Source organism: Mesocricetus auratus, unplaced genomic scaffold, assembly GCF_017639785.1.
Source record: "Mesocricetus auratus isolate SY011 unplaced genomic scaffold, BCM_Maur_2.0 Super-Scaffold_100015, whole genome shotgun sequence".
Lineage (NCBI taxonomy): Eukaryota > Metazoa > Chordata > Mammalia > Rodentia > Cricetidae > Mesocricetus > Mesocricetus auratus.
The window spans coordinates 1459265-1603443 of NW_024429198.1; the positions used below are offsets into that span (position 1 = coordinate 1459265).

Below are 144179 nucleotides of genomic sequence, written 5' to 3' on the forward strand. Positions count from 1 at the left end.
AAGGATGACACCAACTGGCAAACTAAGCAGTAGTGGAGAGAGTACTTTAATTGCGCCTCCTTGATAATGAGATTGACGACTACCTTATATGCCATCCTAGAACTTTCATCCAATAACTAATGGAAACAGAGGCAGATACCCACAGCTAAATACTGAACTGAACTCCGGGAACCCAGTGACAGAGAGGGAAGAGTGATGAGCCAAGGGGTCAAGACTGTGCTTGTGAAACCCACAGAGACAGTGGACCTGACAAAGAGGAGTTCTTGGACCCCAGACTGATGGCTGAGAGGCCAGCACGAGACTGATTCAGACCCCTAGGATCGACATGAGAAGCAAGCATGTTTCTAATTTAAATAAAAGAATATAGTGATAAAAATAAAATAAATACATAAATTCATAGTTATGGGTTAATAATTAAGAGAGAGCTAGCCAGTAAGAAGCCCTAGCCATTGGCCAACAGTTTAATAATTAATATATGTCTTTGTGTGCCTATTTGGGGCTGAAGCAGCTGTGGGACCTGGCGGGACAGAAACTCCAGCAACAGCAGGCCATTTTGATAATGGTGTGAATGAGTCAAGACACAGAAGAGCCGCTGCTATGCTTGCCAATTGCTGTGAGCACCTTCAAAAAACTTGTTGAAAGTTTTGCCTATTTATTGGCGGGCTTTTTGACAAGGTTTATACAAGTGTTTCTTAGACTTTCATGATCATTACTTACTAAAATATAGATCAGTACTCTTCTAACAGATGCCTCGTGCCTCGTGCCCAGGATCTGCATTTTGGGACAAGGTGCTATGGAAGACATGCTCAGGAAAAGTGATACTGACTTGGAAAGCTGAGACAGAAATGTGTCTACTAGATGGTTGATTAACAAAATCTATTCAAAATGCCTCAAAGACCTTAAGGCCAGGCCTGAAACTCTGAAACTGCTAGGAAAGGGTATAGAGGAATTTCTTCAATAGGCAAAAGTGGGAACTTTGTGAAAGAGATTCCACGGTTCAGTAAATCATACCAAGAACTGACAAATAGAATTATGTGAAATTAAAAAGCTTCTGCATGGCAAGAGAAATAGGAGAGTGGAGAGACAGCCTATATAAGATGGAAGGAAATGAGACAAGATCTCCTGAGCAAATTGGGAGCATGGGGAAGAGGAGAGAGGGAGCCAGAAAAAAGAGAGGGGGAGAAGAGGAGAGGAAAGGAGGACATGGGGGAGCAGGAAGGTTGAATGGGGGCAGGGGGAAAGATAGAGGAGAGCAGGATGAGAGATACTATAGTAGAGGGGGTCATCATAGGTTTGAGGATAGATCTGGCACTAGTGAGATTTCCATAGATCTACAACGATGACATCAACTGGCAAACTAAGCAGTAGTGGAGAGACTACATTAATAGCACCTCCTTGATGATAAGATTGATGACTACCTTATATGCCATCCTAGAACCTTCATCCAGTGACTGATGGAAGCAGTGGCAGACACCCACAGCTAAACACTGAACTGAACTGGAGCCCAGTGACAGAGAGGGAGAAGTGATGAGCAAAGGGTTCAAAACTGGGCTGGTGAAATCCATAGAAACAGCTGACCTGAACAAGCAGAAGCACTTGGACCCCAGACTGATGGCTGAGAGGTCAACATGAGACTGATCCAGGCTCCCTGAATGTGGGTGTCAGTGAGGAGACCTCAGCAATCTATGGGGCCTTGAGTCAGTATTTATCCCTGACATACAAATGGACTTTGGGTGCCTATCCCACATGAGGGATGCTCTCTCAGTCTGCACTCTTTGGGGGAGGGCCTAGGCCCTGTCCTGAAGGAAATGACAGACTCTGGAGATCCCCCATGGAGGGCCTCACCCTCCCTGGGGAGCAGAGTGGGGATTGGGTGGGGGCCTGGGGGGCTGGGGAGCTGGGGGGAGCAGGGGACAAGGGGAGGGAGATGGGGCTGGACTGACATGAAGCAAGCTTGTTTCAAATTTAAATTAAAAACTACACAAAAGCACAGTAAAAGAAAATATGGAAAGAAAATCTGTGCTCACAATCCATCTGATATCTAGAGTGTATTCTAAAAGTTAAATACTGAAAAAGCAAAACAACCCAATCAATAATGGGATAAAATGAAAAGACACAAACAAATGCTGGTAAGGATTGGGGAAAGAAAGATCTCATCTGCTGCTGGCAGGAGCGTAATTAGTGCAAACATCCATAGTGCGGAGAGTGGAAGACTAAAGCTAGAACTATCCTATGACCCGGCTGTGGCACTGCTGGGTATATATCCATGCACTCATCCTACCCCAGCGATACTAACACATCCATGTTCACTGCTACATTGTTCACAAGAGCCAAGACGTGGTACAAGAGGAGAGTGGGTGAAAGGAAAATACTGTTTATGTATGCAATCTACTTTTATTCAGTCATGAGTCAAAATCGAATTATTTTTTGCTATGTCATTGGACTTTGTCATATTAAGCAAAATGAGCCTGGCTCAGAAGACAGATATTATCTTTTTCTTCTCCTTTTTGGATTCTAGAATACATATGTATATATGTATATATATATACATAAGTATGTATATATATAGGAATAAGATGAGCAAAAGGGAGACTAGGGGAAGAAAACAAAATAGATGGAGTATGAAGGAGGATAAAGAAAGTGGATGGGGTGATTTGATAAAAAGTACATGATGTATTTGAAATTATCTTTATAAAATCTAAGACCATTTATCTAAAAACAAGTATACACCAATAAAATACCTCAACTGAAGAACGATTAAGCTAAACACCTAATTTTTAGCACTTTGTCTTTGGATCTGAGATAAGTTTCCTCCATGAAAATAGCCTGAGAAGCAGCCATCAGAATTGCTATGAGCATCTTCCATTCACATCTAGCCCCACAGATGGTTTAGACAACTCCACAGTCATCTTTCCAGCATTGGAGACTATAGTCACATAGGTTTAGGCTCCAGGGACATTTGGACAAGATTCACATCCACCTTATGAAAATGCCATGGCCAAGAAAACCATGTAGCAAATCACTTGAAACCAAATAGATATAAAGGAGTCTATGAAAAGCCTAGCCTGTGGGATGACTAAGATTCTGAGAAGTCAGTGAGAGTGGTGGGGAGGGGCCCAGAGGGGCTTGGCCTTGCCTCTGTGTCAGTTGGTCATTCCTTGCAACTGTCCCTGACAGGCATTCCGGCCCACTGAGCATGCCCAGTTGTGTGACTGACTTTCACCAAATAGAACTATCAAGACCACCTAAACGCGTTACCAACATCAGGCCAGTAAAGTGGCCACCAAAATAAATAATTCTTAAACTTGTGATCAATGAACCCAGCAATGGAGAAAGCGACTCCTTTTGTCTATAACAGTGGTTTGAGTCCTGCTTTCTAATTTCTTCCTCCTCAGACATAACTGGTCTCCTCCAAAGAGACTACATTCGGTGAGATGCAGCCATCTTGGTTAACAGGAGCTCAGAAGCAAAAAAATGTGATGGTGGTAGAATTCAGCATCGTCTGCCTCAAGAGCAAACCCATCACCAGAAGCTCCCAGATCACCCTGCCAATCAAGTGAGAAAGGACTTTAATTTAGGGAACCTTATGTGAGAAACTTACCAACTTGTTTCACTGACTCTTTAGCTGAACTGTTTCTGACACTTAGGTGCTGTCTCTTGTAAAGCCAAGACCACTCCCCACATGGAGGAATATGCAGGTAAGCCTCTCTGGATCCTGAGGAGTGAGAAGTCTAATATGCATGGTTTTTTTCCAAATGATTCTACACCTCAAAGATTTTCTGAAAGGCTTTTGCTCTGGTCAGATTATTTTATTCTATTTCCTCTTTATTAAAAAAAATAGATAAAAATGAAATGTTGATTGTTAAGGGCCAGTGATAGATTGGAAGGCTGAGATAGTTGTAGTTCAATCTACTTGAGGAAAAGGGTATATATAGTGTGTATACACACACACACACACACACACACAGAGAGAGAGAGAGAGAGAGAGAGAGAGCTACATATATATGTATATATATCAGAAAGATCATTTTATTTAATTTTGAATATTTTTAAATCTTTGAAACAAATTTTTTTCCAATTTTTAACAGTGCTATCTTTTGCGGTGCCTAAAGTTCTACACTAACAGGGTATATGCTTGACTCAGAGGCTCATGGGAAATCTTTACCCCTTCCTCCTGCCAGCCTGCTATTAAACTGAAGTTGATACAGTCTTTTCATTCCAACTTTGCTGTTACTCCTATTAATGGAAGTAGTAGGAGTGGTGGTAGTGGTGATGACAGTGGAGACAGTGGCAGCATTTAATTATTTTCTATAGTCTTTTCTCAAAAAAACGTGTTTTTGGAAAATACAAATCCAATAGTTAGGTCTTCATTGACAAAAAGCAAAGTGTCGTGAACATGGGGCCAGAAGAACGTCCTTGAAAGCACAAAAGGGTAGATAAACAAGAAGAAAGTATGGGAGGAAAACACAGGGGCTCATTAAGGAAGGAAGGAGGAAAAAAATCAAGAAGTGATTCCCACTGTTTCTTCTAATGCTAAAGTCATATGTGAGGGATTTATCTTATTGAACCTGAAAGTCAAACCTTGCTAGAGGACACATAGAGGGTGCTACACACTTGATCAGAGTCACAAATGGGAATCCTGCATGCTCTCTCTGCACCTCTACACTGATCTTTAGTTTCAGCATGTCACTACACATCTGTAAGCCTCAAGTCTCTTGGGGATAGGAAATATAAATACAACACATTTCTACCAGTAAGAGTTAGCAATGAAAGAAAGAGACAGTTTTGTGAAGAGGAGAATGGAGGCAGACAAGAAGTGAATTTCTGGGACTGCTGCTAATGTGGGGATGCAGTTTAATACCTATGTTAATTCTTCCTCTGTGTATTTTAGAAATGTTTGGCGATATTAACCTCACTATTGGGATGCTGAGTAAGGAGGACAATATTAGCAAGGTATGCAAAGATCTCTTTCCCATTCATCTTCTGTAATCTGGCAATTGAGACATTCTATACACAGTCCCCTTTGCTTCGGCTTCCTTCTTTTTTTCTGGCTTCTCTCATGTTGTTAAATCTTTTAGAAAATGCATTTGTAATGGAAGTCAGTATAGTGCTGAAATAATGGTGTTTAGCATTTCAAGAATCACAGAAGTTACTAAAGAATTTGTTGGTTCATAACCATATGTAGGTAGAAGCGGAAAGTGGGAAATGCCAGATTTATAGCCATGTGACTTAGATTCTCCTCCTTTGTAATGTGAGGGTTGCTTTGAAAATTTGCAGACCTCCCATGTTCACCGATCATGCTGTCCCACAACCTGAAAATTTCTCTGGAAATTGAAGGTTTTTCAGGCATTAAGAGTTAGTAACAGTTACCACCTTTCACTGAACACTTGTCTATGAAGTGGAATGCTTGTTGCTCTCCACGTGGCATGTGTTATATAATATCATTCCTCACAAATCTGTGATATTGTATTTCTGTTTTCATTTGACAACTGAGAAAAATAAAACAGTGATACATTGTGTGACTTACCCAAATAGGGACAGCTATAGCATATTCAGACAGAATCCCATCTCATGCCAACAAAATCACCCTAATAATTTCTCAGCATTGCCTTTTGGGAAAGGCAGTGTCTATGGTGTTATACTGTGACTTAGTGATGTTCAACCCTGCTTGCCTATTGATAACTCGAAGAAAATACCAAAAACAAGACCTCACTGTCAGGAATTCTATTTCCTTCAGTGACAAACAAGGCATATAAAGCTCACAAAGACACTCCTAACATTCGGCGTAATTTACAACCATTTTACGAATCTCACAGCAGAAACTAATGTTCCCATAGAGCACTATTTCTCAAAATTTTAGAAATACTTAGGAAATTATTTCTGGACTGATTAAGTACTGAGATGGGGTTTCTAGAGGAGAAATTAAAGAATAATATATTTTAGCCACCACTCCTAGGCTGCTTTCATCCTGGGGGAAATTGGTCAATGGAAATGGGGTCAGGGTCTAGACAGACAGCTCAGCAGTTAATAACACAGTCTATTCCTGCTGAAGACCTGGTTCCAGCATCCACACCTGGTAGGTCATCAGTACCTCCAATCCTAGTTCCAGGGAATGTAACTCCCTCTTCTGGCCTCTATGGTCATTGTACTCACATGTACACAGATATACACAGGGACATACACATTAATAAAAACAAATAAGAATTTAAAAGAAATAGAAATAGGGTCAAGCATAGTTGATCATACCTTTGATCTCAACACTCAAGATGCAGATTCAGGCAGGCCTATATGAGTTTGAGGGCAGCCTGGTCTATGTAGGAAGCTACAAGTCAGTCATTCCTACATGTGCAATGTTTTGAAAAAAATGGAAATGGGCCCAGAAATGGTATCAAAATAAAAGTAGCCAGCACTACATCCAATGTATGAAGGACTCAGCTAAGATTCAAGTACTCAAAATGTAGCATCAACACTCCACAGTAACCGCAAATGAAGTTCTCTGTTACTCTTTCCTCCCTTATGAAGTCTATTAGTGACACCAATTGTTGTGAACATTAATAAAATGTTACAAATAAAGGATCTGTCTAGCTCCAAAACATGGTAAAGGCTCCATAAACTGACTTTTGCAAAGAGAACAAGGCCTTCGAAAATCAGAAAATAAACATGAAGCTAGGCAGAGTCTTGTGGGTGTTTAGACAATCTCAGGAAATATAGAGAAGAAAGACAAGCTATGCCTTTTTCTAACATTTCCTGGGGTCAGTGGAACACAGCGATCTGCTACACTAGGATAAAGACAGCTATTTCACACCATAGACACAAGTGCAATTTCTGGAGGCGTGCGCTTTACACAATTGCAGATCTGAGAACTCCAGTTTCCCTTTCATCTTCCACAGGACATGTCAACATCTACAAGATCTGTAAAAGCCCCAACATGGGCATGTGTTCAAATGGCATGTCTCCCAAAGCTACACTGCTGTCCCAGAAAGTTTCCATATTGCCTCAGAAAGGTCATGGATAAAATGAAAGTCTGTAACACCTTGGGATGCAGCCTCGCAGTGCAACAATGTCCTGGATGATAGAAGGTGGTCCTTAGTGCCATAACAAAAACCCCTGTTGTAAGCAGCCATTCTGGTGATAGACACTTCCTTAGCATCTCTACAAATGGGACTGTCAGACACTTTGATCTGAGAAGCAGACACTGACTGCTCTGCCTCTAATTCAATTGTATCTTGTCTTAGAAATGTAACAAGATAAAATAGGGTTTAGAATAAATGTTGCTGTGTAAGTACACCTAGGCTCCCAAAGAAGCACATTATGCTTAAAAAGTCTAGACTACTGTGCAACACATATATTTTACTTACTGGGGTGGTGTCATTTTTTTTAATTTAAATTAGAAACAAGCTTACTTCCATGTCAATCCCAGCTCCCCCTCCCTCCTCTCCTCCCCCAAACGCCACCAACCCATCCAATCCCCCACCCCATTGCACCTCTGTTCCCCAGGGAAGGGGATGCCCTCCATGAGGGATCTTCAAAGAATGTCATATCATCCTGGGGAAGACCTAGACCCTCCCCCATGTGTCCAGGCTGAGAGAACATCCCTCCATATGGAATGGACTACCAAAATCCCTTAGTACACCAGGGATAAATACTGATCTAATACTCAAGGCTCCATAGATTGCCAAGGCCTCCTCACTGACACCCATGTTCATGGGGTCTAGATCAGTCACATGCTGGCCTCTCAGCCATCAGTCTGGGGTCCATGAACACCCCATTGTTCAGGTCAGTTTGTTTCTGTGGGTTTCCGCAGCCTGGTCTTGACCTCTTTGCTCACCATTCCTCCCTCTCTGCAAATGGGTTACAAGAGTTCAGTTCCATGTTTAGCTGTGGGTGTCACTGCTTCTATCAGTCACTGGATGAATGTAATAGGATGGCATATCATTATCAATCTCATTATCAGAGAAGGGCATTTAAGGTAGCCTCACGGCTATTGCTTAGATTACAAGTTGGTGGCATCCTTGTAGATCTCTGGAAATCTCACTAGTGTCAGATCTTTCCTCAAACCTATAATGGCTCCCTCTAGCATAGTGTCTCTCTTCCTGCTCTCCTCTATTCTCCCCCCAACTCAACCATCCTGCTGCCCCATGTCCTCCTCTCTGCTAGTCTTCTTCCCCTCTCTTCCATATCCCTCTCCCCTCCCCCCATGCTCCCAAATCGTTCAGGAGACCCTGTCACATTCCCCTTCTCCTGGGTACAATGCATATCTCTCTTATGGTCTTCACTGGTTCCCAGACTCTCTGGTGGTAGGAATGTAGGATAGCAATCGCTTGACCCATGTCTAAAATACATATGTGAGTGAGTACATACCATGTTCGTTTTTTTGTGACTGGATTACCTCATTCTGGATGGTTTCTTCTAATGCCATCCATATACCTGTGAATTTCAACATTTCATTGTTTTTTTTCCACTGAGTAATACTCCATTGTGTAAATGTACCACATTTTCTCTATCCACTTTTCAATTGAGGGGCATCTAGGCTGTTTCCAGGGTCCTGGCTATTACAAATGATGCTGCTATGAACATAATGGAAGAGATGTCCTGTATGAATGTTCATCTTTTGGGTATATGCTTAATAGTGGAATTGCTGGGTCTTGTGGTAGACTGATTCCCATTTTCCTAAGGAATCTCCATACTGATTTCCATAGTAGCTGAATGAGTTGGCACTCCCACCAGCAGTGGAGGAGTGTTCCGCTTTCTCCAAATGCTCTCCAGCATAAACTGTCATTGGTGTTTTTTTTATTTTCACCATTCTGACAGGAGTGAGATGGTGTCTCAGAATTGTTTTGATTTGCATTTCCCTGATGGCTAAGGATGATGAGCACTTTCTTAAGTGTCTATCATCCATTTTAGACTCCTCTATTGAGAATTCTCTATTTAGTTCTGTACCCCAATTTTTAATTGGATTATTTGGTGTTTGGGAGACTTGCTTCTTGAGTTCTTTGTAAATTTTGGAGATCAGCCCTCTGTCAGATGTTGGGTTGATGAATATCTTTTCCCATTCTGTGGGCTGCCTTTTTGTCTTGTTGACTGTGTCCTTTGCTTTACAGAAGCTTCTCAGTTTCAGGGGGTCCCCTTTATTAATTGTTGATCTCACTATCTATACAACTGGTAATATGTTCAGGAAGCAGTCTCCTGTACCAATTCATTCAAGGGTACCACCCATTTTCTCTTCTAAGGTGCTCAGTGAGGCTGGATTTATGTTGAGGTCTTTGATCCATTTGGACTTAAGTTTTGTGCATGGCGATAGACATGAATCTATCTGCAGTCTTCTACATGCCAACCTCCAGTTGTGCTAGCACCATTTGTGGAAGATTGTTTCTTTTTCATATGATGGTTTACATAAGTGACCCAAAAAACTCTACCAGGGAACTCCTAAAGCTGTTAAACACCTTCAGCAATGTGGCAGGATATAAGATCAACTCAATAAAATCAGTAAGCCTACTATATACAGACCTAAAGGAGCTGAGAAAGAAATAAGAGAAACATCACCCTTTACAATTGCCACAAACAACATAAAATATCTTGGGGTAATGCTAACCAAACAAGTGAAAGACCTATATCTCATGAACTTTGAGTCATTAAAGAAAGAAATTAAAGAAGACACTAGAAAATGGAAATATCTCCTATATTCTTGGATAGGTAGGATCAATGAAGTAAAAATGGTAATCTTGCCAAAAGCAATCTACAGACTCAATGCAATCCCCATCAAAATATCCACACAATTCTTTGCAGACCTTAAAAGAACAATATTCAACTTTATATGGAGAAGCAAAAGACCCAAGATAGCCAAAACAGCCCTATTCAACAAAGCAACATCCAGAGACATCAACATCCCTGACTTCAAGCTCTATTACAGAGCTATAGTCCTGAAAACAGCTTGGTATTGGCACAAAAATAGACAAGTAGACCAATGGAATTGAATTGAGCAACCCGATATTAACCCAATACACGTACGAACACCTAATCATTGATTTGTCAGTATTTTGTTGAGTATTTTTACATCAAAATTCATGAGAAAGATTGGTCTGTAGTTCTCTCTCTTTGTGTGGTTTGGATATTAAGGTAATTGTATCCTCGTAATAAGAGTTTGGCAATGGTCCTTCTGCTTCTATTGTGTGGAACAATTTGAAGAGTATTGGTATTAGCTCTTCTTTGAATTTCTGGTAGAATTTTGCCCTGAAACCATCTGGTCCTGGAATTTTTTGATTGGAAGACTTTTGATGTCTGCTTCTATTTTTTTAGGGGTTATAGGTCTATCTACATTGTTTTTCTGTACTTGATTTAATTTTGGTAAGTTATATCTATCCAGAAAGTTGTCCATTTTCTATAAATTTTCCAATTTTGTGGAATACAGGTTTGCAAAGTATGACCAGATGATTCTCTGTGTCTGTTGTTATGTCCCTGTTTTCATTTCTGATTTTGTTGATTTGCCTTTGGTTAGGTTGGATAAAGTTTTCTATCTTGTTGATTTTTTCAAAGAACCAACTCTTTGTTTCATTGATCCTTTGTATTGTTTTCTTTGTTTCTACTTTATTGATTTCAGCTCTCTATTTGATTATTTTCTGGCATCTCCTCCTCCTGGGTGAGTTTTCTTCTTTTTGGTCTAGAGCTTTCAGGTGTTCTGTGAATTCTCTAGTGTGGAAATTCTACACTTTCTTCATGTTGGCACTTCGTGCTATGAACTTCCTTCATAGCACTGCTTTCAAAGTGTCTAATAGGTTTGGGTATGTTGTGCCTTCATTTTCATTGAATTTTAGGAAGTCTTTGATTTCTTTCTTTATTACTTCCTTTACCCAGGAGTGATGCAATTGAGCACTGTTCAATTTCCATGAGTTTGTGGGGTTTCTGCAATTTATGTTGTTGTTGAATTCCAATTTTAAGCCATGGTGGTCCGATAAGATACAGGAGGTTATTCCAATGTTTTTGTATCTGTTGAGGTTTGCATTATTGCCAAGTATGTGGTCGATTTTAGAGAAGGTTGTTCTAAGAAAAAGGTATATTCTTTTGTGTTTGGGGGGAATGTTTTATAGATATGTGTTAAATCCAATTTTGTCATAACTTCTGTTCTTTTTTGTTGTAGTTGCTGTTAAGTTTCTCTCTCATATTGTCCAGTATTGAGAGGTGTTGAAATCTCCCACTATAAGTGTGTGGGATTTAATGTCTAATTTGAGTTTTAGTAAAGGTTCTTTTACAAATGTGGGTGCCTTTGTGTTTGGGGCATAGATGTTCAGAATTGAGACTTCATCCTGATGGATTTTTCCTGTGATGAATATGAAATAACCATTTTCATCTCTTTTGATTAATTTTAGTTTGAAGTCTAATTTGTTAGATATTAGGATAACTACAACCTCTTGCTTCTTAGGTCCATTTGATTGGAAAATCTTTTCCCAGCCCTTAACTCTGAGGTAATGTCTGTCTTTGAAGGTGAGGTGTGTTTCTTTTATGCAGCAGAAGGATGAATTCTGTCTTCTTTTCCATTCTGTTAGCTTGTGTCTTTTTATAGGTGAGTTAAGACCATTGATACTGAGGGATATTAATGACCATTGACTGTTGATTTTTGTTTGTTTTGGATTCATTTTTGGTGGTGGTAGTTTGTGTGTGTGTGTGTGTGTGTGTGTGTGTGTGTGTGTGTGTGTGTTTCCCTATTTCTGACTTTTGGTAAATGAGATTATCTATTGCCTATGTGTTTGTGAGTGTAGTTAATTTCCTTAGGTTGGACTTCTCCTTCCAGAACTTTCTGTAGGGCTGGGTGTGTGTATATGTATTGTGTAAGTCTGGTTTTGTCATGGAATATCTTGTTTTCTCCATCTATAATGATTGAGAGTTTTGCTGGGTATAGTAGTCTGGGCTGGCATCCATGTTCTCTTAGTGTTGGTAGAATATCTATCCAGGACCTTCTGGCTTTCAGAGTTTCCATGGAGAAGTCAGGTGTAATTCTGATAGGTCTGCCTTTATATGTTACTTGACATTTTTCCTTAGCTGCTCTTAATATTCTTTCTTTATTCTGTATGTTTGGGATCTTGATTATTATGTGGCGAGGGGACTTTTTTTTTGGTCCAGCCTATTTGGTGTTCAGTAAGTTTCTTGTACTTTCATAGGCATGTTCAGGTTGGAAAAGTTTTCTTCTATGATTTTGTTGAATATGTTTTCCAACCCTTTGAGGTGGGTTTCTTCACCTTCTTCTATACCTATTGTTCTTTTCACAGTGTCCCATATTTCCTGGATATTTTGTGTTAGAGATTTGTTGAATTTAAGATTTTCTTTTGTCGAGAATCTATTTCCTCTAGTTTATCTTCAGCACCTGAGATTCTGTCTTCCATCTCTTGTATTCTGTTGGTTTACTCAGCTTTTCTATTTCCATCATTCCCTCAGTTTGTGTTTTCAGTTTTCAGGTCTTGAACTGTTTTAATTGTTTCCTTCATCTGTTTGATTGTTTTTTCTTGGCTTTTCTTGCTTTCATTAAGAGATTTTTTGATTTCTTGCATTTTTTATTTGTTTTCTTCCATTTCTTTATGGGATTTTCTCATATCCTCTTTGAGGGCCTCTATCATTTTCATAAGGTTGTTTTTAAGGTCATTCTCTTAAAAATCTGCATTGGGATGTTCAGGTCTTGCATGTATAGAGTCCCTAGACTAGTCTTTCTATTGTTGGATGTGTTCTTATACTGTTGCCTTCCCATCTCTTCTCCCAGTGGGTATAGGTACAGTCTCTCCCTCTTAGGATGGGTATGGGTTCAAGGCTGTATCCTCCTCTCTCTCTCTCTCTCTCTCTCTCTCTCTCTCTCTCTCTCTCTCTCTCTCTCCTTCCCTCTCTCCCTCCCTCCCTCCCTCTCTCTCCCAATGGGTGGAGGAGCAAGACCGGAATGGCAGTGGATGATGCTGGCTGTTTTGTACTGCCTCCAGGTCCCTCTGGGGGATTCTGTGGCAGGACGGGTCTGGAGGCCAAAATTCAGGGGACTCAAAGAGGGTGAGGTGGGCTAGAAGAGCCCCCCGGGATTCGCCTATCTCTCAACTGGAGGGTGGAGGGGCAAGACTGGAATGGGGGCCAATGTAGCTGGCTGTTTTGTTCTACCTCCATGTCCCTCTCTCAACTGAAGGGTGGAAGGACAAGACCGGAATGCTAGTGGTGTCATTTATTTAGGCTTCTTGTGAGTTCTTTATTTTTGAAACTCTAATCCTTTTGTGTTCTTCTGTGTTCACAGGAAGACATTTACAGTCATCTGGCTTCTTTTATTCAGAATACTGACATCTTGGATGATGCAATAGTCCAAAAGTTGATTTATTACACTTCTAAAGACATGAGGGATGAGGAAGTAAGTTTGGGTCTTTCTGGTGAATGTACCTTTAGGCTGGTATCAAAGACTTTGGCTGACTCAGATACACCATGTAAATACACAAATCCTTTCCTCCATGGCTGCCAGAAACATAATCAGAATATATGTTCCTCATAGTAGTTTATATAGTTACTTGTAGAATCTCTTGGTTACCACTGCACAAGAAATAAGACAAATGTAAGAAACACTTTTGAGGAAATATTATCCAACAATCTTTTAGATAAGGAAGTTTATAGTTGAGAGTTGATTTCAGTGGAGTACAGTTCTCTTGGGTCCCATATCACTTCCTCTCTCTATATCTGCCTCTTTATTTTGCATTGTCTGATTTTTCCAAATCTCAATTGAGGAATTCCTTATGCTCTATGTTTAAGCTCTCCGATGCTTTTATGAGTATAGTGTTTCAGCTTTTTAGTTTTTATCATGTTGCGGTTTTATTACCCTTAGTGTGAGGGTTGATCAAATTTACCTAGCTTACCATCACAACAAATAGAAGTGTCTCCCCATCATTTCTGAATTTTAAGATAATTAAATCAGAATTACACCTAAATTAATGCATTAAATCCCAGGCCCAGTTCCTTTTACCATTACTTATCCAACTATAGCAATTCATATTTCTTAAACATAAAACATAAATTCTGCCATCAAGATACCTGATCAAGTAGCAAGAAAATAATGAGCTAGGATTAGTAACCCATGTCTGTAATGCAGTCTTTGGAAAGCTGGGGAAGGAGAGTCATGAGTTAAAGGTCAGCCTGAACTACATATGTGAAACTGTCTGAAGAGAAGGAATAGAAACATACATTGTTCCCAAGTATGTAAGAACTGCATAAAGGTTTCCTGACTCTTACCTGAAATGTTTGTACGATGAATTTCAAACAGTTTGTTCTTCCTCTATCTCAAATGTTACATAGACTATTCCCCCTTTTAGACTCACTCTTCTACCTATATTTTTATCTTCTTTTTCAGATTCCCAGAGAAATCAGAATGCTGGCTGGTGAGGTGTTGGTGTCTCTTGCTGCTCATGATTTCAACTCTGTGATGTATGAAGTGCAAAGTAACTTCAGGATTCTTGAGCTGCCAAATGAATTTGTTGTGCTTGCCCTGGCTGAACTGGCAACCAGCTATGGTATAAAAAGGACACTCCAAATGTTCCCTAGAAAATAACTACACCTGACTAATTGCCTAAAATAAAAAAAGAGTTAAGGCAAATGTAAGAATGTATATGTTCTACTGCACTAAAAAAACTACTGATAGAAAGACCTGAGAGGTGCTATGAGCATAGAGGAACCTGATGACCAGCCATTGGTTCAGGATGCACTAAATAGGGTTGAGCTCTCTTCCATCCTCCTCATCCCCTTCTTCTGTCTTTGCATCTGCAAGTACACATTCTCCATGAGGCATAAGAGACCAGCAACAAGACACTTATATGAAAAAAGTTTTCCAGTCATTTGTTTCTATAGTATTTTATTGAGCAGGTGCTACTGAGCACCTGTCATATTTACTATGCCTTGGGAACAGAGGCAAAGCTAGATAGGAAATACGGACATTCATGATGGAATGATCCAAATAAGCAACTGTTTGCTACTAATCAATGGGTGTAGGTGGCTAGGTAGCTACTGCTTTCCTTCAGACCCACCACACCTTGATTAAACATACTCAGGCTTTCAGGTGGGAGAAAAAGAGCAAGAACACAAAATTCCCTCTGTCCCCCATCTGTCTGTTGTGTGTGGTTCAGCCCTGGGATATTTGTGTAGATACAGGAAAGAGTCAGGATTTCCCACATGGAAAAGTGAATTATGCCTTTCCTTCTTGTGTCCTTCACTGCAGTGTCCCAGAGCATCCCCTTCATGATGATGACCCTACTCACCATGCAGACCATGCTCAGGCTGGTAGAGGATGAAAGTATGAGGCAAACCTTCTGCATAGGTGCGTACCCCTGTGTTTGCTGCAGACCCAGATGTGTTTCCAGGACACTTCTCAGACAGGGCAGACACATCACAAGTTTTCCAAAGAGTTTGTAGTTTGTACCAATTCTGCTCTGTGTGAGAATATCTTAATCTGGTTGGCATGTGGCATTGGCTGTTAAATATGTTCCATCTGGGCAGAGTATCTCTTAGTAATAGTATAGCATGATAGTTTTAATTTATATTTATTATTTAAGAATTAAAATTGCCTAAACAATGTTCGTGCTTATTTGATGAAGTTTTAAGATGATTTAGAAACTAATTGTTCTCTTAAAATCAATTCATGGGTCTTCTCATCTTTATGTTTTTCTCAGTCTGTGGTTGTATTTTTTTAATGCAGCCCTTGAAAAATTCAGCAAGGCCATTTACAAGTATGTCAACCACTGGAAGGATTTCCCCTATCCCAAACTGGATGCTCACCGGCTCTCTGACAAGATCTTCATGCTGTTCCGGTACATAATGGAGAAATGGGCCCCCCAGGCCTCATCCATGAATGTGAGTGGGGCTTCAGACAGGCTCAATTGCATCCTCACCTCACCATGCTGGTTACACCCTATTTAGACTTTAGTTGTCACACACTGTGTGTGTGTGTGTGTGTGTGTGTGTGTGTGTGTGTGTGTGTTTGCATGTGTATACAAATTTTAGTGACATTCTTTAGTTTCTTGCCTACACTTTAAGTTATTAAAGAATTATTTTTCAAGACAGGGTTTCTCTGTGTAACCCTGGTTGTTCTGGGACTCCCTTCCTCTGTAGACCAGGCTGTCCTGGAATTCTTTTTCTCTGTAGACCAGGCTGGTCTTATTAAAGCATTTTTAAACAATTTTTGAAAGTTAAATCAGCAAATATGAAACTTTTTAAATTTTCTCTTTTTCTTATATGGTAAGTTTAATTCTTGTGGAAATCACTGATTATGCTTTAGGAGTTATATCAACTCCATCAGTTTTTCTATGGACTTCCAGTCACTGTTTATCCATTGTCCCATCTGAAGTTTTTTGAAAGACAACAACATGCCAGATCCTCTTACAGATGATGTAGATGTATCAAATATTAAACAGACCCAATCACACTCTGCTATTTCAGGATGTGGGGAAAACAAATGGGTAAATGAAAAAATGTCAACTCTTTTATGTTTCATATATCATAAACTACATCTGAACTCAATCATTAACTTGAGAAAAGCAATAGATCCAAAAATTCTCTGGTGTCTACCAATAACACAATTAGATAACTAAAGCCAAAAGAATTCACTCAGCTGTGTGAAAATAGGGTAATTCTTTATGGTAAATGAATTATAAAATACTTTCACATATATAATTCCATCCTTAATATGACAGATTTTGAAGATTCCCCATGGAGGGCCTCACTCTCCCTGGGGAGTGGAGGGGTAATAGGGTGTGGGGGATTAGGGAAGTTGGGGGGAGGAAGGGGCCGGGGTGTGGGAGAGGAGGGGAGGGTGAGAGAGCTGGGACTGACTTGTCAAGCAAGCTTGTTTCTAATTTAAATAAAATAAAAAATGGAAAAAATTCCATCCTTATTATGATTAATGTAATTTTAGTTAATATAAATTTTAAAGTAAGCTAAATTATATACTGTTTAGGTTTCTTCCTGTGTCTTCTTAAACCTTATAAAAGGTTTAAGACTGGAATTACTTTCTAATTATGGTAGAGCAAGGTGTCCAAATCTTTAGCCAGTGGAACTTCTAAAGTTATCTCACCTTTTGGGGCACCTGCATAGCAAAATCCAGCACCTTCATTTCATGGCTACGTACCTTGCTTCCCACAGAAAGAGCCAGGCAAGCAACAAGGAAATTAAACCAAGTAGTAAGCCTCACTCCACCCCATGATGAGTCCTCCTAAGGCTGTAGCATTGGAACCAAGCCTTACATCCCATGACAGAATCAAACCCACTGCAGTACAGGCTGGAAATGAGGTGACAGACATGCTTTAGCGAGTACAGTAGACGGCGGGGAACAGTATACAGAAATGAATGAAACCAGAAAAGTCATCTTGGTCATATAATGAAGTGATGTAAATGTTGCACAAGATCGGGAACTTTCTTTTTTAAGGAATGAGATCTTTGAAACATCCTCAACAAGGATTTTAATATTAGGAGAATTATTGTGACATCAGTTTTAAAGTTACACCAGATAGATGTTTTTGATAATTTTGATGCTGTGACCAAAAGCCTGACAAAAAGCAACTGAAGGGAAAAAGGGTTTATTTTACCTTAGTTGAGAGGACACAATCCAACACAAAGGGAAAGCACACTTGCAGGCAGTTCAAAAGTGGCAAAATTTTGTGCATGTACAGCAGACATTCTTCACTTAACACCTTGGTGAAACAGGAAGCAGAAACTGACAGGAAATGAAGCCATGCCATAAAACCCATCCTTCTTGACCCATTTCTTCCAACATGGCTTCATCTCATGGCTTCGTTATATAACCTTCTAAAACAGTACCACCAGGTGGAGGCTGAATGTATAAATAAATGAGTTCATGGAGGATAATTCAAATTTCAATGCCAGATATAGGGATAAATGGAGGCAAAATGATCAGAAGGCTATAAAACTATTCTAGGTCATAAATGGTAAGATCAATTATCGCAGTGTCAGTCATTCTGATCAGAGAAGGGAGAGGTTGTTCAACAGAATCAACAGGATTTGATATGAACTGTATGCCTACAGTGCAGGAAATAGAGGCCCTTGGGGTGAGTCCCAGATTTCTGATGTAAATGGTGTCGGTGTCATTGAATTAGATAAGGAAGTGAGGAAGAATAGCAAGTTTGAGGGAGTGGGTTTAATGGGTTTAATGCAGACATACTGACTTGAATGCCTATGATGTGTTAGTAAGTTTAGATACATTCAGGCTCATAATTAAGGAGAAAACCAAAACTAGTCACATAGGTTTGGGTGTCATCATTATTTAAGTAACAAGTGTATGATATAATATAGTGTTGTCCAAGAACAGCATGAGGAGCTGAAGGTAACAAAATTTAAGTTCCAGAAAAACACAAAGGACTAACTCAAGACAGAAGGTGGAGAAAGAATTCAGAAGGAAGAAGAAGAAGGAGAATGAAATTGCAGAGGCTAAGAAAGAAGCTTCAAAGCAGCAAGTAAAGCTCTACAATCAACTACTACAGAACTCAAGCAAGAAAAGTCTTATGAAATATGCAGTTCACAGAAATATGCATTAGAAGAACCACCCCCAACTGGCAGTTTCAAGTGAAATAAATAGTGTTGCTATGAGCCACTAAGTTTTTATATGGTTTGTTGTGAAATAAAACTTTGCAGATTACCATACTCCCTACAGAAAGTAGACTATCAAAGTGATCACCCACTGTTAATTTTTATTTAAAAATAATTTTTTAGGAAAAAGATAGTGGCGGCTCTTGAAGTTTTATGACCAATATTTGTCATATATTATGCTCTGGAAGTTGTTCATTTCTATTGTCAAATGGAAGCTACACTGAAGTGTACTTCTGGGATGGGTGGGAGGTAACAAGTGGAGGTAGTAACTTTAGAACAAAATGTCTAAAAACTTTAAAGAAAGGTGGAAAGTAAATAAAATATTGTAAGGAAAATGGTGCAAGAGGAAAGTGTCAAAGTCATAGGGAATGTTGTGTGACACTCCTCCTGGGATACATGAAAAAACATCTACTCATTGAAAACACAGAACTGACAACAGATCAAAGTATCACCAAAGACCAACTTGGTGAACCCATGGTTTTTATTGGTGTTACTCACAGAATATTATGGTTAGTTTCAGGAGCAGAAATGACTTTTGCAAGACAGCTGCATCATCAAAGCCCATCCCAGCATGGGTGAAAGCTCATGAAAGCTAGAAACTTAGATTGTGCTACATAACCTGCAGGTGGCTCTACTGGGTTGAAGAGTGTCCTTTTCAGGTAGCTCAGTTGACCTCTGTCTCTTCCAGACAGCTCAGCTGGTTTCTGCTTCTTTCTGGCAATTGAGCTTGCTTGAGAATGTCTCTCAGCCATCCTTACTGCTTATATATACCTGGGAAGAAGGCACCTAGAGAATCTTCTCAGTTTCGGGAGCTTCCTGAAGACACTGATTTCTTAGTTTCCTGAGCTTAATGAGTTTCTCTGAAGGATGTAATGTTTCACCTCCTATAAGAATATCCTGTTTTTTCACCTCCTGATAAACAACTTCTGTCTTGATGTGCTTCCCTGAAAAAAATCAAAGGTTGTATGTAATCTCAGTGAAGTGTTCTATCGCTAGAAACAAACTTCCTGCTGAAAGGAATGTTTCATCTCCCCTTAAAACATCCTGTTGCTTTACTTTACATCCTGTGTCTTAGCAAGCTTCCTTCCAAAATGGAAGGTTTTAATCTGCAGGAATCTGCTATGCAGCATAGAGTCATGAAGCAGCACTCATTACCTGTGCATTTTCCAAAAATAGAACTACTTCGTTTCTAAAGGTTTTTTAAGGAGATTTCTGAGTCTACAGATTCCCCAAAGCACTGGGGGCACTGAAAACTATACCCAAAGCATAGCACATTGTCAACAATGGTCTTTGTTTGTTGCCTCTACAGATTCTGACCATAGTCAAGGTCCATGGCCCCACAGTGAGCCTGCTGTTGCATCGGGAAGACTTTCGTGAATATGCCCTGAGCCAAGTACCGTGGCTCCTGATCCAGTATCAAGACAAGGAGAGTGATTTCTACATCACACAGGTGAGAGGAGAGACTCTGTGTGCAACCTTTCTAAGTCTCAAAGGGCTTGAGAAACTCAAACACCAGTTCAGCAGCTCCACTTAAATACTTTTGGGGGCACAGCAGACATACAGAGTTTGTCACAACTGTTGGTGGAAACTCCAAAGGGGAACAAAGAACTGTCACTCCACGCAGATGAGATTTTATCCATTAATAAAACTTGTAACTGCAGCAAGGTCAGGTGTGTTCTCACAAAATATCATCGGCCTTCATCTCCTGTGTGGTGGTTTCACTGGCATCATCCACCTAACCCACAAGTGCTTCCATTTTAGAGTCTCAAACAGATACTGACTGCAGCAGTCCTCTATGACATTGCCCTTCCCAAGAACCTAAGAAGATCCATCCTCACCAATATGCTCCACCAGGTAGGAAGTCCACGCTGTCAAATCCACTTGTTCATCGTAAACTATTTCTCTACTTTTGACTGTGCCTACTCCCAGATTGTTGTTCCTCTCTCTTCAGATCTGCAGAGTTCCTGAGCCTCCAATAAAGGAAAACAAAATTGAAGCTTCAAGCTGTTTCCTCATCCTAGGTATGACCCAGCATCCGGAGTGTTAGTAAAAGTATCTCAAAATGGCAAAGGTGGTGGAGTGTGTTGGAATTGCTTCCACACACACAGAGTATCTCTAAAGCTCACAGCAGCCTCTGCCTGCCCTTCTACTCACAAGAATGCAGGATGAGTGGCATGGGTAGGGTGACAACTCATGCCAGGCTGCCCCAGGACATGGAGTTCCGGGTAGAGATAATTTTCTGCTATCAACCAGAGGATTTTCTAGGAAACCAGCATGAATTTCTCACCCTAAAGATAGGAAATTGCTGTTTGTCTGAGTATATCAGATGCTGTGATATTGTTGAGTCCAAAGTCATAGTTTGTTTGTTTCATCTTTGGTCAGACCTTTGATTCCAAGCACTTTAGCTTTAAAAAAACTCTCTCCTCTTTCTCCTCCTTTTATTCCTCCTTTTATTTTTATTCATGTCACTTTTGCATCATCTTACTTATGTCTCCTTTCTACCACCTGGTAAATGCCTGGTACATATTACAAAGGAGACACCAAAGTCCCTGAATTGGTGTCTGTGAAAATAGCCATTGGTTCCTCCGAGAGCTCCTCCCCGGATCATCTCTTCTACTTCACTGCTTATCTTCATGGTTTTTAAGCATTTTTAACTTTTTATGTTTACAGGTGTTTTGCTTGGGTGTATGTCTGTACACTGTGTGTGCAGTGCCCTTGGAGACCAGAAGACAGCATCAAATCACCTGAAACTGGGGTTAAAGATGCTTCAGAGGCATCATGTGGGTGCTGGGCATCAAGCCAAGGTCCTCTAGATGAGCATTCAGTGCTGCTAACTGCAAAGCAATCAATCACTCCAGTCCTCTCTACTTTCTCCTACATCCTCTGATTATGTACATTCTGCTTCTTCCCAGTCTAATTCACTTTACTCTGATAACTTCTAAAACAAATGGCCTTCCCTCTAGCCAGGCTTAGCCCTCTAGCTTCTAGGATATGAAGCATTAGTCCAGTCTCTGGCTTCATCTTCAGTGTTCTTGACATACCCCTTCACCTGCCTCTTCTCCTTTTCTTATAGGGACACTATTCCTTTGAATTAGGACCCATTCTACTAGCCTTCTCTAGATTGCCTGCCAATATCCCTAACTTCCACACAAGACCAAAGTCACAGGTCTGAGCAGATTAGCCCAGGTCCTGCAAGTTTCTAGAAAACAAACTGCTTAACTAAGTCAGATTACTCCAGAAATCTGGAAGTCACAAAACCAACCATGGAGTGGCCTTGACAGTCCTCGTGAAGAAATTCCTGTCTTCCCATTCACAAGTACCTTACCAAAAAGCAAAATGAGTTCTCATATATTTTACATGCACATATTAAAGTAGCACAATGTGTAATTAACATATGTTAATACAAACTCTTTGAAGGAATTCTCACAAGCTTGGTATTTCTAAACCTGCAGCTCACGCCAATCCTGCAGACCTGCTGGAATTTTGGGATGAACAAATAAGAAGTAACAATGAGGCTGTTCGAACAGGAATCTTAACTTTGTTAAGATCAACTATCAATGTCGAGGGTGAGCATTAGATATGAAGCCAGAATAGTTCATGTTATCAGGAAGATAGCAGCAGAGGCCTACAACTATCAAATTCTGTACTATGTATTCTGTGCAACATCCCATAAAAATGAAACTGTCTTCTTGGGCTTCTGTAATCTCCTCCATTGACGTGGGCATTTTGAGTCCCTCATCTTCTTTTGTGAAATTTACTAATGCATTTCACTGATAAAGAAAGAAACCTAAAGAATTAATTTTAAATTTTGCAAGATACAGCAATATAGTGAAGTGGTCTAATCATAAATAGTGAAGGGATATAGAATTCTCCACATTTAGATCAAAGTAGAATGTAATTACTGTTTCTCATTACTACCAAAAAAGTCACATTTTAATAATAGTGAACTTGTCTTTCAATAATATCTTTAATTTTAATTTCTTCTATATAGTTTTCTTTTTGGTACAGTTAAAAATAATTATAAATTATAAAATGGTTACTATCATGAATTCAGTACAGTACAAGAATTTGTTTTTACATAACATGGTAGCTTTAACAATCTAGCTGTTGAAGAATCAGCTGGTAACAATACAAAGTAGTCTTATGAATTTCACAGCTAATACACTGGGCATAGTGTATTGAATACATGCTGAAGCTTAGTCTGTGACACAAGAAACATGTAACAGAGAACCAAAAGAGAGACTGGCATGGTTAATGATTAGAAAAGAAGACAGCTAAGAGGGCCATGAATAGCATACGATGTTAACAACCAAAGTCTTGCAGTTGTGTGACTTAATTCTAATACATTTTCACCTATTCTAGATTGTACTGTATTCCTACTACGTCTAACCTGAGTGTCTCCTTTTGTCTTTCAGAGCCCAAGTTTAGGAATCACACGACTTCAATCGAAAAAATAGTCAAAGTTGTCACGAGTGACCTCAATGTAAAAGTAAGAAAGTTAATAGGTACTTTCATTTGGTTGATGGTGGCTTCAGGAATAATTGGAATTATTCTGGTTCTTTTAGAATTTCGTGTGAACCTGCTTTATAAATTTCTCAGTGATCAATGTCATTCTTAAAAGACCCCAACCCCCAAAGATAAATTACATTCTAATTTACATATAGTTCTACGGCTTCCTAGTGGAACAAAAGACTTTGCCCATCCCAACACTGCAATGTTCTTCAAATACATTTTTTTAAGTTATAAAGATGTGAGCCAAAGAGATAGCTTAGTGAGAAAATGTACCTGCTGTTAAGCATAACAATCTGGAAAATAATCCTGGGGGTCTACATAGAGGAAAGACTCATTCCAGAAGATTCTCTTTTCATCTCCACACATGTGCTGTAGCATGCACACACACATACATGCTGCACAAAATTAATAGAAATGTTTTAAAATGAGCTAAACAAAAACAATAGCAATGGGCATAGGGAAGCTCAGGAAACCTCAACCCTACACAAAGAACTACAGCGAGTAAGGATCACTGAGAGTGGGGGAGATAGTCCTCCCTGGGGAAGAGTACACCAGCTGGTTATCCAATACCAAATAGTCAGGCCCAAAAACATGCATACAAGTCACATTACACAGACAGAGCAGGTTGTACATACATAAATATTTAGTAAATATATATGAGTGTACATGTGTGCATAACAACAATTAAAGAAAGAAAGGAGGTCATGAGTTTGAAAAAGAGCAAGGGGATATATATGAGGGTTTGGAGGGAGGAAAGGGAATGGAGAAATGATGTAAATTGTATTATAATCTCAAAAATAGTAACTTTAAAAAAGATAATTCATCTTCTCCCCCCCCCAAAAATGCCATGAGTCTCTTTCTTTTTTATTTTTATTTGTAAATTTAAATTTAAATTAGAAACAAGGTTGCTTCACATGTCAATCCCAGGTCCCTTTCCCTCCCCTCCTCCCACGCCTTCCCACCAACCGCACCCCAATACCTCCTCATTTCCCCAGGGAGGGTGAGGCCCTCCATGGGGTGTCTGTAGTCTGTCATTTCATCCAGAGCAGGGCCTAGACCCTCCCCAAAGAGTCCAGGCTGAGAGTGCACTTCTCATTGTTGGATGGGCACCCAAAGTCCATGTGTATGCCAGGGATAAATACTGATCTACTACCCAAGGCCCAGTAGATTGCCTAGGCCTCCTCACTGACACCCACATTCAGGGGGTCTTGATCAGTCCCATGCTGGATTCCCAGCCATCAGTCTGGGATTCAAGAGCTAACCCTTGTCAGGTCAACTGTTTCTGGGGGTTAAATCAGCCCAGTCTTAACCCCTTTGCTCATCAGCCTTCCCTCTCTGTCACTGGGTTCTTTAAGTTCAGCTCAGTGTTTAGCTGTGGGAGTCTGCCTCTTCTCCCATCAGCCACTGAATGAAGGTTCTGTTCCCCAGACTCTCTGGCCATAGGATTGTAGGCTGGCACTCCCCAGATCTATGTCTAAAATCCATATATGAGAGAGTACATACCATGTTTGTCTTTTTGTGACTGGGTTACATCACTCAGAATGGTTTCTTCTAGTGCCATCCATTTGCCTGCAAATTTCAGGATTCCATTGTTTTTTTCTGAGTCTTTTCCTTAGCAAAGATATCCTGTTTTTCAACCTGAGACCCTCAAGAGGAAGTCCTATAGGTAGAAGATTGCCTGATGCTTCCTGTGTCCTGATACTCAATTCAAGTTTTTCATCTTAGAAAAGTTATAAGAAAAAATTAACAATTATTTGAATTTGTATATGAACCAATCCCTTTATGGAAGCCTTGTGAAGAACAAATTCTTCTAAGACATTCTGAAATAAATCATGATAGTGTGAAAATGTATCTTTTTTAAGTTCTCACCTTTGGATGGTTCATGACACTGACAGGAAATTGGAAGGTCAGCTCCCCTCTGTGAAGCAGAAAACATTTCAGATGTGTTACTCTTCCTCCAGGTAAGGAAGTCCACCCTTCTTCTCATCCAAACCATGTGTGAAAAGGGTTACATTGAAGCTCGAGAAGGATGGCCCTTGATTGAGTATATCTTCTCCCAGTTTGCCATGTCCAGCAGGAACCTGGTATGAAGGCTCTACAGTTTTGATTGCTGTCCTTCAAGTACAGTTGACTCAATGGAGCACAAAGAAAATCATGATTCCCAAGCATAACTTCAGTTTTGCCACTTTTCTTTACTATTTCTCCGAGTCCCTGGTTCTTTTGGGTCCCCTTCCCCTTCACTAATGTCATTTCTAACTTAAGTGAACACAGTAGGTTAAATCAATTTTCTCTAAGGAAGGAACCTAGATTTTGTGTTTTAGCCAGTCACGTATCTTTCAGCCCATTCCTCCAAGAGGTCCTTTCAGGTGGGGACTTGATTGATGTTAGGGATCAAGATCACTGTGCCCATGAGCCCTTTGGTTGACTCTTCTTCCCCAGAGTCTGAAAACACACAAAAATAAGGTTAAAGGAAATTGTTATCTTCTCTTAAAGGAAAATCCAATGAAATCTAACTCCCAAGATGAGGAAAGGGAGGAGAAATCTGTTCAAGAAACAAGCCTTGAGGTCTTAAGATCTCTGGACCCATTGGTGATTGGGATGCCCCAGGTAAGAGACTTTCATTACCACATAAGTAACTGTGATCACCTGTTTAGGGACATGCTAGCTTCTATGTAAAGTCTTGAGTTCGCAAAGGTGTATCCTTAGCTTATTTGATATTCTGTTTATAAAAATTGCAATTTGATGTTCAGCACACAGCAGAGGGAGGTTTTGCAGAACCAGAAGAACTTTATAATTAAGACAATGGTTATGATTTACTTACATGTACATAGCACATTGTAGTTCATAAGAACTCTAACAAATTTTTTCTCCCCTTACCCTAACCTGTGTAGACTATTGCAAACCAGAGAAAGTAGCTTTAATGTACACAGGTTCAGGGCTCGGTAGAGACCAAGTTAATCTGAACTTCAAACAAAGGCTCCTAAGAAACTTTTTCTTGAGCAAACACTATCTCAGAATAGATTTTAATGCCTCAAAATCCTTGGCAGAACCAAGAGACAATAAATTGGCCCTCCTCCTCCAGTTGTGATGGATCTGAGACTTCATCTAGTCTAGTGTGTATCTCTTGAGTTACTTGGAGTATTTGCTTCAAAAGCATATTGAAAAGCTGCATCCCAAGCCTAATAAATGAGCATATCTACAGTCTACAACTGAAAAAGTGACAGCACTTCTGGCATACACTGAAGTTTGAAACCTTCTGATCAAGGAGTCCATGAAGCAGAAAAAATAATATCCCAGAACTGCAAAGGGAACCTAAACTGTGCAGATTTTGGCAATAACAGACTCTTACCTTGTGGTTGATGAGCTAATAAAGATAGTAATCAAAGGCTAAATACAGAAAATAATCAGTTTAGGGATCCCATGGGAGGGCACAGAGGTAGCCTAAGAGAAAGAAACTGTATCAGACCAGATTCCAGTTATAGGAACCATATCAACGCCAGCATAGGAATGAAACAGGAGGTCACGAGAGACCTTCCAGTAAAGGGGAATTAGTGATCACATACAGGTGACAGGACAAGGAAGTCCATGTTGACGCCAAGGATTCCATCAGAACTAGGGAACATGACAAAGGAAGTGCAGAGAACAGGGAGTCACAGCAACCCAATCATTGTCCTCTCATCTTCATCCTCACGGTAGGGTAATCTCACTTAAATGCTGGAGTTAGGAGAGACTCATGGGGCAATTGCAGTTGTTGCTTTGGCAGGAACAACTCTGGCATTGTCAAGAAAGCCAAGAGAGAGGCAGGATTACCCATAGTGCCTGCAGCCATCACTCAAAATGAAGAATTTTTCTGCTGCAAAGTTAACCCATATCCCTACAACTAGAACTCAAACATGAATGTACAGACGTTTTATTTCTTGATTTCTCTTTGACTTGACCTGAAGACTAGAATAATAAGATACAAGAGACAAGTTTCTGAAACAAAGGGGAAGCATAAGGGAATGTTAGGAAGTACAGAAAAAAAGTGACACTTCCCATGCTCTCTGCAGGTGTTATGGCCACGGATCCTGACTTTCGTGGTACCCGAAGAGTACACGGGAACACTAGGCTACCTGTTTAACATCATCAGAATTCTGATTATGGCAGAAGAGAAGAAGAAGCGTGATGTCCAGGAGTCGACAGCACTTGTCATCTCTACGGGAGCTGGTTCGTAGTCCATAAATAAAGCAAAATGTTTCCATTCTGAGAGACTCATTTCAGAATGGAGAACAACCAACTTTAAGCTCACACCCAACCCCAATACAAATTTTCCTGGCCCCCTGTGGTGGTGATGAAAATTGCTTTCTCTTTCCAGTGAAACTCCCTTCACCACAGCAGTTACTGGCCCGACTTCTGGTGAGTTATGAAGAACTAATACGGGATGAATTTAAGTTGATACTATAGACAGTTCCAGTTAAAATAAAATCCTGAGAAAATCTGCCTAAACATTCTAAAAAAAAAAAAAAGAACACTAAAATGGAAAGATGAATGTTCTGCTGTGCCTGTGGCATTCATGACAACTTATTAATGATAGGATTATCTTCTCACTCTGAAACGCTTATTTAAAGTTTAATTAATTAAAAAATAAGCAAAGAATGCAGGTTCAGATCCAAGATGAGACTCCCCCCCAAATTAAAATTAAAGCAAACATGTACTGGATCTCATCCATAAGTGCCAATAATCAAATCTCATACCTACAGTGTATATAACTCTTCTCTCTCTCTGGCCATCTATGTGTTACTTAGGCAGACAATCTCCTACATGTCCTTTTTCAATTTATAAGGATGTCCAAGTATTGATTATTTTCATTGATTTTTCTGTTCCTTATTTCCATATTTTTAACCTTTATCTTCAGGGCAAAAAAAAAATGAAAGAATTGTCTAGCTATTAACTTTGCCCTTGAATAAGTATGAAGAGACTTGGGTTATTTGTTAAAAGTGCGTTTCAATTTATGAATGAAAGGAAAGCAGAGTAATAAGAGAAGCATAGTTTGGCCAGCTAAATACATTCTCACTTGATGCTCATTTCCCCCTTGCCCTTAGGTAATAGCTATGCTGGCCAGTTTAGGGAAATTGTGTGGAGCCAGTGCAATAGGACTTCTGAAGATAGTGCCTGAGATAATCCATCCTAAGCTGGTAGACCTGTGGAAAACACTCCTGCCTGAGCTCCTAAAGCCTCTTGAAGGTATGAGGGAGTGCGGTGGGGTCTTTATGCTAGGAGGCAAGACCGCAAAGAAATGATGCACCGCTTATCTGTAAATCCATAAGGCAAAACTGCACAATTTAGGCAGTTAAGGCAATGAGTGTAAGGCAGTCAGCTCTGCTTTGTTTGCCTTGTTTTGCTTGACTCCTTCCTCTCTACTTCTCAAATGGTCATGGTGTGGGGGCTCTATAGGAACTTTTCTTTTAGCTCTGATCTTTCCCCTTATGTAGAAACATTTTCTTTTTCTATTATCTAAAACATCTATACTTGATAATGTATCCCTCTAATTCCAATACTTGAGAGGTTGAAATAATCTTGTTCCAGGTCATTCTTGTCTATGTACTAAAGTTTGAGGCCAGCCTGGGCTATATGATAAAATAAAAATAGGGCCCGGGTGATATCTTTCTGGGTAAAGACACTTGCCACCATGCCTGACAGCCTGAGTTGGATCTCTGGAACCTTCGTAGTAGAATAGAAACAACTCACAAAAGTTGTCCTCTGACCTCCATGTGTTTACAGTAGCATGTGTGCATGTACACACACACACACACACGCACACACACACACACATAAACACACTAAAGCTTTCTAAAACAAAAACAACTGAAAAGCATTATTCATGTTAACATGTTAAAATTTGCATTATGAAATGTGGTCATTTCAGTAACTAATTCCAAAATTAGCAAAATAACTAGACTTTATCATAGATTAGAGACACTCTATTTGACTAGAAATTTAAAGTTGCAAACATAGTAAATTTTGTCTCAAAACACTAATCCTTAGCAAAGAGAAACCCATAAGTTGGAACTAGATGTTGAGTCATGGAGAATTGATCTTGGTTTATTTGATGCTATTACATCCATTTTCATTTCTAGGAAATAAGTCCAGCATTGTGCTGTGGGAAACCATGTTGCTACAGGTAAGGATGGGTCTTACACTGACTACTTACATAAACAGCAGGTAGGTGAAGAAACTCAAGAACTATTGATGTTGGAGGGTCCACTTCGCTAGTCATCCCTCTTATTAACTAAATTAACAGCAGAAGAACGCATTCCAAAAAGGAGGGAACATCTTGGCTTGGGCAAACAACTAGAATGTGAAATCATCTCTTATGTCTTCTTTAAGTCACAATGGAAACAATGTTTGTTCTTGGGTTTGACCAAGTTAAAGAGAATTTGACAATTTTACTTACCATTTTTCTTGATTCTTCATTCATTTGTCATTCATAAAACAGAGGTTAATGTAAATCCCACTTCTATGCTCCAAAATGAAACTCTTTCTTCTCTATCCGCTTCTTGTTATTCTCACCCAACCCTGGTTTCTAAAACCCAAACAGATCCCTGCTGTATCTTTTGCTCCAGAAAACAATCTCCTTTGTAGTCAGTGAACTCCTCGGGCTTTTAAAACTAAACAGTGCTGTGGGGGATGTGAAGTTTCAGGCAGGAATGGACAGGAGATTTTCATCTCAGGAACCCATAGGCAGTGGAAGAGCTCAGACAGTAAGTTTGGAGTATGCAGGTTTCCCATTACGATCTGTCCACATAGGGATTTCCTGTGGCTTCTTAAGAATGGCAGTTTTCAGGCTAGCCAAACATCTCAGCAGGTAAGGGCACTTGCACCTAAGACTGACAACCCCAGCTCCATTTCCATTCCTCTCCTGTGGAAGAAAAGAGTCAACTCCCACAAACTGTCCTCATGCCTCCACACATGTACCACTAAGTAAATAAATAAATAAATGTTTTAAAAATTACAAAAGTGTCAGTTTTCCGTGGTCTCACCACAGTACCTCCTCTGCCTTTTTTAATAATTCCTCCAAAGTCAGAATTTGTAGGAGTGGTACCCCAGAACTGCCATGTTTTGAAGACTTGTGGATTTTTTTGATATAAATACACTGAATGTCTGAAAGTGATGGCCCTACTCAACGGTCCTCGGTTCTCAGTTCCCTACTTCTCTTACGCTCCTTCCTGTCTCAAAATCTCACCCTGTATTCACCAGCTACTCTTTTAAAAATAGCTGTTTGCCAGGGGGAGTTTCTTTCTTCTAACAGGAAGCCTCCAGAACAGTCCGCTTCCTTCTTCCAGTCTTGAGTGTGCAACTAATCTTTTTACAAAACCGTGTAACATATGCTCTTCCCTCAAACTTTCAAGACTATTTCATTTCTTTTCTTTAAGTGGCCCACTAGCTGAGCTCTGCTTTTAAAAATTCGTACAATCTTTTCATGGGCCTTTGACATTAAGTGTTCTTTCCTAAGCTTAAAGAGGAGGAAATATAAGAGAAATAATATGTTTTAGAAATCCTAACAGATCTTTGTCCTCCGATAAGATAAAAATTCTTTTGAACACATTGTTCCATGGAGCAATATAAGGATTCAAGAGTCTTCCCTTTGGTTCTGTGTGGGAACATCTGGTAAGTTCAGGAAGACATACTTAGAAGAGAGCAAGTTAGCAGAAATGCATCTGTGCATCTGTTTGGTTCTTGAAGATATTCCATCCCCTATTTGAAAACTCGCTCTCATATTTTGTAGGCAATAAGCCACACAAACACTGACTAATGGAATTTTTCCAAATGTACCAGAACTTGAAAAATGTTGCTGCAATTTATTGTATTTTAATCTTTGTGTGAGTTTTGTTTAAGAATGGAATGGAAGGGACTTACATAAAGTAATTTCTACATATGTGTATTTTAATCTTAATAGGAATTCAGAACATATCAGAAAGTAGTTTTAAAAGAAATGAAGGGAAAGTTTCCAAAATATCAAGTTACTTAATGAGAAAGAATGATCCCAGTTACATGTGTCTATCTATTCTTTAGAAAGTCAAAAAAGTACCAGAAAACACCTGCTAAAGAGTCAAACTCACATCTAACTTCCACTTCCTGCAACAGTTGCTCAAGGAATCTCTGTGGAAAATTAGTGATGAAGCCTGGACCAGTCAGCTGAGTCGGGACTTCAGCCAGCAAATGGACAGTTACTCCAACAGCTCCATGGAGAAGGTTGGTTTTTCAACAAGGGGCTTTGGTATTCCCCTTACAATCCAAAATGGCTGCTCATACTCCATCTTGTCTTCAGTGCATCCAACGGGAGAAAAACATGATTAGAGAAAGGAGTTCCTTAGGTCCCTTGATGAGTGTTGAGCAAGTCCTTCTCTTCACCTCATGTGTAAATTACCATGATCATAAGACCACACCCATCTTTAAGGTGTATTGGTGCACAATAGTTTTGTGCTATAATCCAGGGATCTCTTCTAGAGGAGAAAAATGGACACAGGAAGGCAAATTACAGGGTTGGTTAAATACCAGTTTGTGCTTTGGTTTCCATTATGCCAATATTACAATCTGGACAGCCAGAAACATTATTAAAACTCAGCATGGCTAGAGGCAAGAGGTTGTTCAGAGTCTAGTTCTTGAGTTCTATTGAGTTCCATTCCAAGAGGGATTTGAATCCAGGGTCTGCTGAGTACTCCTAATGTAGCCTGGGGAAATCTTTAAATCTCTGAATCCTCAAAACATTCATGGTTTGATATATTTCAAGGGTTCCAATAGGTGCAGGAGCAGATCCCTAAGCAATGCAAGCAGTGCATGTGTGCTGGGTATAAAAACAGGTTTGATCATGGTCATTAAGGCTAAAATCATAGATTTTAGTACTCAAGAGAAACATTTCTTGAGTTTATAATTTCTAGTACTATGTGCTTACTGTTCATTATTGACTTCAATTCTATGTACTTCTCAAAATCCTCCCTGACTGACTCTGACTTGGCTCATAGTACCAGTTCTCCAGAATGGTCCACAAAGCCTGTAGCTGCATATTAAGACTCTGTGAGCAGTGCTTCGTCCTCATCACACAAATAGTCCCTATGCACCCAAAGTCATACCATTCATCCAGCAGTTTTCAAACCTACACGATTGCTCCAAGATAATAGCCTTCTAAAGAGGCAGACCGATTTTGAGGAGTTCGGGTTTTGTTTTAAACAGAGGTTTACTCTGTAGCTCAGGCTAACCTGGAACATCATGGAAATCCTCCTCAGGTTCCTGAGTGCCCAGATAACAAGACATGAGCTACCATACCTGGAGAGGCAGAGAAATTTAAGCAGTCAGATATCTCTTAGTCATTACACTTAAAATAAATTAATTAATGTCTACCCATTAGGGTTTGTGCTACATAACTAGCTACATCTAATGGTTTGAAGTAACAGTCATTCATTTACTCCACAGTCTTGTAGCTTGACAATGGTTTTGGAACTGGGGTAGGTTGGGTTCAGCTTTCCATGTTCTCAAGCAGGTTTTCATATACTAAAGTTTTATTCATGCATTATGGTCTTATGATAGATTGCTTCTATTCTGTGTAGTCTCTAATTTCTAACTGGCTATCTAACTTAACCTCAAAACTTAAAAACACACATGGTCTTCCTTGGCCATAGGCACAAAAGAGAATTAAAAATTCCAGCCTGGAGGTTGGAGAGATGACTCAGTGGTTAAGAAAACTGGTTGCTTTTCCAAAGGACCCAGGTTCAATTCCCAGTACCCAAATGGCAGTTCACAGCTGTCTGTAATTCCAGTTCTATGGGATCTGGCATCCTCCCACAGACATACATGTAAGCAAAAGTACCAATGCATATAAAATAAATAAAATTGTTTTTAAAAATCCCAGTCTGGAAGAAGGAGGTATCGAGAAGCCCCATCCCTAGCTGGGGAGCTATTGCCAGGCAATGGCAGAGGAAAGGAGAGGGAGGCACTTTTCGTTGATTAGCATTGGAGAAAGTCGCTGCTAGGTTGTCCATGCCTCAGTGGATAACCTCCACACACAAGTTCATCTGGGAAGCACTAGATTAAATGGATTGAGAAGAATATAGGAGATATGTTTGAAAGGGCCAAGGGGAGCTAGAAAGAGGGAACAGGGAATGGATTTGACCAAGATACATTGTATACATGTATAAATTTTCAAAGAGAAGTTATGGTAACAAATGGAAGTCATGATAGTGTTTGGATCACTTTCTAAAGGCTTTCAAGAACACCAGTGGAGATAAAGCATAAAGGAAACACTCTCCAAAAGAAAATATGTGTGAGGTATACAGTTATTGGGCAATTAGAAGTTAAGAACGGGTGGGGGATTTTTCCCTTTTGACTATTTCAGCTCCTCCCCCTTTTCATCAATCTTTTTTTTTCCAAACTTTTAGAATCCTATGGCTCATCTTTTGTTTTCCAGAAATTTCTTTGGAAAGCTTTGGGAACTACCTTAGCATCCTGCCAAGACACAGACTTTGTGAGCTCACAGATCAGGGAGTTCTTGGTTTCTCCCAGCCAGCTGGGGGACCAGAGACAGGTGAGACCCTTATCAGTCTGCTCTTCTGGTGATAGATACTATTCCTATCCACAGAACTTGGGACAACCCTGGCTATCTTGTTAACCAGAATTATTCATTAACATATTTAGAAAAGTCCAAAGAATTTCTTTCTAGGAAAATAAATGTTTCCCTGTTCAAATGTCAATACTTCCTTATTTTTGCCAAGTTTGTAAAAATACTGAAAGATGAATTTCAAACATTCTTGCTTAACACCTGCATGATGGGCCTTAACAGTGGTTTCTGGGAACATGATGGTAACATGAAGATGATTGGATTTTCAAGCTGAGAGTGACCTTAATGGTCATCTGGACAGAATTGTGAACATGAACCTAATAGAGACAGGGAAGTGTTTTTATTTACTCCCTGCTTACCCTATTTGGCAAACCATGTGTTACTGTGAGAAAAGAAAAGGTTTATATTTAAAATAATGGGAAGGGCTTCCTTGTTAATAGAAATTGCTAATAACAAAATTTTGTAGCATATCTTGTAACAACTCTCCCCAGAAATTCTAAGAGATTTGAGTTTCTTTCTCTGACAGTAAATAGGAGAAACCACTAAACTTTATTGGGTGTGTGAAGTTGCTTCTATACCACTGTTCTCCCCTTGTCAGGGTTTGTTACTATCAATATCAATGGATGACATTTCTTACACTACTTCATTCTTTCCCTGTTCATTCAGCTATATGTCAGGAAGAAAAGTAACTTTGTGTTCCGTGTAAGCATCCATTAAGACTCACCCCCAAGCTCTTAGAGTTTCACAAACTATGACATTCCTTGGAGCTTCTGAAGTACCTTGTTTACTTTCACTGAAGTTAGTGAGTGCCCCCACACATCCAAGTCACTTAGCAATGCCATGCAGGCTAGTTAAGGACCAATTCATGACATGGCAAGTGAGACCACACTTTTCTGTCTGTGTGTCTAACAAGCATGATTATCAATCAAGGAACACCAGACTGTCAACCTTGGTGATACTTAACTCGAGTCCTCCAAGGTGACTCTGGAAAGGAAAAAACATATCACAAAGTTCACAGCTGTGCATGAACTCTACTGAGCATTTTCCGGTGGGAGGGGAACGAAGCTGAAATGGTAGGTTGAAGGAAATGGATGAAGAAAACAACAACAGCCTTGAGACAGCTCTATGGATTTGAGGGCCCCACCAACGCTGAACTCCCCGGTTTTCTCACATGTTCTCCAGCAGCTCAAGTCCTGGGTAAACTGGGAGTCCATTTGGCCAGGGACTGGATTTTGGCAAGGCTGAAATGGCAGATGAATTAGAAGAGGAGAAAGTAGAGTTATCATGAGGCAAGCATACAAATAGTCTACAAGATTCAAATAAACTTGTATCTTAGGGTTTTGACTGGGACCACAGGGATGCTAGGCCGCAAGCTATTTGGTAGGAGTATGCCAAGTACCTTCCACTGTCTGGGTGCGGCTTGTGTCAGAACTAAAAACAGTACCCCAATAGGTTTGTGTGTACAAATGAAATGTGACAGCATTCACGAAACACACTGCAATCAATGAACCATGACAAGATTCTTATATGAACCATAAGGAAGATTTTTATGGTGACGTCTGCATTGGGAAAGCAAGGTGGGAAGAAGAATGTGGGCAGGGGCTTTAAAATAAGAAACAACCGTCGGGTGGTGGTGACATACACCTTTAATCCCAGCACTCGGGAGGCAGAGGCAGGCGATCTCTGTGAGTTTGAGGCCATCCTGGTCTACAGAGTGAGTTCCAGGATAGTCTCCAAAACAATACAGAGAAACCCTGCCTCAAAAAAACAAACAAACAAAAAAAGAATAAGAAATAACCAGGTCTTGACAACCAGTCCTCAAGCGTCAAATCACCTCACATATGAGGCCATTTCAGCAGTGTAGTGATTCTTCAAAATTACCAATAAACATTGCTGGCTATGATGTAGTTTAAGCATTTCAAAATGTCTAAAAATAGTGTATTTTAGATGTTACCCTCACACCACACACACACACACAAGCAGCTGTAGGTTTTTAGGACAACAAATATGATATTCAGAGTCATTTGAATATCCTGCTGTGTATTCAGGTATCAGAGAGTCACACTGAACCATTTAAATAAATGTACTACTTATGTGTTGATTGGGAGTAAAAGTTAAACTTAAAAAATAACTTAAAACAAACATTAGTCATACATCAAACTCTTGGGGATCAACTGTAAACCTCAGGGTGCCCTGACCTCAGCTCTCTTCAGTGGCTTCAGGAATTTGCACTTATTCTGTGTTTGGAATGTTCCCTTGTAGGAAGCCCAGCACCTCATGTTTTCCCTACAGTCAGAGCCCTGCCTATGCTTATCTTCACTGCGCTTACACAGGAATCTTGAACCACCCTACTTAAACACTGCAGATTTCCCCCAGTCTTCATCATCCGTTGCCTCCTCTCTTTCTTGTCCTCTGTAGCACTTGTCACAGCCTGCCAGACGATATTGCTCAGTCCCCTGCTGCCTGCCAGCAGTCTCACCTGGCTGTGTACTCCTCGGGGATAGGGATTTCAGGGTGCTCTGTTCAAACCTGTATCTCCCAATGACGAGAAAAGTGCCCATCACACAGTGGTAGGTACCCAGTAAGTATTTACTGAATGCATGATTACACTGAAAATCTGTTCCTTCTGGTTTCAGGGAACAACATCTATTTTAGGATACTGCTCTGAGAACCACTTGGATATTGTTCTGAAAGTTCTTAAAACATTCCAAGATAAGGAGAAGTTTTTTATCAATCGATTTAAGGTAAAGGAATTATTTTCTCTGAAGCTCATAGTTACCTCAGAGGCAAGCAATACTTGTTTATTCAATGAGTGTCTCTACTCCATACTGTTACCGCTCTCCTCAATTCTGAGGTTTGGCATTGCAGGATGACCAGCTATGTAGTGAGACTACACCATTTTGGCTAACACTAGTGCTGACCAGGAAATCTTAAGTGTGCCTGCATTCGTCCCCCCAACAGTTTTAGTGATGTGTATCCTACTCCCCTGAAGGAGGAATGGGCTGGATACGATTTAACAGAAGTCTCATGGCCCTACCACAGTCCTGGTTGTTTGCATTTGTACAAGCAAGAACATATCATTCTCAGAAGCACTGGAATCATCCCAATCCAGTTATTTAAACCTTGTGGTGGTCCATGAAATGAAGACAAAACATGGGAGAAAGCAAATTCCTATACGTGATTTGTGTCTCCCTCCTCTTGACTTTAAGGGTATTTTTTCTGGAAAAAAGAGCCTGACCAAGACAGACCTCATCCTGATATATGGAGCTGTGGCCCTCCACGCCCCCAAGCAGCAACTTCTAGCCAGACTCGATCAAGATATCATGGCTCAGATCTTGCTTCTCTACAGCCAATGTTCTCAGGTAACACCTGTCACAGGACTGTCTCCATTTGCAGGCTGGGGATGCCAAAGCAAAATTAAACATAAGAGCTGGCATGTTAGAGAGATGGGTACATATGAACAGAGACACTTTTATGGAATAAGGCCAAACGTTGTATCTTTCCTGAGGCTGTGGGCAGTCTGTGACTTTCCAGATGCCTTCCCAGGCCAGTTGTATCCATGGTGATCTCAGTCTTCTTTGAATATAAATAATTACCACACACCGTTGAAGGGCAGCTGACTTGTAACTTCCCTGTTGTAATAGTCTTACAGGTATAATTTGGAATCAGCCACTTAACCTCTCATGTCTCCTGTGACATTAAATAGTGAGCACCATATGTTTATTTTTAGGCTGAGTGAAATGTGTCATTTATCAAGCTTCTCAATCCATCTCATTTTGTGTCACTTCTCCCTCTGCGCTCATCCCAGGCACCCTGGCCTTCTTGATTCTTTTCCACGCCAAGGATGTGAGGTCAGCCTCAGGCCACCAAGCTGAGTTACAATTCATCTGTCACTTCTTCCCCAAGAGCATTTTCTTCGTTTCTCTCACAAACTACTTCCTACCTATTGTCAATTCAAAGCCACTTTGCTGGCCATGGTTGAGGTGACCCCCTAAGAATCACAGAAGGGTTGAATTCGAAGTTCAGCTTTGTAGAGTAGATTTCCAGTAATGTTGATTAAGTAGGTCACGAAAGGAATCTGGAGACCTGTAGGCGTATGAGGTTTATGAGTAAATCTTAACCAAAAGCAGGTGTGGGGAGGTCTCTCTGGTTATGTCCACATTTGCTTCTGCCTTGCCAAGCAGATCCTCTTGTGTTCAGATCTTACAGGATTTTGCATTTCTGTGAACAGAGAGAAATAACTTAAGGGAATGAAGTTTTAATCTGGCTCTTAGTTTCAGAGAGTTCACTCCACAGTTGCTTGGCCCCCATGTGTATGGGTAGACGATTATGGTAGCAGGAATAGATGCTGAAGTTTCTCTGCATGGCACCCAAGAAGGAGGAGGAAGAAAGATCCACACACAAGATATGCCCTATCCCTGAGCTCAAAATTTCCAAAACCTCCCAAAATAGTGTCATTATCCAAGAACTTGAGCCTTTGGGAACAGTATACATTCAGACCATAGCAGTATCTTTGGATGTATATATATATATATATATATATATATATATATATATATGTGTGTGTGTGTGTGTATGTATATATATATGTGTGTGTGTGTATGATAATAATAGGTTTGTGGGGAGTTCATAAAAATATAGATATCATATATTCCAGTAGATGTGTGTAGGGCAGTGAGTCCCATACCTTGGACACTAGAGAATTGCGTGATGAGTACATTTAAAGACAGAGTTGACCAGTAAGTCTTTTTTTAGGAATGGATGACAACCTGGATGTTTAATGTGTTCCTCATATTTCCAGACTTCTAGGGAAATGTGCCTATGTTGGGAAGAACAGGTAGAATGGAGTTCAGTGACCTTAGGTCTGTCTTCCAGGGGCTCACTGAAAGTTAGGTGTTACTGGAAAGGGAATCAAAGAAAATGGCCAGGGTATGACAAAGCAGATAATCTTTGTCAAATCAAGATAGATCATTACCTCAGCTCTAGTTCTGTAAGAGGTTCTGAAGAAATTGTTGACACTGCCATCACGTAAGAGGAGCAATCTCGTTCCTGTGAGACAGTCTATGAAGTACAGCCTCACAATAATTGATAATTGCCTTCATTTCAACTGCAATTTGTCTGACAAACCTCACTGTAACATCAGTCTCTTGTTATAAAAATGTTGACCCATCAGTCATGTCATTTCTAATATCCATTGTAACTACAGAAGATAATGAATCAGGAGTAGAAAAAAGACCTAAAGTAGAACCAGAGAGGGACAACCTAGAATCGGTTTTGCCAAGGACAAGATATGATTCTGTTGCCCTCAAATCTAATAAGCAACAATGAGAATTTTTAATGATAAAATGTTTTGTAATACATTAATTTTAGTCATCCACTGAGGAAACAGTACAGAAATAAAAGAGGAGGTAAAGATGATTGAAATAAATGAGTGTATTTTCATAGTAAGAAATTCTGCTAAAATATAATAGATACGAAAGTGATATGAATAAAAACATAAGACTTATAGGGAAATGTGAGTAGGGCATTATACTGAAAATAACTACTATAGACACAACAAACAAAGCTACAAACATCGTCTCTTAAGTAAAGCTAAAGTCTAGTGTATTGCCGGGCGTTGGTGGCGCACGCCTTTAATCCCAGCACTTGGAAGGCAGAGGCAGGCGGATCTCTGTGAGTTCGAGGCCAGCCCGGTCTACAAGAGCAAGTTCCAGGACAGCCTCCAAAGCCACAGAGAAACCCTGTCTCGAAAAACCAAAAAAAAAAGTCTAGTGTATTACTATGAGCCAGTAATCATAGTACTTGAGAGGATAAGGGGAGGAGATGAAGAGTTTGAACATGTAAAAAAAAATCAATAAAATACTAACAAATAGAATTCAACACTACATTTTTTAAAAAATCACATACCGTGACCAAGTTTATTTCATTCCAGAAAAGTGAGGATGGTTCAGTGTATACAAATAACTGCAACACAGCATGTTATTGAACTCACAGACAAAAATCATGTTATTGTCTCAATAAATAAAAACTTTGACAAAGTTCAGTCTTTCTTTATGATAAAATCTTAAAGAAACTGGGAATTGAATGATACATCTCAACATCATAAAGGTTGTTGATATCTGACAAAGTCATAGCCAGCAATATAAGTGAAAAAAACCTGAAACCATTCCCTCTAAAATCAAGAATAATATAAGGCTGTTCATGCCACTATCAATAGACTACTCTCAATCTTAGCTAGAGCAGTAAGACAAGTGAGAGAAATAAAAGAGATCAAACAGGAAAAGAAACCAAACGCTTCCTATTTACAAACAGCATTATCTGATACTTTAAAGACCCTAAAATGCCATGAGAAAGCTCAAACAGTATTGGCACACCAAATCAGCGTATAAAACTCAGTAGCTTTTCTATACACCAAATCAGCATATAAAACTCAGTAGCTTTTCTTGTTCAAGAAAAAACATCCCATTTACTATCACTCCAGAAGAAAAAATATTTTAAAAAAAGCATAATCAAGGATGTAAATGACTTCTACAATGAAAACTTTAAGACACGGAAGAAACTGAAGAAGACATAGAAAAGGGTATGCTCATGAACAGCAGAATTCATCTTGTAAAAATGGTTTTATTATAGGAAGTGATCCACAGATTTAATAGAATTCCCACTAAAAATCCAATGCAATTTTTCATAGAAATAAAAAATCCATCTGTACCGCTTTGAATAAAAATGGCCCCCATAGGCTCATAGAGAGTGTCACTATTAAGAAGTGTGGCTTTTTTGGAGCAGATATAGAGGTGTGTCATTGGGGCTTTGAGGTTTCAAATGCTCAGGTCAAGCTTGGTGCCACTCTCTCTTCCTGATGCCTACAGATTCAGATGTAGAACTCTCTGCTGCTCTCCGTCACCATATCTCCCTAGGTCCTGCCATAATCATTGTGTCTATTTACAGCAATAGAACCTTGACTAAGATGCCATCCTAAAATTAATATGCAACCAGAAGAGACCCAAATACCCAGAAGTCTCCTAAACATCACAAAACGGTCTCAAATTGTACTGCAAAGCCATAGTAATACAAACAGTGTGGTACTGGCTCGAAACAGACACACAGGACAATGGACAAGAATGGAAAACCCAGAAAAAAAATCTTCCATAGCAACAGCCACATAGTCTTTGAAAAATGTGTCAAACACATAATTTGGGAAGGGAAAAGTCTCTTTGACAAACCATGCACATAAAAATGGATACTCACATGTGAAATAATGGGAATAAGTTTAAATCTCTTACTCTGCACACACACACACACACAAAAAGTTCAAAATCAAGCAAAGTCCTTAATATAAGACTATAAGTTATGAAACGAACATTTAAGGTATAGAAAGAAACGAGGGCTTTATTTTTAAAGGTAGGGATATCAAAGTACAGGAAATAACCCCAAGAACTGATGGTGAGATTGTTGTGAAATTGTAAAACGTTAGGACAAGAAATGAGGCAACCATCTGCATGGGGAAACAGCCCACAGAACCATTCAAACTGTTGGACAATTATACATCTGATAGGGAGTTAGTCTATAGAACATCTAAAAGTCAAATACTAATGTTACAAGTCAGCCAGTCAATAAGTTGGCTAGTGAATTGAATAGGAAGGTCTTGAAGGAAGAAATAGAAACAACCAGTAAATATTTTTCTTTTGGGGGTGTGGGGTTTGAGGCAGTATTTCTCTGTGTAGCAGCACTTGTTGTCCTAGAACTAGCCCTGTAGACCAAGATGCCTTCGAACCCACAGAGATCCACTTGCTTCTGCCTCCTGAGTGCTGGGATTAAAGGCGTATGCCGCCACCTTCTGGTTCAATAAATATTTTTCAGCATCTTAGTCACGGGAAAATACAAGTTAAAACTGCTTTAAGATTCTATCTCATCACAAGAGAAATGGCTCTTGTCAAGAAAACAAGTCACAGCAAATGATGGTGAAGATGTGGGGAAAGAGAAAAACTTAGCATGTAGCACATGTGTCCATAAAAAGACTAAAGGAAAATGTGATGTAAGTAAGCAATGGAATTTGTTCAACCATAATGAAGAGTGAAATTATTCCACTTTAAGGAAAAAAAGGATGAAACTAAGAATTATTACTAAGTAAAATAAGTCAAGACAAATATTGCATTTTCTGGCATATGTAGAACACATAATTATATGTTGAATTTGTTTGTATACACATAGTTCTAATAGTAGAAGGTAACTGTGATAAGAGAAGCATTCAAAGGGAGGAGGAAAAGGACTCAATAGCAAGTGATGAAATATATGTATCATGAAAGCAAAAGAGATCACCAGCTAGAGAAAGGGAAAGGGCATGGGGAAGGAAATTAGAAAACAGTATATTGACTGACATATATGAAAACATCACAACAAAACCCACTTCCTTGTGTGTTAACGAAGAAAAAGGAGGAGGAGGAGGAAGAGGAGGAGGAGGAGGAAGAGAAGAAGAAGAAGAAGAAGAAGAAGAAGAAGAAGAAGAAGAAGAAGAAGAAGAAGAAGAAGAAGAAGAAGAAGAAGAAGAAGAAGAGAGAATTTGGGATCAACCTGGGCTACATAAAAAGACCCTATCTCAGGGAAATAAATAACAAAGTTTAAAGCACAGAATACAATTAATTAATTAAAATTAGAGCATACAAATCACATTTAACCTTGAAATACCTGAATTCAGTTAAAAATGCAAGTTATAAAATGGTGGAGGGGAGGGGCAGAGTTGCCTGAGGTTCGGTAGACAGCTGTAGCACAAGATTTAGACAGAGCAGTTAACAGCAACTGGAAGGAGCTCACTGGGAACTGTATGCATGTTTGAACACTACACATTCTAATAGGGCTCAGATCAACTGGACACCTCTCCTCTCCCACATAAAGCTGCAAATAAGGAAACAGAAAATTTATACATGCTAAAAATATTCCTAATGCCTCAATCCCACCATAACAGACTCAAATTCCCAGCACAAGCTTGACTGTTGTAGCTCTGACTGATCAATCAGCTTCATAGCCAGCCATCCTGTGGCTCTCCATTTTATAACTTTGCCCATGATTTATTCCAGAAACTGTTTTTACCTTTCTCCTTGCTAAAGTTGGCTAGAGACTTTTTGCCTGAAAATGCTGTCTTTACCTGTCTTGCTGTTGCTGTTCCTAATGTACCTGCGAGTGATACAAGTCTCCTCTTGCGGCTATGCTTCTGCATAAGGGGTGTGTCTTTGGGAATTGGAAGTGTCTTTAATCATTGCTCACTCTGTATCTGCTTTTGTCTCTAATTTTTCAGGTTCTGGGCGTGTCTGTGATAAATAAGGTAAGAGACGATAGATAGATAGATAGATAGATAGATAGATAGATAGATAGATAGATAACAGAAAATATTTGCATACATTGAACCTACTTCTCCCTGGGAAGTATGACAAGAACAGATGGCCTCTTGATCTCAAAAATCTCAAAAAGATTTCAACATACAACTCATTAACCCAATTTAAAGCCATGTTCCATAAGCCTAACGCAAGGATAAAGAGATACATTAAAGTTCCAGATCATTTAAAAGTATAAAACATTGCAGTGAGTTTCAAATTACAAGTTATGAATCGTCCCCTCAAGGGGGACCATGATATCAAGTTACTAAGTCACAAACAGAAAAAATGCTTAATAAAACAAAGCAAAGGTGAAAATTTAAACAATACAATATACATAACAGTATTATTATTTTTTATTTCAGCTGTGTCCTAGATTTGTGCAAGGAAGTCTTGTTTTACTTCTTTCTGTGGTTTATGATTGGAAAAAAAATAGTTTGAAAACCACAGCTCTAGAAAAACTCCAACGTATGTGGGAAAAGATTGACCTTCATGTCCTAACTTTGTGGCACTCAAACCCTAGGTGGGGAGAGGAGATGGTAAAGGAAACAAATGTGCCACCTTTGGTCATGTTTGTAGACCCAGGCCTGGTGCCTAACATGTGAGCATTTACTGGGGCTCATTTTGCTTCAGGACATGGATCTGCAAATGAGTTTCACAAGAAGCATCACTGAGGTCAGCATTGCCATCCAAGACGCTGAGGACTACAAGTTCCAGTTTACCTACAAGGAGATGTTGATTGGTTTTATGCTGGTGTGTACACAGAGAAGAGGAGAGGGGGCCCTAAGTAGTCCATGTAAAAGTGGGTGACATTCAGCATCACCATGAAACACATCTCTTGAATCCTTCTGATCCAAGGCACCCAAAGACCCAAGTCTTTCTGAAATGTCTGGCCTCCTTTTGTGTGTTCCAGGACTTGATAAAGGAAGAACCCCTGAATTCCTTGGCCAGCCCTGTTAGGTGGAAAGCCTTAATCGCCATCAGATACCTAAGGTAGAAGAAATCTTTGTTATTTTTATAGTGCATATGTGTTTTACATGTGTGTGCACACATGCCTCGGTGCATGTGCTAGAGGAAGACATGGAGTGTCTTCCTCAATTGCTCACCACCCCATTTTTAGGCAGAATCCCTAGAACCTGGAGTTCACCGTGTCCACTAGCCAGTGGGACCCCTTTCTCTGCCCAGTCAAACATTAATCTATATCTCTGTGTCCACCCCAGATTGAGGTTACAGGTGCACAACACCAATGCAGCTTTTGTATGTAGGTTCTTGATTATATCCTTTGACTTTCTAGGGATGCAATCTCAGGACCTCATGCTTGTGAGCCATCCACACCACACCAAATCTTTCTTATTCTTATTTTCTCTCTTTCAGCCTCCTCCCAATTATCAACTGACTTATCTGTCAGTGAAGACTCCAGTATGTCCTCCCCAAAATAACCACACTTCTTTAATGGGGCTCATAAATGACAGTTTTCTCTCCTTGAGAGTTACCAAACTGGCTAAGACAATGATCATTTGATAACTGACAGAGTCAAATAACTATTCAGAGAAGTCAGATTCATTAACAGATGAAAGACTTAAATTTCTACACAAAAGGAAATTCTCATCCAAGATCTCAGCCTAGAAATTTTAATCTTCAAATTAGAAACATGAAATATTTCATCACACTACAGCTTTTGTTAGCTAGCCATGATAAACCCGACAAAGAAAATAATTTTGTGCAAGTTTTTAAGAGTTATAGTCCCCACTGCAGCTAAAGAATTATACTGTTTACTGTTAAAATTTGAAAAATAAAGTCAAAATAACAAAACTCACCCAAGAAGCCCCCATTGCTCACTTTCTTCACAGACCTGAGATCCTGTTTGAATAAGACCTTTCACCCTGATTTTTCTCACTTCATCTTACAAATTCCCATATTTCACAAATGATGTTTTTATTTATTTCTGTGTGTAATGGTTTTATATAAAATACTCAAGATCATTCACCATCAAGGACATGAAAATCAAAAACACTGTATCACTTTGCACAATTAAGATTGCTGTTACCTAAAAAGAAATAAGTGTTATTGGGGGTAGGAGAAAGAGAGAATCCTGTACTGTGGTTTTTGGCATGGATATTGGTGCATTGGAGAAAACAGTATGGAAGTTTCTACAGAAATTGAAAGCAGAATTATCACATAACCCTTCAGTCCCTCTTGTGGGTAGATACCCAAGGAAAATGAGTCACCACCTTGAAAAATAGCCCCAGTGTTCATCACAGGGTCTTTCATGAAAGCCATTGTAAAAGAGCAAGCTAGGCGTCCATCAATGGACAAGTGTTTAAAAGACTGTGGAAAACATAGGAACAATAGAATATTATCCAGCTTAAACATTGGAATATCTTGCTCTTTGTCACAACATGTGTTCATTTAGAGGACATTATGTCAAATAAAATAAACCAGATATGGAAAGAAAAAGTACTATTGGGTCTCTCTTATATGGTAAATCTAAAGAAAAAATCCAAAGACAGAGAGAGAGAATAAAACAATGGCTACTAAAGGCAAGACCGAGGGGAATAAAACAATGTTCATCAGAGAATACACAGTAACATTCTCCACAATAAGTCTGAAGATAATGTGCCTCATTAACAGCTGTGATCCAAATGGCATGCTATTTTAAGATTCCAGCTACATGAATAAATTATAGATTATCTTACTACAGTGTGGGGAGGTTATATGACCTATAACATAAGTTACCTATTATATTGTTTTCCGAGAGAGAGAGAGAGAGAGAGAGAGAGAGAGAGAATCTCGTAACCATGTTTCATACTTTTAAATGCACACAGTTAATGTGTGCATCCAAATCAAGAATTAATCATACTATTTAAGGGTTTATTTCTATTCCAGTTGTCCATGAGTGTACCCATTTACTTACACTGCACAATTTTGATTACTGTGACATTGTAACAAGTTTCTACAATCAGTAAGAGGTGGGTACAATGTAGTACTTGACCCCCATGCACTAAGCCTTCCCCAGCACTAAAAAGAAGATCAAATTCATTCTTAGTAAAATGCTTTGTTTCATCTTACCCAACATATCCAGTATATTATCATTTCATCATGTGTTCAGTATTTTTAAACTACATTATTTTTCATTCAAAATTCTCAAAATGCAGTAGATGTCACACATAACATCTTAATTCATATTAATTAATTCAAATGGCTACTGGCTACACTCAGTTTGTATAGAACTAGACTAATCTCTAATCACACACAAAGAAGTGGTGATTGTATGGGGCCATTGTGGAGGAAAAGATAGCCCACAAATTGGCAGAAACAAAATCAAAGGATGCTAGCAATGTTATGTGTCAACCACGGTGTTGTTTTCACTTATGCCTGCATGTCAAAATTCATCAAAGTGTAGACCTTGAATAGATTTAGTGCATTGTGCATTGCTTTTACATCAGTACACCAATTTTAAGAAAAGAATCAGACAATGGTAATGAGAAGATGGTAAACAGTCTTCCCAGCTCAGCACTGAGTACCTTTCTCGCATTCTTCATTATTATTTCTTTCTAATACAGAAGCTCTGAAGTGTACCTGCTTTCTTGATTTCCACTTATACAAATTTTAAAGAACAGCCTTTTCATTTTTACCTAACTTTTGCATTTTCCCAAGTCATGTCAGGTATAGCTCTGATAACTATATAGTAAATGTTTTAGTAGAAGGGAGAAAGGAAGGGAGGGAGGGAGGGAGGGAGGGAGGGAGGGAGGGAGGGAGGGAGGGAGGGAGGGAGGGAGGGAGAGGAAGAAAGAAAGCAAGAGAGTCAAGTTTTGCCATCCCTCAACATCTTTGTTTTTTTTACAGGAAATGCTCACAGTAAGAATTTATCATCAATACCAATAGTGACTCTAACAGATATTAACAGTGTTTTAGTGGTGTTTAACGTCTTCCCAATCTGTCCTATTACCACCACCTCTCTCAATATCTCAAATATTTCAGAAAGTGTGACATATTTGTCACCTGCTCGGATTTTATGGATAGATCTTCAGTATTTTCCTGTAGGATAATAGCAGGTTTAATTGTATCGTTTCCTCCATATGGTTCTCATCTCAGCAAACTGAAACCTCAGCTCTCACTAAACGACCACCTGAACATTCTTGAAGAGAACATTCGGAGGCTGCTGCCCCTTCCACCTCTGGAAAAACTCAAAAGTGAGGGTGAAACGGACAAGGACAAAGAACGCATTGACGTATGTGACTGGGGTCTGAAAAGAGAGGAAAGTTCCCCCGAGGACTGTTTTCACTGCAGCCTGAGACTAACAGTCAGACTTGATTTCAGTTTCTCTACGAACGATCGATGGATGCACTGGCAAAACTTCTGAGGTCCATGATCTGGGATGACACGGATGCACAAAACTGTGAAGAGATGTTTAACGTGAGTAGGGTCACCATTTCCACTGGTTGCCCAACTCCCCAACATGTCTGCTAGTGTGCCACAATAAGCAGTCCCACCCATATCCTCCCCACAGGAAGACATCCAACATTACTCTACCAGGTAGGGACAATCTTTTTATTTTTATTTTTTAATTTACAGGCAGGTGGACACCCAGTTATAGAAGAAGCATAGAAAAGGGGACAGTGAGGGAGAAGGGAAGAAAAATCAAATGCAAATGGTACTAAGCAAAGACATTCCTTCTTTGCCCAACAGCTTCTCCGGATGTGGCTCGTTTCCCAGAAAGAGTGGGAGAGAGAAAGAGCGTTCCAAATCATCTCGAAGATCCTAACGAATGACATTGAGGCAAGTACTCCCTCAAGCAGAGACTGTATCATTAGTCAACTGTGGGGACACTTAAGACCTTTGCCTGGTTCATCTCAGGTCCCAGACGGAGGAGTATGACAAAGCCATGGGTAAATCTCCCAACTCCAGAGGTGAGCAAGCACTGCGGCCACTTTGCATACTTGCTGGCCAGAGTCTTCCAAAGCTCGTAAGGAATCAAGTACCTTTTATGTGTTCAGGGTTTAACTTCATCCTAAAGGACCTGCACAGGAAAAAGAATGGACATAGCCCCGATATATCATCAAGCCACCCCATCACATGGCTACCTCCTTTATCCTGCAGGCACCACAGAACTTCAGAATTGGGTCTCTCCTTGGGCTCTTGGCTCCTCACTCATGTGATACCCTGCCGACCATCCGCCAGGCAGCTACCAGCTCCACTATTGGTCTATTTTGTGCAAAAGGTGAGGGACAGGCGGTGAATGCTTGGGTAAATGGAAGGCATTTTCTTAGCTTCTGACTCCTCTTTCCACAAATCTTCCTTTCAACAACCACCTCCTTTCTCTCCAGTTGGCAATTCTCAATTACATCACAGAATTCACTGTCTTTTGGACTTGGAACACATCGTCATATTCTCAGTGACTCCTTTCCTTTTTTGAGGGAAGGCTGTCTTTTGAGTCAGGGTCTCACTACGTAACTGTTATGTAACTCACTATTTGGACCAAGCAGGACTTGAACTCACAAGTGTGAATCTGCCTCTCAAATGCTGGAACTAATGGCATGCACCACCAGCTCAGTGTTTGTTTGTTTGTTTGTTTGTTTGTTTGAGTCTCACTATGCTGCCCTGGCTGCCCTGATGTGGAACTCACAGAAATCTAACTGCCTCCACCTCCAATGTGCTGGAATAAAAGATGTGTACCACCACACCCTGATTAAAAAAGAAAAACTAACACAAAAGCATTACAATGATTTCTTATAGTAAGTAAAAATGTTTTGAAAATCTCTGGCTTAAATGACTGAGAAATTGAACATATTAGCAGTGTCTATATCATATACTTTTCTCTGTGAGAAAATTGCACAATTATTATGGTGCTATGTAATTTTCAGAGTTTCCCAAAAGAGAATTTTGTGGATGTTTTGCTTCTGTCTTGGAGACAAAGACTTCCCACCCTCAGCTTTCCAGTTATATTTTCCAGAGTAACTGTCTGTACTTAAAAAATAATTGGGAGCTCTGCAGTTAAGAGAATTTGCTGCTCTTACAGAGGACCTGAGTTGAATTCCCAGCATCTACATGGCAGTTCACAATCATCTGTAACTCTGATTCCAGGGGGTCCAATGTCCTCTTCCGATGTCTATGGAACCAGGCACACATACATACATGTAGGCAAAACACCTGTCTTAGGTAGGGTTTTTATTGCTTCAGTGAAACACCATGACCAAAAAGCAAGTTGGGGAGGAAAGGGCTTATCTGGCTTAAACTTCATCATTGTCCACCATTGAAAGGAGTAAGGACAGGAACTCAAACAAGGCAAATTCCTGGAGGCAGGAGCTAATGCACAGGCCATGGAAGAGTGCTGCTTACTGGCTTCCCTTGGCTTGCACATTCTGCTTTCTTAGAGAATTCAGGACTACCAGCCCAGGGATAGCACCATCCACAAAGGGCTCGATCCTCCCCCAATTGATCACTAATTGAGAAAATACCTTACAGCTGGATCTCATGGAGGCATTTCCTCAAAGAGGCTTCATCCTCTCTGATGACTCTAGCTTGTGTCAAGTTGACACACAAAACCAGTCAGTACAATGGTCAAACAATAAAGAAAAAGAAGGAAAACAAACATTTTAAAAAGAATTTTAAAATTTTATTCTCAATCTTGAGGTTAAATCAGCAGAAGCACCAACAACAGCAACTCTGCATTACAGGAACCTAGCTCCACGGAGGTCAAGTGTAGCCTCAGACACTGCATAAGTTTAATAGTCTAGTAACCCACTTGGGGGAGGGCCTAGACCCTGCCCTGAACGAAATAACAGACTCTGGAGATCCCCTATGGAGAGCCTCACCCTCCCTGGGGAGTGGAGAAGGGATTGGGGATGGGTCCTAGGCAGGGCAGGGGAGGAGAGGAGGAAGAAGGAGCTGGGACTGACAATCTTCTTTTTAATTTTAATAAAAACATAAAAAATTAAAAAAAGAAACTAAGGCAGAAAGACTGAGTTTAAGCTACACTTGATTACATAACAATACCATTACTAAAAATAAACTGTCATGATTGATCAATGTAAAAAAATAGTCTAGTCACCATCCCATTTAGAGAAAGGGGGCACTCTGAGGAACAAAGAATCAGAATTGTGATTTTATACCTACTCTTCCTTCAAGCTGCTTTGTTTTCCTAACACATACAAACACAGGTGCTCAAACACTTGACTAACAAGAAATTCTGCCCATTATGAGGCACCCACCAGAAAGATAAGCTGAAGAGACAATAGGCAAGAGAATGGTGAATTCAAGTCCAGATTGGCCTATATAGTTAGGGCATGGGAAATGGCTCAGGGGTTAAGAGCACTTGCTGCACAAGTATGAGAACCTGAGTTCAAATCCCCAACAACCATACAAAGTTGAGCATGATCACATTTGCCTGTACCCAGCAGTGCATACGGAAGAAACAAGAGGGTCTCTGGAGCTTGTGGGCCGCTGTGTCCAGCTCTAGGTTCAGTGAGAGGTACAAAGCAAAGAGTGTTAGAACACCTGGCATTTTGGTATACACACACACACACACACACACACACACACACACACACAGAAGGAAAGAAGAAAAGAAAGAAATAGAAAGAAAAAGAAAGAAAGAAAGCCATACATTCTTAATTAACATTACTATTTTTTTTGTTAATCAAATAAGAAACATGTGGGGGGGGATGAATGTGTACTATTAAACATCAACTAGGTATAAATAACTAGTGTGATACTAGTTTAAGTAACCATGAATAGCCAGTATGTTTTAAAATGGGAAATTAGTACTTAGTTAGACCATTAAAAGCAATAAAGTAGGACTTTTTGGTTAGGTGTATCTGAGTCTTTGCATTAAGAAAGGAAGAAAGAAGGAAGGAAGGAAGGAAGGAAGGAAGGAAGGAAGGAAGGAAAGAGGAAGGGAGGGAGGGGGGGAGGCAGGGAGGCAGGGAGGCAGGGAGGAAGGGAAGGAAGAAAGGATGGAAGGACGAAAAAGATGAGTGGGGTCTCACAGTATAATCTTGCCTGGCCTTAACTTGAACTCAAAGTGTTCCATGAGTCTCTGCTTCTGGGTTGCTGGAATTAAAGGTTTGTGCCACCATAGCTACACTACATCTGATTCTAATGTCTGCTGCATTGAGCTAGGCTGCCTCCCACAGAATGGTCCAAAGTTCAGCTTCCACGGTTAATATACATTCTCATGGCATGCAATAAATCATTACTCTAGTTGGTTTTTTTTATTCTTTTCTCTTTGGAGGATCCATCACCAAGCTCCCAAATAATCACACAGAGACTTATAAATGCTCGAAATTACTTTGGCTTGTTTCTATTATCCAGCTTTTCTTAATTTAAATTATCCCATCTAACTTTTGCCTCTGGGATTTTATCTTTTTCTATTCTATGTACCTCTCTTTATTTCTTACTCCGAAGCTTGCTGTGTAGTTGAGTGGCTGGCCCCTGACGTCCTCCTCTCCTTCTCCTTCTTTTGCTCCTCCATCTTAGTTCCCAGATCAATCTTTCTATTTATTCTCTCTGCCTGCCAGCCCTGCCTATCCTTTCTTCAGCCGAGCTATTGGCCATTCAGCTCTTTATTAGATCATCAGGTGTTTTGGACAGGCAAAGTAACACAGCTTCACAAGTTAAACAAATGCAACAAAAAAGAATGCAACACATCTTTGCATCATTAAACAAAATTTCCACAGCATGAACAAGTGTAATACATCTTCAACTACATTCCACAGCACATTACTATTTAAGTCTATTTATAAATTGTTACCAATAACTGATGAATTTTCTATCAAGATTGGTCCTTTATAATTTTCCTCAAGGTAACTCACCACAGAATGAAACTTCAAGAAGAAGCCCCTGGCATGTTGGGGTTTTTTTGGCTTACTTTTTTTTCATTTTTTTTATTTAAATTAGAAACAAGTTTCTTTTACATGTCAATCCCAGTGCCCTCTGACTCCCCCCCCCCGCCACTGACCACCTATCCAATCCCTTTTCTACTCCCCAGAGAGGGTGAGACTTTCCATGGAGGATCTTCAAATTCTGTTATGTCATTTGGAGCAGAGCCTAGACCCTCCCCCCATGTGTCTAGGATGAGAGAGTATTCCTTTATGTAGAGTGGGCACCCAAAGACCATCCATACACTAGGTATAGATACTGATCCACCAGAGACCCAATAGATTAACCAGAACTCCAAAATTACATCCTCATTCGGGGGGGTATGGAACAGTCCTATGCTATAGTCTGGGGTCCATGAGCAACCCCTTGCTCAGGTCGGCTGTATTTGTAGATTTCTCCAGCCTGGTCTTGACCCCTCTGCTCATCCCTCCCTCTCTCCAACGGGATTCCAGAGATCAGTTTGGCTGTGGTTTTTGCTTCTGCTTCCATCAGCCACTGGATGAAGGTTCTAGGATGGCATATAAGGTAGTCATACATCACATTATCGGAGAAGGGCATTTAAGGTAGCCTCTTGACTATTGCTTAGATTGTTAGTTGGGGTCATACTTGTAGATCTCTGGACATTTCCCTAGTGCCAGATTTCCCTTTAAACATATAATGGCTCCCTCTATTATGATATCTCATTTCTTGCTCTCCTCTATTCTTCACCTGACTCGATCATCCTGCTCTCTCCTGTCCTACTCTCTCCTCCTCTTCTCCCCTTCTCTTTCTTCTAACTCCCTCTTCCCATGATCCCAATTAGCTCAGGAGATCTTGTTCCTTTCCCCTTCTCCAGGGGACCGTGTATGTGTGTCTCACTTAGGGTCTGACTTGTTTCCTAGCGTCTCTGGAGGTGTGGATTATAGCCTGGAACTCCTTTACTCTATGTTTAAAATCGATATATGAGTAAGTACATACCATTTTTGTCTTTTGTCACTGGGTTACCTCACTCAGGATGGTTTTTTCTAGCTGTATCAATTTGCCTGCGAATTTCAAGATGCCATTGATTTTCTTCCTGCTGAGTAGTACTCCATTGTGCAAATGTACCATATTTTCTCCATACATTCTTCAGTTGCCTCAACATCTATAATGCTTCCAGGTTCTAGTTTTACAAATAATGCTGCTATGAACATGCTTGAATCTCCTTGTTGTATGAATGTGCATCTTTTAGGTATATGCCTACAAGTGGAATTGATAGGTCTTGTAGTAGACTAATTGCCATTTTCCTGAGGAATCTCCATACTGATTTCCAAAGTGGCTGTACAAGTTTGCATTCCCATCAGCAGTGGAGGAGCGTTCCCCTCTCTCCACATCCTCTCCACCATAAACTGTCATTGGTGTTTTTGATTTTGGCCATTCTCACAGGAGTAAGATGATATCTCAGAGATATTTTGATTTGCATTTCCCTGCTGGCTAAAGATGTTGAGCACTGTCTTAAGTGTCTATCAGCCATTTTAAATTCCTCTACTGAGAATACTCTAGTTCTGCACCTCATATTTTAATTGGATTATTTAGTGTTTTAGTGATTAGCTTCTTGAGTTCTTTGTAAATTTTGGAAATCAGCCCTCTGTCAGATGTGAGGTCAGTGAATATCTTTTCCCAATCTGTGGGCTGCCTTTTTGTCTTGCTGACTGTATCCTTTGCCTTACATAAGCTTCTCAGTTTCAGGAGGTCCCACTTATTAATTGTTGATCTTAGTGTCTGTGCTACTGGTGTTATGTTCAGGAAGCAGTCTCCTGTCCCAATTTGTTCAACGATTCCACCTACATTCTCTTCTAAGAGGTTCAGTATGACTGCATTTATGTCTAGGTCCTTGATCCATTTGAACTTAAGTTTTGTGCATGGTGATGGATATAGATCTATCCACATTCTTCTACATGCCAGCATCCAGTTATGCCAGCACCATTTGTTGTACATTCTTTTTCCATTGCATAATTGTAGCTTCTTTGTCAAAAATCAAGTGTTTGTAGATGTGTGAGTTAATATCAGCGTGTTTAATTCGATTCCATTGGTCTACCTGTCCATTGTTGAGCCAATATCAAGCTGTTTTTAGGACTATAACTCTGTAATAGAGCTAGAAGTCACAGATGGTGATATCTCTAGACATTCCTTTATTGTACAGGGTTGTTTTGGCTTTCCTATGTCATTGTTTTTCCATGTAAAGTTAAGAATTGTTCTTTCAAGGTCTGTGAAGAATTGTGCTGAGATTTTGATGGGGATTGCATTGAATCTGTAGATTGCTTTGGGCAAGATTACCATTTTTACTACGTTGATCCTACCTATCCAAGAGCATGGGAGATCTTTCCATTTTCTGGTATCTTCTTTAATTTCTTTCTTTAAAGACTCAAAGTTCTTGTGATACAGGTCTTTCACTTGTTTGATTAGCATTACCCCCAAGGTATTTTATGTTGTTTGTGGCAATTATAAAGGGTGATGTTTCTCTGATTTCTTTCTCAGCCCTTTTATCGTCTATGTATAGTAGGGCTACTGATTTTTTTAGTTAACCTTATATCCTGCCACTTTACTGAAGGTGTTTATCAGCTGTAGGTGTTCTCTAGTAGAGTTTTGGGGTTCTGTATGTAAACTATCATATTATCTACAAATAGTGAAAGTTTGACTTCTTCCTTTCCAATTTGTATCCCCTTGATCTCTTTTTGTTATATTATTGCTCTAGCTAGAACTTCATGTACACTATTGAAGAGGTATGGAGACAGGGGATAACCTTGTCTTGTTCTTGATATTAGAGGAATTCCTCTGAGTTTCTCTCCATTTAGTTTGATGTTAGCTATTGGTTTGCTGTATAATGATTTTATTATGTTTAGGTATGTTCCTGCTATCCCTGATATCTCCAAGACCTTCATCATGAAGGGGTGTGGATTTTGTCAAAGGCTTTTTCAGCATCTAGAGAGATGATCACGTGATTTTGTTTCTGAACTTGTTTACATGGTGGATTACATTGATGGATTTTCATATGTTGAACCATCCCTGCATCCTTGGAATGAAGCCTACTTGATCATGGTGGATGAGTGTTCTGATGTGTTCTTGGATCCAATTTGCCAGTATTTTATTGAGAATTTTTGCATCAGTGTTCATGAGGGTATTGGTCTGAAGTTGTCTTTCTTAGTTGTGTCTTTGTGTGGCGTGGGTATCAAGGTTATTGAATCCTCATAAAGAGTTTGGCAATGATCCTTCTGCTTCTATTGCGTGGAATACTTTGAGGAAAATTGCTATTAGTTGTTCTTTGAATTTCTGGTAAAATTCTGCACTGGCCCTGGGCTTATTTTGGTTGTCAGGGTTTTGATGACTGCTTCTATTTCATTAGGGGTTATACGTCTATTTCAATTGCCTACCTGTTCTTGATTTAATTTTGGCAAGTGATATCTATCCAGAAAATTGTTCATTTCCTTTAGATTTTCAAAATTTGAAGAGTATAGGTTTTCAAAGTATGGACCTGATGATTCTCTGGATGTCATCAGTGTCCTTTGTTATGTTCACCGTTTCATTTCTGATTTTGATAATTTGTGTGTTCACACTCTGCTGTTTGGTAAGTTTAGATCAAGGTTTGTCTATATTGTTGATTTTCTCGAGGAACCAACTCTTCGTTACATCAATTTTTTGTATTGTTTCCTGAGTCTCTACTTTATTGATTTCAGCCCTCAGTTTGATCATTTCCTGGTGTCTACTCCTGCTAGGTGAGTTTGCTTCTTCTTGTTCTAGAGCTTTCAATTATACTATGAATTCACTACTGTGACTATTTTCCAGTTTCTTCATGTAGGCACTTAATGCTATGAACTTTCCTATTAGCACTGCTTTCAAAGTGTCCCATACGTTTGGGTATGTTGTGTTTTCATTCTCATTGAATTCTAGGAAGTCTTTAATTTCTTTTTTATTTCTTCCTTGACCCAGGAATGGTGCAATTGTACTTTATTCAATTTCCATGAGTTTGTAGGTTTTCTGAAATTAGTATTGTTGTTGAATTCTAAATTTAGCATGGTGGTCTGATAAGATACATGGAGTTGTTCCAATTTTTTGTACCTGTTGTGGTTTGCTATGTTGCCAATTATGTGGTCAATTTTTGAGAAGGTTCCATGTGGCACTGAGAAGAAGGTATATTCTTTTGTGTTTGGTTGAAATGTTCTTTAATGTTCTTTAAACTCAATTGGGTCATAACTTCTATTAGTTTCTTTGTTAAGTTTCTGTCTGGTGGTCCTGTCTAGTGTGAGAGTGGGGTGTTGAAGTCTCCCACTATAAGTGTGTGGGGTATAATGTATGATTTGAGTTTTAGCAATGTTTCTTTTGTGAACATCAGGCATAGATGTTCAGAACTGAGACTTCATCTTGGTGGATTTCTCCTGTGATGAGTATGAAATGACCTCCTTCATCTCTTTTGATTGATTTTAGTTTAAAGTCTAATCTGTTGGATATTAGGATTGCTAACCCTGCTTGTTTCTTGAGTCCATTTGTTTGGAAAATCCTTTCCCAACCCTTTACTCTGAGGTAACATCTGTCTTTGAAGCTGAGGTGTATTTCTTGTATGCAACAGCAAGGCTGGATTCGGTCTTGAAATACATTCTGTTAGCCTGTGTCTTTTTATGGGCAGGTTAAGACCATTAATGTTGAGGGATATTAATATCCATTGATTGTTCATTTTTGTTTGTTTTAAATTTGCTGTTGGTGGTGGAACTGTGTGTGGATTTCCACCCGTTTTGTTTTTTGTTTGTTTGTTTGTTTTTTGTTTTTTGTTTTTGTTTTTTTTTTGCTGTTGGTAAAGTGGAATTATCTATTTCCTATATTTTTCTTTTCTTTTTTTTTGGTTTTTATGAGACAGGGTTTCTCTGTATTGTTTTGGAGGCTGTCGGTCCAGCCCAGCCTCGAACTCACAGAGATCCGCCTGCCTCTGCCTCCCGATTGCTGGGTTTAAAGGCGTGCGCCACCACCACCTGGCTTTTCCTATGTTCTTCTGTTGTAGTTAACTTCCTTGTGTTGGAGTTTTCCTTCCAGAGCTTTCTGTAGGGCTGGATTAGTGGATATGTATTGTTTAAATTTTGTTTTGTCATGGAATATCTTGTTTTCTCCATCTATAATGATTGAAAGCTTTTCTGGGTATACTAGTTGTAGTAGTCTGGGCTGGCATCCATTGTGTCTTAGTGTTTGTAGAATATCTACCCAGGATCTTCTGGCTTCCATAATTTGCATGGAGAAATCAGGTGTAATTCTGATAGGTCTGCCTTTATATGTTACTTGACTTTTTCCTTAGCTGCTCTTAATATTCTTTCTTTATTCTGTATGTTTAGGGTCTTAATTATTATGTGGCAAGGAGCCTTTATTGTGGACAACTCTATTTGGTGTTCTGTAAACTTCTTGTACTTTCATTGGCATGTCTTTCTTTAGGGTGGGAAAGTTTTCTTCTATGATTTTATTGAGTATGTTTTCTGCCCCTTTGAGGTGGTTTTCTTCACCTTCTTCTATACTTATTATTCTTAGGTTTGGTCTTTTCATGGTGTCCCATATTTCCTGGATATTTTGTGTTAGGGATTTGTTGGACTTAAGATCTTCTTTGGTGATGAATCCATTTCTCTTGGTGTATCTTCAACATCTGAGATTTTCTCTTCTATTTCTGTATTCTGTTGGTTATGCTTGCATTTGTAGTACCTGACTGTTTGCCCAGCTTTTCTATTTCCAGCATTCCCTCAGACTGTATTTTTTTTAATTGTCTCTATTTCAGCTTTCAACCCTTGCATTGTTTGAATTGTTTCTTACAATTTTTGCTGTGTCTTTTCCTCTATTTCTTGAATTTTGGGTTTGTTTTTTCTTCCATTTCTTTAAGGGATTTTCTCCTATCCTCTTTGAGGGTCTCTATCATACTCGTGAAGTTGTTTTTAAGGTCATTCTCTTCTGCTTCATCTGCGTTGGGATGTTCAGGTCTTGCTGGTGTAGAGTCTATAGACTGGTGGTGTCATATTGGTTTTTCTGTTGCTGAGTGTGTTTTTATATTGTCTGCTTCCCATCCTTTCTTCCAGTGGGTGCAGAAGGAGTCTCTCCTCTCTTTGTGGGTATGGGACCAAGGTTCCCTTCTGTTGGATACAATCAGGTCCAATAATCTGGTGGGTCTCGTCTTCTTGTGTATGGAGGCAGTCCTAATAGCGGGGCCTTGGCAGTCTCAGGGTGGGCTGGACCCAGTCAGGAGGAGATCCTTAGTGCGCAGTCCCCAGGCCTTAGTTGATTCTGCACAGGGCACCGGAAGGTGGGCCAGAAACAGGCCCAGGCTTAGTGAGTTCCGTAGGCAGAGAAAGGGACTAAGATGTTGGCAGTCTCTGGGAGGGTTGGATCCAGCTGGAATGAGATCCTCAGTTCGCAGTCCCCAGGCCTCAGGTGATTCCATGCAGGGCACCAGAAGGTGGGCCTGAAACAGGCCCATGCTTACCTAGTCTGTCATGGGTGGAGAAAGAGACTAGGATGCTGGCAGTCTCTGGGCAGGCTGGACCTCGTCTGGATGGGATCCGCAGTGTCACCCCTGGCATTTTTGCCAGAAAAACACAGGTTCAAATTCACACAGCCCTATCTATGTGACCTCAGGCAAATGGCTTCATGCTGCACTGTCATAGCTTCTTCACCTGCAAAAATAGAAACAGGAGCAGAGAACATACTTCATATGACCTCTGTGGGTAGAATATGAGATCACTGTGTGGAGCTACCTGTAGAAACTGCTTTGTGTCACCCCCTCATCAGGCAGCCTTCTGAATGTTTGGAAGAAAAAGAAAAGTATCCAACAACTGAATTACTGTCTCATCAAAACACAGCAAGACTTTTCAACTCTGTTGTGTTTTTGAAGGCCTCTTTCTCCCTTTGTTGACTATAGGCATTTGCCTGGAGGTGGACAGACTGCAAAGCTTGCAGGAAGGGCTGGAATCTAATGATGAGCAGGTCCACATCAAGATATCCTCCAAAATAGCGAAGGTAAGGAATGTGAAAATCTGGCCTTGGAAACAAAGCTATTTCTGGTTTAATTTCCAAATGAGTAAGCTGTGCTCCTACCTATTATGATTTAGATATTCAAAATGACCTTTCAGAGAGACCTTTTGTCCTGTCAGTTACTAAGTTCACTAAATTTGAGTGCATATTCCAAGTCCTCAGCTGTGATTAACTAGGCTGTATGGCAAACATTCTGAACCATGCGTCTCTGAAAGGGGAAGCACTGAGGTAGAATGGACAGAGAAAGTATTTCCAGTCAATCAACTGTACCCTCTGTATGCTGCATAAAGTACTCTCTTCTTCTCCTTCTCCTTCTCCTTCTCCTTCTCCTTCTCCTTCTCCTTCTCCTTCTTCTTCTCCTTCTCCTTCTCCTTCTCCTTCTTCTTCCTCCTCCTCCTCTTCTCTTCTTCTTCTTCTTCTTCTTCTTCTTCTTCTTCTTCTTCTTCTTCTGACAAAATGCTACAGCTTATTTTTTTAGTTATTGTGAGGACTGACCAATCAGTTCTGTTATTTATTCAACCATTTGTTCAATCATTGACACACGTTGAATATACAGCATATGTCAAGATCAACACTAGGCTCTAAGAAGAGAAAACCAAAGTTATATTACATCCTAGTGGAATAAAACATCGAGTAATAATAATAATTGAATAAAAGAAAATCAAGTTAGGGCATAAGGACAAGGATAAGGATTAAGTTAAAGATGATCCTCTAGAGGAAAATAAATGTATCTAATAAAGTTAGTAGAGCATGCCAGCATGTTTACAGAGTAGTATGTTTCCTGACAGGGTGCATTGTCACAGTGGGGCTAAAATATCTGGAAGGTCCCTGGCTGCTATAGGGAGAGCAGGATGTGAGAGGGAATGAGATCAAAATTAGCAAAGTCAGTATGAAGGAAATGACAAGAATCCAGCTGTTATGTGAGATAGCTTGGATCAAGGTGGCAACAGCAGAGACCATGAAAACTTGATTTAAATGGGGAAAAGATGTTGACTCCCAGCATATCAAAGAAGCCTGATACATTTCTCTTGGAACTGTAAAAACTCATCAACTGGCTAGCATGAAAACAGTGGAAAATAGTTCATTATTTTCTCAAGAAAACATCACCAAATCATTTAAAATTGGGAGATAGCTGACTCTCCCAACATTGGCCAAGGAATGTTCTCTTGGCCAATAAACATTAGTCAACCCAAGATAGTCAAAGCCAAAGATGATGCCCCAGGAACTCCCTTCATTCTGCCAACTTACACTTGACTACCTACCCTCAGTCATCAGCATCATATTCAGACATAGACACTCATATCCACACACAGCTATTATTCAAATATTCTGGACTTCCTATACCCTAGACATCAAAATTGCAGTTTGTATTCCCTTGACTTATTGACTGCTCTTGATAAATGGATACTACCAGCCATTTGACTGTTTATCATGCTTCTCAGTGTATGTGACAAATTCTCCCAAACTAGAAATGAATTCCTATAATGTATAAAATGTGTGTGAAGGTACTTTGTTTGTGTGTGTGTGTATGTGTGTGTGTGTGCACGCAGTTCTCCACTGTTTTTCCTTCTGCAAGATGTTATAAATTTGGGTTTAGAGAAGGAATTGTCACAGCATGTTTGAGGCTTAATTACTATAAAATGATAAAATAGTACACCCTAAGTAGAGTTGTCTCAGAGACAGAAAGTCAAAATAGGTCCTATTTTCTCTGGTCTCTGCAGTTTCAGTCATATGCCAACTATTTGGAAAGCACAATTGTCTCTGTTATCCTAAAACACACTGGAACCGAAGCTTTAGGTGTCTAAATCTAAAAGGAGATGTGTGATAATGCATTTGTGGCTATATCCACAGATTGTCTGCAGATTCATCCCTAATGAAGAAATTCAGGCATTCTTAGAGGAAACACTGGATGGCCTGGAAACTCTCAACCCCATGTGCACAAAAGCCTGTGGTATATGGATGATCGCTGCCCTGAAGGAGCATGGGGCTGGGCTGGAAGATCAGGTGAACAGACACCCAGTAGTGAAATAGCAGGATTCTAGCATGTCCGAGGTGCTCAGTTCTTCTTCTAATCATTAGAGTCTAATGGAAAGCAGGCAAGAGCTACAGGGAGCTCAGCAGAGTCCCAACCTATATGTTAACAAGATTGGATGGCCTAGCTAAATCTTTCATTTTAACAACTTTCAAAACATGGTAGAGTACCTGCCTAGCATGCCCAAAAGGCTGTGTTCAATCCCCAGAATGGTATAAACAGGGCAGAGTGGCACATATCTGTTATCCTAGCTCTTGCGGGATGGAGAAAGGAGATTCAGGAGTCCAAGTCTATTATTAGCTGTATATGAACTTCAAGAGCAGCCTGGGATACATAAGACTTTGTCACACACACAAACACATACACACACACACACACACTTCAAAATGGTTCCCACTCTGCTGTCTGGTAAAGGGAAACAGCTTTGACCTCTGGAAATTGGGTTAATAGATTTAGAAGGCAGGAAAACAGGTAGGTGGGTGGCTCTGAGATGGTCACTAAGCCCTGGAAGGGTTTCCGGTTCACTGCTGCTCTTCACATTGCTCTTTCATACCCCATTAGCGTGTATTATCTGGAAAGCAAGGTTGACAGTGGGTTGAGGAAAGTGCTCAGTCATTTGTCACAGGTGGGGATGTAAGCAGAAGGAACAGAATTCAGATTTGAGTCTTCTGTTAAGAGCTCCAAATGGAGAGAGTCTATCCTGACTCCTAAAGTCAAAAGCAGAACACACACCACTACTCCGAGGTTGACCAGCAAGAAAAATGAACTGAATGAGGCCATCTCTGAAGAGGGTCTTACCCCATATCCCATTGCCAACAATCCTCAGTTTCACAGCTTTGGGTAATGTTATTAGAAATTATTCCTGTCATAATTACTTTCCAATAAATTGTTTTTAAAAATTGTAGCAAACCATGCGTTAGGCATGAGGCTAATATTAAGGAAATTATAGCTGATAAGTATGGAATACCTGTGTGTTTGTGTGATTGGCATAAGGAGAGAGATGGATTAGCAGAATACGGTAAAAATTTTGGAAGGGAAATTAAACCCTTCTCAATTATCACTGAAGTGGACCTTTGGGATAAGCATCTTAAGGGATACTTGCAATGGTTTTTTTTTGGATAATTTAGAAAATGTTATGCTTATGATAAAACTTACGCTTATAATAAATATCTGATTTAAATATCCATACAAAGTAAGAAAAAGAAAGTTCTAGTAGAGGTAAACTATCTTTCTTTGCATAGATTCTTGCCCTCATTCATACCAAAAATCTGAACATATATATAAAAGTATTCTCCACTGTCACTGGTTAACATCCAAATTCAGAAAAGTGACTGGCATTTGTGGTCCTCTGGGGGATGTCTTCATCTTGTGTGTGAAGTTATCCTCCTATCCTCACTTTCATCCTCATATTTTTCACCTTTACATTTGTAGTGTGTCCTTACCCACAAGAATGCCCTCCTCTCCCATTTCTGCCTTGCCCTTGCTGAATTAAGACCCAGACTTATGGCTCCTCCAATTGTTCTAGTTGCTTCTGGACCACCATTTGCCTTATACCACCTGGAACTCAGTCCTTTGGGTAGATGGCTGAAATACTTTGTTGGATTCCCCACCCCACCAGCTGTCACAAAAGACTGCGACTTTTTCCTTTTCAATATATTTCCAAAGAGTAAAATGATAACCTAATGTTTTCTTCTTAGCTGCTGGAGATCCTGAGCACAGCTTACCATCACATGCCAGTTCTCAGACAAAAGGAGGAGAGTTTTCAGTTCATGCTAGAAGCCATTTCCCAGATCGCCAGTTTTCACATGGATGCCGTTGTTGTCAACCTGCTACAGAAGCCTCTGCCCTATGACAGGTAGAGTCGAATGCATCTGGCCCCTTCTCCCAGAAAAGACCATCTTACAAGGCATTGGAAAGGACGTATTGTTTGAGAGGAAGATAAGCAAAGATTGAAAACATCTTACCTGAACATCATGCCACAAGCAATATTTTCCAAGCATTTTATTGAAAGCAAAAGAGTTCCCCTTAAAATAGAAATACACTGCATTTATAATAAGTACATCCTGAAAGTCAATATTCTTCCTCTTTCTGGTTACCATCTGTTTGGACATTCACATGCCTGAGAAACCCAAGGCCAAATTCTGGGCTGTTAAACAAGCCACCGTTATTGCCTCTTGGCACAATAGCATGTCTATCTGCCTTTGTGAGCATGATTCATCATAATGCAATTTTAAAGTAAGTCAGATGGAAAGTCTCATAGTCCAGATAGCTGTGCCTTATCTGTCAACTTCCTGACTTGTCATCCTAGGGACACGAAGACTCTGTGGAAGGCACTGGCTGAAAATCCAGCCTCTAGTGGCAAACTCATGAGATCCCTGATAAGGAAACTGGAAGCCAGGTTAGAGGACGACATGGCCGGGATAGATGCAGTTTCAGTAAGTTGGACATTTGATCACTTGTCCCTGTCTGTGTCCTGTTCTATGACCTGTTCCCACCTGGTCCCAAGTGATGGAGTGTTAATCATACTTCAGAAGTGCCCTGAATTTAACTATAGTCCAGTTCATACTAGACAAATGTGGCAGCTGCATCATCTGCAGTTAATCATTTTCAGAAGCAAATTTGTCACCAACACCCAAAACCATCAGTTTCCAAATTAGTCTTCAATATATCCAGATCTAGATGACTGCTGATGTTTGTTATCATTGTCATTGAAAATCCCCCATGCTGGAAAACATGTCATTTTCCATGATGTGTCTACCTAAAGTCATAACGCCAGCATGGTAGTCCTAAGAAACCCAGCCTGTTGAGTGGTTTAGAGGACAGTCTATGTTCCTTTACTGTGTGTTTTTATCATGGGCGTGCTTCAGTTAGAAAACAATCCCTGAGACAAAGATTGTGCTTCTGTAGCAGCCTTGGAGGAACGAAATCTGCTTGACTGGGAGGTCCTTTGTTCCCTCAGGTGGCCTGTGCTATGTATGAAGTGATCTTAACAGGGACTCATGTCACTCACTTGTATCCAGAGCTGTTCACCCTCCTCCTGAAGCTGGTCAGCTGCTCACTGGGCCAGAAAATGCCAACTTCTACCCTGAGTCAAAGGCGACGTGTGATGCAGCTTGGGGAACGGCAGCAGACTCCAGACCCCTGCAGGTAAATGGCCCATTAGGAAAAGTCTTCCTTGATAGTCCTGACACCACGCTCCTAAAGAGGGGCTGTGGAAGTCACCATGTGCCTTCTGCCCTGTTATCAAACCCTTCTGGAATGCACAAGGCTTTAGCATCCTTTCACTGTGACTCCAGGCCTGGCAGTTCCTTTTTCCTAAGGCAATACCCAAGATATCTGCCTAGAATGGTCATGTGAGGAGTGGGAGGGTGGTGCTTTCTTCCCTTGAGGGCCCACACTGTGTTTGTGTTGTCCAGATCTTCCCGGGGAAGTTAGAATTCTGTGATAATGAAGGTCACACAGAAAGCGAACAAATGGAATATTCCATCCAATCTAAGACTTCACCATCAACAAAAGCAGTCTCAGTCCATATAACACTAAGGATAAGGAGACTCTCCATTAGGCCATGAGTCAGTGCTTTCTTTTCCTTTATTTAAACAGATAATTTTTGTTTAAACATTTTTAATACATTTTTATCATGTTTCCTCTCCTCTAACTCATCCAGACCTTCCCAACCTCCCTATCCATCCAACTTCATGTTCTCTCTCTCTCTCTCAAAAACACAGAAAACTGAAAATCAAAACAAACATAAGACCAATAAGACAAAAAAATGCCAAAATAAAACATGGATCTTATTATATTCCTTATATTTTTAAATGCTTGCTTTATATTCATCAAGAGGCCTGCTGAGAACTGGAATGTATAGACTCTCATTTTATGTCATGTCACTTTGCTTCCCTGACCTTTCGCATAGCTTTTCATTCCAATATCATATCATAATACAACCTTTTGCAAGGCATTTTAAACAGCATTTAGACTCAGCATATACTGCCCTGATAATACATATAACTTCACCAAAAGGATAGCAGTTAAAAAGGCCATATCTGAATCCAAACATGCATAATAGATGCAGAGACAACAGCAGCTACATCATGGCAACAGACAGTAAGTTCAGAGTAAGATGCAATCTGATCTCAAAGATCCAGAAAATATGGTATTTTTCACTTTCATTTGTAGGGTTTGACTTGGTTTATTTTTTTCTAATATATTTTTATTTAAATTAGAAACATGCTTGCTTCACATGTCAATCCCAGCTCCCTCTCCCACCTCTCCTCCCTTGCACCTCCACCAGCCTCCCCAGCCCCCCACCCAATCCCCACACCATTCCCCAGGGAGAGTGAGGCCCTCCTTGGGGGATCTCCAGAGTCTGTCATTTCATCCAGGGCAGGACCTAGGCCCTCTCCCATGTGTCCAAGCTGAGAGAGCATCCCTCCATGTGGAATGGGCTGCCAAAGTTCATTCGTACTCCATGGTAAACACTGATCTACTATCCAATACCCCCAATGATTACTGACCTTATATGCCATCCTAGAACCTTCATCCAGTGACTGATGGAAGCAGAGGCAGATACCCACAGCTAAACACTGAACTCCTGGTACCCAGTGACAGAGAGGAAAGAGTGATGAGCAAAGGGGTCAAAACTTGGCTGGTGAACCCCACAGAAACAGCTGACCTGAACAAGGGGGGGAGCTCTTGGACCCCAGACTGATGGCTGGGAATCCAGCAGGGTACTGATCCAGACCCCCTGAATGTAGTGTCAGTGAGGAGGCTTGGTTTATTTTTTATTGTTTTTCCCCTTATGGGTAGTTGACAAGGTTTTGTGTCATTATCTACTCATCAACCTGTTGTCCCCTTTGGCCCCAAATGGAAAGTGTGAGAGTATGGCTGTCTTATTTTTGTCTTGAACAACATCTACTAATGTAAGGTTGAGAGAGAGTTACTATAAGTAGGAAGAATAAACTAGAGAATTCACAACTTCCTCTATAGGGTTAATTTACACCTATGGCATCTGCTGTCTCCTCTAGACTCTCAACTGCAACTCTGAAATGCTTGCAAGCCCAAGCCATGAAAGAAGGCCTTGCAAAAGAATCTGATGAAGGTGACAACTTATGGAATCTACTTAGCAATCCTGATACCCATCACATAGGCGTATGTGCACTGGCCAGGTAATATGCCGTCATCTAGAAGTAGATACAAAGGAGAAAAACAAAAGCCAAGAAGGAAGATACAACCTCACTGATAACAGCTCATGTCAACACAAAGTCAGAAAGGGGAAGAAGGGGGACGATGTGGGTGTTTCAGCCTCAAACTACCACTTCCCTCAGAAACAGAAATGATTCAAATGAACTGCTCTAGATAAACGATATAAATTGACTACTTGGCAGTTTTTCCTCTAGTATTTCTCTTGAGATACAAACATTGGCTTAAAGGACCTGCAAATACATTACAGCTTTTTCCATTAGAAGGGACTTAAGTTCCTTTTTAAATTTGTGTTTTCCAGGAGCATGGCTGTCTGGCAACATGGCGTTATACTGGATATCATGGAACACCTTCTTTTATCTCTCACCTCCTCCTCTGAGAACTACCGGATAACTGGCACTGCCTTCTTCTCTGAGGCAAGGAAGAATAGTCATCAGGGCACGTTCATTGGTCCCTTGCTATGTTTCTGGTATAGGATTTGGGGCTCAAGGGGCCGTCCAGGGGGAGTCTTAGTAGTGAAGGAACCCATTCCTGCCAAAGATGCACAATCAAGGCATGGAAAGGAAAGGAAATCTCTCTCTCAGCCAGCTCCTCCTGTTTTTTGTGGAAACCATACTCCAGGTCAGGGAAGAGAGAATTGGAAAGGTGAAGGGGACAAAACACAAAGTCAGCATGTGACACAAAGACTAGCCAATTCCCAGAAGGAATGGTGATTAGAAACTTCTGTGTCTGGTGCCCCAGTTTCCTTTGAGAAAATCCTCCCATCTAGATAGTCTGGTCCTCGTTACCTGTGTGTGTCTCACATCTGGAGCTCAGTAGACACAAGATTTGCTGGTTCACTGGGGGCTTCCTTCCTCTGCTTCACAGCAGTTAGGACCCATCTTTAACTGTAGTTAAGGTACCTTGAGCTGTCCCCTCGAGGGCGGGGCTCTAAAGGGGAGGAGTTTGTTGATTTCAGCTCATGAAGGAGCCCATCCTCTGGAAGCATGGAAATCTTCGTGATGTGCTGGTTTTCATGGATCAGAGTGCCTGGGATTCCAATGCTATTCTTAGGCAAATGGCCATCCGAGGACTGGGCAACACTGCATGTGGGGCTCCTCACAAGGTAAGAGACATTCTTGGGGGAAAGGATTTGTTTAAGTAGCGTTTCCAGGTACCCCCATCTGGTAGCTTCATGGAAATTAAGTGAAAATCCCAAAAACCTAGCTGAAGTAACAACTTTAGGGTTGAAGTACATATGGAGTGCACTATAGTCTTCATGCCTAGGAATTCCTACCCTATTTAAAAACACATGGAATAATTTTATAGATTAAGAGACCTTGTTCCCTAACAGGTGAAGAAACATAAGCAGATCATATTAGAATCTATCATCAGAGGCCTGTACCACTTGGCTCGCACTGAAGTCGTCTGTGAGAGCTTGAAGGCTCTGAAAAAGATCCTGGAGCTACTCACAGAAAGAGACATCAGCTTCTACTTCAAGGAAATAGTGCTGCAAACAAGAACCTTCTTTGAAGATGTAAGTGAGCCTCTTTGGGAGCCTGCCTTCCTTGGAAGAAGTGAGGGACATGAGGAGGGTTCCGGTACTGCATGGAGGAGCCTGTGGGTGCCCCACCAGCACTTCGTGGCCACTCCTGAGGGCATCTGCAGACATCTTCCATGCAGGCTGCTGCCTCCCAGCATCTCTCTGCCTGAGCATGCTCCCTGGCCCAGAAAACACAACTGACCTAAGCAGAGTGAGGTAGAATTGTTGCCAACGAGGCTAGCCCTGGGGAGAAACTTGAATAAATGTCTTAGGTTCTTGATTCCACAGAAGGTTTGAGTACTATTTGCCTGTGAGGTCAGCACGCCCACAAATGCTCCTTAACTTTCTTCAGTTCCCTATCTGATTCTCATTCCCCAGGTTTGTTTCCTGGGTATATCTCCCAAGTAATTTGCTCACACCTCATTTGCTCTAGGGAATACACAAACTAGGACAATTCCTAGTTCCTTCAACATGATCTGTTCCGCTTTCCAAATTCAAGAACTCATTTCATCCAGGAGGTAGCCAACTATAACACATGAACCAAATCCAGCCTATACTCTACATTATCAATAAAGTTTTATTAGAACACAGCCACAATACTGATGCTGTATTGCCTGCAGCTGCTTTCACTGTCTACCTGCAGAGCTGTTAACTGATGAAGGGACTATGGGGCTCATAAATTGTTACTTATTTGACTGATCACAAAAACTCAATTAGCAACCCTAACTGAAGGGGAGTCATTTCCTTTTTGTATTCCACAAACTGTATTTTGGTTTGTTTGTTTGTTTGTTTATTCACTGCTGTGGATGTAAAAATCTGTTTCACAACTTCAACCTAATATTTTGAGGTCTATAGATGTCTCCTCAAGTCCTATTTCTGGGAAAGCTGCTAGCTTCCCTTCATAAACCGTAAAACTTCGTTAAACTCCTTATCTTCTGGTCTCCAGATGGAAAACTTCGATTTCAAAAACCTAATTTTTCTATTCACTATATATTTTATAGGCCACTGACTAAGTTAAATCTCCTATTTAGGCCTAAGAAGTATTAGACAGAATTTAAGGGAAAATTGCCTTTCAAGTACAACATTTCCCTATTTACTTACTCCATATTTTTAGTTATTTCTCTTTCTTGCTGAAATTTCAATGATTTATTAGCTTGGGATCCACAGGTTTTAATATATAATATATGCCCACTGACAGTTCTAAAATGTTGCATTTTATACTTAATATTCTAGTGTAGCCTAGCATATGAAAACAACCTTCAACTGTTTTCTTTAATTTTTCTTTAATTTAATTTTCTTTAATTTAATTCTCAAGTTACCTCAAAAATGCTTCCTGGACTCCTACCCAATGTAGAATTTTCTGGGGGAAAAGTTTATGTTTTTCACCACACAGATAATTGATATTGATCTTCCACAAGGGACTTACTGATGTCTGCTTTTCTGGCCCCATCTGTTAGATTCCCTGAGTTCTTGTTGAAATGATAATATTTCTCTTGGATCTGAGCCCCAAGTAAGCTGCAAGTCTTCTTGACAGTTTCCAAGCAATGTTACACAGCACTATATTAAAGGGGGGAGAAAAGCAAACACAGCACTATTTTAAAAGTGGGGGAGCAAGCTCTTCCTGGTTCTTAGGTTAGTCATTTCTCACTCCCAGTGGGGATTAATTCCATCACATGTGAGAAAAGATCTTACAAACCTAGATGTTATTAACGATGTGCAAACCTTCCTCTGGCAGTGTCACCTTCCTGCAAGTGTGTGTTAAGAGAAGCTTTCCTTGAGAGGGAGCCGTTCCGCCAGCCTGGTTCCAGAGCCGCTTTCCCGCCAGCCTGGTTCTAGATCCACATCAGTCCCAAATAAACACACAGGAGGCTATATTAATTATGAAGCTGTTGGCCTTGCTTATTTCTTACTGGCTAGCTCTGCCTTAAGTAATTACCCCATAATTGTTAATCTAAGTATGTTTCTTACCGGAGAATAGTTCCCGGCATCCTACCCCCATGGCGTCACATGTTGAATCTCTTGTCTTTCTCCTTCCCAGAATCTTCCTGGACTCCTAGCCCCACCTATCTAGATTCCTATTGGCCAGCAGTAATTTATTGACATATACGCAGGACTTCCCCAACAGTGTGCATGACTCCGTAACGCTTTGTCCCCTGCATTTTGCTGGAGGGTAGGCATGCAATTCCGTGGTCAACTGACTTTCCTTCCGCTTTCCTTTCAGTGTGCATATGCTTTCCTGTAATTCCCAAAGCATGACGATACCTCAGGGAAGGGCAGAGCTGAACACACGTGGCTGTGCCACGCTCCCATCCCCTTCTTCCTACGCTGCCACCTCAACCAATCACTTCACTCAGTGTTACCCGTTTTTCTCAACTGAAAAGTGAGAACATTGAGCTTGATAGACATTGCCTAATTTTTAAACGAGTTCTGTGGGCCTGAATAAAAGCCTCCTCTTTGCTTCTTTCACTGGTTGTGACTCTGAACCCCTCAACAAGTTGCTCGTTTGTGCTAACAGAGGCTTCCCCCATTATCTCTCGTTGTGCTCCCTGAAATCATTTTCAGCTACCCTGGAGAAAAAATAAGATTTTCCATAACTTCACATATTCACATGGTTTTGTTTGACCTGAGACTCAATGTCAGTATTCCTGAGGAACTTTTCATCTCTTTACAAAATGTTTGGCATTTAGAAGAGCACCGGACTTACAGAGCTTAGATAAGACAACTCATAGCTTCAGGGTTAATTACACTGCCTGGTTTGTGCAACTAGGACATTTTATGAAAATATAGAATAAATAGGAACCCTCCCTGGCCTCCTGCTACCAACTCTCCTGTTTGTCATTGTGCAATCATTTCTTCCCACAAAGGAAAAATTTCTAGTCTTCAGTTCTTTAACATCACCCAAAGCTGAGTCTGGGGGATTGCAGTGACATGAATACACCAATGCCCAGATTCTAGACTTCCTTCCTTTGCTTGAAGTGTGGCAAGGTGGGGTGGGCACCAAAGGGCTTCTGTCAGGGAATACCCTCTGAGAAGATCCATTTGTCACCGCAGGAGCAAGATGACGTGAGACTGACTGCCATCTTCTTATTTGAGGATTTAGCGTCCCTAACAGGAAGAAGGTGGAAGCTATTTTTTGCTGAAGAAGTAAAAAAGAGCATGACTTCCTTCCTTCTCCACCTCTGGGACCCGAACCCTAAGATTGGAGCTGTAAGTAGATTTGCAGACCCCTTTACCTCCTCTTACCCCAGGGCTGAGAAGTATGAATTAGCTTGGTCTCTCTGGACCAGAAGCCAGCTCAGAGGTCACCTTTCAGAATTGAACCTGAAAAGACACTTTGACAATTCAGAATTGTGTTTCATCATCTTTTTCCACTTTTTCTTTCTTTTAAGCCACAGACTTCTACTGTGCCTTTCACTGTGTTATTGGGCAGTTAGTTAGTCCCTTCTGGCAGATGACCCCAGTCTTACAGACTGCAATAACAAATCCTCTGTATTCTAGGCTTGCCGTGATGTCTTGATCATCTGCATCCCTTTCCTGGGCCTTCAGGAGCTCTATGGGCTATTAGACCACCTCCTTGAACAGGACCTGCCACGGGCCAGGGATTTCTATAGGCAATTCTGCATGAAACTGGTGAGTGTGCAGCCACTGAAATAGCTAGACAGGAGTCTAGACAAACCTCAGGAGGGTACACATAATTGGTATCAATCTCCAGTGAGGAGCTGACTGAAGTCTCCTCTTTGGGCCACATCTGTTATATTTCCTGTGTTATTTTGTTGTTGTTGTTGTTGTTGTTGTTGTTTTTGAAATAATAAAAACAGGGCCAGGATAACCCTGCAAGAATGGCAGTCATTCCTAGTATTCTCATACATCACCCTCTCCCTCAAGACCAATTAAGGATCTTTTCTTCTGTGGTCCTGAAACTACATCTGTTAACTAGCTCTTTAAACCTCAATGCCTTCCTTATTAAATCATTATTGAAACGGCTGTAAAACAACTTTCAGGCAATCTGCAAACAGCCATGCGTGTTAACTATCCTTTAGGGTTTTTCTCCTAAGACATATGGAATGATAAGGGTCACTTTCCAAATGCTCTCTATGAAATGAGCGACCCCTCTTCCAGGCCAAGAAGAACCAGGAAATTCTGTGGATCCTCCACACACATTCATTCACCTTCTTCAGCAGCAGCTGGGAGATGATCAGGAGTGCAGCTGTCAAGCTCACGGGTGAGCCCCCTTTCCCAGTCCTGACCCACACGTGTCTGTTCGTTTCCGGTTAGTTCTCACGTTGACTGAAAGCTGCCCCAGGGTGAAACTGGTATGGTGGAGAAAGGCAGGAGTGGAGGAAGTAGGAGGAAATGTGCTGTTTGTCTTGTAGTATCAGTTTTCCTTTCACATATGAAAATTTACAGCCTCTTCCCATTCACCAGTACTCACTGGTCCCTGACCTGACTGTTCCCCTCTGAAGTCTTTGCTCTTAATTTTCCCGGTGTCCAGGTTCCTAGCCTGGTACCACAGAATAAATGCCTTGCTTTGCCCCATTCCTTCCTGTGATCCACATTCTGCATTCTCAAGCTGAACACATGGGCATCAGCATGATCAAAGTGAGAAACATGTCCGTACAGGGGCCCTCAGTTCCACTGTGGTATACAGAAGATTTCACTTCCCTGGATCACCTCCCTGCCATGTCTGTGAAAGAGAGAAACAAGTGAATCTCTAGAGACGCTTCTACTATGAAATCCTAAGTGTTCTCTGTAAGCCTTTTCCAACTCACCCATCCCATAGTAAACAGACCCACTGGTGTGGTCTCCATTTGAAATAATTTCTGTTGGATCATGCTTTCATTGCCTTGATTATACTATAAATTTGACACATGCAGAAACCCTATTTCATGCAGTTTTGAAATCTGACAATACCTTCTCCCCATCCCCAAAGAAAGCCAATTTTGAATTTCTCAAATGAACTGGACATGTAAACAATTTCCATACACATTGTTTGAGACCCAACAGAAGTTCTCCTCATTTTAGCCTCAGAGGTGCATGAAGACTTGCATAATCTGTTCCGTCACCCATTGATTGGTCCATTTGCCTTCTGACTAGTTCCAATCAGGCCCACTTTCCCCTTACAGTGAAATTGGTAATGTTTTTCTTTTGTTGACTCTAGATGCCATTATTCTCCATTTGACCAGTCAATATGTGGAGTTATTAGACCGAGAGCAACTCACCATGCGTAAGTACCACCCCTACTTGGTACACATACTTTTGTTCTGTTCTTAGAAAAGGAGAGGATAACTGCTCCAAGTTTCAGATCAGCCCAGAAATAGAACACTTTGACATCCAGTCACTTTGTGAGGCTTCCCAGACCCTGGAATTTCTATGAATTGGTAGCAGCCTCCAGCTCTGCTCCTTTGCTGACATCATTCCCAATCAACCATGAGTTTCTCTGCTGTCTAAACCTGATGATCAGAAAAGAATCATGTCTGCCTCCTCCTCCTCTCACTCCTCCTCCTCTCCCTCCTCATTCTTTCCTTTTCCTCTTCCTCCTTCACCTCCTTTTCCTCTCCCCATCCCTTTTAGAGCAGGAGGTGAGCATTGACTTGGGTCCCACACAGAACTGCCCTGAACAGCAAGCACCACAGGGCTGTATGAACAGGGTCTTGTCTGGGTTGCTGGCCTGACTCTCCTTTTCATTTAATTTTCCGTCTCAGGCCTCCAAGCACTTCGGCAGGACCCCTGCATCAGTGTCCAGAGAGCTGCTGAAACTGCCTTACAGACCCTCCTGAGAAGGTGTAAAGAGACCAGCATCCCACTGTAAACCATCAAGAAATAAACCGCTAGGCTTTTTCTAAAACCAACTCCTGTCTTTGTCCTATGAACTCACAAACTTACACCTTCTTGAAGGCAGATATGGCACCTAAGATGAGAATCTTCAAATATATTCCTTACTCTCCTGATCCTTTCAGATGGCTTGTATTGTTGGTAAGAGATACCATAAATTCATTTCAGAGACAGCCTATTATTTGACTGGTGACAACCACACAGCTTTGCACAAGTTAATGCTCTCTCTTGAGAAACTTACATCCAAGCAGATGCAGACAGCAAAGAATGGCACAGTCTGACCCAATTACACTACGGGAAAGAAGAAGGCTACTGTTATCTTCTATACATAGGCCTCCAATATTTTTGTCAGACTTTGAATCACTACCCACAATCTTCCTCTTCTCAAATATTATCACATGATAAACTTTAACCTGTCTCTTGTCTCCAAGGTTGTAATTTATGAATCAAAATGATGCTAGGTATTATTCTACAAAAGACCATTTCTGACATTCTGCTAAAAGGCAGTTTCTAGTATTAAGTCACAGGAATAAAGTGTGTGTGTTCTGTGCATATGTATTTTGTGCATATATGTGCATATATATAGTAATGTTCTTTACATATCTGGATCACAATTATTTACTTTTTTCCAAGATACACTTTGAAAGATATATATATATGTGTGTGTGTGTGTATACAATATTTAACAATCATTTAACAACACACTGTTGACACATTCTTTTGTATTCACAATGATATTCATCTATTCCTCTAGGAAGACTGTCCCTGAAGATTCTGACTAGTTACATTCTCTTATTCTCACCTTCAAAGTCTTCACAGAAACATCTTTTGTTCCTACAAAACCTAGAGACTGAAGTAGTTGTTTGAGTTGAAGTTGATGAACCTAAGATCCCTTTATTCATTAACTTAAACATTCATCATGTGCCTACAAACCTCATGGCATTGTTACAGCCACCCACAGCATAAAATGAGGGAAAAAATAGAACAACTGTCCTCACGAAGCTAATGTTCTATGGAGTATTTGTGTATGTTCTAGAGCAGTGGTTCTCAACCTGTGGGTCACAACCCCTTTGGACTGAATGGCTCCTTCACAGGAGTCACCTAAGACCAATGGAAAACAGAAATATTTGCATTAAAATTAATAACAGTAGCAAAACTACGGTTATGAAGTAGAAATAAAAACAACTTTATAATTGTGGTCACCACACATGAGGAGCTGTATTTAAAGGGTTGCAGAATTAGGAAAGTTGAGAACCACTGTTCCAGAGGCTTCAGTCAGTCTCTAGCACTGTTTCCAATGGTCCTTGGTCCTGGTGTTAAGTCCACATGTGGTTTCTTCCAACAATAAACAGGACTGACATTTACAAACAATAGAATGTTTCAGAAATAATAGCATGTGACTTCCAAGACAGCCTCTTCTTTTTTAGTCAATAATCACATTTATTTAGTCTTTGCTGCATACAAGGCACCATGCCTTTTTTGGGGGGAGGGAGGAAATTTCATACAATGTATTTTAATCATACACACACATTCAGCCCATATCTATGCCCACATCCCTGCACCTCTCCTAACTTCATGTCCTCTATTTTTTTAATAACATTGAGTCTAATTTGTGCTGTTCATACACTCCTGGGTACAGGACAATCCAATGGAGTTTGTTAAACCCTCCAGCAGTCACACCTCTAAAGAAAACTGAGTCTCTTCCTCTTTCAGAAGCCATCAACTATCGAAATACCCTCAAGAGTGGGACCCGGTGAACCCTGTCTCCCTCCACATCAGAATGGTGACTGGCTTGATCTTGTGCAGGCAACCACAGCTACTGTGAATTCATGAGTGTCATGGCCAAGATGGGTTTTTAAAAGATAGGATGCTTTTCTAAGTCACTCACTCCAGAGAAGCAGTACAATCCAATGTGATCCCTAAGCTAGAACCAAACTAAGCTATTCCCAAATTCCTGAGGCACAACGCTGAGTGAGATGATGAATCTTTAGCATTTTAAGCCACGAAGTTTTTGAAGTAATTTATTATGCACCAATTGGTAATCATTCCTGAGAGGGTCCATGATCCCACCAAAATGACTTACAAACTTCTATGTTCAATCAATAGATGTATTATCTGGGTAATGGCCTTCATTAAATTCTTAATGGAATAGCAAACTATTCCCAAGCATAACATATATGAAACAGAGCAAGAAAAACAATACTGGGATGTGGGCTTAATTGACCTCCTTTGGCAGGTTATTTTAAATCAAAGAACTTTTCAAAATAGCACTATCCAATGAAACTCTCTTCACTGATTAAATAATTTCATCTTCCTGCACTAACCAATGTGATAGCCACTAGCCATGTGCAGTTATGGGACACTTGAAAGATGGTTTACATATCTGAGAAACTAAAATTGAATTCCATTTAGTCTCAATTAATTTTCAATGTGTATACAAATATAGTTTGCCATTATAGCACTGTGCTGGGTAACTTCAGAATGTGTAGGGAAAGCCTTAATAGGATTTCTTTGAGCTGGGTGTGGTAGTAAGTGCCTGCACTCAACAAGTGGAGGCAAGAGGATCAAATACTCAGGTCTTCTACAGCTACCCATCACGTCCAAGGGCCACCTGGCCTACATGAGACTCTGTCTTTAAATCAAAATAAGACAAAAAACCACAGATTGTTTTGAGACACACTAGAACTAGAGATAATTCTCAGTGGTAGTGTAAATTTGACATAGAACTTTTTCCAATAGTTCTTCATATAGTTATGCAATGCCTGGATCAACTGACCCACAGAATAAACCAAATAAATTAGTCAGGCTTCATGGCAGACGAAACTTAGATCTTTTCCTCATACTAATTCCTTCCATTAATCTCTCCTACCCACTGTTACTGCCCCCAGACAGTTACCACAAGTACCCCCAATCAGGCCTCCAAGAACCTTTTATGCTTCTTCCTAAGAGTTTAAATACAAGCACATTAGCATTGAGAGGAAGATTCCGTGTCAGTCTCGGGGAATTAGTGGCACAGAGGAAATATGTGTTGACTTTCTGTAGGAGAAGCTATGGATCTCTGTTAGTCACTCCTGTTGTTTGCCTCACTGTTATTGGCATATGCAGTCACTTTTCAACTCACATTTGCTGTAAGGTATATTCTGCAGTGTTCACAGACTGCCCAAAAGGTCAAACAATTGATGCAGAAGACTGTGGATCATATTCTTTTGCAATTCTGCTTGCTTCCCTTAGACCCAACAAGGAGATCCAGTGTTCTGCTGGTAAATTGGAGATGTTTCGTTCTGTTGATCCTTCCATGAGGAGTTTTACTGGAATAGAGAACAGAGATTACAGATGGGAAGAAACAAGTATGCTCCCTGTGAAAGCCAGAGGCATTGCTTAGCTGGAATTGTCTCTGTGTTGCCAGAGTTTCACAGATAAGATTCAGAATAAAACATTTCTCCTGGAGCCGGCAAGAGAGTCTCAAATTAAGCAAATTGTTTCTAATAGTACTTATTACTATTTGATCTTAAACTTGACATTTATCTTTTAAATCACCATTGTACAGAAATTAGAGGAAGCACAGTTAATCAGATACCTAGTAATCTGGGAACTAGTCAGAAACCCCTGACAGCAAGCAACTTTCTGACCATTAAATTTACACAGTTTTAACTTCTTGGTAATTCTCTTTCTTACTCACTTTCTTACAGTTTTCCCTTATACTATGATACTAGAAAACAGAATGAAATCAAGAGAAACCTAAGGAAGGGACAGTAGGATTCCTTACCAAAATAAATCTCTCTCTGTCTCTCTCTCTGTCTCTCTCTCTGTGTGTGTGTGTGTGTGCATTATGTGTGCCTAAATGCATATCAAGTTACCTAAAAAGTTATGACCTAAAATAATGACATTTGTTTTTGTCTCTACTTTTCAAACTTTATTTATGCAACAAACATTCTTACATGTATTCCCCTAGGATAAAGTGTCCTAGATTACATTTATTAAATTATGTAGTTATCCTGAATGCAAGATAAATTTGGAGAACATGATTTTCCAAATACATGTGACTCATACTTCTTTCTCAGTTTGAGAGTCATTGAAAGACACAAGATAAATCCTTCTTTCTGTCTTACCTACCACTTCCTCCAGATAGTCTCCTAGGCAAAGCTTGGGGATTAATCAGTTCCCTACATCCATCCTTAACTGCAATGAGGTCAAAATGGGGCTCTACTTTAGAAACAGAGAGATTGGGGAACTGCTTTTCCTGCAGGACAGGTTAACCAGAACTTTCTCAGTTCTGCAGAGAATGGGAAGAAGTTGATTGTTCCCTGCTTCCAATGGAATCATGAGAAAACTACAGTTTCACATTCTCAGAACCTGTAATTAGAGTTGTAGTCATGAAAGTGTGTGGCTTGTGGATGGAGTATTTTGGCCTGTAGGAAGAATTAGTCTATTATTTTCCAGTCTGTTACTTCTTAGAATGAAATCTCATTTGAAAGCAGAAAGAGATATTGGTGAAACAGGAGAAATTCACATCAAAACCACAGTGAGCTATTACTTCAAGAACAATGACTATTATGAAAAAAAACTAAGTATGACAATGCTGGTGTACATGTGGAGAAAATGGAGTCCTTGTAAACATGGATAAAGAGGGAAATTGTGGAAATAGCATGGAGACACTTCAACAGACTACAAATATAAGCCTCATGCAAAGTAGCAATCCAGTTACTGACTATATATTCAAAGGAAATGAAATCAGCATGCTAAAGAGACACTTGAACTCCTATGTTTACTGCAACACTATGCAAATTAGCCAAGAAATGGAAACAAACATACATCAACAGATAAACACATAATGAAAATGTGGTGCATATACACAACAGAATATCCTTCCAACTATAAAAAAAAAGAATGAGATCCTACCATGTGTGACAACATAAGGGGAATAGGCAGCCACCATGGTAAGTGAAATAGACCGGGCACAGAAAGAAAAGTGTCTCATGATCTCACCCATGTGTAGACCCTAAAACAATCTCATAGAAGTTGAAGAAGGAAAGGTCATTGCCAGCAGCCAGAAATAGCAGAAAGTAGAGAAGAATGAGAGAGGAATGAGGGAAGAATGATCAATGGGTAACAATGTACAGCCACATAGGAGCAAACAAAGTTGGTGAACAACAGAGTATAACTACATGTAATAATAATGCACTCCTCATCCCCCAAAGGTAATCAGTATGTTTGGTCTCATTTAAATATTGTATGAAGGGTTCAATTTCAGAACATATATATATATATATATATATATATAGGCATTACATGAATTGATGTGTACAATTTTAAGTTTACATATATAAAAGAGAAAAGTCAAGGTAGCAGAAATTAGAAAATAAACATTAATGTTTGTTTTATAAAAAGCAGTAAAGTTGCCATTACATCTCTCATGGAGCAATAATTCCCATTAACAGCAAGCATTCTTGACATACCAGGACCTGGAAGAAATAAACAACCATCTTCCTTCCCAAGACAAGGGATTACTCCAGAAACTGCAAAGACATTGTGATGGCTTCTGTTGATTGTCAAATTGATGGAAATCTAGTATTGCCTATAAAAGGAGCCTCAAGACATGCCTGTAAGGGGTTGTGTAGATGCATTGACCTCCTCATGCTTGTTAGGAATTGTGTTGATGCGTTGGTCTCCACATGCCTGTGAGGGGTTGTGTAGTTCCACTAATCTGCGCATGCCTGTGACAGATTGTATAGATAGATGCATTAGTCTCCACATTCATGACTCCAGCATCCTTGAAGAGAGCCATGATCACTATTCTTTTCAAACAAGAATTACCATTGGGAAGAGAAATCATTTAATAAATGAGGGGGTATTGGAGGGGCTGGTGGGAGGGCATGGGAGGAGGGGAGGGAAAGGGAGAGGGACCTGGGATTGACATGTGAAGCAACCTTGTTTCTAATTTAAATTTAAAAATAAAAATAAAAAATAAAAAGAATGCAATAGAATTATCAGACACGAAGGTAGCAGATTCAGACAAGGGGAGCACTGAGGGTGTCTGTGATTATCATGCTGGGCAGCAGGGTCAAAGCCACATCAGTGTCTCTAGAAATGAAATCAATTTGATGCTTAACTGATGCTTACTTGATTTGTATAAACAGAAAAGTTCTGGGTCAAGTGGATAAAACTCTAACCTGAAAAATAAAAATCAGAGTCCAACCCCTTCTTCAATTCCCAGACTTAATTTACAGACCCAGAATCACTAATGAAGGAGAGCTAGATCCCCAATGCACTACTGAAAGTTGACGCTGACTCTCCCAGCTGCCTGAGTCTTTTACGAGGGTGACAACTCTTTACAGGAAGAGAACAAAAGGCCATTCCTAAGGTTACTGCACGCTGGCTCTACCCTGACACTAGATACAGGAGAGACAGAGCATCACTTAGGACCTCAAGGCCAAGCAGTTGTGAAGGTAAAACAATCAATGGAATGTTGACACAAGTCCATGTATGGTGGGCCTTAATGTGCCTTGTATTCATCTTGCTAGTCCAGATGTGTAAAACAGTACACATAGTCACCAGCTGACAGAAGCTCTATATTGCTTCTCTGAGTTTAAGAGTCAAGTATGGTGGGAAAGTCCAAGCAGAAAGTAATAGAACTGTTTCAGTCTAGTAAAATATCAATCCCAAAGCAATATTGCATTTCTGGAAAACTTGCTTGTTAGTACAAGGACTTCAAAGATTCAAGGGTTCTGATGACCTCCCGTCTCCATTTGATTCATCTATTTTGCCCATATAGAAGAGTAGGGCAGTAGAGTATCAACAACTCAGCGAAGTGATGATTCTGATTGCAGCTGGCTGCTGTACCAGATGTGATTTCATTGTTTAAACAAGTTAACCAACGCTCTGGCATAGAGCATGCAGCTGTTGATCTAACAAATGCTTTTCTCTCCAGACCTATTAATAAGGACCATCCAAAGCAATTTCCCTTCACCTAGAAAGAGCAGCAAAACACTTTCACTATCCTACCTCAGAGGATGTCAGTTATAAATCAGGTTGCAAAGGTCTGTAAAAGATGTTGCAATATAGGACATTGTGATTGATTCTGATTGCCCAGGGTAAAACGGACTGTTCTACAATGCCAGGTGGTTTGCGAAGAACATGTCTGGTAAAAGTAAGGACTCTCTTAGGATGTTTCTTGATATTAACACATCCTATGATTAAGGTCAATGAGAAGCTTTAAGCCAATGTGGAAATGGCTACTAAAGGCCAACTTTCTTCAACAAATGAAGGCTTGTTCACCCTCAGAATATAAAGAACCACTACCAGTTTAGATGGTTGCTGAAGACAAAGGCATGCAGAATGGGCAGTGGAGGAGGATAGTAATAAATGGCATCTCTCGTTGAGATAGCACCTTCAGTCCTGTTCAGTAGAACTCAATATTCAATCTAAGGCCTGGTCACTGAAATTAAGCAGTATATCATATTTAGACGAAGTCATGAGAGTGACTTGTGATGGGATTAGTGCCCGTGTAAAAAGAGGAAACCAAGCAATCTCTTTTTTCGTGTGAGTACACCATAAGAAAGAAGCCATGTGCAAAGAAGGAAGTAGTCACCAGATCTTCTCGATCTTGATTTTTCTAGACTTCTGAACAGTGAAAAATGTTTATTGGCTGTTGAATCCACAGAATCTTAGCTGTAGTCACAACTCATTTGAACTTAGGTAAAGAAATGTGGCAGTCATGAAAAATTTGTAAGTCGTAAAATGCATGATGACCAAAAATCAATTCAAGATAAAAATATAATGAATCTAGGGTGTTCCTGGAAGCTCTGAGTTCTGAACATTCAATATCCATGCTATGTAGTGACAGCAATGTTGGCAAAAATACCTCAGTCCAGATTCAAGACTATTTTATGTCATTGACTGTATTTTTATCATGTATACATAGTTTCTGCTCTTATAAAAAATAAAACTTGCATTATTTTCCTACTGTAATTTGGCAGCATGCAACAAATTAATTTATCTTCAGATTGAATTGAGTTAGAATCCTCAATTTTTCAAATTGCTGTTTGAGTTGTTGACCTGAGTTTTATTTTTTTTAAATCATTAATGAGTTGGGGTTCAAGATTAAGACAAAATTTCAAACAATTTTTGAAATGGTAAGCAATTCTCCCATTTTGTACTACATATTTATATGTGGTAACATCCTCAGGTTGACCATTATAAAATCAAAACAGTGATCAACTTTGGAAACTGTTGAAGATGCCCTGTATCCTGCAGTATTAGATCAGAGAGTATTTATTCTCTACATAAAAATAAAAATACACATCCATCGTGTTAGTATGAAATCTTACCTTTACTTTTTCTGGGGTATCTATGCACATACATGTACCAGTAGAGACCAGAGATCAACCTTGGGTATTGTTCCTCTGGACTGTCTCTTGGGGTTTTTTTTGGGGGGGGTTGTTGCTGTTGTTGTTGTTTTGGGTTTTTTTGTTTTTTGTTTTTGTTTTGTACAGGGCCTTTCACTGGGGTCTGGGACTCATCAACCAGGCTTGGCTTGCTGACCAATGCACCTCAGGGATCGCGCAGATTTCCCAAAACACCTGAATTCGCTTCTCCACCACTAGGATTTCAAGTACACATCACCATGCGACACTTTTCACATGGATCCTGGGGATCGAGCTCAGATCCTCATCCTTTCCGCAAATATTTTACCAGCTAAACTGTCTTCCCATCCCTCTACTTCCATCTTTAATAAATATGAAAATTGTATGTATGCCCACAACCTATTTCAAAATAAGTTTCTTCGTGATTTATCACCAGCAAACTCTGACTGGCATGCTTACTTTATGTAACACAAAACATATGCTTGGGTAAAAGAATTTTTTTGAGAAGCCGTCATTTAAGTCACTTAGTCCGTGATGTTTTGTTATCAAAGCTAGGACTAATCTAATCTCACTTTTCTCTCAAAACAAGAAAGAATGTTCACTTCTGGATTAAAATTTCTTGTTGAGCAGAGGAATTTTCAGCTTTACTTAAAGCAGGATCATCATCCGTTGATAAATCATTATCCCAGAATTAACTTCTTCAAGTCTTCAAATTTTTTGTCAATGCCTAGCTCTCAGAAGTTTCTCTGCTTCTATTTTTTTTAAAGAATTATATGGTTTTATTTTATTTTATTTATTTTTCAGTTGAAATTTAGATTAGAAACAAGGTTGCTTCACAAGTCAGTTCCAGGTCCCTCTCCCTTTCCCTCCCCTCCTCCGGTGCCCCCCCAAAGCCCCCATTATCCCCTCGTTCCCCCAGGGAGGGTGAGGCCCTCCATGGGGGTGTCCATAGTCTGTCATTTCATATAGGGCAGGGCCTAGACCCTCCTGCAAGAGTTCAGGGTGAGAGTGCATCTCACATTGTTGGATGGGAGTACAAAGTCTGTGTGTATACTCGGGATGGGTACTAATCTACTGCCCAAGCCTCAATAGATGACCTAGGCCTCCTCACTGACACCCACATTCAGGATTCCCAGGCTGGATTCCCAGGCTGATGCCTGGGATTCAAGAGTTAACCTTTGTCAGGTCAGCTGTTTCTGGGGGTTAAACCAGCCCAGTCTTAATCCCTTTGGTCATCAGTCCTCCCTGTTACTGGCTTTCTTGAGTTCAGCTCAGTGCTTACCCATGGGAGTCTGCCTCTTCTTCCATCAGCCACTGAATGAAGTTTCTGTTTCCCAGACTCTCTGCCCATGGGATGGTAGGCTGGCACTCGCCAGATCTATGTCTAAAATCCATATATGAGAGAGTATATGCCATGTTTCTCTTTTAGTGACTGGGTTACCACACTCAGGATGGTTTATTCTAGTGTCATCCATTTGCCTGCAAATCTCATGATTCCATTATTTTTTTCTGCTGAATAGTACTCCATTGTGTAGATGTACCACATTTTCTCTATCCACTCTTCGGGTGAGGGACATCTAGGTTGCTTCCAAGTTCTGGCTATTACAAATAAAGCTGCTATGAACATAGTGGAACAGACATCTTTATTGTATGAATGGGCATCTTTTGGATATATGCCTAAGAGTGGAGTTGCTGGGTCTTGTGGTAGGTTTATTCCCATTTTTCTGAGGAATCTCCATACTGATTTCCAAAGTGGCTAAACCAGTTGGCACTCCCACCAGCAATGGAGGAGTATTCCCCTTTCACCACATCCTCTTCAACATAAATTGTTGTTGGTGGTTTTTTGTTTGTTTGTTTGTTTTGTTTTGTTTTTGTTTTTGTTTTTGTTTTTTTGCTTTTGGCAAAATTGCCATTTTTTTTTTCCAGTTTAAATTTAGATAACAAACAAGGTTGCTTCACAAGTCAGTTCCAGGTCCCTCTCCCTTTCCCTCCCCTCCTCCCGTGCCCTCCCCCCATCCCCCCCCCCGTTATCCCCTCGTTCCCCCAGGGAGGGTGAGGCCCTCCATGGGGGTGTCCATAGTCTGTCATTTCATATAGGGCAGGGCCTAGACCCTTCTCCAAGAGTTCAGGGTAAGAGTGCACCTCACATTGTTCTATGGGAGTCCAAAGTCCGTGTGTATACTCGGGATGGGTACTGATCTGATGCCCAAGGCTCAATAGATTACCTAGGCCTCCTCACTGACACCCAGATTCAGGGGGTCTTGATCAGTTCGAGGAAATCTTTAATTTCTATTTTTATTTCTTCTTTGACCCAGGAATGGTGAAGTTGAGCATTATTCAATTTCCATGAGTTTGTAGGTTTTCTGCAATCTGTGTTGTTGTTGAATTCTAATTTTAAAGCATGGTGGTCTGATAAGATGCATGGAGTTACTCCAATTTTTTGTAGCTGCTGAGGTTTGATATGTTGCCAAGTATGTGGTCGATTTTTGAGAAGGTTCTATGTGGTGGTGAGAAGAAAGTATATTCTTTTTTATGTGGATGAAATGTTCCATAGATGTCTGTTAATCCCAGTTGGATCACTACTTCTATTAGACCCTTTGCTTCTTTGTTCAGTTTCTGTCTGGAATTCCTGTCTAGTGGTAAGAGTGGTGTGTTGAAATCTCCCACTATAACTGTGTGGGGCTTTAGATGTGATTTAAGTTCTAATAATGTTTCTTTTACGAATGTGGATGCCTTTGTATTTGGGGCATAGATGTTCAGGATAGACACTTCATCTTGGTGGATTTTACCTGTGATGAGTATGTAATGACCTCCTTCATCTCTTTTGATTGATTTTATTTTAAAGTCCAGTTTGTTAGATATTAGGATTGCTACCCCTGCTTGTTTCTTGGGTCCATTTGATTTAAAAAAATTTCCCAACCTTTAACTCTCAGATAATGTCTGTCTTTGAGGGTGAGGAGTGTTTCTTGTATGCAGCAGAAGCAAGGGTTCTGTCTTCGAATCCATTCTGCTAGCCTGTGTCTTTTTATGGGTGAGTTAAGGCCATTAATATTGAGGGATATTAATGACCATTGATTGGTCATCCTTCTTCGATTTGCAATGGTTGTTAGTGGTGGAATTATGTGTGGAATTTCACCCCTTTGTTCTTTTGGCTGTTGGTAGAGAGGGATTCTCTAATGCCTATGTTTTTCTGATTGTAGTTAGCTTCCTTGGGTTGGAGTTTTCCTTCCAAAACTTTCTGTAGGCCTAGGTTAGTGGATACGTATTGCTTGAATCTAGTTTTGTCATGGAATATCTTGTTTTCTCCATCTGTAGTGATTGAGAGCTTTGCCGGGTATAGTAGTCTGGGCTGGCATACATGGTCTCTTAGTAGAATATCTATCCAGGACCTTCTGGCTTTCAGAGTTTCCATGGATAAGTCAGGTGTAATTCTAATAGGTCTGCCTTTATATGTTACTTGGCCTTTTTCGTTAGCTGCTCTTAATATTTTTTCTTTATTCTGTATATTTGGGATCTTGATTATTATGTGTCTAGGGGACTTTTTTTGTGGTCCACTCTATTTGGTGTTCTGTAAGCTTCTTGTACCTTCATTGGCATGTCTTTCTTAAGGTTGGGAAAGTTTTCTTCTATGATTTTGTTGAAAAAGCCTTCTGCCCCTTTGAGGTGGATTTCTTCTCCTTCTTCTATACCTATTATTCATAAGTTTGGTCTTTTCATGGTGTTCCATATTTCCTGGATGTTTTGTGTTAAGGATTTGTTGGGCTTAAGGTTTTCTTTGGTTGATGACTCCATTTCTCCTAGTGTATCTTCAACACTTGATATTCTCTCTTCCATCTCTTCTATTCTGTTGGTAATGCTTGTATCGGTAGTACCTGACTGTTTGCCCAGCTTTTCTATTTCCTGCCTTTCTTCAGATTGTGTTTTTTTATTGTCTCTATTTCAGTTTTCAACCCTTGCAGTGTTTGCATTGCTTCTTGCAATTTTCTGTTTATCTTATCCATTTGTTGCCTTTTATGAATATTTTTGTTTGTTCTTTCTTCCATTTCTTGCATTTTTTGGTTTGCTTTTTCTTCTACTTCTTGCATATTTTGCTTTGTTTCTTCTTCCATTTCTTTCATATTTTTTTGCTTTGTTTTTTCTTCCATTTCTTGCATTTTTTGCTTTGTTCTTCTTCCATTTCCTGCCTTTTTTGGTATGTTTCTTCTTCCATTTCTTTCATTTTTTGCTTTGTTTTTTTTTTCCATTTCTTGTGTTTTTTGCTTCGTGTCTTCTTCCATTTCCTGCCTTTTTCAGTTTTTTTTTTCTTCCAATTCTTGCATTTTTTGGTTTGTTTTTTCTTCCATTTCTTGCATTTTTTGGTTTGTTTTTTCCTCCATTTCTTGCATTTTGGGTTTGTTTTTTCTTCCATTTCTTTGAGGGATTTTCCTATATCCTCTTTTAGGGCCTCTATCATTTTCACGAAAGTGGTTTTAAGGTCATTCTCTTCTGCTTTGTTTGCATTGGAATGTTGGAGTCTTGCTGGTGTGGAGTCTCTAGAATCTGGTGGTGTCATATTTGTTTTTCTGTTGCTGAGTGTGTTTTTGTATTGTCTCTTTCCCATCTCTTCTTCTAGTGGGTGCAGAAAGAGTCCCTTACTGGTCTGGTGGTTAGGGGACCAGAGTTCCCTTTTGGTGGGTGCTAGCAAGTCTATATCTGGTGGTTCTTCTATTCCTTGTCCTTGTTCTGGTCCTGTGGGTGGAGAAGAAGAACAGGAATCTGGGGTGCTTAGCCTCCCACCTGGTCCCCTGGACCATTTGCTGGATCCTTTTGTACCTGATCTTGTGGCCAGAACAGCTGCTCCCCTGGTCTCCCTGGCTCCTCTGGTTTCCTGGTCTCGTTGGTGGGAGAGAAGTCCTGGAGTCTGGGGTGTTTGGCTCCCGCCAGGATTGGAAGCTCTGTGCAGTTCCCAGGTGATCCCCAGGCATTGGAACACAGGCTCAGAAGCAGGGCCTGTTGTACCTGATGCCGCTGCCGGAACAGCTGCTTCCCTGGACTCTCTTTGCTTCTTCTTGAAACCTCCTCCAACTACCACAGTTTACAACAGAAATCTTTCTTATACTTTGACAACCACCATCTTCAGAGACATGAAAGGAAATACCCAATCTACACTCCTAGGTAGATATGCTCAAGAAGTGAGGTGAAGCAGAAGAAATTGTCAGTTGGAAGCTATCCTGGCTTGTGTAGCAAGTTGGGGGCCAGCCTGAGCTACATGGTAAGAATCTACCAAAAGAAAGAAAGAAAGAAAGAGAGAGAGAAAGGAAGGAAGGAAGGAAGGAAGGAAGGAAGGAAGGAAGGAAGGAAGGGCAGCAATGGTGCACGCCTTTAATCTCAGCACTTGGGAGGCAGATGCAGGCAGATCTCTGTGAGTTGGAATCCAAAACCAGCCTGGTCTACCCTAGTGAGTTCCAGGACAGCCAGAGCTACACAGAGAAACCCTGCTTGAACCCCAGCCCCCAAAAAAGGAAGAGACAAGAAAATGGCGTGGGATAAATGAAGATTAGGAGTGAAATGCTGCTTTCTACAGCAGAAAGGGAAAGACACTCACTTCAACCTGTGCTTCAGAATACCAGCCCCAGAGCAAGAAGCCACCCCTACTCTCTAAAGGACCAGCAGTATTGTGAAACAGAATGGGAAGCAGGAGAGACAGTTTCAGACTAGACATACAAGGACTTCTACTAACTAGTTATGCAACATGGATATTTTACTGAACACATGCATTCAGTGTGCTTAGCCCTGGAAACTCCTTAACAAGGCTAGAGGGATGGAGACCTGCATCTCATCAAAGGGGCATTTCTCTGTTGCTTTAATGGGTCTGTATACCACATCTATTAAGTCATGGAAAACTTGGGTCATTCTGGAAGGTTCATTCTCATCCTGTCCAAGCTGTTGACCTTATATTGCTACAAAAGTCTTGTTGGTAGGTCTGAGCATGGTTTTTATATCACTCTTGGAAGGAGCTGTCCTTGTGTCATTCATTTTAAAGACTCAGATATTTCAGTGGGCTCAGTAGCGGCAGTCTATTTAATATTGTCACAATGTGCTTTGGTTGTACGTGGTGTAACAAAACTAATCCTTACACATTTTTTAGCCACTTTCTCTTGAGATGCTCAGACCAAATTTTTCTTTCTTTGTTTTATTTGTTTTTATTTAAATTAGAAACATGCATGCTTCAAATGTCAATCCCAGCTCCTCCTCCCTTGTCTCTCCACCAGCCCCCCTCCCTCATTCCCAGCCCAATCTCCACATCATTCCCCAGGGAGGGTGAGACCCTCCTTGGGGGGATCTCCAGAGTCTTTCACTTCATCCAGGGCAGGACCTAAGCCCTTCCCCATGTGTCCAGGCTGAGAGAGCATCCCTCTATGTGGAATGGGCGCCCAAAGTTCATTTGTATGTCATGGTGAACACTGATCTACTACCCAAGGCCCCAGAGATTTCTGAGGCCTCCTCACTGACACTGCATTCATGGAGTCTGGATCAGTCTCCTGTTGGCCTCTTAGCCATCAGTCTGGGGTTCAAGAGCTCCCCCTTGTCCAGTCAGCTGTCTTTGTGGGTTTCACCAGCATGATCTTGACCCCTTTGCTCATCACTCCTCCATCTCTGTCACAGGGTTCCAGGGGGTCAGTTCAGGGTTTAACTGTGAGTATCTGTCTCTGCTTCCATCAGTCACTGGATGAAGGTTATAGGATGGCATATAAGGTAGTCATCAGGTAGGGACTATTAATGTAGTCTCTCCGCTATTACTTAGTTTTCCAGTTGGTGTTATCCTTGTAGATCTCTGGAAATCTCACTAGTATCAGCCCTCTCCTCAAAGCTATAATGACTCCATCTATTATGGTATCTCCTATCCTGGTCTCCTCTATTCTTACCCCGACTCAACCTTCCTGCTCCCCCATGTCTTCTTCTACCCTCCTCTTATCCTCCTCTCTTTTTCCTGGTTCCTCTTCCCCTCCCCCCAAGTTCCCACTCTGCTCAGGAGATCTTGCACCATTCCTGGGTCAAAGAAGAAATAAAAAAAGAAATTAAAGACTTCCTAGAATTCAATGAGTATATGCCTAAGAGTAGAATTGCTGGGTTTTGTGGTAAACTTAGTACCACTTTTCTTCCACAGGAAAATTCTATTTCACTATGACAAAATGTCCTTGTCTTCTATTTCTTCCCAGCTCCCCTAGCCAACTTGTCACATTATGCACATTTTTCCAGGACCTGTCATGTGTCCATGGCCCTTCCCCTGGAACTTAGTCCCAAGTCTTACCAAGAACATGGGAATAGCAGTGATGACATAGCAGAGAAGGGCACTCAATACCTTCCACCTATGACTAGACTCCTCCACACCCTCACTTCCAGCCCACCCACTCAGAAACAATGGCGGCCTCTCTGCCTGGCCTCCTCGACCCTAGGCTTAACAGACAGATTTCAATGGAACTGATTTTTTTTTCAGTATATATCTGGAGCTTTGCCTTCAGAGCCTGACAGAAACAAATAAAAAGACAAATTGTAGGTCTGTGGCTGTCACAGCAGGGACTCCTATCATGCCATCAGCTTTCATGTTCCTAAATGTGCAAACTGCCTGAAAGACCAGGGTAATTGAAAGGCAGGCATAACCCTCTCTGGTTTCTCAGTATTAACTGAAATTGCCTCCTACTGAAGTTGCTTTCTGGCTTAGTATTCTGAAAGAAATACAAGCCATTCTGTTTCCAGTAGGAGTATCAAATTCCTTTAACCAGCCCATCATGAAGAAAAGTCTCTATGGACTGGTAGGTGGCAGGGCTAGCATGGTGGCACAGTTATTCTTACCCTGTCCCTAAAAATGGGTCTTTCTCTGTCTTTCTCTCTCTCTCTCTCTCTGTCTTTCTCTCTCTCTCTCTCTCTCTCTCTCTCTGTCTCTCTCTCTCTCTGTCTCTCTCTCTCTCTGTGTCTTCCTCCCTCTCCCTTTTCCTTCCCTCCCTTCCTCTTCCTCTTCCCTTCTTTCCCCTCCTCTCTCCCTTCCTTTCTCACCTTCCTCCCCCCTTTTTTCTTGCTGTGTTATCTACTGCTATATCAAAAGAGAATGAATAGTGAATATGTCTGAAACATTCACTTCATCATTCATCCGGAGTTTCCAGTGTCTTGTCTCACCTTCAAGCTTATCATGCTATCTGCTAGCTATGACACTGCCCTCACAAGTAATGAAAGAAAAATGGTTTGGCTATTTCCACAAAGTAGTGCTATTGGCAATGGAAGCCTGGAGGAAAGGTTACTGAAGATGTATCTTCAAAGGAAAACAGGTTTAATGTCTCCCTCTTTTCTTTTTGCTCATGGAGTGAGTGGTTTTGGTCTCCCACATGCTCCTACAGTGATGAGACACCTTCATCTGAAGGTTAAATCCATGGAGTACATCAATTTGGAACTAGAACCTCACAACCATAGTAACTCTTTCTCTAATAAATTGATTGTCTCTGGTACTTTGTTACAATAATGGGAAGATGATTAATACAAAAGACTGATTCATGTGAGTAGAATGTTGAGTTGAAACAGAAGATAGATAGATAGATAGACAGATAGATAAGCAATAGGATCCAAATCTAAACCTGATGGAGCAGGAGTAATGATTTATGTGAAGACACATCTAAAGCCATTACAGGGGATACTGGGTAAAGCATGTGTCCAATGCCTACAACCCCGAGTGTATTCTCTACAATTTGATAAGTTCTCGTCTTATATGGAACTGAGGTGAGTCGTCAGCTATCTGGCTGTGAGGAGCCATAACTCAAGTTATCTGAGTAGTTGCTAGACAACCCAGAGTTGTAGGGGTCATTCCTCAGACAATCTCACTTACTGCTCTACACCCCTACCATGCCCCCATGTGATTACCCATGCTCTTCCCTCAGGTTGAGGTAACAGCAAGAATCTTGGCAAAGTTACATGTGGAGTGGTTTAGATGGAGCTGTGAAGACCCAGGACACTGATAAGATACACTTCTGTTGATCAGTCTATAGGAACCCTATGAAATCACAGGAATGTCATCCCAAAATCAAGCCTGCATGTCAGTAACTTGCAAAGTCTATGTAACCTGTAGGTGACAATCTGTTTCCTATGTGGCTCCCGAAAAGCAGTGAGAGGAAGCACTCGTTTCCTCCTCCCACAGGTCCAAAGGACCTTGATTTAACATCACTTTCAGCCTTTTAGGCAACATCCTGTCTTCTTTTAGGTAATCGTCCCTTGGTCTGAGACATAGAAAAATCAGGCCAGAAGGATTCATTCCTTTTGCCTGTTATTTACTTATGATATAAACAGTTCCTTCTCACTTTCCTCATAGACTTCTGCTTACAGAGCTTATTTTTTAATTTTCAAAACATCTTCAGTGAGTCATTATCAAAAATAACTTCCTTCTTGAAGACCTGTTACAACAATTCTGACTCTCTGTAGGTAACTGTGACTGTCCCTGCCTGACATGAAGAAAGGTCAATAGACATAAAAATGTTCAGGGAGAGGCCTCAGAAATCTCTGGGGCCTTTGGCAGTAGATTAGTGTTCACCATGGCATATGAATGAACTTTAGGAGCCCATTCCACATGGAGGGATGCTCTCTCAGCCTGGAAACATGGGGAAGGGCCAAGGTCCTGCCCTGGATGAAATGACAGACTCTGGAGATACCCCCAAGGGGGGCCTCACCCTCCCTGGGGAATGATGTGGGGATTGGGATGGGGGTGGGGGATGGGGGTGGAGCTGGGAGGGAGAAGGGGGGGAGCTGGGATTGACATTTGAAGCATGCATGTTTCTAATTTAAATAAAAAAAGAGGAAAAAATGTTCAGGGAGGAAGGGTGCAACAAATCAGAGTATCTCAAAATACCCATGGACAGCCACCTTCTGTCCTCCCATTGTTCACAGAGACTCACCGGTCCTTTGCGTGCAGTCCAGGAATGTAGTTGAAACTTCTTTCTCAAATACCTTAGCCACTAAGTGTGCTCATCCAAAACATTTTGACCAGGAGAGTTTGCAATTCCACGTATTTTTTAATTTTAGTGACAGAGAGAGAGGAGAGATGAGCAAATTGGCAAAGAATGGGCTAGCAAAACCAGCAGAGACAGCTGATCTGAACAGGGGAGAGCTCTTGGACCCCAGACCAACAGCTGGGAGGCCAGCATGGGACCAATCCAGACCCCCTGAATGTGAGAGTCAGTGAGGAGGCCTGGGCTACCTATGGGGTCCTGAGCAGTGGGTCAGTGTTTATCCCTCGAATACTAACAGACATCATGTGTCCATAACACAAAGAGGGATGCTCTCTCAGCCTGGGCTCTTAGGGGAGTGCCTGGACCCTGCCCTGAGTGAAATGACAGACTCTAGATATCCACTATGTGGAAGGAATTGGCAATAGGGTGGGAGTCTGGGAGGAGAAATGGTAGGGGAGTATGGGAGGAGGGTAGGGAGAGGGAACTGGAATTGACATGTAAAACAAGCTATTTAAAATTAAAATAATAAAAAAGAATATTTGCATTTACATGGTGAGATACTTAGGAGACTAGGATCCAAATCTAAAGAGAGAATTCATTCATATTTCACATAACTGGAAAGTCACTTTATATAGCATGTTTAGCACTTTGTGACCTGTCACTATGAGATCAGAGGTGGAATTTTCCACTTGTGGAAATTTTCCGCCATGTCATCAATAGGTTTCAAATTTTAAAGCATTTGAGAATTTGGATTTTCAAATGGGAAGTGCTCATAAGTAGCTGAAATTTAACTCCAGAATAGACAAGTAAGTAAGGGAAAGACTGGAGGATGCTGAGACCAATCCTCCTAAACGATCCCTTATCTAGCTCTTCTTTGAGCAGGGTAAACGGCCAACCCGGCGTGGTCAAATCTATCCCAGTAACCAGTGCAGAAAACAAAACTCACAGCACTCTCTAACCAGAGCAGTTAACAGCTTAAATATGATGTTTTCAATAAATGAAACCTATCTCCATGTATCTTCCATATAGTACATCTGCAGCAACCACCAAGGGAAATTCTAGTATAAAAAGCTAAATCTGGATCAGTCATATCAAGCACTATACACTTCAAAAAAATCTAAAGAAAGTATCTTGGATAAGTTTTATAACTCTTAGCAACTTAAAATTTGTTTAAAATGTATCTATCAGCCTCAAAAAAACACAGATAGTGTTTGTGTATATTTTAAATTGTACTTAAGCCCACACACTTCACCTTCCACAGCTGCATTTTTTGTTTATTTTTTATGAAAGATGAATAAGAAATAAACCAAATGCCAATGTTTCAAGATGTGTACTTCTGGAAAAATCTAGGGGAGTACCACATTAGGGTTACTAATTAGGGAAGATTATTCTCAACTATGTATCGTTCAATAGCTCTGGCATAAAACGATGCTTCCTTCAAAAACAGAGTGATTTCAGTACTTGTATTTGACACATACTGAAGAAAACCTCCCAAGAGACTGAATCATATTTGTTCTCAGACAAGAAGACAGACGGTGCCCCGTGACCACAGCATGATGAGTTCTGCTCTGACATTTAAGTGGTTCAATCTTCTGACAAGAATAAGGATCCCACATGTGGGGTTGACTTTGTAGGGCAAAGCATGACATTCCCACTCAGGATGGAGATAATTGCATCTGTCTGTTTCTTCCAACGTGTGTGAGTGTGTGTGTGTGTGTGTGTGTGTGTGTGTGTGTGTGTGTGTGTGTGTGTGTGATTTCACTGAAGAAAGTCAACCTTGCTAATCAGGAAATTATGTTCTTTCTCTTTTCCTAATCAATCTGTAGAAGGTCCACTGGCCCCTGGATGGGGTCAATTATACTTAACAAATCACAGAGATGATTGGGGCACACAGGTGTCTCTAGTACCATCCTGTAATTTGACAGACAAAAAAGTCAAAACCCAACACATTTTTTCAAAACTTCACAAATAGTTCACGGTATGGTTTGTGAGTGTTCTTCACACCTCCACTTGTAAAGGAAAAAGGGCTGGACTGAGGTTTGGGAAAACAAAAGGTCTGTGTGCACAGGTGGCTGGACATAGAAGGGAGAAGTATGTACTGGAGGGGAAGGAGAAAAGATGGTGCCTTCATGCTGGGAAAGCAGCCTAAGTGCCAGCTACAGATGTTTGAATTAAGCATCCATTGCCCACTAGATGCTGATGAAGAGGACCAGGGCCCCCTGGGTCCTACTGGGCTTCTTCAGCGCAGGGCTTGATGGCTGTGATGGAGATGCTCTGGCCTCTGCATCTCAAGATGCCTGCCTCACACTCGGACAAGGTCTCCTCCTTGCCATTCACGTCCACACAGATGCTGTACCCTGCTTCCTGGCACTCTGACGCTTCTCTGCAGACACATTTGCTGTTCTGAGCTGGAAAGAGTAAGTGGGAGAGACTTAATGGCACATTGCGGAGGTAAGAGACCCAAAGCACATCATCGCCTGCAAAGTGATGGCATGATGATTAGAGAACTCCTGCCTTGATTGATACCATAAACTATCTGCTGGAAGAGCAGTAAGACCAGGATATGGGGCTGTTTTGTTTCACTCAGAATAAATAGGCTTTGAAATTGGTGCCGTGTTTTCCACTGGCGGGACACACATGAGGCAGGTCTATTCAAGTCAAGAGCTCCCCCTCTCTTTCCTCATATAGGCTGCCAGACTTGTGAGCCAGAAATTAAGGGTAATTCTTTGTTCCCCAGACCAAGTAAGAAGATTTTGGCAGAGAGTGGAGAATCAAAGTTCAGTGACACAGAAAGAAAAGAATAAAAAGTTCTTAGAGACAGAAAGTCGGGCATTCAGAAGGCCACTTGTCCTTAAAAACCAGTCAAAAAACAAGGAGAAAACATGGGAAGTATCTTGGTGGGGATCCATCAACCTGGTCCAGAGGAGAGTGAGTGGGCCAGCCAGAGAATAGTAAAGCAGAAATGACCCGACGGGACTAGAGTCACAGATCTTGTCATCCTACCGCAACTTATGAAGGACTGAGAGAAAGATGCCCATGCAGTATACGGGATAGAGAATCAGGGAGCTTGCAGATGTATAAATCACATAGGTCAGCTTCCACGTCTACGGGTACAGAAACCCTGGGCAGAAGCTTGGTTCTTGCAACCTGCCCTTCCCCCTTCACCATATTCCCCAAAGCATGAGTGGTGTTGAAGATCATTGCTAAGTTTGATCCAGTCAAGTTGTAGCTGACAAGGAATCACAATCCGATAAAGTAGCTCCTGTGTTTAGTCTCTTCAGGGCCTTCTGATTATTTCAAGAAAAATCAGCTGGCACTCGTAGTTTAATGCCTCTCTAACACTTTTGAAACTTCCTTACAACAAGGAGAAGGTGTCTTTAGTCTAAGAACAGTACCTGGCTCCAGTCTTCAACTTCAACTTAACTTTGCTCCCGTGTGTGTGTGTGTGTGTGTGTGTGTGTGTGTGTGTGTGTGTGTGTGTGTGTGTGTAACACAAATAATAAAAACCCAGAGACAGATATTGGGGTTCAAGCTGAAGATCAGAGAAGCAAAGGAGCCAGCCACTAGCTCTTGCCTCTACCTCAGGCTGAAAGGGCTGTCCTTTCCCCAGCATTGCTGGAGAATAAATCTCTCTGACTGAATACAGAATGCCTCACTCCTATCTTATATACCTCTCTAGAGCTGGGATTAAAGGTGTGGGATCCCAAGTACTGAGATCACCTTTGTGTGAGCTGTTTCTCTTTTAGACTGGATCAATTTCGTTTAGTTCGGTGTGGCCTTCAACTCACAGAGATCTGTCTCTCTCTCCTGAGTCCTGGGATTAACAGTCTGTACCACCACTGCCTGGCTCTGTGGCTGTGTCTAGCTTTGCATTCTGAACCCTCAGGCAAACTTTATTAAATCATAAATAATATATCACTACATGCATATGTGTGTTCACCCACCATGATGTACATGTGGAAGTCAGAGAAAAACTCTCGGGAGGTACCTTCTCTCCTTCCATCATGTGGATTCCAGGGACAGAACTCAGGATGTCAGATTTGGCCACAAGCACCTTTACCCACCGAGCCATCTAATCAGTCCAGTGACACTTCTTTTTAAGGGTATAACAATTTGATTTTTAGGAGGTATTTTTATATAAGATCTTTTTTCCTTTAATTTTTTTAATTTTTATTTTGTGTGCATGGGTATTCTGCCTGTATGCATGCCTGCATACCATGAAGGCAGAGTGAGAATTAGTGGGGCTTGGAAGAACACTTTGATGATCAAGAATGAATTTTTGTCCTCTTGCAGACCTCATCCAATCCCCTCTCCTGGGAGGGAACTAACCTAATATATTTGACATTTTGAGGTATCTGCTGATAAACCAGGAACTACATTGTTTAAAACTCTTGGCACCATTGCCTTGGCATTCTTACAGTTATAAATATGGAAGGTTTCTTACAGTCACATTTGCTCCATGGTGGACACGCACCACAAGCTTTCTCAGCTGAAGCAGGCGGTGTACAGCTGTCCTTGCCAATGAGAGTATAATTTCTTCCCTGACAGTGGAGAACATACATCTTGCAGATAGTCAAAGACAGTATCCTTTTGCTTCTCTCATCTCGAGCACACACATCCAAGGAGGATCTGGAAAGAGCATTTTAATTACATTATTTACAAGATTTGTTTTCTTCAGAGCTGAGGAAGATAAGCGAAAGAGAGACTTTGTGCTCACGACTCTACAACGCAACCAGCCCAAAAAACAGCCACAAAAACTGTGTTTGCTATTTGTGAGCTCATAGTTTTTACAAGCACAGATACCTAGAGCTGGTTTATCTTCATCTAGGACAGACCAGCTGCAGCAAATTGGATGAGAAGGCGAGGTCTGCCAATAACTGCTGATAGATTGGTACCGAAGGAAACAGGAAATCAGCAAAGACCAAACACCACCACTGACCTCCCAACTCAGTGGCCCTCTGAGTCTATAATATGGCATTGTTAACTAAAATCCTTAAGCAAGCAAGTGGAGATGAAACTATTTCTCAGTGTTGTCTTTAAGGTTTATTTTTAATACTTTAATTATATAAACAACTGTGTGTGCAGCTATGCATACATGAGTGCAGGTGCCTGTACAAGCCAGAGGAGTGAGATCTCAGGGAGCTGGAGTTACAGACAGCTCTGAGATGCCTGGTGTGGGTTCTGGGAACCAAATTCAAGAATAGCCATAGGGTCATTCCTCCAACCCCCTCAATATAATTTCTTAAAGTATCTATGTAGCATTGGGATAGCTCATTGAATAAAGGCACTTGCCACTAATGATGTGAGTTTGATCCCCAGAACCACCGTGGTAGAACAAAAGAGAACCAAATCCAGCAAGTTGTCCTCTGACTTCCTCATTTGTGCTGTGGCATGATACCCATACCCCTGCCAATAAAAGTGACTGTGTTTACAAAGGATTTAGAAATATATCCATTAAACATCTTAGTGGAGTTTTTTCTTAACCTCCATTGCTAAAATGGTATGGGGTGGTTTGAAAGAAAGTGGTTCCCAAAGGGAATGGCACTATTGGGGGGATATGCCTTTGTTGGAGGAAGTGTGTCACTGTGGAGACACCGGCTTTGAGGTCTCATATATGCTCAAGCATGCCCAGTGAGACAGACCATTTCCTACAAGTCAACATGTAGGACTCTCGGCTCCTTCTCCAGCATCATGTCTGCCTGCATGCCACCATGTCTCACCATGACTGCAAATGACAGAATGGAGATAAACTGGGGGACTTTCGGGAATTAGAAAGAGAAAAAAAAGATTCAAATAAATAATACTATAAGACAGCAATAACAGAATTGGGACACTAGAATAGGAACGTATCTGGGCTGAACACAATTGTAATTTGTACTCTTCACCGATTTTCTGCATACTAAAAGTCATGATATGTTATTAATATCATCTACTATTAATCCAAGAAGAGGATATGGTGTTTGATGAGCATGACGACTACAAAGTATTCAGTATATTGCTTTGTTGATTCCTAAAGATGAACCAACTTTAGTCCCTAATCTTAACAATGAAAATGGTCCAGAGACTGGTTGTCTCTCACGTCCTCCCAGCCCCCTCTACACTCCTGCTCATCCTCTTGGAAGTCTGGCATGGAAAGACCATATCAGTTCATGCTCATCCTCCAGCTGTGAGTGCATTCTGTCATTGCAGAGCACTGGTGGAGTGACTTTCAGCATGGAAGGAAGAGAAGTGTTTATAACTCTGGATGAGACCTGTGGTGCCTCTCAAGACCCTAAAGGGAGTCTGCTCCTCCTTAGCAGCTGTCCCTTCACAGCCCTCTCTGTCTTCATGTATCATAAATGTCTTCCTCCCTCTTTCAGGCCTGGGTGTAGATATACTCACACATACAAAATTATAGTTTGCTTTATTCTGCCCACATTTTTGTAGGCATGCTGTTAAACCTTTCCTACTCCTCACCCAATTGTACAACCTGCATCTTGCTAGGATCCTAATCCAGGAGCTACTTTCCAGATCCTCCTAAAAGTAGTGACCAGAAATTGGTAGCGTTCTTGGAATGCAAATCTAATAAGGAAGCTTCTAACGTCAGAAAAGCTCTATTATATACTGGTATTTTTAGCATTTATGTCCCATGGGAATTCGAGCCTAATTCACAAAAGCTCTAAATCCTCAGGTGACAGTTCTGTCATTTCGTTTCACTTTATATAGAGAACAGAAGTGCCCAAGTGGCCCTTCAGTGCCTTGCCCCTCCAGATGAGACCCCTGCTTAACACCATGTCTGTCAACCTATGACCTGTAACAGGCAGCAGTGGGACGCATTAAAATGCAAAGACCCTTAGCTGTTCGTAAGCTGTACCTTCATTCAATAAGCTGCACTAAGCCACCCCATTTACCCTGGATAATATCAAACAGAAAAGAAAGCGACAAAGACAGAGCTTACCCGCACTCGTAGGGCATTTTACAGACGCATTTTGAGTTTTTCAGTTTCTCCCAGGGCTGACATGCAGGACCAGCTGGTGGGAGAGTGCTGGTGTCTAAAAGAAATATTTAAGAGAGATGTGATCCTTGGCAGAAAAAGCCTTGCTTTACAATAGAACTTGCTGAATCCAGATCTGTAGGATTCTCTGCTGTAAAGATAGTTGAAAGAAAGGATGTGGATTTGGGTGGATGGGTGATAGGGAGAATGGGGTTGGGGGAAGGGGAACCATACAAAAATATTGTATGGAAAAATGTATTTTCAATTTAAAGGATAAAAAAAAACAGTATGCTCTCATCCCTAGCCAAGAAGCTATCTCTGATTGACATCTGCTTGCAAAGGAAAAATGAGTTTTCTCCAGTGGCATCTACTGGGTATATTAGCCACACTTAAGGGATGGCTCCGTGCCCAGCAGTGGAAGGCCAACACACAACGAACTCAATGCTATTTTTGTAAGACTTTTTGGCTCATATTGTTTGTTAGAGCACTGTTTGTGTTATTGGTCTTTTACTTGTATATAATGGTTTCCAGTTCTGTGTTTTTATGGTGCGTGTGTGCGTGTGTGCGTGCGTGCGTGTGTGCGTGCGTGCGTGTGTGTGTGCATGTGTGCGTGCGTGCGTGCGTGTGTGTGTGTGTGTGTGTGTGTGTGCCTATCTGCAGATCAGGATGTATAGCTCCCAGCTACATCTCTAGCACTATGCCTGCCTGCTGCTTCATTCTCTACCGTGATGATCATGGACTAACCATGTAAAATTGTGAGCACACCCCCAATAAATTCTCTCTTTTCTAAGAGTCACTCCGGTCTCAATGTCTCTTCAGAACAATAAAACAGTAACTAAGACAACAGATGTGGGGCACCACACCCAGCAGTTTCTTTGTTTTCATCAACTAAGTTATGGCAATTTATGAACAAAGTGAAGATGGGTGAGGCTGTATACAACCTGTATTTTGCAACTTTTCTGAGATCTAAAGTGATTTTCAAGTGAAGCAGTTTTCTATTTTTATGAGTATATATTTTGGTTTGTATTGAAAATATCTCTGTAAGCCCCTGTATTTGACCATTTGGTGGCACTGTCTGGGGAGGGTTACAGAACTATTAAGAGCTACAGTCTTGTTGGAGGAAATATATCACTAGAGGTGGGCTTTGAGAATTTAGCTCTGTTTCCTGGTTGTAGATGTGATGTAATAAGCAGCAACATCCTGTCACCTGATCCCACCCCTCCCCCACCATTATGGACTCTCCCTCTGGAACCAAATAAACTCTTCTGTAAATTGCTTTGGGTCGCAGTATTTTATCAAAACCACATAAAAGTAACTAACAGAAAAGTAGCTCATAAACTAACAGAGTCATTGTGGTGTCTTCACTGACGCACACCGTTGTACTTAGCTTACTATACTAAGCTCCCATCTACTTTGATATCAAATACATTTAGTACTGCTGATTTTGTTTTTATTGTTGTTTGCATGTACACACAGTCACATGTGTGTCATGCTGTGTGTGCGTGCGTGCGTGTGTGTGTGTGTGTGTGTGTGTGTGTGTGTGTGTGTGTGTGTGTGTAGGTCAGAAGACAACTTTCACCTCTTCCACCTGTGACCTTCCATCTTACAATAGAAGGGCTGGGATTCCTGATGCTCACTACTGTATCCGGATTTTTCCTTGGGTTCCGAGGGTTAAACTCAAGTCATTAGGCTTGTATAGTGTGTGCTTCTACCTGCTGAAACACATTACCAAGCCTCATATACATATTTTAAGCATGTATTGTATATATGAGAGAAAAACTTATTTGTCTCATTCTGCTTCGGCTCCATCAATTTCTTTCAAATAATACAGTTTTGTTTGCCTTAGAGGCTGATAAAACTCCATTGTGTTTATATACCACATTTTTCCTCGTTCTAATTTTTAAATTTGTATTTAATATTAATATTTTTGAAGTATGAATTTTACACCTCATTCTCTACCCTCAAAATCTTCTACTATCTTCCTACACACACTTCTATTTCCTCCCAACTTCTTATGCTATTTTTTTTAAACCCAGTGAGTTCACTTAGTGTTGCCTATATGTTTTGGGTGTTTGACCATCCACTGGGGCATGGGTGGCCTCTCACAGGCTGTATTTCTGAAGAAAACTGATCCCCCCACACAGCAGACATCAGTTACCTAGCTCCTCAACTAGCAGTGGAACTTCATGACTTCCTTCTCCATGCATGCGAGGATGTTTTTTCTAGTTTGATCTTATGCAGGTTGTGTATAAATTAAGTTTTATTCGTTCATCCATCTGTTGGTACAAATCTAAGCTAATGCCATCTTTGCTGTTGTGAGTGCTGTGATAAATATGGATTTGCAGGTATTTACATCCTATGATGACTTAGATTCCATCAGGTAATTAATATTATTGAAATATGTGGTAGTTCTAGTTTTGATTGATTGAGGCATCTCTGAATTGGTTTCCATAGTGATTGAACTAATTTACATTTCCATCAGTAGTGTATAAGGGTTCCTTGAACTGCCAGGATTTGTTTTTTGGTAAAATATTTATTTTATTTGATAGAGAAAAATCAGTTTATATGCAAAAATTCTGGAGATGGGTAGAGAAGATAGCTGTTGGTCAGTAAGAGTATACTTAATATTGGTTATCTGTATATTAAACTGATTAAAATAGTAATTCTTATGATACGTATAGCTTAGCAAAATTTTTAAATTACTAAATATTTAGTCATTTAAAGACCTAGGACTTCATTCACATTCCTATTAACTGATACTTGTGTTTGTATATGTATGTGTGTAGAATAAGCATGTGTTAGTGTGTTTATCATAACTTCTAAAGGGTTAAATATTCAAAGGGCTAGTACCTTATTCACTCATTAGTTAATATTGTGTGTGGTGGTGTGTGTACATTATTATATGCGTGTATCTGTGTGTGAGTGTAGGTGTGTGTACAAGTGTATGTGTATATGGACGCTAGAGTTCAATGTCAGAGTGTCCTTCTTTCTCTATCACTCTCCACAAGGCATCTCTTTGAACTTGGAGCTCGCCATTTTGGCTAGACTGGCCATCCAGCCAGCTGCCAGCATCCACCTGTCCCCATGCCCCCAGTGCTGGGATTATAGTCATACAGCACAACACCCAACTTTTATCTGAAAGCTGGAGATCTGAACTGGGTCCCTCATGCATATGCAACAATATTGTACCCATTGTCCCATCTCCCATCCCCACACTCAACTCATATTTTAAAGCACCGACCTTGAAAACTGATAAACATGGGAATTTTTGTTTGTTATAGGTTTACCTTGAGTGTAGTTATTATTGCTATCTACATATTCGGAGAAATGCACAGGTCTGTAAAACATCCTTAATTAGAACCAACCATAATACCATTGTCTACTGAGTAAAGGAAAATCATACTAAATTATACTATAAAATGATGGAAGCAAGCATTTCAGAAAAACAACTACCTCATTTCCTTTGAAACCAATGCATATCCTCATTAAGTATATATCTTTCTCTTTCATTTTAGAATCACAGGTACAGGTGCCTTACTTTACACAACTCTATGCTAGAGGGAAAGCAGGAGACAGCAACTGCTTTCTGGTGTGTGAGAAAAGAGTTCACATCAAAGCTAATGTGGAAGGCACTCCACTAGTCCACTCTACTCTCTCTACTGTCTGTGCATCACCACAATCCATATCTAATTCAGTGGGACAGGGCTCCCAGAAGCCTGCTCTTTGCCACTGTAAACATCTAATTCGCTTAACTGTGCTCATTATAGAAGCCACTACTTCATCCTCATAAGAATAGACAGATTTTAGCACTGAGTTAAGATTTTTACACTAAAGAAGTAGAATGTAGAACAGCATGTACATGAGCTTTCCTTCTTTCCTGGTTATAATTATTAAAAGCATCTTCCCAGGCTGGAGAAATGCAACAGCAGTTACAAGGACTTGTTGTTCTTGCAGTAGGGCTGGTCTCGGTTCCTGGCACCCACAGACCTCTTACAATTCTCCTTAACTCCAGTGCCAGGGCATCCAACACTCTCTCATGGCCTCCACAAGCCTTGTTCACACACTCAATGTACTCACATACATGCAGGCAAAACATTCATACACACAAAACACAAGCAAATTCATCTTTTTAAATTATTAAGTAAACTACATACTTAACATTTATTAATGTATAGTCAAACAATAAATATGTGTCTTAAAACATATTTGGCCCATTTCACAACCTCTAAAAATACATAATTTTGTCTTTCTAAATTGTTCTTTTTGTCTCAGGTGCTTGTTTTTGTTTTGAGACGAGATCTCTCTACATAGACTTGGCTGTCCTAGAATTCACTATGTAGACAGGGATGGCCTCAAGCTCACAGAGATCTTCCTGCCTCTGCCTCTGAGTGTTGGGATTAAAGATGTTCACCACAACACCAAATTTATCTTAAGTTCTTAAAAGAATATTAACATGTGACTAATGTTTAGGATACTGGATTGCTGGATTTCCACTACAAAAAGTAAAAGAAGACCACTCCATGACCCCACACCCCCACCCTCAGCTAAAAGCTAAGGGCCTGAAACTGAGCTCAAGGTCCCAGGAAGCAGTTATTTGTGGACTGCTGAAGAAAGGTAGCTGACTTGATCCCAGACCAGTGTTTGCAGAGACAGCAGACCCTGCAATCACACAGCTTATCTAGGAAAAACACCTAGCTTCTCCCATTCTGCCCCCTAACAAGCCCTTCAAAGTGTTTCACTAGCCTTAGCTACAAAACCATCAGCCTAAAGCCTGGATTCTGCATCTCCTGGACTCTGGTCATTGAGTGATTGAATCCTGTGCCTTGATTATGGGGTGGCCAGAATTAAGAGACATCACCTCTCTAGGATTAAAACTTTGGGGCTCATCTAAATTCTCATCTTTTATTTCTTCCTGAAAACTTAGTTCTTACTTACCCTTACAAAGAGAAGTTTCACAACCCAAAAGACTTTTCTTTGAATAATATCTACTTTGCAGTGTTAAATATAAACGCTTTTCAAATTTTCAACTTTCATATCAATAAACTCTGAGAGCCCAAAAATAAAGCATTCAAAAATTGAAAATAAATCATCATCTTAACTCTCAGTTTAGGGGATCAGAAGAAATACAAACATCAGCCAGCTTTCAGAAAGCCTTCATTTTCTTAGTACTCTGTGTAGCAGACATAAAGCTGTTGTTTCCTGTGGAGCAATGCAGTTCAGTTCCTGTCTCTGCACTCCACGAGTCTATCGTGCTACATGAATAGCTGTTGTACTGTCTACACAGTGACCTCATTCTCCTCAGGAGCCAGATGGAGAGAATGATGTACTGTGACCCAGTGCCATGGAGGTCACCATCAGGACTCTCGCCTGTCTGAGCACGGGCAGTATTGAAGAGACACGGGGTCACTTACCTTTATGCACACACTGGGCATTTTTCGGCTCAGGGCTCCATTTAAGACTGGATCCACAAAGGAGTGTTGAAGGACCTTCTAAGGACATTCCAGCTGCACAGGAGAGGGTCACCTTCTCACCGACCTTGTAAAGGGGTTTCTGGGGGTGACTCTGCATGCCATTCATCAGTACAGGTAGAGTGCAGGCAATTTCTGAAGATGAAGGAGGACAGAATGCAAGGGTCACTGCTTTCCTAAACAACCTGGTTAAAGACAGCCCAGGACTGTGCTAATATACATTCTCTGCCTTTTTGTATCAAAGGACAAACAGGGAAAACAGTGTGTCTACTCATAGGGGGCTCCAAAAGGCACACTCCATGGTGTCTGACACGTAATTGACCAGTGAATGACTGAAGACAAAACAGCTGTCATCTCCTTCCCCTGCCCTCAAAGCAATGTGACAAGCTGAAGTGAACAAGCCTACAAACAGAGTCCCAAAGCCCAGGCTGTTGCTAAAAGCAGACGTCACAGCTGCCATTTATCTCTGTAGTCAGGTGATGTCCCACCAGAATTTCCTTAGGAACTTTCCTCATTTTCATATCTTTAGCTCTAATTAGATAATGTCACTATCTACAAATTTAAAACTCCACCTTGCACCTTGCAGCCATTAAAGTGTGCAGTGTTCTGTATTTTTCCCACCTCAAATTTTCCCTTAATGGCATTCATTAGTTCAAATCTATTTAAAAATAAAACCACAGAAAAAAACAAATATATAGTTAATACATACATATATATACATATACACGTGTGTGTGTGTGTTGTGTGTGTGTGTGTGTGTGTGTGTGTGAAGAACAGGTCAGAAATCATGACTGAAAACAAAAATCTTTGCCAAGTCCTTCATGGATTTTGGGTAATACTATACAACATCGCTGAGTTTCTGCACTGTCTTTATCAGAAGACTCAAACATTCATTTATTCAAACACAGTATTTGCCACTTATTGAGTGCCTGTATTTTGCCAAATATGTTGTGTACTGGCGGAACAAAGCTAAGTACTGGTCACATGTTGTGTCTTCTAAATCTGGCACTGCGTTTGTTAGTGGCATGATACATCTGCCATGTCTACTAGGAAAACATCTTTCAGCCTGTCTCCCACCAAGACAGATTGGAAAGTTGCACAAGATTAAAACAAAAAATGTTTCTGAGTATCACAAAGTTGTCAAAAGAGTACAGATTTAAAGGTCCCAGATTCCGGACAGAAGAGAAATCAGAGGTAGTGGTTTTAAATTTGGTAATGCTTTCTCCATGGGGTACTTGTAAATTTGAAAAGCTAAAATTAAAGTAAGAGCATAGTGAAGAACAGACAAACTGATGAGAGAATTACAGATCCAAGGTTAAACTGTTTATGGAGACTGCAGGAGAGTCACAGAGCAAAGGATCCAGGACACCAGTATTGTCAGAAAAGGGAGGATACCCAGGTAGAAAGTCCATACTTTTCATCAAGATCACTTAGTAGCTGGAATAAACCTTAACCAATCATGAAGAAGCTTCATTTTTGACCAGATAGAAAACTCATCTTCTTCAAAGATGTCATCAAAGTCTTAAATTGTTCTTAAATGTGGAGAGTGGCATTTTGTCAGAACTAATCTAGTATTCAAAAACATAAGAATGACCAAAGTTTGACCAATAAAAATACAACAGAAACAAGGCATGCAAATAATGAAATTAACAGTTATGTGCCTTGAAAAGACTGCAATTACTTTGTTGAGAAATCTAAATGATGTCAAGTATAGTGTCTCATGCCTGTAAACTCAGCACTTGGGAGCCTGAGGCAAGAGAACTGCCATTAATTGTGGTAAGGTGAATTCCACTCCAGCTTGAGTGAAATTTTTCCTTAAAAAAAAAACCACCCTAAATAACGAGATGGAGATTTTCTACAAAACATTGGAAAATAGCAGGGTGATAGTGGCACATGCCTTTAATCCCAGCACTCGGGAGGCAGTGATAGGTGGATCTCCGAGTTAGAACTCAAGTTGGTGAACAGAGTGAGCTCCAGGACAGCCAGGGCTACACAAAGAAACCCTTTCTTGAAAACTAAAACAAAATAAACACAAAATGGAAAATACAAATAGTAAAAAAAATATATTAACAGTTCCATAGGACTCTTAAAACACTTTATCACAATTACACAGAAAATGCATAAGTGAAAGATAAATCAATAGGAATACTTAACACGAAAAGCAAAGCAAAAAATATAAAGCATTATATACACAGTGGCGTAAGCACCAGTATCCATCCCTGTCTGCTTTCTGGCTGTGGATGCTATGGGAGCAACTACCCAAACTCCCTCCACCAAGGTTTCCTCATTGAGCCTATGCACCTTCCCTGTCAACTATGAGCCAACATAAGTCTTTGTTCCCTTAAGTTGTTTTCATTTGGTATTTTTGTCACAGTGGTGAGAAAACTAGCTGATGCAGGCTCCTATCCACTTTTCAGGAAAAGGAGATGAGTTGCTAATGATGTAAAGCCGATGGTGAGTTGCTCTATGGTAATGGGTTTTGCATGAGTGGTTATTTATCTTGATTCATTTTCTTCTCTATCATTCTGTCATCTTAGGATATATACTACAACCAAGACTACTCACTCTGACAATGCATTTCTCCAACAAGCCACTGTAAATCTTCTCCACATCTGGCAATAGGATCTCCAATAAGGAAATATCCCTCTTTGCAAACATATACGATGTTTTTCCCAACAGGAAACATGGTACCTTCATCCTAAACAAGTTAAGAGATGGAGAAAGGTTGAGTTTGACTGTTTCTCATTAGGTTTATTTGGCCTGCAAATCATAATTAACTTTAATCATTGATTAGCATACATTCAAACAACTGATTTAGAAAATCAATATAAGGCATTTTCCCCTGTAAGGATCTATTCAACATTAGTACCACCATTGATTGAAATAAAGCCATAAATGCCAACATATCATAAACGTATAGATTGCTCCCCAAATACCAAGTGCTACACTAAGCATTTTACTAAAATCACTTTAAAAGACACCATTAAAGTAATTTTTTCCCTTACACTTGCCATCAGATTTTGGAAATATTTTTCCATCAGTTCTTCATCTGAATGATATGTATTCTGTTAGTTAATAACACTACCCAATAAATGTTAGCATAACAGAAATATTTGCATCTTCTCAAAATCTTCATGCAAGTCTTTCTTATTGATGACATTTTATCAGCTCATTGTTTCTTTGCTTGTTGAGATAGGTCTTCACTGTGCCTCCCAGACTAACCTGGATTCACTAAGAAGCTCTAGCAAGCCTCAAACTCAGAACCTCACCCCTCTGACTCCCAAGTGCTAGGATTACAAGCATGTGCCACCGATGATAACTTCTAAAAACACATGATGCTGATTTCTCCAACTCTGTACTATAGTTGTAGAAACACTGGGAGGACATAATCACCCTCATTTGGGATTCTTGCTTCTTTTACTTATCCTCTAGTTCTCTGCCACTGGGGAAATACAGACCTTCGGGATGGTTTGGAGATTGCATTTTACCCAGTTCTACTCTGGGAAATAAACCAAATTTCCTGGGACCTCATTATCATTGTCAAACACAGACTACTCAAGACTTAATCTACCTCCTTCATAGAAGCTAATAGGAAACAACAGGTAAGATAAATGTCAGCTTTTGACTGTAGCCCCTAGTCCTTCTTCTACTTTATAAGAGGGACTTCCTGATGTGGAACAATGACTCAACACCATCCAAAATTTTCTATACAAAAATAACTTATAGAAAGTATAAAAGGCTCCACTCCCAAACTACTGATTCTGAAAGGGTTGTAGGATGTGAATCAATCTCTGTTTTGAGTGACCCTGAGTGACCTATGTGGCTATTCTGAAATAGTGTTTAAAAATGTTGGCTCCTAAAAAAACGGAACTTCATGAGTTGCTGAGATTAGTCTGCATTATATTGCTTTCTAAACATGTTGCATCTAAAAGCCCCATAAACCATGGTGAGTGTGTAGAACAGTCTACCACTTTCTGCCTTATCCCTTTGCCTCCTCACTTTCCTAAAGCATATATACATTTGTGGAAACTTAAGCAAACTCTCATTTTTATAAGCTTAATGGCCAAAAATTTAAGAATCAAAATGTCTCACGAAGAAGGTAAAGCTAGCAGTTGGGGGGCCATCTTTGTGAAGACACATCTCCTGTGTGAACCATGAAGACATGTCATTGAACTTTGAGCTAAGAGCTCAATTGTAAGAAAAATTGGGCTAATTAAGACCATCACAATACCAAGTGATGCCACAAGAACAACCAATGGAAGATGACCATGATCATTTTATGAACTTAAAAATGGTGAAAGTATGATAACATACATCTCATCAGACAGTGCTTAAAATATCTCTTTGGGTAAATAAAATACTTCATGATGAAAAATTTTTAAGATAAGCCTTTTTCAATGAAATAATAAAGAAAATGCTTTAGTTTTAAGAATTTGCATGTACATTCACACTTAGTAACACTGGCAATGTTGAATAGCCTTCTGACATGATGGTATCTCTAATTCATCAGGTGGCAGTATTAACATCCCAGACCACAGAAGGATCTTCTATAAAGTTTGAATCACCTTGGGCCACAGAAGAAATGTCACAAATGCAATTCTCCACTACTGAAGTTAAAATGCACACATAAAATGTTTTACCACAATTTCACAATGTAGAAGGAGATGGGTTATGGCCAAGTAAAGAGATAGAAGTTGGAATAATTATAAAGGAAAAAGGTATTTTTTCATAACCAACTTGAACAAATCCATCTTTCAAAGCAGGGGGTGGTGGGCAGAATCCTTTTGGAACCAAAGACAAATAAAAGCAATGTGGTTCAAGTAATCTGGAAAAAAACAAAAGGAAATCAATTTGATTGATTTTCACAATTAAGTTGATATATTAAAATTTTCATTTATATCTGAATGTATGCAAGTAGAAAATATAAGAACATAGATACATATTTTTGTCATTCTCAGAACCAAATATGTGACCATAAACTCAATCTAGCAAAAGATGATGAATTGAATATCTACAGGATCAGTAGTATGAAAAGCAAGAAGGAAGAAAGATTAAAGTCTTTGGGTAATGCATCTATATTATATGATTTCTAGAGTCCAGCTGTCTCAGATAGCACTGTATCTCCTGCTATTGAGTTCTGAAATCCTTTTATCACAAAACTAATTCTACTTGGTGAAAAAAATATCAAGTCTAAAAGGAGCAGAAATCCTTCATGTCACATCACCAATGCTATACCTGAAAAATTTACCATCACATGATCATTTCAGCAGGAGCTTATAGCGATGATAACAATAATGGAAACATCCATCATTGAACAGTGATTGTCCATAGCACCTCTTTGACCACTATACTGCCAATCCCCTCCAGTGAATGAAATCTGAGTGATAGGAACACGAGCACACTATGACACTTCCTTCTCAGCCAAATACCCCATCTTTTGCAACACCCCAAGGAAATCAGAAATGTAAAGTAATAATAAAAATTTTCCTATTTCTACTCATCAGAAGGGCACATTCCCTCATTAAAGCAACAATAACAACAACAAAATGAAGAACAGGAAAAGGAGGGGATTACTTCCATGTTTGCTTTAGAATGTTCCCCTTTCTCTGGATTTATATATAAAGGTTTGTTATTCCTCCATTAAATAGACTTAACTTTGTGTAAGTTTCAGAGTTCAGGGAAACGATACCGTCAGGCAAAGACCTCTTTCACATACTCACCCTCATGGGGGTACATTCTTTTCTCACTATAACCCACATGCCCTTTGGCTTCCTTGATGATACTGGTTATTATTATTTTACAAGTCATGAAAGACCTAGGATCAAGGCAGCATATGTCCTTATCTATCACATACCCAAGCAACTTGCTTCTTTCTTTAACTCACATGGTCTTCCAATTACCTTACTGGAGTTTCTTGTCTGAGCTTTGCAATATTTCACAAATGGACCAACAAATGCAATTTTGGAGTCTTTTAGATAGGCCTCCTGGAAAAGTACCCCCAAATGCCACACCCAATTCTCCCATTCAGCTGTCTAAAGCAAGATCAGTCATTACCCCAATTCCAAAATGGCAACTATGGTTACCTGTTCAGACGGGGGAATAATGAGGAGGTAAAAACTTGCTCAAATGACCCAAAAGAAAAGTAGCCTGTTTCTTTTGTGGCTAAAAGCCAAAATTGATCTTGCACCTCTTTGGCAGTTTCAACTTTACAGGTGCCATGGATTCCAGAAGCACTGGGGGCTGTGATCCATGGTCTGGCTCCTAAATGATTTTAGTATTACCTCTTTTCAACAATAAAGTCCCACTAGAAAGAAACCCTCTGGGGCAGGAGAGATTGTTTGGTGGTTGAGGGTACTGCTCTTGCAGAGGGCCAGAGTTCTGTTCCCAGCACCCCAATCAGAGGGCTTGTACCGGCCTATGATTCTAGCTCCAGGAGAGCCCTTAGTCTCTCACCTTCTCAGATATGGGTACTCAGATGTACACACACATAATTAAAAATAAGAAAATAATAATTTTAAGAGAGGAACAAAGTCCTCCCTCTGGTCAAAAGAATAGACTCTATGTGGAGACCGAAAATTTTAGTTAGGCCAGATCAATCACTTGGCCCTTAAGCAGGCTGGCTCACCTTAAGCTATGCTACCTTTAGGCAAAATAATATTTCCTTTAGGCAGAATACTTATTCCTTTAATGAGATACTTTACTTTGTCTCCACTTACCACCCTTAGAACAGTCTCTTATATTTTTGGTGGTGACCCTATCCTATAATGACTGAGCCATCTCTCCAACCCTAAAAAATGTGTAGCCCTGGCTGGCCTTGAACTTGTGATCCTCCTGCCTCTGCCTCCTTCATCAAATCCTACCAGTGTACACAAGCACAACCAGCTGGCACAGTCTCTTACAGGGCACAGCCATGCTGCTTCACATGTCTATCCACGGTAATTGCTCAGGCAGATGCAGCTTTTCCTTTTTCTTTCTGTGTCTGCTCTAACTAAGCATGCTTTCCTTAACATGCTGGATTTCCCTGAATTTGTCACTTTCTTATTTGTCCCCTAAAGCTTCTCTGTCCACCATGTGACTGCTAATGTGTCAAACATCTGACCTCCTTTAAACACAAGGACTTTTCTTTCTTTTATTTTTGTCTCCTCCTCTATTTACTCTTCTATTTTACTCCTTTGGGAAGTTGATGAGATTTATGACCCACTCACCCTAGAAGTGTTTCTTTTAAACTCTGATAAAATTGCCTCCATGCTTAGAAAAATAAAATAATTCTGCAACAGAAAAATAAAACCTGGGCATGGTGACACAAACTGTAATCCCATAACTTGAGACATAGAATCAGGATGACCAGGAATCCAAGGCCATCCACAGTCACATAGTGAGTTTGAAGACAGCCCTGTCTCCATTAAGTGAATAAACAAATAATTCTGGCATAGGGGTGCAATGGAGTCAAGAAAACTGAGAGCTTTTGCATAATCCCTGCCAATGTAAACTTAGTGTCAGATTACCACCAGACCAATCAGTCAAAATACCATCCATCTAAAGTGTCTGGCTTCATGCTTGACACAGAGAACAAGAAAGTAGGAGGCAGTGGTATATCTGAAAGTCAACACAGTTATTGAAGCTTTCCATGTGCCTGTGCCAATCGCTTATCCACGCTCCATCTCACTTAGCGCTTATATTTTATTATTGGCTTTCTTACAACTATTATTCTGATTTTAAAGTCTATCAAGTAACTTGCTCAAGGCTACACAGCAAGTAGGGAGCAAACCCACAGGTCTACTCCCAATTACTAGCCCTGTACATCTCTGGAGTCTAATATTAGTCATGACCAGCCTCCCTTCTTTGTTGACTCCAGCGGTAAGGCACAAGGCAAAAGGTGCTAAAAAATCACCACTTTATTTCTAATCGTCTAAGAGCAGCCATCTGCAACCTCATGCTCACTGCACAGTGTGCTTTCTCTAAGTAACTGCCAAAAGATCTGGTCTCCATTAATTACCTCAAGTTCTCCAAGTCCTGGTCTTCACACGGCCGGCTTTCAGTTGTTTCTCCGATACAGGCCTTTCCACCTGAACTGGGCTGGGGATTATTGCATTCTCGGCTCCTTGATTTCTTCCCTTGAACACAGGGGCCCCAAGAGGACCAACAACTCCAACCTCCATCAACACCTCCTGGTAATACAAGAAAGAGGCTCTTGATTTCTGGAGAGCAAGAATTCAGAGCTCAGTGCTGCGCTTGCTGCTGATGTGTTTACTGGGAAACAGGGATAATGGCTTTGTGAGACATTTGCAAAAAGCATATTGTAAAATCAGCAGTGGCTGGGTGTGAATCCAATGATGGTATTTTATTAGTTCCGAGGACTTGGACAAGTCATTCAAACTTCTTGTTCCTTTGTTATTCTCCAAGTACTTCCTAGTGTTCTCTAGCAGGTTTTACTGCAGCCAGAAAGTCTCTTCTCCCTGACTTGAAGTATCCATATCCAGCCTGCTGAAAAAATTCTTGCAATATCTGAAGTTCACTGGCTATTCTGTGTCAAAGTATTTTCATGTACATTGTATCATTTATTTGCTTTTCCAGACAATGAACAAAGGGAATGGAGGGAAACATTACCATTCCCTACTTCTTATTCCAATCCCTACTAGCATAGAAAGCTTCCATTTTAAAAGATAATTGAAAGTTCACCTGTCTGTTAAAAATACTGACTAATGGTACACAATACAAAACTGTAGGGGTTTTCCAAAGAGCTTGCTGTCAGAAAGGCTAGGCAGGAGATCTGCTCGCAAAGAGCTATTTTAAAACAAAGCCTCGTGAGATAATTACGAGAAGTTGGAAGGCATTTTAAACATAATTCTATTCTATAGAGAATTAGAGAACGAGGAGTCAAAACAAGAATGGTGTTTTTAATTTAGACAAGTGAGAAGAGAGAAAAGGACCTCAACCTTAAAAGCTATACTGTGGAGATGGAAAACCGAGGAGTCTAAGAACACAACTTCACATCTGCAAACACAAAGCCGCAGATGCCAAAGGCCAAGGAGAATTCCCTTTCAGTGTGTCCCTCACTGAGCGAAAACCCATTACGCTGACCTGCCTGATTGCCGACAAGGACTCCTTGCTCACACGCCATTCCAAATGTGTATGGTTTGCAGTGACACTGACACTCTGTCCCCACAACAGTAGCGAGGCCACCATTCTGGCAAGGCTGGCAATGGCAAGGGTCGAATTCATCCAGGTATTCCTCGAGAGCCCGCTTCAGGTACAGTCTTTTCACAGAAGCACAGGGCACTTCCTTGACCAGCTCATACAATGGCATCAGCTACAAAGGAAAGACATCAGTCAGTGCTTAGAACTTTCGGGAAGACTGTGCTTCTTACTATAATGTATACACAACCCCATTGAAACAGGAAAAGCCACTCTTGCTTTTATTATAGCTGCCCTGATAGTACATATGTCACAAGACCCCCAGTATAGTTCCCAAAGCAAGAATAGAACCAAATCCTACCTAGGCTGCTTCTTCCTGTTCATATGCACCTATAATAAAGCAATAAAGTGCTTTCTCTGTTTCTCTCTGGGTGTGTCTATGTGTGTCTCTGTCTCTGTATCTCTATCTCTGCTGTTTCTCTCTCTCTCTCTCTCTCTCTGTGTGTGTGTGTGTGTGTGTGTGTGTGTGTGTGTGTCCATGTGACTGTGTGTCTGTGAATCAATGTTACATGTATGCAGGTACCCATGGAAGCAAGAAGAGAATGTCAGATCCCTTGGAGCTGACATTAACTACAGTTAGTTGTGACCCTTCCAACTTGAGTGGCAGGAACCAAAGTGGGGTCTCCCATGCTCCTAACCAATAAGTCATTGCTCCACCTCCCTGTGACAAAGTTTGGTTTATAGACAAGGCAGAATATGAAATTAACAATAATAATTAATAATAAAATGAAACTCATGAATTGCCTATTTCTGGACTTTCTATTAAAAAGTTTCCAGACTGTGAAACTAAGGAAAGTGAAACTGCTGAAAAGTATGTACTACTGTACAATTGTTTCTTGTTTAAAGTAAAATGGGGGGGTTCACTCTCCCTGCAAAAAAAAAATCTCCACAAACCTAGGAAAATTTAGAACAGATAAGGGAAGAATCTTGTTTATATCTTGAGCATGCATTAAATTAAAAAACAAAAAGCCAAAGAACATTCATTGTCTAGTTAATGGAAGATTGTTTTAAAGACAATGTATTATCACCTTCACAAGCACAGAAGAAAAGAAACTGTGCTTAAATTACAGCAAGGAAGCAAGTACAATTACACTTAGACTTAAATTTCCTGTCTCAGAGATTTATTATCTCTTTTCCAGGGACCAAAAGCCCTCTCCTGAAGAAATGTAAATCAGGGAGACATTTTTACTTTATGTTTGTTTATTCATTTGGTTGGTTCTTTTTTTAGAAGAAAAGTAACTTTGAAGTCAACAGTATGATGGCTGAACTTTAACAGCAAGGCTTATGTGGAAACATGCTTTCCCAGGAGCAAGAAGGCTCTGCTTTGTAACAGTTGCTAAAATTTCCTACACACTATTGTAATGGCTACATTCAGATTACCACAATAATATCACCAAGGACTAGACTGGAAGGAGGGACAGCCAGGCTCTTCTGAGCAATGGCCTTCAGTGGTCATAAAGCTGGGTGGTGTCTGCTCTTTTCATTATTCCTTTCCTGTCCAACCAGGAAGATGGTTCATCTGCAACAGTTTTCAGTCCTTGTGGAAAAGGACACAGTTGAGGCTGTGGAAGAATGCCTGCTCTCCTTTCATCAACACTTTGATTGCTAAAGAAAAAAAGGCCCATTCTGAATACTAAAAGGTGGCATGCTTTGACACCTATCCTGGAGATGCTGTCTTCCTCATTTAAGGTAAACAGGTTCCTGGTGTTAGAGACGCTTGAAGGGCTAGTTTAGGTATTATTATTATTATTATTATATAAAGTATGTACATATCTCTTAATTGTTTAAATTAGACATCATCTGGGATATGAACTACCATAAATAAAATAGATCATACAATCAGTTCTACAAAAATGTTCCTTTACAAAACGTGGGTTTGGTCTATTGAGGTTGATACATCTGGGAACAACAAGAACGTTGTGCAAATTTTGTGTGTTCTTATGTGCAGTGTATCCACAAGATTCACAGAGTGAACGAGCACAGAACCTCGCTGCTCAGGAATGCATGTGATATACACACACATCCATGTGTGTTCAGGCATTCATGTTTGCTTACCTGCTGTATTATAAACCATGTACACGCATCTATCCAGTGAACTGTCTACCAGGTTTCTGACTGCTCTACTTCATGTGATCTAAAACACTGTAACACTTCTAGTACCCAAGAAGCTTCAGGATTTTCTAGGCAATATGCCTCATTTATGGCAGCATCAATTCATGTATTAATAATTTAACATGTATAAAACCTTGCATCCATTGTTATCAATGCCACTTTTTTCTAATCAGCATCATAACTAACTTTGAGTGTTGTGGCCCTAACCCCATTTTCCACTATGATCTTTGGTTTTCACTGTACATGTTTGCATAACTCAGTAGGATTGGGTTTGGGGAGGGTGGGTAGGATTCTGTGCTCTTATTTTGTTGTTGTTGTTTGGAATACATATATTGTGCCATAAAATAAGACTCACTTTTGTGGTAGAACACCCTCAGCTTTGCCAGGCATTTGGTGCTACTGTTATCTACGTGACTTCAGAGCCCATGAGCTACGCACAGGAGGAGAAGTAATCTGACTGACAGATGTAACAGCAAGTGAGTCTATCTGCCTCCCTCTGGGGAAATCTGTAACCCCATCTGGATTGGAGCCAAAGAAAATATGACCAAGGTGCTGCTAGCAAGATGACTTGATGGATAAAGGTACTTGCCCAACAAGCCTGACAACCTGAGTTCAGTCCTCAGAACCCACACAAAGGTGGAAGGAGAGAACTGATCCACAAAGTTATCCACTGTGGTGGTTTGAAAGAAAATGTCCCCCAAAGACAATGACACTATTAGAAGGTGTAGCTTTGTTGGACTAGGTATAAAGGAAGTATGTCACTGTGAAGGAGGGCTTTGAGGTCTCATATATGCTCAAAATACTACCCAGTGGCTCAGTTCACTTCCTGTTGCCTGCAAGATATAGGACTCTCAGCTACTTCTCCAGGTCTGTCTGCAGACCCCATGTCCCACTATCATGATAATAGACTAAGCCTCTGAAAATGTGTTTTCCTTTTATAAGAGTTTCTGTGGTAATGGTGTCACTTCACAGCAATAGAAGCCCTAACTAAGACACATACATCATCCTCATACACTGATAATAAAGCAAAGAAAGTAAATTTTCTAAAGAAAACAAAATCACATTTAAGGCAAAAATAAAAATACAAATTCCCTCACTAATTTGCCTTGGGGTTTACAGGACATTTGAGCATTACTGCTGATCTATGAACAAACCACATCCTCTGTTTTTTATTATCATGTATGCATTCATTTTACTATATAAAGCATAATTGGGATGCAGGAAATGCTAATTGCAGCCAATTCTGTTTAATCACCTTGATGTAATCTCATTTTCCCAACACAAATAAACATGACTGTTCCCCACCACTTCAAACAGAGCATCCCATACCTTTTGTTTTATGACTTGGGGAAGATGGGTTACAGATTCAGCCCAGGAAGAATACCGCTGTTTGTTTCCAGCAGGATTATCCAGCTCCAGGAAGCTAAGGTCAGATACAAAGCCCGGACCTCCACCTCTGACAAAAGGTTCTCCTTGAAGCTTCCTGTTCTGGCTTCCTATGCAGGAGGAAACAAGTGAAATACATCAGCATAAGTCAGCATGCACAGATAAACAAAATTAACAATTAAAAGTGCAAAGTGTGTCAAGTGTTTTTAAAATAAACACCCCATCCAACTGTGTGGCATATTGAGAAAAGCAAAACCTAAAGACAATAGAATGATGGACAGACAGGACACACAGATTGTTAGAGAAGCTAATCCGTTCTGTACAACACTACAGTGATTATTATCCATCAAGACATACTTGAGAGAAACCCATAAAATATACAACACCAAGAGCAAACTGTAATGTCAGTGAGCATTTATATTAGAAGATGATACGTCTATGTAGATTCATCAGTTTCAACAATTGCTTCACTGTAGCACTGCAGCTAGTGTGAGAGGTTTGTGGGCAAAGTATACGGCAAATCTTTATATTTTCCTCTTGATTGTGCTGTGACTCTCAGTGGACATAAAAACTAAGATTGAAACGTATGCAGCTAGGGATACAATTTAGTTAATGGAGCATTTGCTAACCCTTGGGAAACCCTGCGCTCACACCTGCACTACGTAAAACTAGTTATGGAAGCAAGCAAGCCTATAATCTCAACATCCCTTCGGGAGGTAGAGAGATCAGAGGTTCAAGGTCATCCTCTACTACATAAAAGTTGAACATCTGCCTGAGATACATGAGACCCTATCTAAGTGATGATGATGATGATAAAAATGATGAAGATGAAGGAAGAAGATATCTATGGACTGACATGGAGGATATTATAAAATTACTGCTAGTTTTGAATGCTTAGTTCAACAAGAACATCATGCATGCTTTGCAGAAGAATATCATTAGAAGCATACATATATTAAAGGATGAAGTATTATGAAGGTGAAACATACTTTCAAATAATTCCATAACTCACATAAGCATTTTAAATACATGATCATTGGTGCTGCTAAATAACCTGTTGATATTATAAATATTTACATATATTTGTGGCAAAATGTCAAAATAGTAATTGCTATGTATAGGTAATAGGTATGTAAACAACTGCTATATTCCTTACATTTTCTATATTTGAAATTCTCTGTGATAAAATATTGAAGAAAAAAACAACCCTAGGTCTAGCATATTAACAATTTTTTAAAAGCTGTTAATTAACAGGAATACATTACCTAAAACATGAAAAGTGTTCTGAAAAGTTTGAATGCTAATTGAATTCCTATTTTCTATTTATGTACCTCATAATTTCAGACATATTTTTATCTCCACTTATAACTGGTTCTTACAAAGTTCACAATCAGATATTTTAAATCTTACAGATCACATTTTGAGTGATTTCCACTTCCTTTCTTGTAACTGCCCAAATTTTGCAGGTTCATCAAATGAACACACTGTACTTTTATAATGAGAAATTATGAAAGCCTGGTATTTTTAATAAATTATCTGAGTGCCTCCTCATTTTCATTGTTAATCCTGGTTTGATATGCAAATAGCAGTCTTTTTAATGCAATATCTCACAAGTCCAAGCCCTGAGCTAATGAATCACCACCATATGGGGTGACTGCAGGTTTCTGAGCTCAAGAAAGACCTATAACAGAATATCTGCTTGGGTTGGGAAGATGGCTTAGTGGTTAAGAGCAGTGACTGTTCTTCCAGGGTATACAGGTTCAATTCCCAGCACCCACATGGAGGTCACACTGTAACTCTAAGATCTGACACCCTCACACAGATACACATGCAGGCAAAGCACCAATTAAATTAAAGTAAATAATCGTTGTTATTTTTAAAAGGAGAAAAAGAGAATGTTTGAAGGAAAATGCCTCAGAATCTACATTTCCTTTCCTCCCCCAAGTGACACTTTTGAGCATGAAAGACTGGGACTCACTGCCTTACTGACATGCCAGGATAAGATGAGCAGGTTCTACAAAACAGGTGCAATTTTTAAGCCTGTGTGCTCTGTCTCCAGACCCCATGAACCCTCTATTCTAACTAACTCATCCCACCCCTCCAACCCGAGAAAGCGTGGCAAATGCAGCAACAAATTACCCAATTCCAGGTAGACCGATGGAATCGAACTGAACACCCTGATATTAACCCATACATGTATGAACATTTGATTTTTTACAAAGAAGCTAAAAATATACAATGGAAAAAAGAAAGCATCTTCAACAAATGGTGCTGGCATAACTGGATGCTGGCATGTAGAAGAATGAGGATAGATCCATGTCTATCATCATGCACAAAACTTAAGTCCAAATGGATCAAAGATGTCAACATAAATCCAGCCACACTGAACCTGTTAGAAGAGAAAGTGGGAGGTACCCTTGAATGAATTGGTACAGGAGACAGCTTCCTGAACATAACACCAGTAGCACAGACACTAAGATCGACAATTAATAAGTTGGACCTCCTGAAACTGAGAAGCTTCTGTAAGGCAAAGGATACAGTCAGCAAGACAAAAAGGCAGCCCACAGATTGGGAAAAGATATTCACTAACCTCACATCTGACAGAGGGCTGATCTCCAAAATTTACAAATAGGCAAGTCTCCAAAACACCAAAGGATCTAATCAAAAAAATGGGGTACAGAACTAAATAGAGAATTCTCAATAAAGGAAACTAAAATGACCGAGAGACACTTGAGAAAGTGCTCAACATCCCTAGCCATCCAGGAAATGCAAATCAAAACAATTCTGAGATACCATCTCACTCCTGTCAGAATGGCTAAAATCAAAAACACCAATGACAGTTTATGCTAGAGAGGATGTGGAGAAAGGGGAGCACTCCTCCACTGCTGGTGGGAGTGTCAACTTGTACAACCACTTTGGAAATCAGTATGGCGATTCTTCAGGAAAATGAGAATCAGTCTACCACAAGACCCAGCAATTCCACTCTTAGGCATATACCCAAAAGATGCACATTCATACAACAAGGATGTCTGTTCCACTATGTTCATAGCAGCATTATTTGTAATAGCCAGAACCTGGAAGCACCTAGATGCCCCACAACTGAAGAGTGGATAGAGAAAATGTGGTGCATTTACACAACGGAGTACTATTCAGCAGAAAAAAACAATGGAATCTTGAAATTTGCAGACAAATGGATGGCACTAGAAGAAACTATACTGAATGAGGTAACCCAGTCACAAAACGAGAAACATGGTATGTACTCACTCACTTATGGATTTTAGACATGAATCAGGGGCGTGCCAACATACCATCCCACTGTCAGAGAGTCTAGGAAACAGAACCTTCATCTAGTGACTGATGAAAGCAGAGGCAGATACCCACAGACAAACACTGAACTGAACTCCTAGAATCCATTGTCAGAAAGAGAGACCTGATGGGCAAAGGAGTTAAGAGTGGGCTGGTTTAACCCACAGAAACAGTTGACCTGAACAAGGGGGAACTCTTGGATCACCCAGATTGATGGCTGTGTGGAAAGCATGAGACTGACCCAGACCCCCTGAATGTGGGTGTCAGTGAGGAGGCCTAGGTAATCTATGGGGTCTTGGGTAGTATTTACCCCTGGCACACAAATAGAATTTGAGTGCCCATGCCACAATATGGGAGGCTCTCTCAGCAGGGACTCTTGGGGGAGGGCCTAGGCCCTGCCCTGGATAAAATGACAGTTACTGGAGATCCACCATGGAATACCTCATCCTCCTTGGTGATCAGAGTGGAAATTGGGTGGGGGACTGGGGAACCTGGTGGGGAGGGCAGGGGAGGAGGGGCAGGAGAGGGAGCTGGGATTGACATGTGAAACAAGATTGTTTCTAAACTAAATAAAAAAATAATTTAAAAAAAGAACCCAATTCCATGCATTTATATTTGTAGCAAGCTTTCTTGTTGGACTATGTTTGGACTGCCAGCCTGCAAATAATGACCCAGACACGTATTATTAATTATGAAAGCCTTTGCTGAGGCTTTTACCTAACCAGTTTTTATAACTTAAATTTGCCCATATTTTTAATATACATTATGGCTTGTGGTTTGTTACCTCACCCCCTTCTGCTCATCCTGCTTCCTCCCTGTATGGCTGGGTGACTGCACCTTTCTTCTTCCCAGAGTGCTCTCTGTCCCTGGAAATCCCACTTAACCTCTTCTTGCCCAGCTATTGGCCATTCATCTCTTTATTAAACCAATCAGAAGGCACTTTAGGCAGAGACACATCTTTACAGTGTAAACAAATGTTCCACAACACACATCTCATGTTTTTGCTAGGTGTGACCTTGGGTGATCTTGTATTTCAGTGTGTCTATATATAGAATGGGAATATAAATTCCAAATATCTCATAGATAGGAGTACATTGGTTAGCTTTTATAAATCACTTAGAATTGTTCTGGAAGAAATAAGTTTTATGTGTTTATTAAATGCAAACCTATAAGACTTGGCAATGGATGAGTCAGTGAGCAGCTTTCTGCTGCTAGCACAGTGGACATCTGATGTCAACACCTTCCCAGAGCTTCCCTCTCCACCTCTGCATCCAGGGAGCTATTTTTCTAAGTCATTCCGAAGGAGCTGAGCGGAGTAGTGGGAGGGTCTGAAGGGAGGTAACATGGGAAGAATTGGAAGGAGGAAAGGGAAGGGAAAATGATGCAATTACACTTTAATATATTTTTCAATTTAAAAAAATATCCTTCTGGTCTAGCCCTGTAATCAGATTGGTGAATACCCCAACTGTCATCATAGAGTCTTCATCCAGTAATTGATGGAACCAGATGCAGAGATCCATAACCAAGAACCAGGCCAAGCCCTGTGAATCCAGACAAAGGGAGAGAGGAGGGAATACATAAGCAAGGCAGATCAAGATCATGATGGAGAAATCTATACAGACAGCTGAACCAAGCTTGTGGAAGCTCATGAACTCTAGACCTAAAGCTGTGGAGACTCTGGGGGACCCAACTAGGTCCTCTGCATATGGGAGACAGCTGTGAGGCTTGAACTAGCTAAGGGACCCCTGGCAGTAAGACCACAATACAAACCTGGTACTTGAGCTAGCTTGTTGGAGCCCACTCCCTATGGTGGGATGCCATGCTCAGCCTTAATGCATGGGAGAGGTGGCCTGGCCCTGCCCCAACCTATTGTGTCAGACTATGTTGACTCCTTATGGGAGCCCTTACCCATTGGAGGAGTGGACTGAGTGTGGGCTGAGTGGAGGTGAGGTGTGGGGGAGGAGGGGTGGGAAAGAGAACTGTGGTTGGAAGGTAAGATGAAATTTAAATGTCTTAAAAAATATTCATTAGCCACATAAGTTCCCTTGAACTGAATACTTTCCCTGGCCTTGTCATCACCATATCTTTGGTGCCTAACACCTCTCCCAAAGATCCCTGTTACCTCGCTGAACACTACAGCATCCTAGGTCAGCCTTCATTCCTATTTCTACCCTCATCCCCAAGAAGATTTAAGCTCTAACACTGCCAAGTCAACCACCTTATAGAAGGCACTGGTATCTTGTCTCCCTCCTTCTCATGTGACAGAACCCCTTCCTTTTATGGAAACTGTGCTTTAACTCCACACTAATAGATGTTTATTTTCTGCTCTTGTCTAGCTTGACTTTTTTCCAGCTCTTCGCTGCTTATTTCTCACTCCTTTGTTTCCTTCTCTTCCATCTGTGCTCTGTTCCTCCTCCTTCTCTGCAACTATACCCATGTAAGCTTAATTACTCCTACTTTAATTTGTTTTGATGGCACCCAGAATAAAAATCTAATTCCTTAGCCGGACGGTGGTGGCGCACGCCTTTAATCCCAGCACTTGGGAGGCAGAGGCAGGCAAATCTCTGTGAGTTCGAGGCCGGGCTGGACCAATAGCCTCCAAAACAATGCAGAGAAACCCTGTCTCGTAAAAACCAAAAAAAAATCTAATTCCTTAACACCATGCCTGTATAATCTATATCAGATGATGTGTATAATACTATCAGCGAAGTTGTAGGATACAAAATTAACACAGAAAAATCAGTAGCTCTCCCATATACAAAAGACAAAATAGTCCACGAAAAAAAATCAGTGAAACATTACCTTTCACAATAACCTCAAAACAATTAGTTATCTTGCAGTAACTCTAACTCTAAGCAAGCAAGTAAAAGGCTCATATAATAAAACCTTAAGATATTGATGAAAGAAATTGAAAACGACACTAGAAGATAAAAAGAACTCCTATGCTCATGGATTGTTAGGTATAACATGGTGAGAATGGTCATTCTACCAAGGGCAATCTACAGATTCAATACAATCCCCATCAAATTCCAACAATCTTCCATCTACTGTGAAAACACAAACAAATAAATCCTGAATAATAAAAGAACTGCAGGAGGTGTCTCCATCTGAGATTTCATGTTATATTGCAGAGCTCTAGTAATAAAAATATCATGGTATTGCATGAAAATTAACACTTTGATCAATGTAATTCAATTGAATATCTAGACATACTCCCACACACCTATGCATACCTAATTTTTTCACAAAGAATCCAAAAACACACAGTAGAGAAAAGACAACATCTTCAATAAATGATGATAACTAAAATGGATGACTCCATGTAGAAGAATGCAAATAAATCCATACTCATCACCCTGCACAAAACTCAACTACAAATGGATCAGGGATCTCAACGTAAGACAAAATATCTGAATCTAAAAGAAGAATAAGTGAGGAATAACCTTGAACTCATTGGAACAGGAGATGACTTTCTGAACAGAACACCAGTAGCATAGGTCCAAGATCAGCAATTTCATGAAACTGACAAGCTTCTGTTTCAGCAAAGGACACCATCATTCAGACAAAGTGACAGTCTACAGAATGGGAGAAGGTCCTTCTCAGTTACACATCTGATAGATGGTTAATATCCAAAGTATATAAAGAACTTAAAAAGTGAACATCAAGAATGCAACTCAATTTTAAACAGGTATTCAGAACTAAGCAGAGAATTGTCAAAAAAACTGAAACATAAATGGCTGAGAAACACTTAAAGAAACGTTCAACATCCTTAGCCAATAGGGGAATGAAAATTAAAATTACTTTAAGATTTTATCCTAACCTAGTCAAAATGACCAAGATAAATTAAAAAACAAGAAATTACAAAAAAATTCACATTAGTGATGGTAAAAACTCCTCCATTGCTAGTGGAAGTACAGCCATTATGAAAATCAGTGTGGGGTTCCTCAGGGATCCGGGACTATGTCTATCTCAAGATCTAATTATGCCACTCTTGGGCATATACACAAAGGACTCTACAGCTTACTATAGAGATACTTGTTCATCCATGTCCATTGCTACTCTATTAATAATAACCAGAAATTGGAAACAAGCTGGATGTTCATGGACAGATGTATAGATAATGAAAACTTAATACATTTACGGAATGGAATATTATACAGCTGTTAAGAAAATTAAATTTACATGTAAATGGATAGAGCTAGAAAAATCATCCTAAATGAGATAACCCAGAGTCCAAAAGATAAATACCACATGTTTTCTCTCACATGTGGATGTTCACTAGGTATGCTACAACTGAGATAATCATAGGGGTTAGGTGCTTAGTTAGAGACCAGAAGAGAGGAGAGGATCCCCCAAGAAAAGGGAAATAGTACTATGGAGAGATAAAGGGGAAACTGGAATAAAATTATTAAACAGGGAAGGGGATGAGAGAGAGGGGAATACAGGGAGGGATAATCACCCCTAAAGGTCATTTGGAAAAACATGAAAATCTACTACTATTGAAGTATACATATACATATATCAATATAGAATATAAATAAAATCACCAAATAGGGGAGAGGATGCCTCACCTAGATGTCTTATACCACTAGGTAATGTTCCTGGAACTCATTCCAGCTCCAGGAACTTACATCTTGTTGAATTGTTGGCCGAAGGTGCCCCATGGAAAACTCCAAACGTCACAGGCTATTGCCAAGGCTATTGGTTGCTCTTTACAATATGATGGCGAGGCCCTATTGCTGAGTACAACATTTACTTATGTTGTCAAGTGTGGAGAAGTCAAACTAATTCCTAACTAGAAGCTTCACCCCTACTGACTAGTGTTCGTTGTGGTTGACGGTACTCTGTAGACTACTGAAGGAGAAAGGTAATCATCAATATCACCCAGCTACAAACCTTTCAACATACAATAGCGAACTACAAGTTAGTGGTACAAAGGTTATGGTAGTAATTAACTACTTTATTTAAGGCCCACCCTGTGAGATGGAGCCATACCTAACACTGCTACAATGGCCAAGAACCTGAAGAAAGACAGGTCATTTGGCCTAGGAGAGAAACTACTATTATTCTGCTAAAGGAAAATAGCAAAAACATGACTTCTACTGACATACTGTTAAACACATAGGATAGATGTAGTTCAGCCCTTCCTGATCAGAGAAGCTTCTTCTTGCAGTAGATGGGAATTAACATAGAAATCACAACTGGAAAATGTGCAGGAAGTGACAGACTTTGGAGAACTCAGTCCTAAATGAAATGTCTTATCAAGCTCCTCCCCTCAAGGCTCAGGGATCTATGGGGAAGAGGACGTGGAAAGATTTAAGAGCCAGCAATGATGGATAGCTGAAAGGAAACAGTGTCTTCCAGACACAACAGGACTGGTGCACATACGACCTCATAGAGATGTGGCAATATGCATAAAACCTGCACAGAATCTGGTCAGATGGGGTCCCATCAGTGAAATGAGAGTGGGCATGTGGCGTTCTGATCTTCTACAAAGATTAGAATATTACATACTATTATGTTATCCATTAAGAATTAATTTAGCTGGCCTTGCCAATCACCTGGCCAAGAGACCACCCCTCAGGAAGGCTCAGTCACTTTAGGGCATGCTAAAGAGATGGAATAATTATCCCCTTAGTGAGATAATGCACTTTTGTTTCACAGACTTTGTCTTTGGAGCAGTCTCTTACATGGACTCTCCTACACAGCTCTGCTATGTCTGCCTGTGTTCCTTAGGCCCAACTCCAAAGAGGGCATCTGTTCTTTTTTTTTCTTTACTTTTTCTTTCTGAGCCTGGCCAAAGCCTAATCATGTTTGCTCTGGCATTTTGGTCTTTCCCACTCTTTCTCTACAACTGTCCAACCACACACTTTCTACCATGTAGCTCCACTGCTGAGCATGCTCAGAAGGCACGGCTTTCTATCTTCTGGCAACTTACAGCCCACCTTCCCTGCTGTTTTCTTTCAAGCTTGTTCACAAGCTTCCTAATCAGCCCAGTTTTAAATTCTTTAATCAACAATACTAGGAATCTAAAGAGGCCCTAATTTCACTGGTCCTATATAGTACCCAACATGGAGGTCCCCAAATTTTCCAGTGACAGAAGGATAACCATGAGCCCAGAGATTCATAACCAAATAGATTTCTTTAAGCAAAATACCTGCTAAAGATTAAAAATCCCTGGAGACCAAAAATTAATTAATTATAAGACCAAGGCTAAGCTAGTAATGCAAATTGGACTCCTTCTCATTTACCTGAAGCTGATTTGAAAGCATCATCCAGTTCCTTGCATCTTTTATCCGATGTGACCACAAAAAAGGACCGTAAATCCGAAGAAGAACATTCCTTCCCCTGGGCTGACCCAAAACCTGGGAAGAAATGTGAAAGACAAGCTTTAGTTTCAGTGTTCATTAAAGAAGTTCTTTGGGATGTAGACAGGGGTGGTGGAAACAGGACCAGAAGTGGTCTCCAGCTGCCTGTGGCAATTTTATTAAGGAGTAACAAAATATGGGCAGTTTCAAGTGCTCTCTAAGGGCAAAGTTCAGAAAAAAGAATAGTTGGATTTCATTATTTCCCTCCTATTAATTTTGGCTAAAGGGTTGGAGTGGGGAGAAATCCCAAGTAATTTTCACATAAATGAGTAGAGGGAGAGGAAGCTAAAACTTCAAAGAGTTATACCTCTTACTCACTCAACAAATAGATAAACACAGGAGTATGAGGGCTTCCCACTCACTAGAGATTCTAAAAGATGAATTATAAGCCTATACAAATTAATTCCTAAACTCCTGGCCCTACTCACTTGGCCTCTTGGTCAGTATCTGTGGTTCCTAATGAAAGGGATTAGGAGCAAGATAGCCCTCCTTTGTAGGCAGTTTGGTCAGGGGTACAAGCCTAAAGGAAACAAACATCTACACACCCTGGTGGAACAGGTAGTCAATGCCACGAGAATCAAGGTTAACAAGAGGCTCCACCTAATCGTTGAGCAGAAGAACTAAACCCAGAAAGCTCTGACTCATCAAGAGTCTGTCCATCTCTTGATGTACATCTAGGCTGACCTCAGATTTTAGTCATTCTGAATATAATTGATGTCATCAACAGTGCAAGTCTCTTCAGGATGCTGACAAGTCTTTTGCTTTTATTTCCAGCAGTGACATAGCTAGATCATATGGTAGGTCTATTTTCAGTTTTTCAATACTGATTTCTGCAGTAGTTGGATGAACTGATGGCCATATCATCACTGTATAGGGCTTTCTCTATATCCTCAATGATGCTTGTTGTTTTCTTAATGATTGCTATTCTCACTGGAGTAAGATGGAATCTCAATGCAGTTGTAATCTTGGATTTAAGAGTGAAACTAAATTTATATCAAGCCATATGCAAGAAAGTCTTTCAAAGAAATAATGCTTTTGTCTGCTATGAAAACAAAACAATATTTGTGCATTTGCTTTCAACCTATGAAACAGGAGAAGTTCAAATTCTATTTAAATTTAACTGATAAGAAACTGAAAATGTCCAGCGGAAGCAAGGAAAGTATTATAATTATCCCATAAGGAAAAACTACAAGCTCCCCTTAAATCCCATGTAAGAATTCTTACTCATCTTCAAGATCATAACAGACTCTTTGCTCAAGTAGAAGACCTTGAAGAGATGGGTTGCAATGAAGGAAGTGTGGGCAACTGCACACGGTGAAAGAGAAGGTTTGAAACATTAGTTGGGCATACAGAAAATTCTCTGGAGAGAAGGAACAATGAAAGTGTCCCTCATCTGAGCAGATGGTGAGGGCCGTCATTTCCAGCTGGAATCCCCAAAGCAGGAATTCCAGTGGCATGTTCGTTTTCTAACAAAATCAGTCACCTTTAGCAGCACAGGAGAAAGCTAGGTTGATTATGGTACCAGTTCATTCTGGCTTCAAATCCCTTCCTTGTAATCTATGCGACCTCAAAGAGTTGCATCAAAACACCACATCTCTATTTCTCAGTGTGTGTGTTGAGGGTGGAAATGGATCACAGTGCCCTCCTCCTAAGATGGGAGTGAGGATTCTGGGTATCAGTGTGACTTAGTTCTCATGAACTAATCCCAGACTAGAGTCACCTGGAGAGAGGAAGCATTGATTGAGGAATTGCCTCCATCAGATTGGCCTGTCTTTTGGGGCATTTTTTACGAATAATTGATATAGGAGGGCCCAGTCCACTGTGGGAGGTGCCATCCTGAGCAGGTGTTCATGAGATGTGTATGAAAGCAAGCTGAACAAGCTAAGTAGAACAAGCCAGTAAGCAACATCCCTCCATAATCTCTACCTCTAGTTTCCTGTCTTCACATTCTTGTTTCATTTCCCTTGATAATGAACTGTATAACTTGTAAGCCAAATAACACCCCCAAAAAAATAAATATTGTTTAAAGGACACCAGGAAATTTGAAGGCAAGTGAATTGAACTAGAAAAAAATTGTCCTGAGTGAGGTCACCCAGACTGAGAAAGACAGACATGGCATGTACTCACTCATAAGTGGATTTTAGCTGTAAAATAAAGGATAACTACACTACAATCCACAGACCCAGAGGAGGGTGATTATTATGGGGGGGATGCCCAGACTTCCCTAGGAAGAGGAAACAGAAGAGATTTTGTAAGTGAACTGAGGTGGGGATGGAAACATTAATTAACAGGTTGGGGGGGCAGAGGGAGAGTACTGAAAGAGACTACTGGAAAGGGGGAGCATCTGGGGAGACCAGGTTAAAAATCTGGCATGAGGGAATCTCCCAGTCATCTACAAGAATGACCCTGGCCATTTTCCCAGACCAGATTGGTGCCTAGCCCATCTGTCATCAGAGAGGCTTCCTCCAGCAACTGATGGAAATAGAGACCCACAGTCAAACATTAGCCAGAATTCAGGGACTACTGCAGAAGAAGGGGTGAAAGGACTGTAGGAGCCAGAGGGGTCAAGGACATCACAAGAAAACACACAGAATCAGCTAACCTGGGCTCATGGGGGCTTACAGAGACTGAACCAACAATCAGGGAGCCTGCATGGTACTGACCTAGGCACTCTGCATGTATGTTACAGGTGTGTAGCTTGGTCCTCTTGTGGGACTCCTAACAGTGAGAACAGGGGCTGTCTCCAACTCCTTTACTGGCTTTTGGGATCCTACTCCTCATACTTTGCTTTGTCCAGCCTTAATACATGGGGAGGTGCTTAGTCTTACTGAAACTTGATATGCTATGTTTTGTTGACAGTCAAGGGAATCCTGTCCTTTCCTAAACAGAAACTGAGGGAGAGTGGACTGGAGAATGAGAATGGAGGATGGTGCGGGGGAGTAACTTTGAGGAGAGGAGGGAGGAGAAACTGCAGCAGAGTATAAAATAAATTTATTTCAAAAAAAGAAATACTGTTTAATCTTGACAACAAATTCTGGAGGAGATAAAAAGAACCCTGTCCATTACTGTTGGGAATGTATAGCTCCAATGCAAAACAGGATGAAGCTACCATATGTGCCTCCACCACCCCTGGTACTCCTATATCGTGAGGACGGACTCTGTGTCAATACATACTGAGAGATACATGCACATCTGTTTTTATTGTGACATTATTCATGTCACAATAGAAGGATATGGAACCAGGCTAGATGTTCATCATCAGATGAATGGATAAAGAAAATGTATATAAGCACAATGGAATTTTATTCTGCTAGAAAGAAAAATGACATTTGCAGGACATTGAAGAAACTATAAATCACCATGTTAAATAAAACTAACCAAAATCAGAAAAACAAATGCTAATAGTTTTCCTTCTGTGGAAGCTAGATTTCAATATGGGGAGAGTAGGGGGAAAGAGAGGGGAGGATTAGAGATGGCCCATGAGAGAAGTAATCTTGAGAAAGGAGAGTGATGGAATATATGTGACACAAAAGTAAAGGGACTATTATAGGAGGTGCGAATAGATAAGAAGAGGGATGTGGGCTACAGAGAAAAGGCCATGAATGAGGGGGATAAATGAGAACAAATTATGTATGAAGATGTGTAACAAAACCATTGCTTTGGAAGCTAACTTAGACATCTACTTAAAAAAAGAAGTACTTTTTAATCAGAGAAATGGGAAAGATTGTAAAGTATTATAAAATTTAACACTCTCTAGAGACAGCCAATGATGGTAATGGCTGAACTAGATATTATTCAAAAGAGTAGGCAGACATTTCTTAAACCATGGGGAACTTTAAGTAGAGTATAATAGATTCCTGCAATGTTGGGCTCCTCTGCAGTTTAAGTCTCTATCGAATTTCACAGCTTAAACGTTTATGCTAACCATGTATACTCTCCCTTTTAAAATTTTCAGATGTGTTCAGGTAATATGTTTAATACCATACCACTGTGTTTGCTATATCCTGAGTCCACATAAAATAGAACTCTGTATTCTCCTCCTAAGGACCCGGACTGCAGATAGTGTGTCCCATACTGGTCAATTAACCGTCGGTAGGCACTGTAGTCATATAGAGTGGGAAGATGGGAGAGTTCCTTCCAGAATGGTTCAGCAAGTTGTAAAAATTCAGGATTATTGTTAATGAACTGGGCCACTTCTACACTGTTCCGAACAACCAGCAATTTATAACTCTGTGGGGAAAAGAAAGAGCAAAAGGAGTTTTAGGTAGAAGATGAAAAGATATGAAAAGTAGTTCCCTATCCATCAGCTTGATCAGCTGCCAATTCCCAAGACACAGCACTAGTTTTCTCAACTTGTAATGAGGTTTCTGCTGAGCTCACCTTCATGAAGTACCCTGAAGATATCTGGAGCCCAAATAAGGATGGTATCTGAGGTAAGGAGGATATCTGAGCAATGCTCATCTGGACTAGGAAAAGAGAACTGACTGCATTATGCCTGCCTAAGTAGTTTTGAAGAAAGTGTTCAAAGTAATATATTTTAGAGTCACATTTGGGTCATAACTTATAGGTAAGGAGAATATATTGCTTATATCTCATACAAGGATATTTATAGGTTAAGCTATTTATTTAATGAGGTCTTTTGAACTTTTCCAAATAATCTTTTAATAATTTTCAAGGCAGACCTTGCACTAAATCCCTACATGTGAGCAGTGTAACACAGAGATGATAAACATCTTTACTCATTGGTATTCCACAGCCAGTTTCTTAGTTATAAAACCAATAAGTCTGGTTTCTGCATGCTTTTCTTTCATGATTAAACAAACTGTTAGGTTTATAAAGCAATCAGGCATCATGGGTTATGCCTATTAACCCAGAATTCTAGATCCTGCCTCAAAAAAAAAGAATGAAGGAAGGAGGGAGGGAGGGGAGAAGATGGGAGGGAGGGACGGAGGGACGGAGGGACGGAGGGACGGAGGGACGGAGGGACGGAGGGACGGAGGGACGGAGGGAGGGACGGAGGGAGGAAAGGAAATGGGCAAAGGGAAATAATGAAACAAGCCAGGCACAATGGTACACACCTGTAATCCCAGCACTTGAAAGGTAGAAGAAAGATGATCAGTAGTTCAAAGCTAGCCTCAGCTGCATAACAGATTCAAGGGAAAACTAAGACTACACAAAACCTGTCTCAAATAATAATATTAGTAATAATAATAAAAACAAATATTTAACTAGAAAAAAAGATAAATATATTGTCATAAATAACAAAAAATATCATACTTTTAAAGAATGTATTGTTGGGGGAGGGCCTAGGCCCTGCCCTAAATGATGGGACAGACTTTGATGATTCCCCATGGAAGGCCTCACCCTCCCTGAAGAGTGGACAGGGGTGGAATGGGGGGGATTGGTGGGGGTATAGGAGGATGGGAGGGAGAGGGAACTGGGATTGATATGTAAAATAAGATTGTTTCTAATTTAAATAAAAATTTATGTAAAAAAAAGACTTCATTGTCTCTTAAAGGAGTTATTTTTGCCTTAATGTCAATCAGAAAACTAGTACTTTTGACAAATACACTTTTGTTAATGTTAATAACACTCAATACCAGTTAAGAACAGAAAAAAAATTAGTTAAGGTTTCATACTAACCTTTTTCATGTAGACTTCCTTGGTCTTTGAATTATGACTGTTGTGATCAGATGAGGAAGAGAAAAATAATATCTTGCTTGACGAAGATGATTTGTATTCTCTGGATGTCTGCTTTATATATGCCCAACTGCTATTATAAAACTCGTAGTCAAAATCATTATTTATTTTGACCTGTAAGGAAAAGAATTTCTACTATAACTAATTAAGGGTGTGATACACATCCAAGATGCTTTAGTTGTATCAATTAAGATGCTTGTTTTCAGGTCTGGAGAGATGGCTCAGCAGTTAAGAGCCCTGACCATTCTCCCAACTTCAATCCCTAGCAGCTAAAACTATGTGTAACTCCAAGATCTGACACCCTTACCCAGACATACATGCAGGCAAAACACCAATGCACATAAAATAAAAATAAATAAATATATAGATAAATAAAATTAAAATGACATGACAGACTCTGGAGACCCACCATGGAGGGCCTCACCCTCCCTGAGGATCGGAGTGGAGATTGGGTGGCGGACTGGGGGGGTCTGGTGGGGAGGAATGGGGAGGAGGGGAGGGAGAGGGAGCTGTGACTGACATGTGAAACAAGCTTGTTTCTAATTTATTTTTTTTTTAAAGGAAAAAAACAAATAAATAAATAAAATAATTTTTTAAAAAGATACCTGCTTTCTTCACACAGTCTCCCACAAACACAAGTCTCTACACTTATACAAAACAACTGTGACTGGCATCAAAGCCAGGCCTGTCTACAGGCATTTGTTCTAAGACAATTCTGCTGCGCAGGAGCTATAGTATCCAATAATAGCAACTCCACATGACTCACAAAACACATTTGTCCACAAATGCATTCTGTTTTCTTTACTCAGCATTTAGCCTAGAAGTGAGCAAATTCATACAGCTATATCAACAGAGAACTTGAAGCATTCGGCTCTTGAAAAAAAAAAAGACATCAGTAGGAGAAGAGGAGAGACCACAAACAGGAATGCAAGTGAATATGAACAAAACAGGATGGCAGACACATCTGAAAATACCATGGTACAAGCGTTGCAGCTCACAGGGGTAATCCCATCACTTCAAAGGCTGAGTGTTGCAGGGTGGGGTTATAACACATTTGAGGCTGGGCTACTTTGTGAGTTCCAGGCAGACTGAGTTACAGAGTGAGACTAGTTCAAAGAAAGAAAAATAAATAATGAAGGGACACATCATAATGAAACATTGTTTCATAGGCACACATACTAAACACAGAAACCAAGGAGAGGTTTTCAGAGAGAAGACACTGCCCGGGGAAGAACTATGAAGGCTAAGATGAAATGGGAAGGCAGCAAAAAGCAAATGAAATGTACTGATGGCAACAAAGAACAAGTTGAAGAAAAGGTCTCCATGATGTTGAATGATGGGTATGTCAATAATAAATTGAGTCAAAATACCTGGGATGAGGGTGCTGGAGAGATGCACGGTGGTTAAGAACACTGGCTGCTCCTCCAGAGGTCCTGAGTTCAATTCCCAGCACCCACAAGGTAGCTCAAAACCATCTATAATGAGACCCAGTGCCCTCTTCTGGCCTGCGGGTGTACATGCAGAACCTTGTATACATAATAAATAAATCTTTAAAAAAAAAATACCTGGGACGTTAGTGTGCTGGATGTTTAAATTAGTGATTGGGAGAATCTGTTATCTGAGGTAAAAGAATGAAAATTAATAAAATCACAGTCTTGAAAAAGATCATGCCTACAGCCATGTGTAGGGCTCACAGAAGTAAGAAGAGATTGCAGTAAACCAGACAGGAATATTATTGGATATCAGGAATCAGAGATTAGAATTGTAGATTTGAAGGTGGGGGAAAAGAAACAAAAACTTTGGCACTGCATTCATATTTCTCAAAATAAACACAAATAAAAACAACTTAAATATTGGTTTATCTGAAACCAAATGGCACAGGGGCATTGCTGTGGTTGTAGACACCTTCACAGTCATTTTGTTACTTTTTTTATGAATGTGTTTCCAGTAGCCTTTTGTGTGTGAAAAGTATGAATAAGTAGAGGATGGATATGACAGGTTAGTGGCTTAGTCAAGAGGAAACCAGGCTTTCCCTAGGAGCCTGCATTGCTAATAACCGACATGCAGATTATAAGCGATGAGACATGTTTCCTGCTTGCTAATACTGATGTCCCATATAAGTCAGAAGCCACCCTCTGTCCTGTGGAGAGCTGACCACACGGTGAGCCCTAGGCCGGTCGGTTTGTTGGCACTCTGGGGAGCCCTTGCGGACCCCGCCTCCCCATCTGCATTTAGCACTCAGATGACTGGCTCATGGCCTGTTGCTTCCACCTGACTTCGCTCAGGCTGGATTTGCAAATCATCGCTATTCTGCACTCAATAACAGGCTATAATTTCCCTCTACTTCTGACAAACACCTTCAGTCTCGGTGACAGGAAAGGCATTTCAGATGTCAATCCCCACACCAAGCCCTACTGAGGAAAATGAATGTCAGGATCATGCTGTCATTAAATCATGCTCTCCAGAGGCTACAGGCTTCCAGCGTGTCTCCTTCCAACTAACTTGGAAATATTCTTCCTCATTATTCCCTCTTTTCTGTAACATTCTAAATTTGACCCTTTTGAAAGTTTAAATGCAATCTCTCTCGGTTGTAATTATGAAAGAATTAGTAACATATCCTTCCAGGAATAGCAGTTGAACAATAATTATTAGTTTCTACATGGCCATATCTCACGCTCTCCTTCCTAGTCAGAGGTTAAAATATAATACATGTTATTTATTATATATAATTCAGAATTGAAAAAGAAAGTAAATGCAAGAAATGAGGAAAGCAAAGCGTAACAGAAAAATAAAGGGCTGCAGAATCTGAGTCTCTCGATGTAGATTACACTGTTTTAATGTGGTAATGTGGAATAAGACAGTTTTCCAAGCCTCAATTGACACATGACAGGCTAGGAAAATATTACCTTCCAAGACTAGTACAGGGATTAAATCTATACCTGTTGCTTAAAAAAGAGCAAATACAGAGTAGTTACTCAAAAGTTGGCAGCTATACTTGTTTCTCAAGGCAGTTTTAATGTCATACTTACTTGGCTTGATAACCTTTTTAGTATATTATAACTACACAAAAGTTAGAGATTTCATGATGGCCTTTCCATACACAAATTTTATGCACTTGTGTCATATTCATCCCCTCTATTATTCACTTTCATTCCTCTTTTCCTTGCTGTCTTCTCTATCCATGGGACTCCTCTACTTCCAGGATTTAGTAAGTATTCACTGTAACTAACTCATTCTACTATAAATTGGAGGTTAAGGCTTAGTACTCATAGTCAAAACTGCTTCTCTAGAGGCCTCATCTGAGCAGGAAGAAAGTCATCCAGTCTCAATAGCAGTCATTTTTCTTTTTTAAAAAAAATGAAAGGTAAATGTAGTGATAACTCAACTGGAAATGCAGGAAATTCTGAGATGAAGTACAGAAAAAGAGTAAAAAGGTAGCTGTTGGAAGATGAAACCAGCAAACAGGTTAAGACAGAATGAGACCAGAAAGTCCACTTTAATGAAGCTGTGAAGAGAGTTTTGAGGGTTGGAACATAAACTGGAATGGGTGGAATGTGTTCAGGGTACTGGACTTGGGAGCCCTCCTCCTCCACCAAAATCCTCAGGAAAGGTCTTAAATCCTTAAGAATTCTGTATAAGCAGATTTTGTGTTGGTACCCAGAACCAGGACAAGGACAACAGGGGCATCTGAAGAGCAAGAGGGACTCTGATCTAAAGCAAAGATGAGTAGTCAGATAGGACCAGTATGGACAGCATGGAACCATGACTGCTTGTCCACACTGCTGTTAGAATATCAATGGATACAGACATTGTGGGATCATAGTAAAGTTTCATTGTGCAGATCCTACAAAATGGTGATTCAAGAAGTAGGTGTACAACCCTAGGAATTTTTGTAAGATCCGTGCACAGGAATGTTGAAAGTGTTTTCATAAGAAAAGAAATGAGAACAGGAATAAAAAATCCATCTTCAGGAACATGAATAAATCTCAAAAACATATTTTAGCAAAAAAAATCAATAATAAAATTATTAATTACTCTATTTCTGTAAATGACAAAAGCAGTTATTTAGAGATATGTAGATACATGTAGATATATATGTGATAAACATTCAGAGCAAAACAAGGAAAGCATTTAGTGTAAAACACAGGACAGCAGTTCTCCTGGTGTTATCAAAGATGAGTGTGTAGAGGCCTGTGAGTCACTGGATAGACTCTACTTCAATATGTGATATTAGAAGTACATAGGCATTTGCTTTATTGGTTTCCTTCCCATTACAAGCGTATGTTACCAGACTACTATGTAAACATAAGTTGTGTCACAGTTTTAAAATAAGCATTTTAAATGAACTACCACTAAGACAGTAAGGAAATCATTGTAACCAGGCACAGCCAGAACCTTGAATGCTAACACTCATACAGGGCAGATGCTAAAAGGTCCTGAGCTCACATGAAACAGAAGCTTAAGAGGCATGTTAGACGTATTATTAACCTGTATCCCAGACTTCAAAAACATGAATTCCTTTTAAGCATACACAAACATTTACGAAATTTGGCCACATGAACTCACCACAGTTAGGACTGAATGCACAATGCCTGCACAAGATCCAGCAGCCAAAACTGCAGTATGAATAATGGAGAGGCTACCGAAGTCTCACTGCTAGCTGCGGAGCCATTGGCAATGGACGGCTGCTGGGAGAGGTAAAGATGTGGAGCCCGAGAAGCTGCCCATGCTCCATTAGATGGCTCCATGCCCGTGTACATACAGATAGCAGTAAATGGACTCTGTGGTTTGGGGTTTGTTTTCCTAACAAAAAGTACATGAAGTTGGAAGGCAAAAGTAAGCATAGTAAGGAGAGGAATTAGAGAGAGGGGAATGATGATATCAAAACAGTATGTGTGTATGTGTGTGTATATATATATTATGTGTTATATCATAGTGTGTATATATGTGTGTATATATACATATGAAATTTTAAAATAATAAAAAATGACCACATATTAAACCATAAGCAAATTCCCAACAAGTGCTAAAATCTTGATGCACATAAACAATGATTGCTGACAAGGAACTAAGCCGGTGTAATTAAGTACCTGAAATGTATAAGACAGGATATTTCCACTCAGTCTGTAGAAGTCTCTTCCATCCCCACTGAACACTTTCCGGCACTGACCACCGAAACTTTTGGTGTTGAGGACTCTGTTCCTGAACTGGCCTGTGAGTGCATTGTAACTGTGAGAAGGAGAGAGAGGAGGAGAAGGCTGGTGGGGGGAGGGAGGTAACTAAAAACCAGAACTAATACCTGCTGGAGAAAAAAAAATATGAGTAAAGCCTGTAGAAATAAATCACTAAAATCTTCTACAGTTCAACACCTGAGAAGGAGTAATACCCTAATGCCCGCCTGCCATGCATCAGCCTGCTCCTCCTGATGGCGGCAGAGTTAACACTAACAGCAGAGGAAATCCAACGTCCTGTCAGCCTGAGAACATATTTGGGGCGTGCAGGTCTGTGGTATCTATGGCAACAGCTGCTTTAGAATTGATTCTATAGATAAAACCAATACAATCAAGGTTATTGGGGAGCTGAGATTGCTTGCTACCGGAGTTCCCAGCTCGTGCTCTTAGCAGGCTGAAGAATGTTCCTTAAAGTAACTCTGCCTCTTTCTTGTTAATAAACTTGAAGCTATTGAAGGGAAGTTCACGTTGATTTTTCTAAAGCAGATTATTTTAGAAAATAGAAGACTAAAATTAGCTTAATCCTAATTTCTTAAAAGATAATCTCACTTTCAACTGTGTCTTCTCCCTTCTCCTCCTTCTCTTCTCTCTCCCTCCCTCCCCCCCCTCTCTCTCTCATTTCTTTGTTCTCCCTCCTCCTTTTTCTGCTCTTAGAACGACCAACTGTCCAGATTTTCATGGTGCAGAGGTTTCCCTTGATGGGAGATGCCCGGTGATAAATCCTGGTGTAGCTGGAACAACAGCATTTTACCACGTGCATCTATAGGTACTCAAGTATGAATTTTTAATTGGAGCAGGACGTGGCAAAGATGTCTGAGCTTATTATTAGAGTCACGAAGCCACAAAACAGAACAAAAGTAAAAACTACAACCCACTGGTATTCTTGGAAGGCCTCTCAGCATCTTACCCATTGCCAGTAAGTTCTATGTTGGGAGGAGGTTTATCAATGTCACAGGAAGGTCTGCTTTCTGCATCCTCACATCTGTCTTCATCAGCACTATCTTCTTCACAGTCAGAATCCCCATTGCAAACCAAGGATCTGCTGATGCACTGGCCTGGACAGGAGAGAAGCTCCCAGAAAATATAAAAGAGGGAAGGGGGAAGAATAAAGGCTGGGATCACCCCAGCACTGCACTGATAGACTCGTGTGGGTCTCAGACAAACCTTCAGCCTCTCTAGAAAAGAACTAGCGATAGTTTTGATCTCCATTTTGAAACACACAGAAGTGTCTTTCACCTTCTCCAGATGCAAACTGAAAATAGACCTGAACTCAAAGCCGCAATCATCAAGCATTGTTGTCTGCATCCCTCAAGTCCCACACAATACTGGTAAGAGAGATAGATGTCAGAATCCTTGACTCTTTTATTTTGTTTCTGTAGTTGTTCATCTAGATGCTAAACTTGTGCTTTTCTTGGTGATTCAGATGTATAAATTTTTAGAGCAAAGAAACTAGAAAAGAGGGCTGGAGAGATGGCTCAATGGTTAAGAGCACTGTTATTCCAGAGGACCCTGGTTCAATTCCTAGCACCCACATGGCAGCTTACAACTGTCTGTAACTCCTGTTTCAGGGGATCTAACACTCATGGCAAAACACAAATGCACATAAAATAAAAATGAGTAACTTAAAAAAACTCTATGGTTTACAGCATTTACTCTGTGGAAGACTTCCTGCTGTTGAGAAACAAATAAGTATGCTGTGGTGATTGCCAGACTTTTCATATGCAGTATAATCTGCTAGTAAAAACTATGAAGACAGGAACGATTATAAGTCAGCAGCATCACTGCTATGATAACTCAGAACACTGAGAAAGCATCAGTGGGTATCAGATAACCTTGGCCCTGTCTTTCTCCCTAGCATCATCCTAGACTTTTCCTTACCAGCCTTCCTATGCCCTCTGCATATTGGACCATGTGTATGGGTGCAGGTCCAAGTTTTCTGTCATCTCAATGACTTAATACATCATTCTCTCTGTCCAGAAGGGTTTTCTCTACTCCTCTCTGATGACTTTCAAATAGCAAATTAAATATTATCCCATTTTGAAAACCATCCTTATCCCTCCAACCATGAAGGTTATTCTTCCTCTATTTCTTCAAAGGATGCTTTGTGCACAATGTTCACAGTACAACATGTAGCTCACTCTATGTATCACTCAAGGCAATACGGCAAACATCTGTTGAGAGTCTGCCTATGTGCCAGGCATTCCTCATGAGAAAATAAATAAAATAGGTCTACAAAACTTCAGAGAGATATACAGGTCACCAATTTGGATTACAGAGAGTGTAAGATACACAGTGAACACAGAGAAGTGATTTGTTGATTAATTCCATCTCCTGAGGGGTTAGCAAAGGCTTCCCAAAGCAGCTACTACTTGATTTGAGTTTTCAAGATAAAATAGAAACTTTACAAGTACTATTTAAGAACAACCATAGACCCTGATGAATTCAGTCCTAAATGGAAGGTCTTTATTGAAGCCCTCAGTGCTCAGGGATCTACGCAGAAGAGGTGAAATAACCATAAGAGTAAGATAGGACGAATGACCCCAAGCAAACAGCATTTTCTGGGCATAAAAATACATACATATATATGTGTATATACATATACATATGACAACATGCGCACAACCTGCATAAGTTCAGATCAGACAGGGTCCCAACACTGAGAAGGGAACGTGAATATGGGTCCCACTTCTTCCAAGAAGCTATTTGCAATTTATACCCAGTAGCAAAGGGGAAATCATTTTTCTCCAGTGTCGTGATACTGAGTATCTCAACCACACTCCAGGACAGGCCTCATTCTCAGGGGTAGTTGGCCAATACAAAAAGGACTCCATGTTTTCCTGAGTGCTTTCTGTTGTTAATTTTTTGTGGGTTTTATCTTCTTTAGATATTTTTTCTTGATTGTCTTTTTTTGAGACAGAGAGAACATGAAATTGGGTGGTTGGGGAGGTAGGGATGATCTGAGTGGACTTGGAGGAAGAGAGAGAATATGGTCTAGCATATTGTATGACATTTTTTAAATAATAAGTAAAAGAAAAATTCTAACATACTGAATCTTTATCTACTAATCTATCCATAAAACTCCAATATGTTGCAGAGTGGTGACACAGAGTTTTAACCCCAGCATTTGGGAGGCAGACAGGAGGATCCCTGAGTTCAAGGCCAACCTGGCCTACAGAGTGAGTTCCAGAACAACCAAGGCTACACAGAGAAACCCTCTCTCAGAAAAAAAAACAAACATTATGACAAAAAAAAACCTTCAGTATGGGTGTTGGTTTGGTTTGGTTTGGTTTTTTTTTTTTTTTGAGACAGGGTTTCTCTGTGTAATAGCGCTAGTTGTCCAAGAAGTCGCTTTGTAATGAGGCTAGCCTTGAACTCATAGAGATCTACCTGCCTCTGCCTTCCAAGTGCTGGGATTAAAGGTGTATGCCACCACCGCATGGTTAATTAGTTGTTTTTGTTGAGGGTGGTGGTTCACACCTGTAACCTCAGCACCAGGAAGGTGGAAGATCAGAAGTTCAAAGTCATTCTCTGTCACATAGAGAGTTGAATGTCAGTCTCATCTACAAGACACCATGTCTCAAAAAGAAAAAATAAACTAGTTGAGGCTGTTAAAGCTATAATTCTATCAATACACCAAAGAATGCCCACGCCTTTATGTCTCTCTGGCTTTTGAATGAGTGATACCTAAGTGTGTGATTTATCTGATTATGCAGTTAGTATACTAACAAAAATCTTGCTTATACTTGGATAAAATTCATTAGGAGGCCAATATAAATTCAAACAAATACGTATGGAACAAGTTAACAAACGACATTGGAGTTATAGTTTGCATGCTGAGCCCATGGAAAACAAGTTACCTGAGAAACACCTAAAACGTTCGCCACAGCCCTCCTCAGTTGGACAACCTAGTTCAGGATTGCAGGATTGTGTTTGGAAAGCACTTCCCACACATGGGTGGCCTCCATACTGCCCATAAACAGCAATCGAACGCCTTCGAGTCTGGAAACAAAGCAGAAGATCCCTTTGTATTTTATATGTTGGTTATTCCAGGTTTTCTTGAGTAATAAGATCCAAGAACTAATTCAATTTGAGAAACACTGTCCAGGAATGTGGTACAGAAGTAAAACCCACAAAATCAGTGAGCCAGCAGGTTCCATGACAGTTAGATTACTATTTACACAGGGTTTCAAACCATAGATTTACTCTCACTGCTAAGGGGGGGGGACTTCCTAATGACTCTCTGGAAATGTAACTTGAGAGAGTAAATACATTACAATACAGAATGATTAACATTTTGCCCAGAATATTCTGGAAGTTAAGCAGGAAAAAAATGAAATGTGTTTTGTTGGAGGAAAGGACAGGGAAGGTTATGGGGGAAAGAGTTAAGATAAAGTGAAGTTAGCAGAACAGCGGTGGTAGACACCTCTAATTCCAGCACCTGGGAGGCAGAGGCAGGCAGACTTCAGTGAAACCATGTCTGGAGGATGCGGCGATGAAGTGAAGAAAACCCTAAGAAACACTGTAAGTGATTGACTTGAGCTGGGCCTTCCAGGAAAAACAATGAGACATGGAAAAAGAACCCACAGAGAAGTGTGCTAATAGAGGGGCCAAATGTGCAAAATGACCTTGAGCAATCCAAATGTTAAGGGATGCTAACAATGGAATTTTACTAGCTGATGGAGAGGTCAGCTCTGAGAGGGAAATGTGTTACAAAGCGGACCTCTTTTAGAAAAGAAAAAAACAGAAGAAGTTTCTGCATTAAGTGAAAAATTCAGAAGTCGTCCTAAATTTCACTTGGTCCACATTAAGTATGGAGCCATGTATCAAATGCTTAAACAAACTAAAGATCTGCACCATCGTCCCTTTTGACTGGTGGCTTCCTCTTGTACTTGTCCCTTTATTGTCTAGTTTTATGCCCACTTGCACAAGCTAGAGTTATCTGAAGGATGGGAACCTCAATTGAGAAAATGCCTCCATAATTTCCAGCTGTGGGGCATTTTCTTAAGGAGTTGTTGATGGGGAAGGTCCCAGCTCATTGTGGGCAGTGTCATCACTAGGCTTGTGGCCTGGGTTCTATAAGAAAGCAGGTTGAGTAGCTGATAGAAGCAGAAGCAGACACCCACAGTTAAACACTGAACTGAACTCCTGGAATCCAGTTGCAGAAAGGGAGGAGTGATGAGCAAAGGGGTCAAGACCAGGCTGAAGAAACCCAGAGAAACAGCTGACCTGAACAAGGGGGAGCTCATGGACCCCAGACTGATAGCTGGGAAACCAACATAGGACTGTTGCAGACCCCCTGAATGTGGATGTCTATAGGGCCTCTGGTAGTGGATCAGTATTTATCCCTAGTAAAAGAATGGATTCTGGGAGCCCACTACACATAGAGGGATACTCTCTCAGCCTTAGCACAAGAGGTCTAGGCCCTGCTCCAAATGATATGACAAACTTTGAAGATCCCCCATGGAAGGCCTCACCCTCCCTGAGGAGCAGAAAGGGGATGGAATAGGGGTTGGTGGGGAGCAGGGCAGGAGAGGATGGAGAAGGAACTGAGATTGACTTATAAAACAATCTTGTTTCTAATTTAAATGAAATAAACAAAAAATGAATACATAAAAAGAAAGTAGGCTGAGCAGGCCAATAGCAAGCACTCTTCCATGGGCTCTGCATCAGCTCCTGCTTCCAAGTTTCTGCCCTGCTTGAGTTCCTGCACTCACTACTTTTGATGACGAACTGTCATATGGAACTGTGAGGGAAATAAACCCTTTCCTCCCCCAAGTTGGTTTCAATCATGATGTTTGACAGCAATAGCAACCCTAACTAAAATAACTCTTATTCTATTAATAAAAAGAAGCCCATCTCATTTCCAGAGGAATCAAACCTTGAGTGACAATTAACAGGGAAGAATAAGCATACAAATCAATTCTAAATGTACTCATCCATCTTACATTGGGTTGGAAGTGGGTACCACTTGAGACAAGTGGTCACACTGTTAATTTGGACGCTGAGTGAGTCTTCATGAGCCCCAGCCTGGCTTTGGCACCTTGCATTGCAGTTAACAGCAGAGCTGTAAGAAATGGGACCAGTAAAGCTTCTGGACATGCTTTTGGTCTCTTTTAAGTAATGAAGACTTGCCACATCTGTGCTTATCAGTGTGCCCTTTTCTGGGTTCTGAACACAGAGGGTGCACTTGCACAGGAATGATCGCCCTTCTCTGTGTCGCTAGCCAGGCCCTAAAGGCTGTTCAGTCTCCACCTCTCTAATTCTGATCCTCTGACCCTTTGTCGTTTTCACCTGCCTCTTTCTGAATAGAACCTGTATTTTGCCAACTGGAATATGTCTACTTCACAGTGAGCGTCATCAAAGGAAAGAAAATACTTATATATTACCCCTATGTCTGTCTTTTTAGAATTCATTTTTTGGTTTTTAAATTATAAAAATTATCTCTGCGCTTGCTGTTTCTTTTAATTTTGCCTTGTTATTCATGTGGTTTTTTTCTCTGTAATCACAGTCATCATCTATTATGTTTGCTAGATGCCAAATTTTTCATTTGTGTAACTGTTTTGAAAATAAC

The 144179-nt window shown here is 40.4% G+C and overlaps 2 protein-coding genes across 7 annotated transcripts in view; one reads left to right on the forward strand and one right to left on the reverse strand.

Moving 5' to 3' along the window:
• Positions 1–3231: 3231 nt before the first annotated feature.
• Positions 3232–73555, forward strand: Mroh2b (maestro heat like repeat family member 2B). 3 transcript variants are annotated; one of them, XM_040757828.1, is made up of 43 exons: positions 3232–3556; positions 3648–3698; positions 4892–4953; positions 13256–13366; positions 14354–14513; positions 15215–15313; positions 15692–15846; positions 19904–20044; positions 20356–20448; positions 20546–20615; positions 22047–22160; positions 23010–23083; positions 25068–25190; positions 25600–25713; positions 27156–27312; positions 27461–27501; positions 28188–28329; positions 29223–29266; positions 31231–31338; positions 33548–33664; positions 36334–36441; positions 36907–37059; positions 42987–43013; positions 43696–43815; positions 43976–44055; positions 47158–47293; positions 47383–47478; positions 47752–47841; positions 48163–48283; positions 58841–58938; positions 60805–60957; positions 62683–62840; positions 63294–63420; positions 63945–64132; positions 66010–66150; positions 66486–66600; positions 67143–67289; positions 67518–67700; positions 70758–70913; positions 71205–71336; positions 71826–71928; positions 72865–72930; positions 73409–73555. In XM_040757828.1, exons 2-43 carry the CDS (start codon positions 3683–3685, stop codon positions 73513–73515), a joined length of 4746 nt encoding a protein of 1581 aa, XP_040613762.1. In that variant the 5' UTR covers positions 3232–3556; positions 3648–3682; the 3' UTR covers positions 73516–73555. The 3 variants fall into 3 exon arrangements, with proteins under 3 accessions (XP_040613762.1, XP_005086566.1, XP_040613763.1); XM_005086509.3 differs by having other exon boundaries at positions 3232–3698; XM_040757829.1 differs by lacking the exon at positions 43696–43815 and having other exon boundaries at positions 3232–3698.
• Positions 73556–93125: 19570 nt separating this feature from the next.
• Positions 93126–144179, reverse strand: part of C7 (complement C7) — a 68531-nt gene continuing 17477 nt past the window's right edge. For 3 of the 4 annotated variants that reach the window (XM_040757565.1, XM_040757569.1, XM_040757567.1), the window contains 15 exons: positions 141466–141607; positions 138516–138663; positions 137468–137606; positions 132321–132491; positions 130664–130907; positions 126561–126674; positions 116947–117113; positions 113392–113620; positions 112307–112478; positions 109048–109135; positions 106876–107008; positions 104254–104445; positions 98807–98900; positions 96314–96498; positions 93126–94277 (listed from right to left, as the gene is read on the reverse strand). In XM_040757565.1, coding sequence (XP_040613499.1) covers positions 94096–94277; positions 96314–96498; positions 98807–98900; positions 104254–104445; positions 106876–107008; positions 109048–109135; positions 112307–112478; positions 113392–113620; positions 116947–117113; positions 126561–126674; positions 130664–130907; positions 132321–132491; positions 137468–137606; positions 138516–138663; positions 141466–141607 — 2400 coding nt within the window. In that variant the 3' untranslated portion in view covers positions 93126–94095. The remainder of the gene's footprint in view (positions 94278–96313; positions 96499–98806; positions 98901–104253; positions 104446–106875; positions 107009–109047; positions 109136–112306; positions 112479–113391; positions 113621–116946; positions 117114–126560; positions 126675–130663; positions 130908–132320; positions 132492–137467; positions 137607–138515; positions 138664–141465; positions 141608–144179) is intronic. The other variant, XM_040757566.1, reaches the window with a different exon arrangement.

Coding starts and splice junctions, on each gene's coding strand:
- Mroh2b (XM_005086509.3), top strand. Junction 25,191..25,599: donor CCATGTCCAGCAGGAACCTG/GTATGAAGGCTC, acceptor CTTCTCTTAAAG/GAAAATCCAATGAAATCTAA. Junction 70,914..71,204: donor CGAACCCTAAGATTGGAGCT/GTAAGTAGATTT, acceptor TCTGTATTCTAG/GCTTGCCGTGATGTCTTGAT.